General features: G+C 37.0%; 1 protein-coding gene across 4 annotated transcripts in view; it reads right to left on the bottom strand.

Annotated features, from left to right (window-relative positions):
- Window positions 1-141,751: 141,751 nt before the first annotated feature.
- BRD1 (bromodomain containing 1) overlaps window positions 141,752-144,179 on the bottom strand; it is a 65,451-nt gene continuing 63,023 nt past the window's right edge. For all 4 annotated transcript variants that reach the window (XM_083860008.1, XM_083860010.1, XM_083860009.1 and 1 more), the window contains one exon: window positions 141,752-143,611. In XM_083860008.1, the coding sequence (XP_083716134.1) occupies window positions 143,428-143,611 (184 nt within the window). In that variant the 3' untranslated portion in view covers window positions 141,752-143,427. The remainder of the gene's footprint in view (window positions 143,612-144,179) is intronic.

The following is a 144,179-nucleotide window of genomic DNA, read 5'->3' as shown; positions in this document are numbered from 1 at the left end:
TTTTTGAAACAGAGATACTTTAGGCATCTTAACAATGATTACACTGACGTTTGAGAGGTTTCCAAAGCACATGAATTCTGAAAACATAAAAGCTTTTTTTTCCTATTCCTGTTTTTGCAAGTGTTTGTTCTTATAATTTTCAGACTTTTTTTATTATTTCATAGCAGAAGACAAGATGCATTAACTGTCGCCTGCAATAGAAAACACAGATGGAGATGGTTTATAAAAATTACTCACGTGTCAGATAGGGAATAAACCATGAGTAAGTGGTAGCAAATGTGAAGAGAATTTTATTCTTTGAAAGAAATACAAAACACTGCCACACTGAACATTTTTAATATTCCTGCCATTCTTAGGTATAAAATAAAATCATCCTAGTGCAGTGAAAGTACCCTGTAACTGACAAAAATTACCAGTTGTTCCTGGATATCATTTTTTTTTTTTAGTTTTTTTTTTATTCATTTATGAGACAGATACTTAGCCTGTTTTGCAAGATACCATACAGAGACAGTTCAACTTTCCAGCTGGAAAATCGGATTACACTAATCAGGAAATAAATATAAGAGTTCAAGACCCCTATGACCATTAAATTTGACAGAAGTTCACAGTGCATAGAAGTCATGTGCTTATATATTACTGATAAATATTCTAATCCTATCTAAATATAATGCTAATCTGAATGTTTATTTTAAAAGATTTTATTGCTCTACAGCACAGATTGCTGCTAAATGAATCCTTGACTAAATCATCAGGCAGCAACCTAGACTGCAAAACTGTGAGAAAAGAATCATGGTTTGATTCAATCTAGTGTCACATTTGATATAATAAATGTTTAAGAATGGGAGATATCTATTTTGCATACAGTCAGTAAAATTCCCATGGTGAGGTAATAAAAGCGGTTTTTAAATAGTTTTGAAAGATTACAGGGCACTGCAGAAAGTAGAGGTGCAAACAATGCAGTCACACTTTGATGAGTTCCGAGAGTTATATTTGTGCACCACCAGCTTCATTGCCTCACACAGAACCCAATGCCTTTAAAGCCACTCTCTTCAGAAAGGGGGAGAAGCTTCCTGCTACAGAAGTGTAATTCACCCACAGCAACCATCTCTGAGATGATAGAAAATCATGTAATAATCAGCTTTTTACCTTTAGCCAGTGTTCTAACCCAATTGCACAGAGCTGTGCCAGAAGTTATCTCAGGATCTCTCCTCCCACCATGCAAGAACCACCCATTAAGCAAATGAAGAATTCAGGTTTCCAGCTGTGCCTCTGCCACAATTTCTAAGCAGTGGGTGGTAGTACAGATTGGTTCAGTGGAAGCATTCACAACAAGACCACAGAGCTGAAGCCAGCCTGGCCTGGGGCCACAAAGGTTGTGTGAGTCCTCCCCTGGTGCCACCTGGTCCTAAAGTGCTGCTACAGGAGATGTGACAATGGCTATTGATCAAGTTGGTCCAAACCCCTCATGGGGATTCTTGCTTCCATTATTTTTTCCACCATGCTCGAGGGTGAGAGAAACATAAGGCAAGCCTGGCACATACTTGCTATGTTAACATTCCTATCTCAGTTTACCAAGAGTAATCATTCCTGTAGGTTTTACCTTTCATGTACATTTGAAATGATCTCAAAGCAAAGGCACACTGCAAGCTATCTGCAAGCTTTTGCTGAACTGTGAATCACTCTGGACTGCTCCTGGCTAAGCAGTGTTAAGGGAAATCATACTGTAGTGCAGGAAAGTAGTTAGAACTTGCAACAAAAAGAATGTTGAACTTTCCGTAAAAAAGGAGATTTTTACATTGTATTCATAGCAAGATGAAAGTCTCAACTGGCACATTAGTAATATTTTACAAAGCCCTTATTCATAACACTCCTTCTTCAGTATATCAGTTTAATGCGTTACAAAAGCTTGGTTTAGACTTTCTGCAGGAAACACAGTAAATTGTAAACAAATCCAGTTTAACTATCCCAGTGCTATGGTGCAGCCAGCTGCACTAATGCTTATCACATTAAAACTGTTAACTGACAGATAGTCTAATCCATTCTGGTAACTGATGCATGTAAATTCTTGAATTAAGGGGAAAACATGTTTGAGAAAATTCTTTCCAACATGTACAGCTGGTATGAACTTTTTCTTCCCTATTTTTCTTTCATTGACTATAGGCCTGTTCCATATTAAAACACATTCTGTGTTATTAGAGTTCTTGCCTTTAAGTCTGGACCAAAAGTCTCTGAGTGCTAATGGTAATCTCTGCATCTATGCAACCCTAATTCGAAGATTCAAAAAGCTACTTTTCTATCACAGGACTTTTTGGTAGCTGTTACTATGCTAATGTTGGTTTGTTATACTAAACTGCCCCCTTGTGTTTTTTGACTTGAAGCAAACACATTGTTCCTGTGTGCAAAGTGAAGGGGTTCATGACAAGTAATTGTTTTTTTAAAAATATGTTAGCACCCTTTGAAAACAGCACTAAATCTTGGTCTGTGAACAAAAGCAGTTATTCTATATGGGGTTTTATATAATTATTTTTTATGCTGTCAAGAAGCAGTGCTTAGGAATGACTAAGAATTTTGAAACTTAATAATGCAAAAATTATCAAGATAATGTACTGTCCTTTAAAGTAGGAGGCAAATTGGTCAACAGTATGATAGGATGAGGGTCAATCTAAACAAAATTAATAAATTTCCATCAAAAGACATAAGCTTCTCCTGCAGATCAATATCAGATAATTTAGAAGATTAAATTTGTTCAATGAATACCAGATCTGAACTATTCTCAAAGTCAAACTTTTAGTAAAATTTCTGCTAAATAACAAGATACACTTGAGTGGAAGGTAAAACCAGAACTATCACAACAGATGCTCTATTAATGAGAAAACACATGAACTTAAATTGATTAATCCATTCAAGTGAGAAGAAATCAGAATAACCTCTCGGAATCCTCATTTTTAGAATATGGGCAAAAAAAAAAAAAAATAATTCCTTTCCATTATTGGATGAGATGTGATTGAGAAGTACTAACATACTGTTTGAAAAACAGTTACCTTATTGTACAGTACCAAAAATTAACATGGAACAAGAGAGAAGTTTGTTCATGTGCACCTAAAGTGACAGATAGATAAAAATGGCAGTTACTGACTCCCTATTCAGCCAAGGGAGAATTTTCAACTTTTCCTGTGGAACTTTATAAATGAACCCTGAAAATCTGGTTATAGGAAATATTCTCTATATTTCGCTTAAAAAGGCAAATAGGTCAAACAAACGTGGAGTTTTTTAATGTATGGATGGATTCCCATCTGCAGCCTTCAGAGTGGAATACCTCCAGTGGGATAAAATAGGTAATAATAATAGTTACTGCTAATAGATTTTGGTTTAATTACAAACCAAATTCAAAGTATCTTACACATTCTAGGGATACTTCAAAAAAAGAAAAAAAATGTAATTGTCCTTCTTTGCAATGGGATTTCAATAATCCCCTTGTGCCACAATATAATGCAAAGACTTAAACTTAATGATGAGACAGTATAACAGCTTTGGGTGCAATGAGTAAAGAATGTTACTCACCTATCTTCAGCACTTTCCTCTCAGTTATGTTCTATATGGAATCATGTTTGGAAGAGAAAGAAAATTTCTTTTTCTTTTTAGAATATGACTCCCTAACAACATTCAATATTTTGTCATTTGTGTGCCCTTATACTGGTGTCAGTGAAGCTGTTCATGTGAATAACTGTTCATCAGGATGGAAGTATCAAGGTTCACAGTCAACCAGAACTAGCAGTGAGATAGGCAAACATTGTGTTTGGAAAGAAGATCTCAAGTCAAGACAATAAGTTATGGTAAATACAGCCATATCTTAAGCTAACACTGGAATATATATTGTGCTCATGTTGAGCATGAGCTATGAAAATGTGATTACCAAGAGAAAAAGCAGTCTCTTACAGTGAAAGGCATTAAACATGTAGTTCTGTAAGAATAACAGCATCCTAAAATAATTCTGACCATGAGACTTTGTCCTTCTAACCAAATGGGAAAGCTTATAGGATTAAATTCAGTAGAATTCATATTATATTAAAATTTTCATTTGGGCTAGTTTTTAAAAAATAGCTACCTTGCAGAATAAAATTAATTCTTTGACTTTCTTGATAAGAAAAGAGCAGAAATCTAAAGGCTACATTTTAATTTGAATTACATTTGCCCATATTTTGATTGCTCACCTGTATTTTTTTAATGTAATAATAGAATATTTGCTTTGCCTTGTGCCCCAGACTTTGCATTTGCATACCCCTCAAGGACATTGTGGGGAGAAGAAAAGGCAAGAAAAGGCATAAATGATAAATGCAGTCTTTGCCACAAGCTGAACCTATTTAGTTCAGCAGATGAAAAAATTTAGATCATTTGATATGTTCCCAAGCAATTAAATGTAAGGGCTGAGCCTCAGTCAAGTGCAAGGAGCAAAGAAGGTTCAGCATCATTGAAACTCTACCATGGCAGATGCACTGCAAACACAAGGCAATTTGACTGATGTACAATAACCTGAAGGATCAGCAATGGATTTGGTGTAATTTTACCAGATAAATCTCAGAATATTTCAGTGCTCTCATGCATTTTTGCCAAACGTGTAGGCTGTGACAGGGAGATGTTTTCCATTGAACCCCATTAATCTCAGAGAAGCTGAATATTGAGTTTCCTGCAGGTTGCAGTCTCTCCCAGGTTGTTTCTGCTGTTTCTGACCTTGCAACAAATACAGTGACAATGAGTTAAGAAGAGGTGTAACCTGAGGGAAAGAAGAGATTTTCAGCTTCCTCCAAGAAAGCCAGATAGATGGCTGGCTGACACAGGCAGGTCACAGAGTGTGGTGCAGTGTAGTGCAGCAGTAAAGGTTTCACAGAAGGAATAAAGTATCTTTCAATGCTATGTATGCAAATGAAAGTCTCCAGGCTTAAGACGGGCATGGGTTAGACTCAGGAGAAAATTTCAGTGAAAAAAAAATGTGGTTTATTGGCACATCCATGGATCAAGGCTATTGCAGGTAACTGGTGAGTAAGGGCCAGGTGGAACAGTGGTGGAATGATTATAGTAGGTGGGGGACTGAAAGAGACAGCAAAGAACAGAGAGCTGGGTCTACCAGAAACTAGTCTCTGCCCCTCATCTTAAAATGTTAGGATGCTTTTTAATTCTGTATGAGAAGACATGGCAGAAGCCAGCATGTTGATATCATTTCTCTTCAAAATTATTATCACTCAGGCTTTTCACATTGCACTTATCATTCTGCTTTCCCATTTCAATCACTGTCATTCCCATAATAAGTAAAAGTAGTGAGATATTAAAAGACAGGAATGGGTACATAAAGAACAGTGTGTGAACTGAAGACCTGAAGGGGTATTTTGGGAGCCAGCTATTTGCAGTGCACTGTGCACACACTACTGGATGTTTCATTTTTATGACAGATCAATTCCATACACCTTTTACCAGTCTGACTCATCTGGGCCTTCTGGAGATTGCGTTTGTAAAACTCACTTTAGCACAGTGAACATTAAATAAATACTGGAGTGGATTGTCTCTAGCCAAGTTGTTCCAACAGATCTTTTGAGATTCAGCTACACTTATAGGGAACAATCTAATCCTTATACCACAGTAAGGAGTGAAAAATGACAGCGTTATGCAGTCACATTAGTGCTGCATTTTATCTCAAGCATCTAGACTTGATTAGATATTCTTTGGCATGTAATTTGACAGAAAAATATTTTGGTGCTACTACAGGGAGAAAAGAAAAAAAAAGTGTTCTTAAGGAACTGGAATACAGTTAATCAAGAATCTTTTTTCTTTCTGTCAATCATGAAGAAAAAAAAAAGAAGACAGAAGTACTAGCTGTCCTGACACATAAAGAGCTTTAGAAATTGGAATATTAAATAACAATGATTCCAACTCATATAAGAAACGAAAGGCAGTAACAAACCTTGAGAGAAGAAAGATATAATATTGTCAAAAGAAAACAGAACTCAAAATTAAAACATGGAAATCATTGGATACAGACTGACAAACAGGGAAGATAATTCAAAATTCATCTCATTCCAAGAGTCACAGCACAAACCACTTTGGTATTTTTTCCTTATTCAGACAGTAAAACAGAAAACACTAACTTACAGTCACAGGTATGATCTACATTTTAAGTAGAATGAGAAACATATGTCTGTAGAATGAGGAATTACAGGAGAATCGCATTTGTGATTTGATTGACTTTTTTTTATTCAAGCTTCTACCCGCTCCACTCTGCATTCCTTCCCTTTCAAAGCCAAAAAGATCTTATACAGGACCACTCGATGCATCATCTTTTTCCAATGTTTATTTTCAGAGTCCTATAACTGACTTGCTGTCTGAAAATTTACTGCAATTTTATAGCTGAAAATTAACTCAGTATTAAAAATTAATCATTTTTTCCCCTCTAAAATCATTCCCAGAACACATGTGTTGCTGCAGTTTTTTTCCTCATCTTTAACTCACCCTTTGCAATACCATTAGTAGTAGCTAGCTATTATCAACAGCTCCTCATTTATATTAGGAGCCACTATATAATGGCAAAGAGCTTTGATTTGGTAATACTGTCCATAAACATTAACTCTCTTAAAATGTTTTACCTGTTCTGGTAGTCAGGGTCAGTGCTGGAAATTTTCTTCAGTTTATGCTCCAGCCTATCCTAAAAGATCTGTCATTGTGAATGCATTTATTTTCCTTTTCTGTCTGCTAAAACCACAAGACAATCCCCAAGTTCATCCTGTTAAGAGAGAAGCATCAGAACCAAGCTGACTGTTTTATCACAGGATGACATCTAGTAAATTTAGTAGTACTCTTAGATGGCTCTGAAGGAGAATCTAAGACCCTTCTACATGATCACAGTGACTTCCTTAAAATCATCATCCATAGGTATTTTCTCTGCAGTAAGCAAGGGGTGCCTACTTTTCAGGCACATGGAAGATGCCAGAGGGAAAAAGACAGCAAGTAGGTAGCCAGTAGGAAGATGGATTCAAGGCCAGGAGCCTATCAGGGTTGGTTATAGCTTAGAAGCGTAGGTGAGGATTAGATAATTTGCCCAAGAAGGGGAAAATGAGACCTTGTGCTGACTTTGTGGGAGGATCTTTCTGCTTCTGAGGGAAAGGGTTGTGGGAATGGGTGAAGAGACAAGCACTGGGTGTGGGCATTGCCCAAACCTGCGATGTGGAGGCAGGGGGGCTGCAAGTTTGCTCTGTCACAGCATACTGCCTTCCCTTCCCCCCAATCAGGAGCCATCTGGCGGGAGGGACAATCTCCCAAGGAGATAATATCTGTGCACAAACGTGTACACCAGGCACTGAAATGGAGTGCTCCTTTGTCTTCTTAAATAGTCCTGTCTCAATATCCTCATCTTGTTCTGGAAAATTATAGTTCTTTTCTCTGATTATACCTTTCTTATATCTTTTCACTGTGCTCAAAGCTGTCTTGATGGTAGTAGCTCAGCTACTCATGTCATTCCTTTCTGCAGGCAAAATATCCTCTCTTCTTTGTCAGTCACTTTTCCTGCCTGTGCGGTGCAAGATTTCCATCACTGGATTATTAAATTCCAGCTATTTTCCAGCCAAATTTTAATCTATGCTTAGAAAGAATGCATATTCTTATTACATGCTGATCACAAAATTTGATAGCACCCTTACATGGTTACAGTGAAGGCAATGCCAGAGTGGTAATGCAATTATATTTGAGACACTGGACTGGAAAACATGTAAATTCATTACTGTTAATTTTCTACATTTGCACCATTTTTGCTTAATCATAAGGTGAGCATTACTGGGCCAGAATACTTTGCATTTCTGAAGTGATACTTAAAAGTGTACCCAGTCTATACTACAGTTATTTTTATATTTTTTATTTTGATTTTTAGCTGTATGTAGTATGACTGTACTTTAGTGAATTCAAAAGAAGACTCTAAATAGAGGCACTGAGAGACATTTCTTTCTCCTGCACAAGTGAACTCTAGCCATGGGCCAGCTATTGGGAAATTCTCTCTTCCATTTTCTTCCCTTCATAATCCATTGCTCTTGAACCCAGAAACAATTTCCAGCTATTATAGTCACTGTTCACTTCTTGATAAAAGGCTCTATGTAGGTGCCATCCAGCAATTGTGTCCATTGAAAGATGACTTTGCATTTTCAAGTAGCAATAAGACAAGCTACCAGAAGGAGAGATTGCTTGAGAGAAGTCAGAAAGCAGAATTTACTTGTCATTAATAAACTAATGGCATAAAGGTCACTGAATCCATTAGAAATTATATATCCTCAGTGGAGCAGCTCTGCTAATTGGGTTGTTGATGTGGGGTCCCAGATTCCCCAGACCTCTCTGCACAGGAGACCATATGCTGTATTGAGAGTCTCCCTGAAAGCACTTCTCCCTCCTGCAAGGAGAATGGACATTAACAGCAGGTTAGGATGAGGATTAAAACAGCTCAGATACTGAAACGGAGTGTGGTTTTGGGTAGCATAATAATAATAATAGTAATAGACCAAAGAAATGGATTCAAACGAGCTGCAGCACCGGCTGCAGATCGAGCTCTGGGCGGGGAGCCCGAGGGAAGAGGCCATGAACTGTCCTTAGCACGACAAAGGGCCCCTGGGTGGCCCAGCCAGGTGACACTCAGGACATGGCAGCAGCCGAGGACTCCAGGCTTTCACATCCTTAGACTGTGGGGGTATAAAAAGCCAGGCTTTCCTTCGTTTGGGTGTCCCTCCTCCGACCCAGCTCAAGCTGTGATTTTGTTATTGCTCCATGATTAAATTATTTAAGGATCTGGATATCTGAGACTGTCCTATAGGAAACCTGGGCTGGAGGCGGTTAAGAAGACCTGGGCTGGCTGTGTGAGGATGCAGCCTCATCCCCAGGGACCGCGGTGGGAGTGCTGGAGTCAGTCTGCTGAACCGCCAGCCGGGGAAACCTCCTTAACATAAATACAAAGATGTGGAGGCTTAAAATAGGTAATCTTCAAGTTCCCTTCCAACCCAGAACATTCTACCATTCTATGGCTCTATGACTGACATTATTCAAAGTCTAGCCTTGCTGAAAAAAACCCTGAAATTATTAGCAGAGCAATTTCTTCCCTAGGTAGTAATTTCAGAGGGTTCTGATACCATATGAAGTGCTTCATAACAAGAAGGCAAGAGCTGGGATTTACCTCTCCTGACAGAAGAAGTCAATGTACTGAAGACTGAAGAGGCAGAGCAATATGTTTTCCAGCCATAATTGTGATGCTGGGTTTGGAGCAGTTCCTTCAGATTTTCTGCATTTCATTTTCACTGTTCCTAAAGGGATAATACTTAGTAAATGTTCTGTTCTCTTTCTTTCCATTTCAAGCACTACTTATTTACAAGTTGAGAATGCTTCATATTATTAAACATAAAGAGAGCAGGAGAGCCTATCCTTCACTCTTTGAAAAGTATTTGAGAGTGCAGTATTTTATAGTGGAGATGTTATTTAGACAGTGTGGATTACTTCAGTTGCAAAGAAATGTATTCAGTTAATTACAAATTTTTGTGCTGATCTTTGAAACAAAAGACATTAATGCATTTTGAATTAAATGAAAAATTGCATTTTTATAGATTTGAGAATACTGCAGGAAAAGAGCTCTTGAATTCAAAGTAAACAAATACTGCAGCATAAACCAAATGAAGATAAAATTTTATTTCACAGTTCAGAGCACTGTATTTAATAACTGTTTCCAAAAAAACTTTTACATAGATGAAAATAGAAAACAAGAGGATCGGAAAAGAGGAAGATATCAATAAACAAAGGCACAAATATATTGTGACGTGTGAACTTTTATGTTGTTGATTGGTCTGAAACAAGCCACTGAAGAAAAACACAGTATGAGAGGCGATGTTACTTTGCTGCATTCGCTGAAATCCAAAAGCCATTAAAATTTTATTGCAGATTCTGTCCTCGTAATTGTCTTATCCAAAATTTGGTGTACAGTAAGCTACAGTAAATAAATTCAGGCACCTATTTATGACAGAATATTTCAGAAGCTTTTAAATCACATTGTCTTTCTGTCAGACTCTTTAATGTCAGGAACTTCCTTCATATTTTAATTCTGTATTTCACAGTCAGGAATACAGGGTGTAAGAAAAAGAGACTTATTGCTTTTAGGTTGGTAGAATAGAATAGAATGGAATATTTCATTTAAAAAGGACCTACAATTATCATCTAGTCCAACTTCTTGACCACTCAGTACTGAAAATTTAAAGCATAATAAGGGCATTGTCCAAATGACTCTTGAGCAATGACAGGCTTAGGGCCTCAACCACCTGTCTAGGAAGCCTGTTCCAGTGCTTTATCACCCTCTCAGTAAAGAAGTATTTCTTAATGTCCAACCTAAGCCTTCCCTGTGTTGTTGATGATCTGGATTTCCCTGAAATATTATGACTGAATCTTTGACAGGAGATGACAGCCAGTTGATATGGTCTAGCATGAATTTCTGAGAACTTAGAAACCCATTTTTTATTTAACTGTTGGCATTAGCAATGCCAAATACATCACAACATTGGGGAAGGTAAACAATATTTACTGTCATCATTCTGATTCAAATGCTATAGCAGTCACATTACATAAATTAAAACACCTGAGTGTGAAAACTTGTTTTAAATGTTCTTAATGGAGTTGACTAATGTTTGCCTGAGGAATAACAATACCCTTCAATTACTTCTTGGCTAAAGTGGAGTTTAAAACTAAACACTCTAACACTTAACTTTTAAAATTCATGTGAAAAAATGCCTCATTTTTAGGTGTCTGTGTTTCATTAATTAATCCAGAACCCAGAGCTTAATGTCCATCCTAAAATCTTAAAATCCATGTTCAGTGTCCTGAGAAGTGCAGGAATGGCTATTTGAAGTTGCTATTGGCTAGTGCAACAGGCAAGAAGCCATTTAGAGCAAGTTGTGAGGAAATAACGAACACACAAGTGTATAGGAAACAGTGCTACCTTTCACTCTTTAGATCAGGGCTTCACAAAAGTATCTTTTTTCCAGGTATAGTCTACCCACAATCCTTCTCTCGAAGAAATGTCCACTTTTTTTTTTTTTTTTTTTTAATAACTGCAATAAAGATTATTCCTTTCCTTTTATAGGGACAGAATTGACACACATCTTTATACAACAGCTTCATTGTTAGAAAGTTCATCCATAATCTGGAATTGTTAAATTCAGTTCCTTTCCAACCTAAGGGGATTCAAACTACTGTGATATTTCCATAAAGAATTACAAAAACAACGGAAATATCTGATAATCTTGTCAGTGAATTACTTGCAAAATGTAGTAAAAATCTTGCAGGGCAAAGCCTATAGCAGTACCACTGCCCAAATCTGATGCGAATATAAATTTAGTTTCAACGTCACAACAGGACCAACAAAGACTAAGCAATGTACTACTTTTTTTGCTTTACTTCAGAGCAGACAGAAAGCCTTGTCTGTAACCAGAAGACATTCATAAGAGAATTAAACCCTTCCCAGCAGCATGAAAATTTCTGAAGGATACCATACAGCAAACAGAGAAACAGTGCATCTCATCTGCTAATAAAGATTTAGAAAAGATAAAGCCAGGATGGCTATTCAGCAAAGCAAAAGACAGTATTAGAAACCAAAAAATATTTTTTAAAACGTTGAACAGACATAAAGAAAATGAAAACCCTGATAAATTTTGACAATGTAGATATAAAAAGAAGTACTATGAAGGCCAAGCAAGAGTTTGAGAAGAAAATAGTGAAAAGAATAAAAACTAATAATAAAGTTTTCATCTAAAGCCACAGCAGCAAAATGCCTTCCAGAAATCCTTGTAGAGTCACCAAGAAGAGTTGTGTCCTGGCTCAGCAAGGGCCAGCAGCTCCGTGGGGCCAGGCACCTGCACAGACAGGGGATCCATCAGGGCAGGAGCCTCACCAGCCATGTCTGTGCTTCTGCCCCCAGCCAGGGAGCAGGGCAGGTTTGGGCAGCTGGAGTGGCCAGGAGGGTGATTGGCAGCCTGTGTCATCTCATTGAGAACAAGGCCAGTGAGAGGAACTCTTAGTAAATGCTGAGATAGAATTGATGGGGAAGATCAGAAATAAAGAACATTTCAAGTACATGTAGGACAAAAAAATTATTAGCAGTAGTTAGCAAGGATTCACCAATGGGAAGTAATGCTTACCCATCTTGATAAATGTCTATGACAAAAGGACTGGCTCAGTAGATGAGAAGAGAGCAATGGATACTGTCTACCTTGTCTTCTCTGGGGCCTTTGACAGTGTCCCACAAGATCCTCATAGAGAAGCTGTTGAAGAATGGGCTGAATGAGCAGACCAGCAAGGTGGTTTGAAGTTGTCTGAACGGGGCATAGATCACTCCACCAGACCCAGAGTGGGATATTGATAAGCAGCACAAAATCTAGTTGGAGACCAGTAACTATCAATATACTTTAGGTCAGTACGCAGCCCGGTCAAGTTTAACACTATTAATGATCTGGATGCTGGGGCAGGGTGCCCTTAGAAAGTTTATTAATGACACAAAACTGTGAAGAGTGATGATTTATCAGAGGATTTCACTGACATGCAGAGGGACCTGAATGGGCTGGAGATGTGGACTAACAGGAAACTCATGAAGTTAAACAAAGGGAAATCACTGGAGAGGAACAAATCTGTGCACCAATATGTGTTGATGGCCAGCAAACGAAATATCTTGGCAGAGAAGTGTCAGATTATACTTTATTACCTTATACCAGGAGTTTGGTGGACATGTGGTTGAACATGAACTGGACATGTGCTGCAAAGAAAACCAACAGTATTCTGAGATTCATAAAGAGGAATGTTTCAGCAGACTGAGAGAATATTCTGCCCCTCTGTGCACTACTGGTGAGGCCAGCAATACTGGAATATTGTGTCCAATTCTGGGCTCTCCAGTACAAGATAGACATAGACATAGCAGAAAGAGTCCAAGGCCACAAAGATGGTGAAGGGATTGGAGCACCCTTTCTCTGTTTAGCCCAGGAAAAAAAAAATTCAGAGAAGATCTTATCAACATATATAAGTAGCTGAAAGGAAAGTGGAAAGAAGATAGAGCTCTTGCCAGAGGTGCCCAGTAACAGGACCAGGGGCAGTGGGCACCAACTGAAACATGCAAGATTTCCCCTAAACATCAGAAAGCACTTTTTCACTATGAAGGTGATAATCACTGGTACAGGTTGCCCTGAGATATTGCAGAGCTTTCATTCTTTGAGATTTCCGAAAATGTCTGGGCATGGTCCTGGTCAAACATCTCTAAGTGATTCTGCTTGAGCAGGACAACTGAACCAGATGATCAGAGGTTCCTGCCAACATCGATCATTCTGTGATGCTGTAATTCTATGAATAGGTACAAAATATTATTATGCTGTGGCACAAATCTATGGTATAGTTCACATGCTGAGTTTTTTGTTCATTCTGATCTGCTCCTCTCAGAGCAATATGCAGTCATTCCCAATATGTTTATGAAGAAAGTGGAAGTTAGTAAGTCAATAGATGAAAAATCACTTTTTATAGTAGGATTTCATGCAGAAGTGGGGGATGTTTGCAAAGACTAGAGAAATGAACACAGCTTAATAACACTGTCTGTAAATGCAATGTGTAGGACGTAGAGAGGAGCAGAATAATTAGGACTGTCAGCCTGAAGAGGTGTTCCTTTTTTGACAGCTTCTTCATCTGTTAAATTGAACACTTACCATCACAGTATTTTCTGTCTGAAAGGATAGAGATCTTTTAGAACAGTAACCACTTCTGAAAGATTAAAAGCCATCTTCTTCTTCAGCTGTGGTCTTCCTTCTGTCACACCATCCTCCACATCATGTATACCATTTAAGCGTTTAGGCTTGTATTCCAGTCACTGTATTCATTGCCCCTCAAATACATTAATTCTTATGAGAAAATATGCTTCATTATCTACTATCATCCCTTTCAAATAGGAGACTAAATGTTCCATGGAAATCTTTCACTGTGCACATACTTAATACAGCCTTTTAAGCCATCACATTTTCATTGTTGCCACCTCTTTTTCACATAAATCAAGACTGATTAAGTCAAGGAAGGTTGAAGGATGGAAAACCTACATAATGTAAACGTTAGCTGTGTATCAAAGAATTGGCAACAAAACTCTGAAGGTATGGATAAGGAAAAAAAAGGAACAGAGTAATGTTACTTTAGAAATGGAAACAATTCAGGTAAAGGCAGAAAAGATTATCAAAAGAATGTCCAACACCCATATGAGCAGACAATTCCATATGGAAAATGGGTAAGGCTGAGCCCGTTCAATGTGGATAAGAGATGGCTTACATAGATGTAATAACAGTCTACAAAATCAGGAGTGCCATATGGAATGTGGATGTGGATCAAAAACTCATTGTCTCTTCCAGTAAAAGAATTATAGGTCATCATATGAAGACAGCAGGAATCAAATTCAAACCAGAGTAAATGGCTAGTCTCTGAATTGGTAACAGACCAGTAGAACAGTAAGCCAGAATCTATGCTAAGTGCAAGATATGTACATGGATTCAAAGAGAAACTTACAAGAATTTGAAAGAAAGATCAGCTGAAAAGTTAGTAAACAAAAAAAAATTACATCAGGCTAATGGATTACTCTGACCTAAACATAGCGAAATGTTGGGAAGCATTTCACGGAAATAACATATGTTCTTTCCCAATTATTTTTCCTTAGGGACCCTCTCCTGCAAGAAATTAAATACAGGCAGTCTGAAAACTATGCAACTACAGGAGAGAGTCAAGCAAAAAAATAGGTATTTCTTCTCCAAGTCTCAAAGAAAAATGTTGCCTGGTGAATGGCTGGAGTTCCTGATTTACTTTTGTTTAAAAGTCTTTTTTGAAAGTCTGTATGAAATTAAAAAACCTATAATGCTTCATTCATACCACTGAAAAAGCCATCCCAACAGAAGAGGGAAAGATGAACAAATAAAGCAATTAACATTTATGTAAGAAAATGCTATTGCTTAACAATTATTTTTTTTAATTACAGTTACTAATATTTTAATCTAAAACAGTGGTTAAGCCCAGAGTCCTATGACTATAGATGCCAGCAGACATGAAGAAGCATTAGAAATTGACAGTCATTTCACAAACCATGTTCTGATGTATCATGTTTCAGCCTCAGAGACACCACAGACTCACTAGACATAGAAGTTAAATAGTTCAGGCTTATTAAACCTAATAATTAAACAAAATCAAGAAGAGAATATTTTTTTAAAAATCCAGCAAAATCTTGTTATAGTATCATTCCTAAAAAACGTTTCTTATATAATCAGTATAGAAGCAAACTCACAAAAAGCACGATAGTAAAGAAATGGTATCTGTTTCAACATGACCAGCACATCCTCACAACCTGAGTAAATTTACATACTTTCCTTATGGACAGTGACAGAAAACATTTTAATTATGAGTAACCAAGTTAATCATGTTAAATCTAAAGGATCACTTCTTACATTTATTCAATGAGAATGGGAAAATACCACATTAACTAAATGGAGAAACACTAAAAAATCACATTTTTGGAATTGTGATAAAAGTATCTCAGATTCTAGAAACCTTTTCAGCTTTCAGGCACCAGAAGTATGTACATGTGAAGGTTAAACTTCCATGAAGATCTCCCCACACTTTCTTCTTTGCTTTTGCTTGCAGAAGTTTAAACTCTAGCAATATTTGGATAAAGAAAAAATCCTCCTGGATCAGCTGTTATTAGAGATGATTTCTCCTAGGGACTTTTAAAATCCTAATTTTAATTCTGAAAAGGGTCTTTCTGGGCACAAAAAGGAAAAAAAGAAAGAACTGTTGTTGCAGTGTGCATTTTGAGTTTTCTAAAGTTCTGTATGTTTTGTTATCAGTTCTGTAATAGTTCATCCCTACCACTCCCCTTTCCCAAATCCCTGTAATTTCCCCTTACAATAGCCTTTCCCAGTCCATTTTAATCCTTCCTTGATAAGACCCATTACCACACCCTAAAGCTTGAGTGCTCTGGCAAAAGCTGGTGACTCAGCCAGGTTTCAGGTTCCCCACTCCCCTTTCACCCCTAAATGGCCATGCCAATGCCCTCTGTACTTAATGCACTCCCCTTCATTCCCAAAGGTAATGCCCCCTTACTTAAGGGCATGTAAGCCTCAGAATCGACACTTGCACCTGGGCTTCAGGCCTGAATAAAACCTTCCTGGTGCCCAAGTGTGAGTCCGCTCCTTCTTCCAGCCAGGATCACATCTCTGTCTGGGGTTTGGACCCACAGATAAAACTTGTTTATATAGTTACCTGAAGAGCAGGGCTGGCCAGTGGACAGCTCGGAAGTAACCATAAACTGTTCACCCAGTCAGTCCAGGACAGCTTCCTAACTGGCAAATATACTGAGAGGCAGTACAGCATGTGGCTTTCTCCCACCAAAGCTGCTGACATGGGGGATCCTGAACTGTGTAACTGGTGAAGCTTTGTGAAGCTGCTCAGGCACCACACCATCACAACAGGCGGTCTCAGGGCAGTGAAAGCAGCAGCCCACATTTTCAGGCTCCTGAGGGGTCAGTCTGGCATTGCCCATCCAGCCAGGAGCCAGACAGCTGAGCCACAGGGACAGTCCCAGCCCTGGGCACCTTCCTGAGGACAGGCACAGGCCAAGGCCAGGCTGTCACGATCCACTAATGCAAGCGGGGGTCGTGATGGTTCATTTACTGATCTCAGAGTGCAAAACAACACAGAGGGGATTTCAAAATTAATCAAAACAAATGCACCTTTATTGAGTGGCAACAGCAAATGCAATAGAAGGATTTGAAGAGAAATAAAGGATAGTGAGAAAAGAGAAAGAAGAGGTGGATAACAGCTACCAACAGAGAGACAAAATCCTCATGGTCTGGCCAATAGATCCATCTTCTTCTGTGGGGTGATCATAAAGTCTTTGGTTAAATCAGGGGTCTTTATAGTCCTTTCCAAAGTGACAGGCAGTTGGCCAAAAGATGGGGACATCATTATGGTGGGTTCGTTTTGAGAGAGCAAGAACAGGTACAGCCATCAGCAAGTATGGTCAATTCACTGTGACTTGCCCGTTGTTTCTGCTCAGGTTCCGATGGAAATGCGTGCTAGTTTTTTCCATCTAACACACCTACAGGCAACACTTGGCAAACATCCCACCTCAGCCAAGCCAGAACTCCTGTGCTGGGTTTTAGAGTCCTTTAGGGGTTTCAGTCTCTGTCCTTGACAAAGGTCTTGAGGCAGATGAGGGATCTTCAAACCGTCTCTTACACAGACCAGGGTGCCAGCCCACATCAGGGCACATGGCTGGGGCATGGCAGGAGCTGGAGCTCGGTCAGGCCCAGCCAAGAACCACAACTGGAAGTATTTCCACTGAGCCAGGGGCTGGCCCTGTCCATGGTTGCTGCACAGAACCTGGAGCCTCTCCCCTCTTCACCAACTGTGCTCGCCTGGCTCCAGGGGCCAAACCATAGGGGCAAAGGTGCTCTCAGAACCCTCAACACCTGCTACTGGGTAAAATTTTCAGCTTGTAAAGGACATAACAACACATCTTAAAAAAGCAGTTATATTTCAGTATACTCTGTGTTTTTCATGTTTTTCACCTGCAAAGTAGGAGCAGAGTTAGTTTAGTGCTGGGGGTTTCCTGTAGCACCAGCCTTTCTTAGCCAAGGAAAGAATTGTCAGAGCAAAACTGCTAAGAAATGAGGTATCAGTTTGGTTTCTCCGAGGTATTAATAAAGTGACAGCCTGGACTCTCAGAGCACTTTTTCTTGGACTGACTGCTCCCTCTAGCCTGATCAGATCCTTCCCACACTGTGTCTCAGTTTCATTGCACTCCCTTGAGGCTCAACATCATTTTCTTCTCTGACAATGTCTATCTTCCCTGAAAATCCTTGCAGTTACAATTCAGGGTCAAGTCAAGTATACTTAAAAAGAAAGATATAAAAATCACAAGCAGCACATTAATATTGCTGCCAGAATTGGTAAGCAGGCTTCTGAGCCTGATGTGTGGTAGCATCATGATGCAATGTTCATGCCCTAGCTAGGAATGAAGTTAGGATCAGAGACCTCCCCAAGTAAACAAAACAGTTCCAGAGCCTGGGCACAGCCCTACGATTATCTTAAACATTAGGAAAGCCTCTATATCACTTGTGTCAACTAGCACTCACCCAAGAGCTCCTGGCACCATTGTGTTCCAACAGGCAGTTCAGCTTTAGCCACCCATCTGGAGAACACAGCAATGGAATAACTACAGCCTTTTTTATCAAGTTCAGTGCCAGAAGTCAAGCAGTGGAGACACTGTTTGCTACTCTGACTTATGAAAAGATCTGATATATTACCATTCAAGATGTCCTACTGGACAGCTATCTTAAATTCTACATATTAGCATCCTGCGCAATTTCTTTTATCAGATAGGTATACGGTAATTGAATCATTCACACATACCCCAGTCCAGAGCATTAAATTCACCCACTAATCCATGTTTCAGATTTTCCTGTCATGGCACTCCTGTCTCACACACTGCCATGGGAAGGCTGCAGCTGCCTCCCTGGTCTGGACTCCATGTGTCAGTCATGGCCTGGCATGTGAGGAAGAGAAGCTGCTGCACTGCCCCTTAAGTTTTCTCTAACCCCTTTACGCAGCACAGTCTGACATGAAGCAGAATGCATCTTTAAGCTATGCTCCTCCAAAACATCTCAGGATGTCTACTTGTCATATACCTCAGTTCACGTACTTTTACATTTTTATTGCATTTTTTTATTCCATGCCATCATTTTTTTATCTTTTTTTCTACTGTCTTTTCATTTGCTTCCCTTGTAGTTAATAGCTATACCTTTTCTCTTTCTTTTCCCATTCTTAGGCTATTTTACTCCCACTTGTGACAGCACTCAGACCAAGCTTAGTTCTTCAGACACTCCACTTCTGCTTATTCCTGTAAGATTCATATTAAACTGTCTTACTCCTCCCGAATAGGTACACAAAGCTGTTCCATATAGAAAGCAGACCTCAGACTCTTCATGGCATCTTAAGATGTTTCTTTTTGAACTGCTGAAAACACCTCTTCCAAATTTGTCACTGTGTTTTGTATTATAAAACATTTTTCTCTTTGTTCCTTAGACTCTCCCCAATTCTAAATGAAATTATAAAAATACCACTAACTCTTTACCCCAAAGGCATTGTTCTGAGCACCTCAGAGCTCACTTTTCTTCCAGTGAGAGTAACTGAACACTTGCATGAAATTCAGCTCTAAAGAAACTGATCTCAGTAAAAAATAATTTAGAATAATATAAAAGTGTAACACCATAGAATAATCTTTGTTTTTTGCTGGTCATCATCTTTATTATCCCCATTAACTGGTTAGCATATCTTTATAGGTTTTATTTCATTTTTTTCATCTTTCCCAATGAATAAATACTATCTGACAAATCAGAGCACAGGAAATAAGCACACTTGGTATGTACAACTGTTTCAAAGAAGAAGAAAAAATTAGCTGCCCACTCCAGTGCTCGTCAGACAGTGTATCTCTTCCAGCTTATTTGATTTGACAGCCACTATACAAATAATGTCTTCTAAGCTTGAGCAAACAAACCACTTTTAACAGCACAACAGATAATGTTAGGAAGTCTAAGTATCATCTGGGATGTTCTAGCATGTTGTCTGTTTTGTTATATTACTTTTTAGAATATGTTTGGCAAAGAAAATTAATATATAGATCCAAAAACCTGTCACTGAAAATGCTCATCAATTTGTTCACGTTATTGGTTTCAGCCATTTTTCATATGTGGATGACATTTGAAGGTTTTAGTCTGAGGAATTTTAAACACTTGCATAGAACCCTTCTCACTTCATCACAACTTATGTATCAGTGACTAGAAAAGCAAGTCACATAGTTCAGTGAAACCATGTGTTACACAATCATTCTGAGCTATATTTTGTAGCAAGTGATGACAAAGGCAAAATACCACCTGTTTAAAATGCATGACAGACAAGAGAACAAGACAAAAGTCATAATTTTGCTTTGTTTTGATCCATACAGGACTGGCAATTTTTTTAAGGGGAGTAAATTTGTCCCCTCCTGTAATAGGGAGGAGATTTAGGAGAACATATGACAGTTTCTCTTGATAAAAATGTTTAATGCCTGTGTTCTGAAATCAAGCAAGTACTAGATCTCTCTAATGACAATAAATAGAATCTCGGGAAAAATCATTTTCAATAAATAAATAAATTTAAAAGTGCAAATTGCATCATCTATTGTTATCCATCCAGAACACTCTTCCTTATGCTGCTAACTGAAATTTTTTACTCAAGAGTGTTCCAGAAGAATGTCCTATGGTCTCTAAAGAATGACCAATACAAAGATTGTTGAAATTAAAATTTTACTATATATGTCAAGAAAAGAGCTAACTATTGACACAAATAAATAAACAGAAATAAGAAATGAAATGCCTACTGTGGATGCTATGCTGTATTGTAACTATAAGACTTTAGACTGGAAAAATGGTTATAAAAATAATATTGCATCCAGTTTTTTAACCCAATAACTGCATCTCTAAGTGGAATCCTCTCAGGCTAATGATTTTGATCACAAGCCATGATCAGGAGTAAAACTGGAACATAATGTATTAATTGATGAATTTCAGGAAGTACTTCAAAGAAATGCTGTAGGAAAAGCCACTTTCCAGGCTAACAGACTTTTTTTTTCCCCTCCCTAGAAAATAATCTCTAATTTCACAAAAGAAATGAAACTTTTGCAGCCTGAGAACAAAGCTTTCTATTTCTTTTTACAATCTTACAGCCATTCTGTTCCAAGACCACGGAAAATTAAATTTAGGCTCTGACAATCCCATCATTTTATAAAAGTAGTCAGCTCTGACAGCACTAACCATCAACTCCCAAAATGCCAGGCTACTCAGTTTGATATCTGATACCTACAGTAGATTAAGTGCAACAAGCATCTGTCTTTCAGTGTGTGCTTAGGATATAAACAAGGGATTTTTTTTTTAATTTTTTCACAAATTCCTTGCCTGTTTTCAGTTCTTTTAATGTACTTACAGATGTTCCAAACTTCCCAACACAATTTTTATTACCAAAGGGTATACTGATTGCCTTTTAAAGAAGCTGAACACTGAAGTCTTGTGAAATAAAGTCAATTACTGCTTTACATGTTCAAACTATTTTTAAACAAAAAAAAAATTAAATGACAAATAGAAAATTGACCTGAAAGTAATATAAAATTTTGAGAAGAGGTTACATAAGGCAATTACTATCATATTAATGCAAAATAAAGTGTGGAAAACTTGTTTGGTACTGTTATCTTGTTGCTCTGTTCATTTAGAGGAGACCTACTGAAAGTGTCTCTTCTTTTTAAATATCTGGAGCTAAAATGTCTATGTGTTGCAGAAGAACTAAAACATAGATGTCTAATGCACATTAATACAAATTAACTGAGCTAAAATATGCACCACAGAAACAAATGTCTCTGGTGGATGACTTATCAGATGTCTTGATTATTACAGCATCTGTGTCTAAATCTATCTATATGTATTAGTAATTCCATTTCTGACTGGCAGATTTTCAGAATTTAATTACTTCTTTTAATGCTAACTGACATGTTGTAAATAATGGACAGAACTTAAGAAAGACACTTCAGTGTCATTTCTGACAGCTCCATGAAAGTAGAGCTCCATGTGAAGCTCTACCAATGATTAGTTGGTTATGCAAATTAAAGCTCATCTCACATTCAAAAGGGAGGGTGGGGAAATGCAAACACCCTGCACCATCTACAAATCCATTCCCATGAGCTTAGAAGAACACAGGGGCACAAAAGGAACCCCAACATCCCATGCAGAGAAACCTACCCTGCCTTCTCCCAGGACTGTCCCGGGAAAGCTTTGCCCCCATGGGTTGTCAGGGCTTATGAGCCAGGGGAAGGTGCTTTCACTACGTATGGGATGGCATGGAAAAATTATTTTATACAGCACTTTTTGTGGGATGTTTCAGGGACAACCAAACATGGAGAAAGAGAGGTATCTACGTGATTTTGGTATGAACAAGCAGAGGAATACAGAGAGATAAAGGGTTAATACAGGCTAGCCCTCATCAGCACATCCTGCACTAGATCAGTGGTCTGGCATGTCTTTTCATTAAACTTCATTTTTAAATACTGTCCTGAGTGAAGGGGCTCTTTCTGCTGGTGCTTGTTTGTGTTTAGATCTGAGTGCCAGGGCTGGAGTGATGCCACACATCACAGGGCCTGTGTGTTTGGGGTACCAGCAACTGGAGATGTCAGGGTGTGTGCATCACAGTGTGATGCAGAGCACAGGGAAGTGACCCAGGAGCCAGGAGGGTGAGTGTGACACTCACAGGGAGACAGCAGGAGTTCACCACTCACAAGATCAGGGCTTGTTCAGGAAAACTGCCGAGGATGCTGGGGCTTGGGGAATCTGCTGGGACTCATTTGTACATGAGTGTTTGCATCTGAGAGTGAGACAATGAAGGGAAAGGATCCGGGGGAACACCAACAGGGTAATCATTGTGAATGTTGTATATGTATATGTATATACTTATATTTCCTGCTAATAAACCTTTATTCCAATCAACCAGAGAGGGGACTAGGATGAGGCTTTTAGTGTTCTTGAATGCTCATGTGAGTGCTTAGTGTTTTCAGTCTGTCTGGGTTGGCCTGTGTGGCCAGTCAACTGTACACATGTAGGTGTACTAGGTGTGCCTGCATGTCAGTCATTGGGAAAACATGGTCAGCATCACTCCCAGCTGGATCTGAGGGAACAGAGATGCAGCAGCCTTGGCTCTTTCAGACTTTAGGATTCATCAGCCTCCACCAGTGATAAAGACAAAAAGTTGGGAAACAAAAAATGGGAGGACATCTAATCTTTAAAATTTTATAGTACCACGGAATAAATCAGAGAATATCCACTAGTAAAAAATTCAGTTCTGATGTTAGGATTTCAGAAAAAATGTGACAGATACAGAAAAGGTAAGTCACAAATAGTGAAACTGTCTACCTGCTGGAAAGATTTAAATAGGAGAAAAGTTTAAATCTACTGCATTCAGACATGGCTACAAAATAGTTAGAGGGAACTTCATAAAAGTAGAAAAGTAAGATTGTTTTTGCCTATGTAATTTCTTAATTTAAGAAAAGGGGATATTCATTGAAACTACACCCATTTCTAGGAGCAATAAATGAAAATGCTTTGTTACCATGTGCATAATTCGGCAATGGTACTCATTATCAAAAGTTAATAGTCAACACAAGGCAGATGGCTGAAGATGCATATTAACTCAGTAAAATACTAGAAAGATTCAATTTGATATGAAGATGGAGAATAATCACAACCATGAATATTAAGTAGGATAAAATAATTGGAATTCAAGCCTTTATACCTCAGGGCATAAACCAATGACTAATTAAATATGATACAAAGAGAATGTCCTTCTAAGCACATTTTTCTGCAATTGTTGTAGCATTTCTTGCAACTGGTACTCTCTGCTGATGCCGGCACAACACTGTAATTCAGTGATCCAGAGAGCATATTTGGTATGATTTTTTAGGATCTATTTTAACTTATCCAATATTATTTATTTATTTATTTAATTACTTTAGCACTAGATAGCTGTCACCTATACAAAAAAAGACTCTCTCACCTATACAAAAAAAGCAGGCCACTCAGATTTTGAGAAGTGTAGAATGGTTTTAATTTTATTGCCAATTTTGTCAATGCTGATGTTTCAAGAAGTGGGCACTTTAGAGTTAACTTATTTTTTCCAATAATATATGTTTTGCCATTGTAGAAAACATTACTAGAGCAGATAGTTGCAGATAATTATGCAACTTCTTTGCATAATTATATTTCTCATCAGCAGACTAAACTCAGTAAATAACGAATAGGAGTTCTTTAAAATGTGAGCTGGATCATATATCAAAGGTAGATAATTTATAATGTTGCTTGCCTCTTAAAGATAATACTAATCATAATTTAAAAGGCCATATCTTCTCTCCACTGAGAGGATTTGGTTTTTCTTAGCTGTAAGTCTTTCTTCTGAATGTTTTATCATGGTGAAGTGTACAGAAATGAATATGTCATTTCAGCATTTGTTGTTATACAGTCAATAACCAATTTTCTTCAAGTCACAAAAAGTCCAGGAATCATAGAATTGTTCAAAGCATTTAAAATAGCATCTGCATGTTTTTCAGTGAGCTGTATTCTCTTTTAATTTGTTGTACATTCATTGCTGTGATGTGCATGGACGCAAGTGTTGCTTCTTTTTTGGTGTAACAAGTCTTCAGATGTGGATGTCACATGTCTCCATGAAGTTTTCTTCTTTTAATATTTTAAACAGTTAGAAAAAATCTCTTACCTTGCTAAAATGTTGTAGTGTTGTTTTTAAAAAGTTTATTATTTTGAGTTATTACACAGATTTAGGAAGCTCTAGTAAACCAAAAAGGGAAAGATTAATATTTCTGCTCAAGGCTATGAATTCTATTTTGCTACCTTTTGACAGAGATCAAAAATTGACCTATATGGTTTAAGCTTTGGTTGCAAATGCACTTCCCGACAAATGATTTCTAACTACAGTGCTGCCTCTTCTTCCAAATTCCAGTTATGGCTGACAAAACTAAAAGGTATACAGGACCTGAATTTCTTACCCAGCTTTGGGGAATGGGAGGTACCTCCATAGGGTCAAGAAATCAGACAAAAATCCCAAGATTTTCCGTGTTCCCTTTGTAACTTTATTCTTCATTGTAAGCGTTCCATGTGCACAGATTAAGTGTCTGTTTAAATTGCTGGAATTATATCTCTGGAGACTGTGACTATATTATATCTCTGTGACTTACGTAGTCACAAAGAAAACAAAGTACAAGTGACAAATATTTTTTCCTTTTGGCACACTCCAACCTTGACCTCACAATGCACAACTCCAGAAATGATAAAATGTCATTCCCTATTCTCCTCTGAGGTGTTGCTGCTTGACTGTAATTTATAGGAAGGATGCAAATCAGGTCATGTTAGCAGAAGACATAACCCTACAAAATTACAAAAGAGGCAGAGATAGTAAGTGGTTTTGAAGAAGGAAATATTATGTCCGGACAGGAATTGCAGACAGCTCAGTACAAAAAAGAGTCCTAACAAATTCTTTTTACTCAAATACATGTTGTAAATAATCTATGTCCTAATGTTCTGTGAAGTCCTTATATGGCTTAAAATTATTTTACTTGTCTGCAATTGAAATATTCAGGAAGATTTCACACAACTGCCTGGCACTGGATCTCAAACAAAAAAGACCAGTAGATTTCATTTACAGAATGTTAACTGTGTTACCCCTAGAGCAGGGTAGCAATGCAAATGGTCCAAAAAGGTCCTCCAATATCTGGATAAGATGTGGCAATGCAAATAAATATCCCCTTGAAATGGCACATATATGTTTCCCTTCCTTTATAAAAGGAATTATTCCAGTCCTATTTATGATGTTTTAAGATGTATGATGAAATATCCCTTTTCAGAACTACAAACAGAAATATTTTCAACTCAAACCAAATGAAGAAAAAAAATATTGAAAAATCAGAATTTTGCAGTCAAAAAGAGTAATTTCTCTGGTTTTTTTTCAGTAATTCTGAGTATTCATATATTCATTATGTTTATATTTTCATTCACTGAGAAATTCGTCCTATCCAGCAGTATCTCTCAAACCTGAGAACTCTCTAATATTGTGCCGCTAACTAGTAATTTCTATTTTGAATTTTCCACTTGTCAAAACAATATTGTAACCACTGAAAAAAACTACTCATCTCTATTTCTCATTTGCTGTTATTGAGGATCTTAAATGATTTACCAAATTTCTCAGAATGTAGGAATTTATTAGGAAGAATTAAGGGTATTTAAACATCTAATAATGTACAACTGTTTATCCTCAAATATTTTAATACAGAGTAATATTGCATTCCATTAGCATTTTGTTTATATGGCTGCAACTATAAGAAAAGATAGCTGAAAAATGGATTTTAGAGGTACATAATGCTTCCATCACTGGATTTCCTGAGGATGTTGTTTGGATTTGATGTCTCTGTAGAGACAGAAAAAGATCAACCAAAATTCTAAAGACTCTGAGACTAAACTATTTTCATGTTACTTTCCCCCTATGACAGTTTTCTACAGAAGGCAAGGTTTGAGTAAATTTCAAAATATGGTACTTATACAGGCCACCATACATATCCTACTTTGTTCCTATAACACAGTGAACATTATATTTAAGGCATGATGCACTTTGAACAATAATAGACTATGTTCAAAGTTCATACTTCAGTTTTTGCCTCAATAAAACTGGTATTGTAAAACAAACTGGATGAGCAGTTGGAGCTAATCTATCATGGCTCTGATCTGCAGTAAGAAAAATAAAACTACAGGTTTAGGAAAAATCGGTATCATATTAGCTTGCATAACCTATGAGGATATTGAAGTGGACAGGACCTCACAGCTCAGCAAATACTGTTCCATATCATGTCACAAAAATTTGTGCAGAAATATAGCAAATTTCATCATAAAATCAATTGCTTCTAAGCCTTTCTACTTCTTTTTACAGTGGTAATTAAAATGTAGTAATACTTCTACCATGTATTTATTGTTGATCAGTATGTGTCATTTATTTTTATACAAGTGTGACTCTTTTATTTCTCCTCACATTGTCCAGATATATGGGCCTTAAAATTCTTATGGGAAAAGAGTGATCATGTTTTATTTCAGCCTTCACTGAAGTTTCTTTTAACATGTTTGAACAAGAGAAATGCTTTCAGCTGCATCAGTCAAACTCTCTGTTGCTTCTGTACTTTAATTATTCTTTCTTTGACTTGGCTGATCAAAGTTGTGTACAATAGTTTGTTAAGGTGTCTCTATCTCCTTCTGTAAGTTACTCCTATATGTAATAAAAATATTTGGAAAAGTATTCCTTGAAATATTTGAAATACTCCAAAGACCACTTTTGCATCAAACTGCTACACTCTTTTTCATATTTTATTGCTTAATACAGTACTATATTCAAAAGAGAACTTGTACAAATAATTGTTAATATAACAGCTCTAATATCCAGCTCTTTTTTGTTATCATAAACAAGGTATTCTAGTATTTCTGTTCCCACTTCAGCTGATTTTTTCCCTCTTCTTTTGTTCTATCTATCCTCTCCACCTTTACTGGTCATTCCCTCAAGTAATGTCCTGGGTTGACGGTGCCTCCTATCCCATATCGTGGACTACCTTGTTATGTCTAACAGCTGTCCCTGTTTTCCTGTTGGCTGGGCGGGCACTCTCTCTGCTCGCTGGCTTTTTGGCTGCCGGCTTGGCTTTTTGCTGCTTTGCTTGCTCTCTTGCTCCTTTTTCTCTTTCTGCCGCCTCTGTTTGTATTTTTTTTCCTTTCCCTCTTTTCCCTTTCTTCCCCCCCGCCCCACCCCTCCCCTTTTAAGATTTTGGACCAGCACCGGACCTGACCTGACCTGAAAAGTCCGAGGATCTCCGGAGCCCGCGAAAGAAGCTCTGTGCCCTCCCCCTCACAGTAACCTGAGCCTTTTTTTCCTTTTTCCCTTGTGTCGGGGGGTGTTTTTTCATTTGTCAATAAATCGTTTTTTTCCACTTTGTTCGAGAAATTTCTTGCCAAACCCAGGGCTGGGGGAGGGATGGTAGAGGTTTTGTTATTAGGGGATTCCTTTGGAGGTTCTCCCCTAATTCATCCTAAGCTAGGACAAGTAACTAAACATCTCTCACTTCTTTGTGTTACACATGGATGATATTGACCATATTTCCATTATCTAGTCAATTCAATTGTGCCATAAAACTGCCCAATTGGTTATAAGGATGGCTCACATTTCTCTTTTAACTCTGATTAGTCCTTTTTTTCATGTGTTGAAGTTTCTATAATATTTCCATCTAACACTGTCCTTTTTACTGTCCAAAAAAACAAGCTAATGACAACAATGCACAGGATAGAATCCTAAGATGTTATGAAACATGGCAAAAAGTGAGTTTTCTTGGGTTTGTGGATTTTTGGTTTGGTTTTTTTTTGGTTTTTGTTTTTTTGGTGGGTTTTTTTTTTAATACTTTTAGCAATGTTTTTGCAGCTTAACTTTGCTTGTAAGGAGCTACTGGACTGAATCTCAGAATGTGTGCAAAAAAAAAAGAAGGCAATGTCAGGAAGGTAAGAGTCTTTACACTGAGAGTGGCAGAAAGAGATAAGCTTCATGAGAACATGCCTAGATGAGCAAATGTGAGATAGTCTGTAGGTATGTCAGCAGCAAAGAGGATGTGATAAATACAAAGAGCGGAAGAAAGTAGAAAAAAAATTAAGTAGCAGGTAAAAGGCTGGGGAAATAGAAAACTCATAACCTGGAAAAAGAATACAAAACTTCCTTTTTTAATGAATAAAGACATGGAACAAGGAATTTTAAAAAAATAGGAAAATACTTTGATATGAGACAGACAACAAAAAATTACAATGTGAGATACCAGGAAAGGAAGAATAAAATAGAGACATACATAGGAAATAATAAAGACCCCAGAACTGAGAAGTTAGCTTACTGAAATGTAATGTTTTACAACATAAATGAACACAGGTTGGATGATATATAAATGAGAAATCTTGAGCAACTCACAAAAGTCAGTAATTTTTCAATGTGTGTTAAATAAGATTAGCAGGGTGTCCAAGCAGTTCTGGTAGATTAAAGAGAGTTGTTGACCACTCAGAAAGACTTTTCCCAAGTGATTCGTGGCTGCAAGCACAGCCAAGGACATGTTCAATGTGCCTAAACGATAATGAATTCACAGCAAAGGAAGACACTTGGCAGCTCACTGGATGGGGCTTTATAGCCTGGAGCACTGGCCATTTTTTAGAGCCATTTCTTAATCAGCAAAGAAAACTACAGATCCCTGAAAACAACCACAATATTAATCACTTGCTTGTTTTGAAGAGACTACAATTTCTGGCAGCGAGAGCTGTAACATATGTATTCCACCATGATAAGGTGAGAAAGCAGACCTTGTATTGCCCTTCCATACAGAAAGGTTCCCGTTCTATGGGTAAATGTTTAGTGTCTCCTCCTACAGAACAGCAAGGAGACTAAAGTAAATTTCATCAAGCACGTGCTACCATTGTCATTTGTTATTTGGGTTCAGGTTTCACTTTGGCAGTGAGACATGCTGTAATTCAGCGAGAAGGTAAAATGACCTGCAAAGACTGGCATTGACTTTTCCAGGACTTGAAGCTATATACCCTTTTAGAAGTATTTGTCCTGAAAGTGCAAATTCACTAGAATAGAAGCAGGGGAGGAAGGGGGAAAAGATGGTTCTAAAATAAAACTTATTCAGTATTAAATCTGTGTGTCTAAAATTTAGGAGCTGCTCAAAAATGCAGACATTTCAAGAGAAAAAAACCTTCAGCTGTTGCATAAAGCTTTTATAACTTTTAATATAAGTATGCTATGACAATAACTTCTACAATAAAATTTAAAAAGACACATTCACATTTATGCAGAAAAAAAAAATCCTTCATTTATATAACATAGCTAAGATCAGCATTTTACTAGTTTTAAAGAAAGTTAAATTCATAATACTGTATAAAAGCAATCTTACAATACCAGCCCTTCTTTAAGAACACAAGGAAAAAAATTAAATAATTCATGTTTAATACAGCCTATCATTCAGCTAAATTTCCCTTTTATTTTGAGATAGGACAATTCATTACATACCAAGTCAGAGGAAACCTTTTGATTATTACAGTTCATAGAAAATACTTCCTGGGAAAATATTTTACTTATCTTCAACTTGCTGAAGTTACACACTGAGAAATATTCATCCCTGTGGGGTAAAGGTCACATTCAAAGCTGACTGCAATCAAAGGGGATTCTTTTAACTTACTAGATTTGGGTTGCATAATATGAACTTCCTACTTTAATCAAGTTTGATATTTGTAATTGTATCTCATATATTTATTTTATAATTTAACAAATTATGCAATGGATTGTGCAATAAAAACGTATTATATTTAACAAATTATGCAATGGATTGTACAATAAAAAACTGCAATACAGTGTTAACAGTATTATTACTTTTATGATGGATTTAAATTTCATACTTTTGAAAACTGTGTCCTAATTGTATCTTTCTAATGTAAATTTTTGCATGAACAGAACAATTTATAGAAGTGTCAAGACAAATATTTGATGGTTGATTATAAATCAAGATTGATGACATCCCTCTAAAATGTTAACATTTCTGGTAATAAACTCACTTTTTCTATTAAATAAAACTTTTTTCTACATCTAAGAGGTCAAGAAAAGTACTGTTAAAATATGACAGTGCTTTGCTACTTTAGTAGTGTCTTTAATCATTCATTCATTAACTTGTCCAGTGTGTCCATTTTTATACAGTAGGAGTATAAAATGTGATCTCTGACAGAATCCTGCTTCATAAAACTGATTTCTGTGTAGAAATCCTATTGTGTATGTTTCCATAAAGTTCATCCTTGGATCTGGACCAACAAATCAAAGTGTTAGAAGCAGAGGAGACATTCTCATTATCATATTTAATTCAATTTATTAATACAAGTATGTCCCCATGTTCTTGTGGAACCTTCACACTAACTTCTTAAATGACAGCAGTGGAGTCATACCATATTTTATTGGATTATGTTACATCAGAAAGTGGTCCTGTGATTAAATGAATTGTGACTACCACATTTCAGCTCCTTTCCTACTCCCTGACTCTTGCCAAGAAGGCCCATGCCAACATTCTCAAAAATGATCTCTTCCTTACAACTTGTAAACCTATGTACAATCCTGAAGTGTTAGAAGAAGACTGCTGCTGAAGCATTTGCACTTCACACATGCAGGTTAATAGCCTGAACAGTTAGCTGGCCATTCTTCCTGGAGAATTACAGCTACAATAAACTTTTGAGCATTGGTTGTAAGCCAGCAATCACAGTCTGTCATCAAGATCCACTTCTACACATGGTTTATTATCTACTTTAATTTAATTTTATGTTAACTGAACTAAATTTGGTTTGGCACTCGTGAAAGTCACAACCCTTGAAAACAGGGCTTCTGTCATCATCACCCACAGGATATCTGCAGAAAAAACTTTGCAGCTTCAGGCTTTTTCTTAAATATTTTGGAAGCAGTGATAAGTTATTAAAAAAAGTTCCAGGTTTTTTAGCTAATATATCCATGAGATAATCAACTATTTTAATTAAGTTGCATTATTTAGATTATTTTTTTACTACCAGTAGCTTATTGTAATTCATACACCAACTGTAATCTTAGCCTGAAATTTAGTAATAGCCTTATATTTTCAATATCTCCCATCTTCTGTCTTATTTTGGTATGAAGTCTTTACTTACACATCTCTGCTTACACATATATCCCTGAGCTGAAATCAGTTTAACTGTAGAAACAGAAATCTAGTATCTGTTTGGTTACCTATAGCTATATTTCCTGAAATTTTTTTTTTAAAAATTGGTTCAGGAGTATTACAGAGAAGCTTTCTGGAACCTTTTTCCATTAATTTGAATTTGGAGTTTTATGTATAAGTTATGGTTTTCCACTTTGATTTAATTTTTTATGAGACAATTTTTCTTAATGTTTCAAGGCACCGAGACTGATCTGAGCAAGGACACCTTGCTGAAGTCCTGAAGTTGCATCTATTACTGTTAGGGCCAACATGTGGCATTTTATGATGCACTTCATTGCTTCTGATGACAGCACATTTCATTCTAATGTGACCTGGAGAGAAATAAACAGTATAGTAAGTACCATGGCAGAGTGAGGAAATAGAAAATACTGAAATGTATGCATTATCTCAGCAGAAGTCAAAGTCTTACTTATCCTAACTCAGAACTGATACAAATAATCAGCCTTATTTCCAAAAGTAAGTTCAAACACAAGTCAGAGGACACATTGTGTGGACACCCAGAAGGTCAGTAACACAAATACACAATAATTCTAATACACTAGTGAGAGAATTTTAAGGAAATCTTTTCTTCAGAGAACCCGATAGTTGAGTATCTTCTCAGCTGATGCACAAGGCATCTCCTGCTGAGTAACTAACTCACCCAGTACAAACAGTACCTGTTGTGTGGACACTGCCTCAGAATGTCTGGAATTTTCAGAAGGGGATCCAGCTTCCTGGAGCTTCAGAAAGCACCAACACAGAGCTGATAATGACTGCGTGACAACAAGAACTACCATTGCACTCCATTATTTTTGTTTCTCTGAGCACTGGGAATTGTCAGACTTTTCACTGCTCACTTTTTTCAATATTTCACTTTCAGATCCCACAGAATTCCTGTTCTTTCTCATGCTTTTCAATCATGTTCATTAAGCATATGTGAGTAGTAAAATACTTCAGGTTGGCTCATGTTGATATTTTCTCATTAAAAAGACAGCTGGACTAAGTATAAGGATATACATGCTCTGGTGCAGGTCACCCACAGGCCACAAGGAAAACCTATCCTCCCATGGAGTAATGCCTCCTTCTTTGACTTTTGTGTTCCCTCTGTTCTTCTCACTGTTCTTGTTTCCTCTTCCTCTGGCCATGTGTTTTCTGCCTTTGCTTAAACACATTTTCCCAGAGGCACTACTATCATTGCTGAGCTGTGCCTGGGGTTCACTGAAGCCAGGTGGAATTGGATGTGTCCAGCAAGAGGACAGCCTCAGCCTCTCCTCACAGAAGCCAGCAAAATGGATATATCTGGAAAAAAGACACTGGAAAGAGGATATTTTTGTGAACAAGTACTTGTTAGAGGCAAGTACTTCAGTCTTCTTGTAACTGAAGTTCTTGATAGAATTTCTTGATAGGAAGAAACCAGAATTAAAATTTATATTCCATGTCTTCTCTCAATACCTTCAAAAGCAAAGGAAATGGGTGCCTTCCTTCCCAGCTTGCTATTCATTCTGGTATAAAACCTTTCTGAAAGACACTGGAGAAACAGAATGTCCATGTTAGTGCTGTGCCCAAGAAAGGGAGAAGCAGAGTCTGGAACACCTAACTTTGCTGCAAGCCTGGACACCAACAGCCTAATAAGCCAGCCATAAAGTGTAAGTGGGAGGAGGTAAGGATAGGAGAAGAATAAAGTTGTAATTGATGTGATATGTGTTTTCTCACTCTTGCTCTAAAAAGCAAGGAAATACAGCAAAATTTATATCAGGTTATAGCATTGTGTAAAAGCCATTCCTCAGCACAAGGAAGCAATTCCACTCATAATTGTTAAAGCCACAGCCAAGCTGTGGTTTGGCATTAGAAACACTATAAATGGCTATTAAAATATGGGTCTCATTCAAATTGCTATGACAGGGCAGAGAGATAGAACATTACAAGTTCAGGTCATGCCAATTTTCAGGGTAGACTTAAGTCCAGCAAGCCAATCAATCATGCAATGCTTTTCAGATTTTAACTAAACTAAGCTTGAAATAGAGGTACAGTCATATCTGAGAAAAATGCATGAACAAGTGTGGAAACAGATTTGGAAACAAACAAACAAAAAGGATTACCCATTTTGGCTCCAAAACGTAACCAATGTACTACAATAATAGTAGTCTTTGGAAATTCATGCCTAAATAGCTTTTCACTACATAAATCATAAATAACAAACTCTTTCTAAAGGTATATTTAGTTTATTTTACATTTCTGATTTGATCTGTGTTATATTGGATAAAAACTATTTTACACACTTTCTCAGATTAAATGTTTAAAAAACCAGAACTTTGGAGACGTGAAATTATCAAAATAAGAAAAAAACATGAAAAATAAAAGATAATCTTATACAACATCTTAGTCATCTCATTTGGTTTTAAATTATACTTATGTTTTGCACTATAATGTGGTTGTTACTAAATATCAAATATACACACTTTACTAATGTCATTTGTGCTCATTTTATTGTACAAAAATATGAAAAAATCTTTTTTAAGATTTTGTTTCTGCTTAGATCTTATCTTTTTTAGTTTTGTATTTAATGTTGCCAGAGTCTGTTTTCACGCACAAATAGAACATCCAAAAACCAACAAAAATCTTCCCCAATCTTTCTACTCATAACATTTCATTATTTAAGGCTCAAAAATACTAGCTGCAGTAAGGACAAAGGAATTTCTCAAATTGTTAAGAATTTTGCACAACTGCATAGCTGAATGAAAATACAAGGTTGAATGAAAATACAAAGTCTGTAGAGTTATAGTAGGGGCTGCTTCTCTGGCATATTTCCTAAATGAAGAATGTCAAGAGTTAACAGAAGAACTTAATAGCTCACAGAAGATCTTCATATTAAAGTTCATCTTTTGAGAAACAGCAAATTGAAGCTTGACTATTATGAGAGAATATTATGGGTTTTACTCCAGTTCTAAAGAAATATAGACAACTAAAAATAGGTCCAGGAAATTATGTCCAGAGAAATTCAGAAGACATAAAATTACTTCTGAATGTCCTAAAAGGCATGTTTTGAAAGCCTTGGACATATTCAAATCCCAAAATACGTGATTTCAGATGCCTCTCCCAAAAGAAAACCGTGATCTTATGTATTTGCAATGCAGTTTATTATCTTCTATGCTTTTCCATTAGGTATGTATGAATTGATTTAGTAATGAGGACTACCTGTACCTGTGTCAGATATATTTTCCTGAATTTTGTTATTAATATTATTATGAATATTATTTTTGTATCCACTTCTCTTACCAAAATTCATTATAAGCAAATAAATAACCTTTTAATCTTGTATTCATTCCTAACTACAAGGTATTCCTTATGTCTGTACATGTATTTAGAACTCTAAGTTGTAAAACTTAAAATACTCAAGTTAGTATTGTATAGATAATATAAATAGTCTCTTGTTCAATACTTGTATGGGGTATTAATATCATTTTCTATTTGTAATAAAATCCCTTATTTTTCCACAGAATGAACAGAGAATACTGGGAGCCCTGGAAAAAATAAACTGCAATGTAGCTTGCTATCGCAAGCTTTAATATTATGCACAGATTAGCATTTAAAACAAAAGAGACATGCTTATAATTGACACTTTCAGAGAAGAAAGTTACAGCAAATAGAGGAACACAGTCTACTTTAGAAAGAAGAAAATCTTTTTTAAAAGTCTGCATATATTCAAAGAGTAATCTGTTAAATTTATTGTGCTGTGGCATAGAGGAAGCTGCCAAAACCTCTAGCCAAAACTGAAAAAAAAAGTGGAAATATTCACAGCATTACAATTAAGAAGGAAACAAACACACAAAAATCAATGCAAGATTTCTCATCAATACAGAGAATTCAATATAGAATACTAAGATATCAACACATACTATTTGACCTGAATATTACACAAAAATGAAAACATTTTTGTATATTGGAGAAAAAAATCTTTGAATTGTATCTTTTTAGCTTCAGGTCTTGGCAGTTCTTTTGTAGCGTTGCCAAATTGCAAGAGTGAACAAAGTATTTCAAGCAGAAGGAAGAAATACATTATCTGAAAATGATGTTAGAGAACGTAAAGCGTATCTATCCTATTAATCCAGATATTCAAGCAGTTCAGTTTGTTTTCTGCTTAAAGGAATCTGATCAGATCAATGAGAACAAAGACACAACCAAGGACTTCTCGTGAGAAAGACTAACAAAACATCAGCCAGACTCAGATATTAATTAATTGATTAATAATTTGAACTTTTAAAATTGATATACACAAACAAACAAGTGGATCTCTAGCCTTCATTATATAGTTCTTTAGTAAATTCTTTATTACACAGACGGGGAAAGAAATTATTTGACCACACATTGAAGTCAAACAAGCAGCTCACAAACAAGCATACTTACAGTGAAAATGTATATTGTGGTATTTTCCTTTTGTTCTAACATACAAAATCTAAATAAAACCAAAGCGTTGCTTAAATCTCAATTCTTAATTACAGTATTCAGCATGAGTTGCTGATTACTAAGTACAAGTCAGATTAGAATTTGATAAAATGCAAGTTTGAACACTGCTTTCAGATTTTAGAATTCTACTGTATCATCGTTAAGGTCAATGACTAAAAACATTTTGATATAGGTAGGATCTTATTCATTGAAACTTAATAATTAACATCCTTTCCTAATAATTTGCAGCTATGTATTTGAACTATGTATACCAGCAGCAAACACAGAGGCATAACACATTTTGTAGGTATCACTCTTACCAGCAGAGGTTTACAATGTTAACTACTTAACCTAGGCTCCATTTACTGTCAACTGAAGGAAATAAACATTTTAAGTCATAGTTTCTCAAAGGACAAAAGTTTTGTCCTAACATTTTAAAAATATTTTCTTCATTTTCCATTCATTTCTTCCTAGTTGCATTTGGCAACTAGGTCATACTATGATGCCAAGCAATGGCCTCATAAAAACCATCCCCATTAGACAAAATACATGACTGATTCAGGCATTATTAATGTTTTGAAGGAATTGCATTAAAGGCTTTCCACTGGATATCTCTTCTGAAATTAGTTAGGTTTCTCTGTCAAAGGACAAAGAAAAGAAGAAAGTCTTGTTGATCTCTGCCCTTCAAGTCCTGCCCTCCTGATGAAGACTGCTTTCAGGTTCTAGGATATATTTCTGTGTGTGCTGTAACACATATGCTCCGGGGTATTTCTGGAAGAGGGATTTTTTGTCAAACAGAAGAGTTTTTCTTCATCCATTAGCAGTAATAGCTACATGCCAGAATAGTGCCATTGACTATGAATCATTATTCTTTCCTTGATTGTAGCTAGATCATCATAAATGAGGAAGATTCTCAAAGAGCTTTTCTTTTCCAAGACAAATGTATTGTTTTGGTCTTCTACCTGATTACTGGTTGTTATAATAGCAGAGCTTCTGCTGCAGAATGCTTAATTAGGTGATTTGCAGAATTTTTATCATATGTTGTTCTTTATCAAATGACAACAGCTACAGAGATTAATAAAGCTGTCAGCTGTGAATAAATTCAAAAGTGATTATTTCAATTTCTATTCTCAAGTGTTATGTATTAGGATATTGTCATTTTTATTGAGGGAGGGAACTGAAGTGGATAGAATGGGTAGAATTATCTCCTTAAAAGGAGGTAGCTTCAGATTTTGTTGAATAGTGTCTTCCCTAGAGAAAGGTCCAGTAGCAATAGAATTTTAACTAACAGGTGGACAAATTTCTGTTATTAGTATGGACTACATGTTTAGCTGGCAATATTCTGTATTGTGCATCATGAAGTGCTAAGAAAAAGGAAGGAGCATTCACTATCAATTTAAGCACATTTAAGCTAAATATTTGACAAATTTGCATCATTACATTCTTGAATTATACAATTTAAAAAGCAGCAGAATTCATTTAGTTATTAATATAATTTTAATGAAAACAGATCTTTGATCAATGTATAAGTATTACATCATTTTTTCTTTCTTAAGAAAAGTTGGAAAAAATCTCTCACAAGAAATAGTCAAGATCAAAAGTGTCTTGACCATAAGCTCACTCTGCAGTGCATCTTTGTCTCACTTTTTATAAATATCTGTATTTGTGCATGCATGTTTGTAGATCAGTAGGGGCAGGAGCTGATTAGCAAATGAACAAACAGATAAGGGATTTTGATTTACTTGGCTTGCAAGCACATAAAGCTTCCTCCTTCTTTCTTTGCCCCAACAGAGTTTCTAGCCATGAAAAAAAAAATTGCCTGGTATTAAAAATGAAATTTTTAATTTACCATTTACATCCAGAATCTTTCCTTTAGCTCACTGGCCAGATTATTGATTCAAACTATCCATATTAACTTTCTAATGAATGAACTAATCAAGTCTAATTGATGAAAGTAGAAAACTCACTTTGATTTCATTCACATTTCTTGGGACTAAATAAGTTTGTACACATATTTTTAACAAGAACCAAAAATGTGACATAGCCACAGATATTTTTCAAACAAAAAGGAAAGTTTATATTCAGTAAATGAACTGTTCTCCGTTCACAGTGAAGCAGGATGGAATTTTCATGACCTTGCACTGTTCCTGTGCAAGGTCATGAAAATGGGATGCAGAACATCATTATGTCTGGAGAAATACAAAGACAAGTCTTGTTTCAGGACTTACTCAAACTGAAGGAATTTCTTCAATTCATTCTGGAACTTTTCAATGATCAAACTCTTTTTGCTTTACTATTCAACAGTCCAACTTTCTATTAGATTGTTGTCATCTCTCTATTGCACTCATTCCTTTCAAACACACTAGCTGCATCTACATTGCCATAAAGGGAGGTCTGAAAGTCAGGTTTCTCATGTCTACCTAGAAATGGACATTGGGCAAACTGTATCATACACCTGAAAAGGGAGCAAAAGGTGGACACCTCAAGGATTTACTCATTTTAAACTGATTTCACACACATACAGTTTTCAGCATAACCAAACCTGGCCTATTATGTTCATGTATCCCATCTGTTCTTATGACTTGATAACAGATAAGTACAATTATTTGGAATTTCTTCTTAAAAGGTTCCCAGTGCTGCCTGTGTACACAGTCATGAAAGAGGCTAGAGTAAAGTGTGGAAAAGATAAACAATTCTCTTGTTCTCTCTGAAAGTAGAAAATATGTTTGTGAAGAGTTATTCAGTGTCTGTGTGTCGTGCATTTGAAGTCATGAGTTGTGGATTTAAGATTCCTATGCCATTGGTTCCCATTTTTCTTCAGCTGATAGATTACAAAAAGGGATCCTAGATTTGGGCCATTTGTTGAATTGATTTTATTAAGTCCTTACAGCAGTCATACTCACTAGAAACAACAATTACTGTCTTCCCTATATATATGTTGTAGGGATGGAAACATGGAAAATCTAAAAATAAATTTAAATTCATAGCTCAAATTATTAGGCAAGGATGTTAATAATTAAGTTTATTATCAAAATGTTTTCAGTCATTGACCTTAATGATGATACAGTAGAACCCTAAAATCTGAAAGCAGTGTTCAAACTTCCATTTTATTAAATTCCAATCTTGTGGGGGTGCTGGAATTGTTTGTAGGTTTTTAGTTAGAAGTTTAGTGTGGTTTGGACTTTAACCCTAGCTAGGTAAAGCTCCTGTCTTAGAATGGTTCTTATCAGAAGTTGATAAGAGTTTCCAAGACAACCTAATCCTCTGCCTGGAGTTGGGTCATCCCATTGTCTTTTCCCCCATCCCAATGTATATTCTTCCCCTACCTGTCCATCAATCTACCAGGCCCAAAACCTTCTGAGAGGTGTCGGACAGTGATTGGTGGATCCCCCAAGACCCCATCCCAATGTACTTGATTTGTTGATGTTTGTGTATTGCATTTGGCCTTACCCACCTGGCTTTGTTTCATGGGTTTCTAACTTGTGCCCACCCCTGAGATTTCTGTTGAACAAGAACCCCCTGCAGACCAGGCCCTGGGTCACTCTCCAGAGGCACAGGCCTGGGACCAGGGACTGTCCCTGTGATCCCCGAATAAAACCTTCTACCTGAGCCTCGAGTGTCCCCTCTTTCAAACCACGGCCATGACAGCCAAGGCAAAGGTGCTGTGGCGCCAAGACCCACGCAAAGGTACGGTTGAGGCGTATCAGAGCTAGCAGGGTGGTCCAGCTGGACTGGCCTGAGAGACAGATACACGAAGCAACACAATCTGACTTAGTAATCAGCAACTCATGCTGAATACTGTAATTAAGAATTGAGATTTAAGCAACACTTTGGATTTTTTAGATTATGTATGTTAAAATGAAAGGAAAATATTGTAATCTAACTTTTTTTACAGCAGACAAATTATGCACCAATTTCTATACCAATCATATACTTTCTGTTTAAGACATAATGTACTTCTTTAAATGCCATCCAGTGTTGGTTTAAAGGCTGAGAATAAACCACATTCCTAATGTCTACCACTGGTTGGTTATCCTCATTATTAAAAGGTGTGTTATTAAGAATCTGAATTTAATGCAAGCCTCCAAACACCAGCTCTCATAATACAGCATGCTTTGCAGATAAAATTCATTTTACAATTGATAATTATTATTATCAATGTATAATTTAAATAGACCTTCTTATTACCGTGCTCGAACAAGGGATTTCGGGTCATATTCTTTTCTTCTTTCTTAGTTAACATCAGCACAAATATTTTCCTACAGAATTTTATTTAAAAGAAAAAATAGAAAACAGGTTTGAAATTGTTGTAGTTTAAAACTAGCTAGAAATTATGCTCCAATTAGGTGCTTCCCTTCCCCCCACCCCCTCTGGCGAGAAATGGACAAAAAGGCAGAGGTTACAGGTTGAGATAAAAATTTACTAGAAAAACTGAAATGAGATAAGGAAAAGCAAACAGCAATAGCAACAATACCAATAAAAACTGTGTATAAAACACCAACTGTTTCAGACTCTTTTGATAATTGTAAGGAAACCTTTCTTCTAATCTCTTTCTATATTTAGATGTCACGGACAATATGTTAGATGTACTTAGCATGTGACAGTAAAATCACACTGTCTTTAAACGGAGAACTCCTTAGGTTTAAGTTTATAAATATTGTCCTTTACACTTAAAGTAGCATGTTTGTAAAATAACCATTACAGTACATGCTAGGAGTTTAGAGATTAAACAAGGATCCAACATAGAACAGAAAAGGGAAGAAGTGGTTTTGTTTGCAAACTCCCTAAAAGCTTTTCTCTCTCCTGTCCCTCTCTTTTTATAGAGGCAATCATAACTTGCCTTTGCATGAACCTTAATAACATTCAAAAATTTGCACTTTTACAGAGATTTTCCTGAAGTGCCTGGGGTAATTAGTGAAATGAAAAAAAAAAAAAAAGTTGGTAACATAAACATGTATTTTAATAAATATTGCTACACTTTGAATATTACTATGGTTGTGATAAATATGTAAATATAACTATCTATTCTTCTATTCTTTACTAATGCTGCCAGCAAAGATCTCCACTGTGCTGCCCCAGTGTTGCCCTGCATTTTCTTGCTTTCAAGTGTTTGAGTCTTTGCGGCATGATTCTCACGGAGCTTGATGTAAACTATATGTATTTTTAGAATTTATCTTGTGTTTTGCATAATTGTTCTCTGAGAGGAGAACTTGACCGATGGTCAGAGTGACCAATGGAGTCAGAAGGTTGTAACCTCCTTGGGCCAATCCTGGCCTTCTGTAAAAAGTGTATATAAGTGATGGAGTCAGAAAAATAAAGAAGCTTTCCATGGCTGCTGCCTGCTTGTTCTCTGTGAGGGTCCACACCCACGTCACAATGTGTGACCCCTCTGAGTGAGGGGTGACAATTGGTGACCCCGACTGTGGGAGAACGAAGCCCCCCATCACACCCCAGCTACTGGAAAACACAAAGCAAAAGATCAGTGAGTTGATGTGTGTGAAGATCCTGAGTGAGCAGACACCAAGGGATGCTTGGTGTAATTTAGTTCTTCTCTTGCAAGATTTGCTTTAGAAAGTTAGACTATTGAAATTTAAAAGCTTAGGTCTAAGGTATGAGAAATGTCATTCTGTCAAGCTCTGGAAAATGCAGCAGCTTGATTGTAATGCAGTTCCTTTTATAGCTTTGAAAACCAGGTGCTCAAAATATCAATACACACTAACAATTAACTCAGGCTGACAGCTCAAGCAAACAATTTTTGTGAAAGAAATCTCTAAAGGAAACAAGATTCTAAGCAGCAGAGTGGAGAGGGAGCTCACTTATTTCTTCAGTGCTAGAGAGGAGATGTCTTTTCTATCCATACACAAAGACACTTTAACCATGGTCTAACAACTTCACATAGCCTTTTGAAAATATACCTGTTTCTAAGCAAGTTTATAAAAGAAACCAACAAAACAAACCTTATTGAATCAGTAAACTTCCAGTTTTCAGAATAATGTCCAATGAGTTGTCTTCTGAAAGAGCTGTTGCTGCATCTTTTTTACTTCTTACAGAAAAAAGTCTTGATGTTTAACAGCCCAGAGTCCCAGTGCACATGTTCAGACACTCCTGGAGTTCACACTCAAGTACACAAGAGGGAACACTTATGTACTCTACCACAAACCTTGCCTTGGTACATCTTTGGTAAGAAATGTGGTTTGTAGGCTTGATTTATTAGCATTTCCCTCCAATAATAAGCTAGTGAAAAGAGCTCAATTACCCTGAGAACTGCAGAGAACTTACTTCAATTTTTCTACCACTACACCTACAAACAAGGCTGGACAGCACCAGTAGTTATGAGAATTTTAGAGTTCTGGGCTGCCTGTTAAGAGATCTTTCTGTTAGCTTAGGTGGGAGGTCAATAGGGTCACTCAAGAAAGATATTTGACCTGTAGTATATTTGTATTTAACATGCTTCAATTTTTTATTTTATTTTATTTTATTTTTTTTTATCTTATTTTCCTTAAGGATATTAATTTAGGAGAGAATAGATGATTTATAACAACAAGAATCACTTAATCATATTCTAAGTTTCTACCTTATTTTTACTCTGTTGTATTTAGTAGGTTCCATTATGGCCCCGTGTCTCTGCAATATTGATCTGTGGTTATGCTTTATACCCTCCTGTTAAGTAACCTGAAGGTTTGAAATGAACAGAGGAAGCAAACATCTCCACACAGGTCATAAACCTGTGGAACGCATTGTCATGAAGTACTGTGCATGTCAAAAGTATAAATGCTTGCAAAGTCAGTAACACAAATCATGGATAAAAAGTGTGCTGAGGACTGTTATTCAAAAGATGCAGCAATAGCTTTCACTTCAGGAAATACTTGCACTACAGTTTCTTCAAAGCTAGGGCATTTATCAAGGGAAGCACCACTCTTCATGAAGCCTTTTCTTATCATCTTTTTCTAGAGATGGCTCCTATCAAAGACATGATTCTGGGCTGAAGGGTCATTTAGCCTCTTCCAGACACAGCAATTTTTCTTGTTGTTCCTGAACTGCCTACGTGATCTAGCACTACAGCCCCATTTGAATGACTGCAGCTCAAGGTAATTGCTCTTCCAGAGTGACTAAAGTAGCTGCCTTATCCAAGAACCCTCCTCAGCAAAAAAAAACAAAATGAGACATCTGCCCAAGACATCCCATGCTTATCTTTGATTACACTTTACATTGCTGCCATATATGATGCTTATTTAATAGGAGATATGAAGAACAATATCAAAATATTTTCTGACACACAGACACTAAAACTGTGATTGTGCTCTTTCCTAGTTCATTGCAAAGTTCATAGCCTGAGATGTGCTACAGAGATGTGTAAGTTGTGCTTCTCACATAGGTTTGGGAACTGTTTTAAGTAGAAACAGATTGGGACTTGTAGAAAATGCCTGTGATTTCAGTAAGTCTCTGTGTGATTGCTATCACCATCCCAGAGGATGCCTGGAAGAGGCACTGAAAAAGCTCTTTTCCTGTAGTGAGTCATCTGAGACTCAGCAACTATTCCTGTCCCTCATTTCACCATGGAAAGGCCCTTTCTTTTGAGGCAGCGAAGAGGATGCAGTTGCTGACTGGTTGCCTTTTCTGGAAAAATCAGCTATTCAATTAAAACACCACACTTCTCAGTGGCAAATCAGTCTTCAAAACCAGAATGACCACAGTTTTCAATATGCAATAGCATAACACATAAAATAAATTTCTGTGGTTCCTGTTACATACAGGTAGAGATGTTATAAAAGAATGGCCTTATAAAATCAGGCCTTGCTCTGCTAAATTACCAGCTAGCCTGTAAGTTCCCAGAAGAGAGAATCAAAGGAATGAAAGTCAGTTAACACAACAAGCTATCCTGATACCAGAACTGTTTGCAACTGTAATAACAAAAGATCTGTCCCATGAGAATCCACAAAGGAAAAATGTAAACACCTCAGTAAACAAGTCTTAGCATGTACACACAAAACACCTTTTAACCAATTAATTAAGTGGCAAGAAAACTACTAGCCAATTAGAGATGAACACGAGGTCTGTGAAAACTCTATAAAAAATGAGTTATGTGAATAAAGATTTGTCTTTTCCTGCTTAAAAAAGCTTAGTTCTGGCTGCTTTATTGCAACAGGTTCCCAGTTTCAGAGACAATTTTTTTCTAAATCTTCCTTACATTATTATTAGGAGAATTTTCTGGCACTGATCTCTTCTCAAAAAAAATTCAAATTACTTCATGCTGCATAGTGTTTCTTTTTGTATTACTCATTTTTCATACTATTTTTTATGACATGTCAGTTCTTTAACAATTAATATTTTCCACCTCCACACTTTATTTGTTAATTTTAACATACTCCTCTCACATTCTATGTTCTCTCAGGGAAATTTAGATTATAAGAACTTGACAATAAAGAAAAAAATATTAATAAATTCATTAAGACTTGTAAGAAAATATATTTTGTATCAAGATAAAATAAACAGTGTATCTTGGATCAATCACTGTCAGTGAACAGCTATGAAAACTATTATTTCTTACAGGCCTGAAACCTGGGTATAAATGTTTTATTACCTAAATGCTTAGTATAAATTCAAAGTTTTGCAGCAATCCTCCTTTTAAGAACCTTATGTATTTTATTACAATCTCATCCCCCTTATCTTTGCTCTGATATTTACTTGGTTAGAACACTTGCCTAAATATTATATAGAAATTCTGCCTAAAACAGTATTAATAAAAGATGTTTAAGGCTTTTAACATTGTAAACAGTTGCAATGAACTTTTGTAGACAGGAAACTCAGTCTAGCCAGAACACAATAAATTGTCTTTGTTTCATTATAGTGCAATTTGTGGAAAATCTCACCTAATTTAAAACAGTGCTGCTTCAGATATGGAAGTGCTGCACATCTTAGCTGCATCCTCAGCTGGACTTTGGAATTTAATATAAAGTTCTTATCAGCCCCCAAAGTGACATCATCATCTACATACTATTAATATTTCTAAATGTTCCTCAGGAATAAATAATTATTTAGTAGGCAACAAAACTGGTCTATTTCTTTAGTTCTGGCTGAGTGATTTCATGACAGTTCATTTATGAATAAACTACATTAAGTGAGGTTACTGGACTTTAAGAGTGACCATGTACCTTTAAAGCTATCTCTGAAACACAATCCTCCCAGTAGCCAAAGGAACAGGAACATAATTTAATTTTCTCTGTTCTAATCTTGAGGCTCTTTCTCATACTGCAGAATGGTAAATAAATGTCAACTCAAGAAGCTGCGGCAATTTATATTCTTGAAGACTAGAAAGTCAGTTCCAAGCTCTTAGATTTATTTTGCTTTTACAACTCTTAGATCACACCACCTTGTTGGTATTTTTAGTGTTGAAAAATAGTTCCCCAGGGTTTAAGTTCTTTGTATCATATTAACAGTGTGTACCATTCACTCCTCAAATTTGTTCTTTTTTCTTGTTAAAGATCCCATATTTATTCTGAGCATTAAATATAGAAGTATATTTCAGTTATGAACCATAAATTATTGACAAGAAAGAGGTATTCAAACCTTGTTCAAAGTAATTTTTTTCCATGTGACACTAAAATCACTGCCATTAAAGTCAAGTTAATTTTGAAAGTTTAAAATAGATCAATATTTCCCTTTTAAAGCACAGGGACAACTTTAAATGAGTTTCCAGAACTCCTACTTGTACAAGAATATAACACATACTTGTTTCCACAGAGATAACAGCTATTCTGCATCAAACAAGTAAAAGCATCTCTTGGGCAGTAGCATTGTGAAGACAATCTTGCCAGCTTGCCTCATCTTACTCTGCATGAGGCCCAATTACCCTTGCTTGAAATAAGTACACAATGGCTAACTTTCAGTGAACATGAGTTTATCTATAGTTACCATCAACTGAAGTTAGAAACCAGTTTAGGCTGGTTTCTTGGAAATCTTGTTTTCATTTTGTATCACATTAAGAGATTGTATGAAATGCTCATGGATACAGTCTCTCCTATTTTAATAAAACTATTAGTAAGGAAAGAAAATTCCAGTTCTGTATGTTTTCATTGACATCTGCTGTACATCTTAGGAACTCTTATTTTGTTAAACTACCATCTACTCTTTGGAAGCAGTGAGTTCCAGAGGGTGATCTTTGAACCACAGCTGATTCTCAGGGCCTGATGGGCAGCCTGTTGCTGTCTCATTCATTGTGCTAATTTGTGTTTCAATCAAAATTCTGAGGAGAATGCATGGAGGTCTTTGGTCCAAGAACAAACTTGGGCTTTGTTTAGAATATTTGGGTATCTCTCTTAAGGACATCTAGATGGTACTAATGAAAGCCTTCTTTTCATTGTCACCAATATTTGTCAAATTCCTTCAGGTCAGTTTGCAGGAAAAATAAAAAGTTTTATCACTGGTTTAAAGCTTCATTTTCTCCTCCAATGGTCAGCTGATCAAGGCTTATAATTAATAAGAGAGTTACCTACAGTAACAGATCACAGTACTGTACTCTTAGTATCTAGAGGCCACCAAGAGTCCTGACTGTCCTTGCCCTGCTCTGCTCATGGCTCTCCACATGCTACACATGCTCCAGGACCACATTCCAGCCCCTTAGAATTGCTCCCTTAGAAATGCTGCAGCAGAGCCAGTCTCCACAGCCCTGCCCTGCCAAGCCCATGGGCCCATGTCCCACTCCTACCTCAGCCACCCCTGATTGCTGAGGCTGGCATTGTCCCAGTGTCCCACATGTTTCCTGCTCCTGACCAGGTGGGACAGGCCCTGCATGGTGAAGCTCCTGACTAAACAGCAGGTATGAGCCACCCCTGTGGCCCCTGCTCCCCTCCCCAAAGCTTTATCTCTCAAGAGCACCCTGGCAGCACAACTAGATCACTGGAATACAATCAGATGTTTCAATTCTTTATTTTTTCTTCACCTCCTCTTTCAAGATATTCATGTTTTGCAGAATGCAACAACCTGTAAGTGCTTGGCAGACCTGACCATCAAAATTGCATCACTTGCATCCCTGCTCTCAGTGCTGGCTCCCAGCTGAATACAATTGAGACTCAGTGTTTCAGTCCTGCTCTTTAAAGGCCAGCATGAGACTGGCCTTGGCAACCTAATGGATGCTCCCAGTCTCTCTGATCATGACCTCTCATGACAACTGCATTACTCTGGGGAACTGGAAATGTCAGACATCAAAGAAAGACCCATGAGACTGTCAGACAGTTTTCTCAACAGCTGGGTTGTGACTAAGAGATTCGCTGTGACAGAGATCAGAGTGACCAAAACCAACATGTAAAGCTCAGACGTTTGACCTAGCTTTCCCAACATTGTGATAAAAGGAAAAGCATTGACTGACAACAGGATGAAGAGGAACGTTAGGACAGATCCTCAGCTTCCCTAAAGGTGTACTGCTTGGATACAGACAAAGGAGATGAGGGTCATTAACCTAACAGTCCTCACACGTATTTCACTGTTGAAAGGGAAGATTTTGCTGCATCACATTAGAAAATGATGATTTGATGGAATTGAAGTTTTTTATCTGAGTAATTTTAAAAGGTACAAGAAATAACAGAAGCAGCATATTCTGCTAGTGTAAACATACTTCATTTTGACCTTATGAAACACTGATAGTTCACTAAAGTGAAAATGTGCAAGTTTTTCTGCTAATTTAATGTGCTGTAATTGTTAAACCACATCAACTGTGCATTATGTCAAGCCAAAGTAATATAATTAAATAAAATCTGAAACTTTGTGTCACAACATAATATTATCTGGCATTTTTACATAGTCTATTATTTACATCACATTCCTTAAATTAAATAAATTGAAGTAATATTGTTCTTTTGCAATACAATTTTTTTGATTTCTAATCCAATTACTAATATAACTATTTCATCAATTACTTACTATCACAATAAAAACTTCAGTATTTGCAACAGAATAGAATTTTCAAACTTTCCAACTTTTCTCACACTTTATTATAATGTTTAGATGGCCAAATTCTTCCAAGGTCCATATAACACAATATTATAGAAAAATTGAACAACATTCACCATCTCCTTGTTTGTATCATAAATAGGCTTATCTATTTAGAATGACTGTCAATGTCCAACCCTTCAAAGATGTTCAGGTGCTAACAAATATTTATAAAAGCAAACAAACCATGAAAATGTTCTGCACACACAGGAAATTAGCAGTTTTCCCTCTGTAGTTTAAAGGCATATGTCTCTCGATTTTCTCCCTTTACAACATGCAGAGGATGAAAAATAGCCTTATCACCCTAAGTGATTTTAGATATTCATCATTAAGTCTGTATTTATTATGCATAGAATCCATTAAGGAGAATGGTGGTCTCTGTGGTAAAGGCCTGGGTTTTGTAGGGGTTGCAGGAACATCTGTGCAGTCATCCTGATACTCCCTTTACAGTGTGACACAAGGCTGCATGGTAGAAAGTTGTTAAGCACTAGGCATTTTAAACAAGGCCTGCAGTAGTAGGTAACTGATGTATATGAAAGCTTTGTCTGATCCACTCTCGTTTACAGCAGCAACGTTGTTCTTAATGTTTACCATGAATTAGGGAGCACCAGAGAGAGTCACACTCTCAGATTCTGGTTAATCAAAAGGCTCGGTTGAAGTGAATGCTCAAAGCACATAATGAGCTGGATTTACAATTGAAGTCAATGTAAGCAGTTCAGAAAACACATCAAAGGCAGGAGCTTATGGAAGTTGGAGGAGGAAATTTACCTCTTCTCTGAGACTTTATCACCAGTTTCACTCACAGAAAAAAATGATGATGTTATGCTCTGCATAGTGTAATATTCCAAAGGTGTTACATATAAATCCATGTTTTACAAGCCCTAGTATCCTTTGAGGGAGCAGAGGACACTCACAGCTTTAGTGCTATTTGACTTTATACAGACTTAAGCAATATCTCAGGGATAACTTGTTTAATATGTGGAGCTTCTTGCAGACCCTGGTTGAGAAACAGATCCCAAACTTCTATTCAGATAGAGAAATGTCTTTTTAGACCAGAGTATAAGAATCAGAGAAACACAGGATAGCAAGAAGCCTCCTGGCTCAGGAAACAGTAACTTTCTATCATATAAGCCAATTCTTTTCCTAAATACAACCTACCTAATAGCAAAGATGGAATAACCACCTAACACCTGCATCTGACACAGCTGCACAGCAAAAAAAATGATAGGAATACTGAGCATAATTTAAAAAATTAATAATTACCTGTAATTTTTTACACTCTGAATATCTTGATATTAGTGACAAAATTAAGGTCTTATAGTATCTTTTCAGGAAAAAATGAAAAGATGAAAAGACTACACCTTGGATTGCTCCCAGGATGAGCCATTATCCAGTAACTTGAAGAAAAGTTTTTATTTGGTATTACCTGAAGCTGCTAAAATGGCAAACAAGGATTTTTATGTTTGTTTTTGAGAAGGAACAGATGAAAGTTTTGCAACACATAAAGATATTCTTTATTGAACAAATAACTTCCACAGGAAGAACTGAAAGGACATAATCATGCAAAAAACCTTGTTCACCTCTCTGTTCACATCTCGAAAACCTGTGAGAGTATTCAAAGTAGATAGATCCTCTTCCTGTAGATAGAGGAAAATTTTCTCATTGACTTTACTGGAAGCATGTCAAAAACATAAGTGGTATCTCCAAGTTCTCTTTAGTGATAAAGTCTGTTCCTTTCCTATGGCTGCAGCCCACATGATAAGAATAATCTCTACCTTAAGCTATACACTTGAGGGTTTAGGCTGATTTTGGGTGAGGATTGAGAGTCTAAGAAAGAGGCAAGAAGCAGATGCTCTGTAACTTAAAATTTTCCCAGAGCCCTGAAGATCAGAGAGCTGTGTTTGGTGCTTTGGGCCACATGGGACTTGTTCAGGCTGTATAGCTTCTTCTCTTCTAAGGGTTTCTTTTTGAAATACCTGAGAACTTTTACCATTTTAACTTGTTTTTCACTTGTTATAGTGATATATGAGATCAATATTTATGAAAACTGAAAATAAAGGTAAGAAAAAAGTGTTAAGTTTTTTTATGTGGATGAAAGACTGTCTACAATAACCAGAACTTTACTGGAGGGCAAAAGGACTAGCATTAAGATATGAATTTCCTGCTATTCTCACTAAGAGGTTTGGGATTGGGTTTAGATTTTTTTGGGTGGGAATTTTTTGTGGGGAGGAGACGTGTGTTTTTGTGGGATTTTTCTTGTTTTGTTTTGTTCAGCTAACAAAGATGGTGAAAGTGGGAAGACAATGCAAATTTTAGCACAAGGACCATACACTTCACAGCTTCACTAATTGCTCATTTTCTAACTTTATTGAACATTGTTAATTACTTAACTGATAAAACAACTTAGCAGATTTTCCTAGCCATGAGGCAGTCTTTTGGTCTGATGGTTTAATCCACAATTAGTCTATTCAATGGGTTTCCTACCAAAATGAAGTTCTTCTATAGCAACAATCAAAATCTATGCATACACTTATCCAGAGACATCATTACTAGGATCACTCAGAATGCTTTTACCTGTACAATGTATTTTCTAGTTATCAAAACTAAAGTAAAAAATGTGCCTTACTCCTTACTCTATTCACTGTTTTCTTATGGAAAAATGCCTGGTTTACAAAGTGCCTCAGTAATCTATAATCTAAACAATTTCTATTTAAAAGTAATCTAAAAGGTCACTAATGCCCTGTCATGAAATCTGTTATCAGTAATCTTTCTAATGAGGAACAGAGGAAAATAAACTGAAGTCCATTTTTGTAGAGGACAATTCTATCAGGGTCCCTCAGGTGGAGTTAAGAGCAGGCTCAAAAGCTATCAATAGCATCAAAATTCTCTGACACAAGTATCAGGTGAATTTCTGCGATTTTACTTCTTTTAATAAAAAATCCACTTAATCTTGCATCCATAAAAAATTCTCTGTGAACATCTAAACTGTGAAATATTAAGATACTGTCCTGTAATCATAATTCTTCTTTATGGAGAAATAAAGAGGAAAAGACTAAATGATAGGAACCAGTAATGTTATTTAATTTACTAGTTTAAGGTACTCACAGTCACCACCAAGACATCAACAGATAAGATCTAATACAGACCAGGAAAGTCCTTCCCACTTGATCAGCTTTCACAGTTAACCTGAAACAGTCTTTCTGAAAGACTTCTGTGTTTGGTATTACTATATCAGGCAAGCTCACGAATCTTGTCACCCCATGAAGGTGAAACAGTTAAGATTAAAGATTAAGATGGGGGTCAAAATGATGCCTCTGGGAAAGGACATCCTTGGCTCCAGGCAAGCAAAATATTCTGGACCATGAGGAATAGCAGTAAAGCAGGAGAAGTAATAGGAAGTAGATGTATGAAATGTAAGAAATTCTGAAGAGACAGCAGTGAGGAGGGTACACTTTTGACAGTGAAATCCTCAGATTTGATTCAGTTAGAAGTCTAAACTTCATATTCAGCACCCTGACATGTATGCTGGGGTTATGAGGTGTTTGGATCCTTTCAGGTGTGAACGACACAGCAAGGGCAGCTAAAGAGAGTCTGTGGCACCTGCACCTGTGGAGGTATTAAAACACTCAAGCCCCAGAGGTACAGAGCCCTGGGCAGGCTGTTTCAGGATGTCCTGCCAGAACAAGAGGGTTGGGTGTGGTCCCCCACCACAGCAGCCATTCTGTGAGCCTCAGGCAATGCCTGCTGTTTGGAACGAGCAGGACCAGGCCAGGGAGCTGGGAGCCACCTCCAGGAGCCCAGGGCAGGGCAGAGCGGCCAGGGCACATTTACCTGGCAGGACCATCAGGGTAGGACAAAGCTGGGGTGGGACAGGGACAGGCAGAGACCAGGCCAGGCCCATGGTTATGGGGCAGCAGGCTCAAGTCTCAGCTGGATGTGTCCCCACCGGGCAGGGGGACAGCCCTGGCCATGGCCACCTCATGGTGTCCAGGAGCACGTCCCAGGGTCACAGCAGGGAAGGTGCCACCCTCAGCAGCACCAGCTCCCTGCAGCCAAAACTCCTTCCACCCATGAGGTAGGGGAGATCTCCTGCTGCACCCTGGGCTGGCAGTAGAAGCAGTAATAAAGCAATACTTTAATTTTCCCAGTAGTTAAGTGACACTAAATCTGGTATTACACTCTTCAATGCCTCTCCCTGCAGTGTCTGAGAAACTGCAGATCTCAGCCAAGAACAGTAATGGGAACTCACAGGCAATACAACTGTGCTGTGGAAATGGAAAAAGAGATGGGCTGAAATAGGGTGAGAGACAGTTCAAGGGTGTTATTGTACTCGATAGGCAGGTCAGACTGAGACAGATGAGTCTTTTAAGTAAAAAAACCCAAAGTATAAAGTTTTATAAAATTCCTTTCAGTGATAAAGGGCATTTGAATGAGTTGCTTGGGAACACTGAGTGAGCCTGCCTAAATACACTTTGGGAAAGGGTAACTGTGGTGAAATTAATTCAAATTCACTGTGCTTTATACTCAAAGGTCATAGAAGTCAATGCCACGGTGTGGCTGCAGTGTCTGACCAGAGAAACCATTTCAACATGGAGCTTGCTAAGCTTCAAAGAGCACCTACATAATATCAAATGTCAAATTGATATGTATAATGTCAAATGGTAGCAGTGGGCTGCACTTTTCAATTCCAGGCCTAGATTTTCTACTTTTCCTTTGGAGAGTACTGGCTGCAAAAATAAACAAACAACAGCAACAAACAGATTTATATACATTTGAAAGTAGTTGCATAGCAACATCTTCAGAGCTATCTTCCTCCTTCTTGGAAATTTATTACTGTCAGAGGGACTAGTAGGATTAATTACCTGTTTTGCTACCTTTTCTCTCTCATGTAATTCCAAATTGATATCTAGAAAAAATGTGATTTTTTCAAAAAATATTTTCAATTTCTTTAAAAACCCAAACTCTTACCACACTAAATAAAAAGTAAAACACATAAGAAATGAAGAGGCTATAACCATCAGACTCTGTTGGTGATTATAGCAGTCAAGTGGAAACATGCAAGGCTGTTCTCCAGTCCCTGCCATAATCCTGAGCATGAATTTTCCAAATCAGAGGTAATCAATTCAATGGACTATTGAATAAGGAATATTAGTCATATAATTTCCCAGAAATTGTCTATGCTACTCATTATTGATTACATAATTATGCTATTGTATTTCTGAGTAATATGGAACAGATGTCTCTCACTAAAATTTTCATCTGAGAAAGCAGCCTATCAAAACTGGGAAACAGATTCTATGAATAATTTCAGTTTTAACAACTTTACAGTTTTTGTAGAAAAATAACATAATAGTTCATTGAAAATTCTTGTCTACTTATTACTGAAGATTTATTCACAGCTTATGACTGAAATTAAACTTCATTAAACAGAGTTTGCATGTGCCTAGCATGGAAAATAGAGCTTGTGTCTTAATTATTCTAGATCAGAAGACCAAGTAAAGGATGTGGACCTGTTAGAGTGAGTCCAGAGAAGAGCCACTAAGATCAGAAGGCTGGACCACCTCTCCTGTGAAGACAGGCTCAGAAAGCTGTGGGTGTTCAGCCTGGAGAAGAGAAGGCTCTGGGGAGAGCTTAGAACACCCTTCCAGCACCTAAAGAGCCTACAAGTGAGATAGAGAGGAACATTTTACAATGGCATGTAGTGATAGCACAAGGAAGAATGGCTTCAAACAGAAAGAGGATGAGTTTAGATTTTATATTAGGAGGAAATACTTTACTATGAGGGTGATGAGACACCAGCAGAAGACCCCAAGAAGTTGTGTATGTCCTTTCCATGGGAGTGTTCAGGGCCAGACAACCAGGCTATGAGCAACTTGGCCTAATGAAAAACATCCGTGCTCATGGCAGGGGCTTGGAACTAGATGGTCTTTAAGGTGCCTTCCAACCAAACCTATGATTCTATGATTCCATGATTGTGTTCCACAGATTCTGTTGCAAGTACCATCAGCAGATGATCAATGCTGGAGTTTGGGGGACTTTGGAACTCTGTTTGAATACTGTTCACATGCAAGCATCAGTTGCAAATATCTTGTTCATTGGCTACATGAGAAATCTTGAGCCACCTAAAGCAAATAACATTCTTAGGTATTGTTAGAAAACTCAACTTCATCATTCTCAGACACTAACATTTGTGCATGTTTCATTGCAAAATGCAGAGACTCCTGTACTAGGCTAAGACTAATATGCTGAATTTCTCTATGAACTGTTCCTCATGACATAGGAAGTCCTGAGCACAGTGAGCAACCATCAATACACAGAGGATTTGGCCTTTGGCGCTACACTTCAGTGGTTTTAAAACACAACAGATACAGAAATTAATGTATCTTCAATGTCCCTTTATTTAATTATATTTTTTTAAATATTGGATAAAATAATCTTATTATAATAAGTCATTTTTTAAAGACAGAATCAAATATGAAGAGAAAAAAATTAAAATTAAAGTTTAAATCATATTTATTAAAATATAGCATTTCATGTCTATCCTAGTAACTATTATTTTTATTAGCCAAAATTTTTTGATGGTTAAAAAAGAGAGCTTTACATACAGAAATTTGTGTCTATCCCATGAAATAAAATATTCCTGATGTAAAGTATCAGGACATACTATTGGTCTCTTGCTGCTATATTTTATGTTTTCTTCTGTGAATTGATAAAGTATGAAAGACAAACCAATCTCTATGATTTACTTGAAATATTTCTTCCTACATTCATAAGATAAACAACATCATCTATCTATGTCCCAGCTGGTTAGCTACTTGAACCTTGGGTTAGTTAAAAGTATATATTTTTGTGTGAATATTCTTGCCTTTGTAATTTTTCGAACCAAGCTCCAACATAGGTTTGCCTTAACAAGCCTTTCAATTTCATTTCTTAGCCAAGTGTTACCTTGCTTCTGACTCCATTCAACAGATCTCCCAGGATATTATTTTCATGTTAAAAAGTTCTTTCTGAAGTAACTTCACAGTTTATTTTTATATTGTTTTCAGCTAAATACAACTGTGCTCTAGATACAGTATTGTGTATCCATAACTGCACAGAAACAGATCAAAACAACAAATTCAATCCATATTTTCTAACAACTTTGAAGATGAGATAATGTCTAATTATAAAAGAACTACATATATCTGGAAAGAACTGGGTAAACATGTAATAAGTTCTACACAGTCTCAAAATATAACATAATGAACTGCTTAGGTCCAAATGTCCTTGAAATAGTGTTAAATGAATACTGACAACTTAAAACACTTTAGATTTACCAGTTCTAAATCAGTTTGTATGCAACACATTTTGTTACCACTTATATCCGTATGGCTATTTCTTCTATTCCTATAGATCTGCAAGGTTTTACAAGTTAAATAAATAGTATTTGCTCTCCACAAATGATCTGGAGAACTCAGATGAGCAATGCCAAATTTAAATGCAATTCTTCAGAATATGACAGATCTTTTTGATGCATGTCAGTGCTCAGGGTCTGGTGGTATTCCTCAGACTAGGCTTTCAGAATGAGGTTAGTTCTATCACCTGCACATCATCTGCACATTCTGAAAAAAAGCCTTGTAAGCACTCTATACTGGCACAACAGGCCAGAACACTGTGATTCAAAAACAAACAAACAAAAAACAAAACCAACGCAAAAAGAAAAAAAATCAAAAACTAGTAAAAATGGTCTTGTAAAATGAAAGCAGTTAGTGGACAAACTGTAAGAGGGTTCATAAACTTTCAATCTTTCAACTATTATAATTTTAAGTATGGGGGAAAAAAACCCAGCAAAACAAGTGTTTGCAGGATGAATCTAAAATACTAGTTCAAGAGGAACTTGGAGCACTTGCATTGCATTGTTCCTTTGTATTTAGAGTGGCCTATGTAATGCTGAGAATGCAGGACAATATGTGAACCAAAAGACACTGTGGGATGTGAATAATGGAATATTATTTCTTGCCTGGCATGCAGTTAAAGACAAGTGCCATTGGTGTAATAAGGTACAAAATAATACTTCATATTTCACATACAGGAATGTCTTGTTACAATTATGATTTTGTTGTAAAGTTCGATTTTAAAAAGAGTTTGTACATGTTAAGAAATGGAGTTCATAAATTACAACCAGTCCTTTTCGGGATGACTCAATTTCTACTGTCTGTTTTTAATGACAGTTCAGCACGTCTTTGAATAAAATAAGACATAAGCAGTTATGGCATAAGCAGTTATGACGTAAGCAGTAATGACTTCAAAAATTCTCTTTCCTTCTCAATGGCCATTCTTCCCCTTTCTTTTAGGTGTTTCTTTTTTACTTTTTAATATTTTTATTAAAGAATATCTGGCTGTTTTATTGAGATAGACCATGTCTCCAAGAGCAAGAGGGTAATCAATGGATTAAGCAGTTACCAGAGAGTTACTAAGTGTGGTGCTGAGTGAGGGTAAGATGGGGATAGTAATAACTTTGGTGGATTAGCAATAGAAAGGTGTTCATAAATTTGTGTGTATCTGGGATTTTTTTGATTGACCCTGAATGTATAGTTCTGAGTCTCACATAATTGCATCATTTATAAATGAAATGGCTTTAATCCTCATTTGCTATGACAATGTGAATTTATCAATTTTTCCCTGCTACACAATATACAGTTTTTATCCATCCTGAATTCTATCCAACTAGCCTGGCAGCCATGTGATCCACATCAACTGAACAGAGGCTTTCCATGCAAACTTGTGTAAGACTGTTAAGCACAGCATCTCAGCCTGTGAGGATTAAAGGGAAAGGAAATAATCCATGCTAGAGGGAATGTCTTTGAGAAAAGGGGTATATATGTGCCTACAAAGGATTACAGGGTGGAGGAGGAAGAAATGAGATGCATGAAATGTTGGAATCTTTCAGAAAGGGAAAACTGATAATAACTTTTAAAAAATTAAAAGTACTTTTTTTTTAAAGGGCATAAATAAGGAGTGCTAATAATCTTTTGTAATGGCTCGTCTATTCCTTGAATTAGGCTTTCATAGAATAGTCCTGGATTTGAGAAAAACAATATATTCAGACTATACAAAGACTCTGCAAATTAAAACCAAATGTCCTGTTTCTAGGGATAGCTACACATTTGTTTCTTTTGTGTTCTTTGAAAGATTCCACTGAAGAGGATCAGTTCTTGTCTTCAGAGAAAACCCCAAGCCTATTGGTCCTCAGTATCACTGTGATATTTGGTGATATAAATTGGTATCAATTTTCTTGATCACTATTGTCAAGTTTGAAAATACTTGGCTATGTGATACTTTTTACTGGTGATGAAGCACTGCTAAAATGACCAGAGTTTTCCTATTTGTGTCATCCCATAGACAAAATGCAGCAGGGAAATTATAAATAATTAATTCTTGGCAGTTTCAATTATATAAAATTACACTAAGACAGAACTTACATTCCAAATTTAAGCTAGTAGAGATCTTGGTTCACTCCAAGATCTTGCTAAATAAAGCCCAGTTTTGTACACAAAATGAAACTTCCTTGGGGATATTTAATTAGGTTGAATACACCTAGAATTACCATTAAAATCCAAACAGAATGAATCCATTCAGTTCTATTTCTAGTGTTTTCAGGATTCTATTCTGATCTGTGAAGCCGACATTGAAATACTCTAGGCTTGGGACTTGTGAGTACAGTTTCACTTAATTATAGGTAGAATTATGTGTTTGAATTCATATAATACACATCTTGCTAGAAAAAGTTATTTCTGAAACTATGTTTTTATAAGCCTTACAAGGACTCATGAGGACCATTCAGCTACTTCCTGAGAAGATTAACTTAGAATATTTCTTTACAACTGGAAATTTATGCACCAGCTTGAGCCAAAATGACAAGAGAGACTCCTGAGATATGCTTTGGAATATATTTTAATAGCACAGTTACATCAAGCTTTGCATTTAGAACAACATAATATCAGAATGATTATTAACAATGCATTTTTCATGCCTGCAACATAGCAAATCCCTTTTACATTTTGTCATGAAAACTAAATTTATTGACCTAAAAACTTCTGTAAATGTTGCATTCCTGCACATATTAAATTTTCTTATATTGTTCCTATTACAAAGGGAAGATAAAGAGGAACTGCTTTGAATAAAATTGATAGGGTACAAATTAAGCAAACTTACACTCAGGCTAAAGCTCTTGATTTCCCAGAAATAAGTGATGAAATATTTCACTTAATACACAATAGATATGACAAGTCTCTGGTGCCTCTCTCTCCCAAGCAGACAGGGTGAATTTGTATTAGTCAGGGGATTTTATTCATTCACCTTATTTGAAATGCAGAGGTCTGGAAAAACTGTATCTACAAGTCTTGTGAGAAGCTTCCATCTGCCTCCTTATTCTCTAATTCTCATGCAGTTTAAATAGGAGCAGAGATGCTCTTATGTAAATTTCATTTAATTACATTGCAGTCTTTTGAATCTAATTGATCATATTCAATTTGTCCAAGGAATTGGTGGCCATTATCAAAAGGATGAAATGCAATGATAGCTGTTATTTATTTAAATTGTGAAGCTGCAGTTAGTGTCTCATTTCTGTACTAGTAAGGCTTTTTTTCTGAAGTGTATGTACACACACACAGACACACACTTATATATGCACACATGCAACACTTGAGCTCTCTCTAAATATTACAGTTTTCTGTCATGCCGATACATATTCATTACTAATAGAAACTAAATCTGTGTAATTAGGTGTTTTAATGGAAACCATTTACATATTTGACATATCTGATAATACTTCATTTTGTAGAAAATAGCATTTTCATGAGATCCTATGAATAAAATTGTTGCTATCATGATATTTGCAGTGATATTACCATAGGTAAGTGTGTACAGTAAGAAAGTGGCCCTTGTTTCCTTTTCCAATCTTCAGTTTCTTCAATGAGATATTATTTTTTCAATACAAAACTTATGATAAGAAAAGTGAACATGTTACAACCATTCAGGTAATATTTTTTGCAGTTGATTCAATGTTTGAAGCAAATGCATCTTGCTAATTACAGTGTGCACTGCATGCAGTTAGCTTATGGGTAAATGCTTTGTTGCACATCAAAGCAGTATTCATTTTCAGATAGGTAGGATAATCTTACAGATGCACAAGCATTTTAATTGCAGTTAATCAATTTGTCCACAGTCTTATTCACTGCTAATGTCCACACTCTTGTTCACTCACCATATAAAATACAACATAATTAAGAGCTGGATTTGAATCCTGGTATTTGTCCAACTAAATGGACTTCTCTGTCTGCCGCCGTGCGCTTGCCCGATAGGCTAGCCCTGTGCGCAACGTGGCAGTACACCAACCGCTTGGGGTCCTCCACCTAGGCCAGCCACCTGATCCGCAGCCACGAAGCCGGTGTCGAAGAAAGAGAGGGACTCTCGGGGAGGTTGGGAACGGAGAAGTTTATTCTCGCCCGGGCACTCCAACGAGAGCCCCGAGCAACTCAGTGCACCGGCTTATATAGTACAATCAGTGGGTGTGGTAACAGCGTCAACATCCAATGAGGGGGAACCAGGGAGTGGCAAGGCTGAGGGGTGAACCATTCAGGAGAGGCCAGGGAAAAGGCGGGAAGGGACCCAGCCAATCCCCAGGCTCAGGCCTCAGGGAGATTGGCATGGGGGGGTGAGGGTGATGGACAGGGCCTGTGGCGGGAAGGACGGGCCAATCAGGGACTGTCTCTGGGGAGGGTAGGCAGAGGGTTATATAACATAAAGGGTAAACAACAAAATGGAGTCTGAGGGACAGGGCCCAGGGAAGCCATTTTGGGGAACATAAACTTGGGTACATTAAACTGAAATGTACATAAAACATGCACAAATGTACATAAAACAGGCATAAAACAATGACAAACCCCAACATCTGTCAACACATCTTAATGAAGGGTGTGACTAGACTTTACATAAACTTAGCAAGGGTGTATTAAACATTGATCACCTACTGTGCTGAGGCAGATCATGTGTTCATTTAATCTATTATTAAATTAGGGCTTTATTTTAGGATTAATGGTTTTGAGCACTTGAATACAAATTCTACTGTAACTAAGCCATGTGTAACTTTAGTTTTAAATGGAAAACCAGTCAGAAATAATCTGTCATTACAGTCCTAAGCTATATACAATTTCGACACTATACAATACTATGAATCAAAAGTTCAACAAAATACTTTGGGACCTGATAGAAGGATTCCATTCTTAAGAATCAGGACTGGATCAGTGACAAGACCTTGCAGAGCACACAGAAGGTTTGACAAAATTAAACACAGAAATCTTTTGCCAGTTAACTAAACAGTGATCATGAACTATACATTAAATTTATCTTCAAATAAAGTGCCATGGGAATGAGCCTGGGATGTTCAGTCACATTTGACCAAGTTCTTATCTCCAAGTACATGCTGCTTCTCCCTGTCACCAAAGCCAGGACATTACTTGTTCAAATCAAAGTGGTGTCAGAAGCCTCCATGCAAACCTGAACCTGGAAATATGTAACTCCTTTCATTTCTCCCCAAACCTTTCCCCATAATTTAGAGGGCACACACTACTGTTTTCCTGACCTTGAGCGAGCTGTCACTCTGTACAACTGAGCTGGGTGATACTGGAAGGACAGCACACTCTTGACATGCTTAGAATAGAGTACCAAAACAAATATGAAGTGTTCCTATAATAAGTAGCTGGATAGATCTGAAATAGTTTCTGTGAGCTTTGAAATATCGTCTGCTTTAGACTGACTTTCCAATTTTTTCACATGATCATACCACATGGTTGCATATTCATGTCCTATAGCTACTGCTTTCTTAATAGCTTTCAAAATTATTACTCAAATCTAACCAATGGGATAGAGGTCTCAAGGATGCTAACACAGTAATAATAATATTAATAATAATAATAATGTAAAATATGTTTATTTTTGTGCCTCATGAAGAAAAATGCTAATAATCTGACATAGATCTATAAGACTCCACAAAGAGGGAGTATTCAGTGGTCTGTACTTCTCTCAGTTCTTCTAACAGAATTATTTTTGTTTACCACTCAGCGAGGAAGAAATTAACAACAAAAAACAGCGTAAGGCTCAAAACTTTTCTTATATGGTCTTGTAGCTGTAGATTTAAAGTATCTGATTTGACATTTTCTAAAAGAATGTATTAAGCCAGCACTTTGAGAGCCAAAGAGCTTTACCAATTTTTATACCTTCCTGACAGTGCCCTTAAAGAAAGAATGAGAATCAATGGACTCAAGGAACTAATGGGCCTGTCAGTTCTCTGAACATCTCTAAGAGCCATGACTAGACAATTGACCAAAGATAATAAAAGGAGAGACAAAGGCACCAGAGAGAGGAGACTGAAATCTCTTCTGAAGTACTTCAACTTTTTTCTTCCTTTCTCCTTTCTACTTGTTTGTTTTTCTGCCTTTGTCTCTTGACTATTTGCTGTAATTTAGTTCAAATTGCCAACCTATTTCTTCACAATTAATACAGGTTACTATAATTAAATTGTGAAAGAATCACATATTTTTGTTTCTCAGTCACTGAATAAAGAAACCACATCTTTAAGCTGAAGTGCATTGTGATTACAGTATTTGTTGTATTTCAACAGGGCAGTCAAGCCCCACGCAGATGCTCATTGAGTCCCCCTCAATGGGTTGAGGAAGGAATTGAAAAGGGTAAAATTGTGAAAACGCAAGCTGAGATAAAGACAGTTTATTGGGGAAAGCAAAAGTTGTGGTCCCAAGCAAAGCAAAATAAGGAATCCATTCACCACTTCCCTTGGGCAGGCAGGTGTTCAGTCATGCCCAGGAAAGCAGGGCTCCACACATAACAGTTACCTTGGAAGAAAAATACCACCACCACTCCAAATGTCCCCCATTCCATGATCTTCCCCTAGATTATATGCTGAGCATGACACCATATGGCCTGTAATATCCCTTGGGGCATTTGGAGTCAGCTGTCCTGATTGTGTCCCCTCCCAACTCCTTGTGCACCCCCAGCCTCCTCGGTAGCCTGAGGAACAGAAAAGCCCTCACCCATTAAGCACTGCTCAGCAATAGCTAAAACACTGCTGTTTTCTCACCGTTTTTGTCACAAATCCAAAACATAGCACCATGCAAACTGCTATGAAGAAATACTTGAAATTTTTAAAGACAAAATGGAGTGTAGGCTCTAATGTCAAGCATGCTTTTGTCTACAGAGACAGAAGAGTGTAATTGTGTTTTCATCCTCTGCTCAGGATAGTTTCTTAGAACATCAAAACAATGCTTGCCTTATAATTAACAATGAAACTACAAGAAGAAAGCATTTTGAAGAAAATCTGCAATTTATACCTTTTCTTGGATAGAAGAAACTTTTTCTCTACTGATGTAACTTTCATCATTATAATCTTTGTTACTTGTCCTACTGAATTCTTTAGTGATGCACTTGCACCATACTTTCTGAAAGCCATTCCTTAAAGTACACTGTACTTCAGGAAAAAAAGGAAAAAAAAATACATTTTCTGCACTCCAGCAAGATGTTAATAAAATAAAGAAATTCAAATCACAAAAAAGAGCACTTACCTTTTACCTCAAGAAAACCAAATCAGCAAAGAGAAATCCTGTCAAGACACAGAAATGATGGCTCTGCCATCTCCTTTTTTTCCATACACTTGTTACAAATATTTCTCTGCCCCTGACTTCTGTTCTGAACTTCACTGTAATTATCCAATCATTAGCAGTGAAGTGAAAATATTTTCTTGATTAGATTTAGAATTTGGTCTCCCAACATTAGGTCTTCATACATATGAAGAGATCATGGTTATTTCTACTCTGATACTATGCACATTTTAGAACTTCTGAGATAACCCAAACCCTTCTATCTGTTTCAAAAAGTGACCTAGTCTGAGCTAGATGCAAACAAAACCTTATTTCATGTAGATATTCCAGCAAAGATCTTGACTGTGTAAAATAAAATTTCAGGGAAGGAAACATCTTCAAAAAGACAAACACTCTACACTCTTGCTTTGGTTGGTTTACCTTTGCATTTCTCAAGTTTCTTTGTGATAATGCTGGGCTAATTGTATTATTCGCTTCATTGCATCATTCAAAATCTATCCAGGCTACAATTCCAGTCTGAAGTCAGTACTGGTGTACACAGCAGAGCACAACATTCTGCTCATCTGTGAATGCCTCTGCATTTCTAGCTGACCTTTTTGACTTAAGTACAATAGAAACAAATCAGATAGAAGATTTTATCTCTGTCAAGATATTATTCTTATTGATAGCTGAGCTATACAGTGAAATTTAACTCATTGCAGGGAAGATGAACAGAGAGCAAGAGTAAAGGAATAGGAAAATGGAAAATTAATCTATGCATATCGAACACATGTAATTGAAAGAAAGAAACTGACATACTGTCATCCTCCCTAGGAAGGATCTGTAGCAAAACAGAAATAGCAAAACAGGACGTAGGGTAGGAAACATACTTGTGACTCCAAAGAGACATTTTCTGCATGAAAGGAGAGGTTAGAATTAATAAGGGAAAGTATAATTAGAGTATCAGCAAAGAGAGAAAGGACGAGGTCAAAGATGGATTAAGATAAAACAAGAAAACCAGAAACAAAGGAATAAATAAGAAGAAATACATAAATACAGAAGATCAGAATGCAATATGCAATTGTCAAGGGCAAAAAGATGACTGGGAGATAGAAATGAAACTACAAAGGAAAAAAAATCAGCAAATAAGAACTAGTAGGAAGAGTATGTTTTGAAGGAGAACTAGAGAAACATAATGGAGCTTAAGAAAAAGACAGAGAAGTATGGAAAAGAAGAAAATACTTTTTACCAAAGCGAAGAGATGCTAAATATTCCATGTGCTGCTCAGCTGTTCTCACTGCCTAATGCAGCAATGTTCAGACAGCAGTATTTTGGGTAAAAGGAGAAAATTGGAGCTAAACATCCAAACACCATTGGAACAAAAGGTGGTGCTCATGAACATCCATCTGAGCAATGTAGCTCTTAGCAATTTCCTCCTCTATAAGGTGTTGATTTAACAGCAGTGAATAAAGGAAAAGGGGAAATAGGTTTGAGCTATAGCTATAAAGATATTATTTCTCTTCAGATATGTGATTCACAGTTCTTAAAACTTGAGAGAAACTGAAATTTTTTCCTCCTCATACAAGTTTGGATTATAGCAATGCATTCAATGTATAGGGCATCTGTCAGCCAAAGTCCTTTCATCTTAAGGAAAATCTGAGAATGCAGTTGTTACCCTAAAGGCAGAGGGAATAGAGCAGACCAACACGATACCAATTATACTGTTTCTCAGAGGGGTCCATTACAAGCATTCAAACTCCTTCCATTCTACATCATAAAGGGACCCTATGTCAAAAGCAGAAAGCCACTGGTTGAATTCTAACCTGCAGATCTTCACTCTCAAGGATTTGGAGTAGTGGAATATGTCTGATGCCTCCCATAGTGAAGAATAATCTTCTTTGAAGTGTTAACAATCGTGCTTCATGTCCCTCATTTCTTTATTTGTGCACAATTCATATGCAGATAATGCTGGATAAAATATGCAGGGAAAAACAGCCATAGCTATAGCACTGGTTTTCATTTTTTTTCTTTTCCCTAAAAAGAGAGAAGAACAAAGCCAGTGAAAATATTTTTATACTTTAGTTTGAATTCAAAATGCTTTCTTTCTTCCCCTCCTTGGGCTGTGCTCATTATTAATGATGACTATCTTTTAAAAATCAGGTCTTTATAATCTTTCACTTATCTCTGTTGTTCAGTTGTTGGTGAAGTACCACTGGGAACTTTATGTGGGATATCAATCTATCCAGGAGAGGGAGGAAGAATGTACTCTGAGGTAGGTAGCAAGATCCCTGTTCTGTCCTTACACAGCTTGGGAAATGGGAAAGGTCACTCTACAACAAAATAGTTTCTGCTGAAGGGGACATCTGGAAGTCATCTTATCTATTCACTACACTAAGCGGGATCAACTTAAAAGTTCAATTCAGTTTCTAAGGGCTTTGTCAAGTTACTCTCTGGATATATCTAAAGATGTAGACTCCACAGCCTTGGGCAACCCTTTTCACAGTTCAACCATTCTCTTGGAGAATGTATTTTTTCCTCCTTTGAGTTAGATTTTGTCTTGCTGCAACTTGTGCCCACTGTGTCATATCCTTTTACCATACACTTTTGAGCCAAGGTTGTCTCCATTTTCTCTATAACCTCTCCTTCAAGAGTTAAAGACAGTAGTCAGGTCTTCCTTTAGCCTTGTCTTTTTCAGACTGGAAAGTATCAGTCCTCTCAGACTCTCTTTGTGCATCATGCTCACCTATGTATCTTGGCAACCCTCCTCACTGGAGCTGCTTCAATGTCGTTCTTGTGTGGGGAGCTCAGAACTGGGCACAGGACACCCTGTGTGGTCTCACCTTCACTGTGTGCTAGTGTGCAACTTCACACTAGCAAAGAAGCACAAAATCAAGGAGGACTATCCCCAGAATTTCGACCCAGGACCATAAAATAAGAAAAGGCATTACCATTGGCTAAGTCCAGATTACCTCTTTTTTGGCTTATGAACAACTTTCCTAAGTGTAAAATTAAAAGAAGGTTAATTTACTGGGGCTTTCAGAAGATCAAAAAATTTCATTCAGTGAGGAAAACCCGTAATTTTCTATGGATAATGGTTTCTCTAAAAGAGAGGAGAGCAAGGATGTCTCCAAGAGGGGCACTAGAGACTAAGTGCAGAGACTATAACTCGTGAAGATACCATTTTATGCCAAGCCACGTTCTCCAAAGGGCCTTGCAATTATGTTCCCTCTCTAAGTGCTGACCATTAAGTAGGTGCCCTTGTTGAGACCAGAACCTGTCCTCATCTGCTGTCAAACTGTGTTGCTGCCTGGAGCCTGTCAACATAGGAATATAAATGTTCAGAGATACTCCTCTCTATCCACCACATTTAGATTCTGTCTTTGTGGTATTTACCCATCTTTTGCCTCATGAAGAGAGAGATGCCTTCATCAGTACACTTCTTCACTAATTAAAAGTCTAGATTAATGCCAAGTAATAAAATTATTTACCAGGAAAACTGCAGGGAACACTTCATTTTTTTATGTTCTGTTTGTATTTAGTGCCAGAAAGAAAGGAGACTTGTAACAGAGAACAGAAATCAATGAGCACCTGAGGCACCACTCTAAACTGGATGCAAATTGATAGAATAAGAATTAAGAGGGTGCAGTCATGCAAATATTTAAACAGAGCAACCTGCCTTAATCTATAAGGAACTGTATTCTCAGGTGTTGTTGTTCTTACCTCTAGGTATCAGCTCTATGTACTTTGTTAACTTTGAGCAACAGAAAAAAATTAAAATCTATTCCTTTGTTACAGACATAGGGTATTGACTAAAGCTACTTGAAAGAAAAGCAGTTTTATTACACCACACAGAGGAGGAGAGCCTATTTTCCATATTTTTTTAAACCAATCACTGTTTAAAATTATGCTTGGGATGGTTTGTTTACTTCTCTTCTCAATCCAAAAAAACCCATAGAGGTTTACTTATCAAAAAAACAGTTCTCACTAAACAATTGATAACAATCACAATTAAATTTAACCTGCAATTTCAAGTAACTCAAATTATGCCCCAAAGCTCTGTGGCATATTCACTGATGTTCTGTCAAGTCTCACTCCTCATCAAACCTTGAAGTTTTGCATTCCCCTTGGACTGCATTTTCCTTTCTATCTTTTAATCCTATAAACACTTCCAACAGTACAAAAGTAAATAATTTTTTCATTAATAAGTTTCTTCAGAATGTCAGCTTTGTTTATTGTAACTTGCCAAAGCAAGTTTTATTGTCTTTGTTAAAATGGATTTATCTTGCAAATATTCAAAATCAATTTTGTTATTCCATTTCCTTGTCTCATTCTTACATGGTGGTACTTCTTGTTGAATAATATGAATGCGATTTCCATAATGAAAATATAAAGACAAATTATGTGTAATTTGTTAAACATATGCAATATGGCAATATCCTGCTGACACCATGGCACAGATGTGGAAGCAATTTAATTATCATGATGTTATTCTCTCTGTAAAATATTGGGAGCTGCTGAGAAACAAGACATACACAACACTTGAGCTTGGCTCTCTTTTTCTGTTTCACCTTCATAAACATCATATGTATTTAAAGATAATGAACATGGGACACAGACCAAACAAATTTACTCTACTCTTTGCTAGTATGACTGTTCAATCATGATGCTAAATTTGTGTAGTTAAAATTGTAATGTTCTTCAGAAATATTATTTTTAAAAAAATCTCAATTTCTATTTACTAGTTATAATCTCATCAAAAATTAATTTCCAAATCAAGTTACAATCTCAGTGGAAACATTTCTTTTCATTAAAGAGCACATATGAAGTCCAGGAACTATATTCCTGTCAAAATGAAAACACACTTGTACGTTAATGAAGCTGGACTTCGAAGATCAGATCCTAATGATGAAATCATAAACCTCAATACTTGTGACTCACCCAAATAATCTGCAAAGCAGGAGGGAAAGTGTGCAAAGAGTATACTGACAGATTACATCCGTTCAGAGATGTTGACAATCTAACATTCCTGAGTGTAAAATATCACAGAATCAAAGGAACACAAAGAGACTCCAAGATCATCAAGTCCAACCTTTGAGTGTTCACCACCCTGTCGACTAGACCATGGCACTAAGATCTTGTCATTTCTTGAACACCTCCAAGGATAGTGACTCTACCACCTCACTGGGCAGTCCATTCCAATGCTTGACAACCTTTTCAGCAAAGAAATTCGTCCTCCTGAGGCCATTTCCTCTTGTCTTATTGCTGGTTGCCTAAAAGGCCAACCCCCACCTGGCTACAGCCTCCTTTCAGGTACTTGTAGAGAACAATACAAGGTCTTTCCTTAGCCTCCATTCCTCCAGGCTAAACACCCCCAGCTCCCTCAGCCGCTCCTCATCAGACTTGTGCTCCAGATCCTTCACCAGCTCCACTGCCTTTCTCTGGATGCAGTCCAACAATGTTTTTCTTGTAGTGAGAGGTGCAAAATGAACACAACACTTGAGGTGGAGTCTCACCAGTGCCGAGTACAGGAGGACAATCCCTGTCCCAGTCCTGCTGGCCGCATTATTGCTGACACAGGCCAGGGTGGCATTGGCCTTTTCAGCCACCTGAGCACATGCTAGCAAATGTTGAGCCACTGTCAATCTGCATCCCCAGGTCCTTTTCTGCTGAGCTGCTTTCCCCACCCTGTCTGCATTCTGTTGTGACAGAAGTGCAATATCAGGCACATGGCTTAGTTGAACCTCACACTGTTGGCCTCAGTATTTCATTTAATGAAATACGAGAAAATTGTATCTGCTAATAGTACAGCAAGTGTATTTGTAGGAAAAAGACAGCACTCCCAGTTACGTTACCAGATACTAGACCAGCTCTCTCCAGAAAGCAGACTTATACATGATTCTTTGTCAGTCCAGTTTAAAATGGATTTTGAATTCCTGCTGTCTTCAATGTCCTGGAGGCAGTGACGCCATCTTGAACTCATAAAAAAGCAGTGGTATGGTAGTAGGTAATGATTTGTTACAAGCTATTGCCCAACTCCCATTGCTAGGACTATGAAACTTCATTGCAACCTAAAGCTGGCTTCTTACTGTTTGCTAAATGAGATGAATTGGAGCACTATGAATGCCAGAATAGAAATAGGAGAAGTTGACCTTCTACATTTTGCAATTCAGGTTTCATTTGGTTCTATGGTAGCTAATTAGTGGAAGACATCACACTTTTTCCTCGAATCTGACATGATATATTCGTTGTAAATGCAAGTGGAAAAGAGTTGAAGAAAGGCATTCCTGAGGAAGAGACTTGTAATAGCTCAGCTCTACAGACTTGTGTACATTAGCTGAAGCATTATAGGGCCAGACCTTCAGCTGGCCTTTCAGCTCCATTAACTTTCAACAGCACTATAACAAATTACATGAGCTCATGATGTGCCCCATGATGTTTAATATCTGACAACTGGAGAAAAGTGGATTAAAGCAACATCAAAGTATACAAGCTTAAACTCTGTATATAAATCAGCATGAGTTTAAGCTTAGATTTCTTTTTGGGTTTCATCCTTCACTTATTACTTATTTCAAGCATAATATTTAAAGGTAGTGAAAATTTGCTTACCTCAGATTGGAAGTCAGTTATACAATAACACAATATACTAAATAGCTTTGTACTTGTTTTTTCAAAAACAAATTCTGCATTTCTTTAGAAATGAAAGTGTTTTGTGAGTTTTACCTTGTCATACTGTAATATTTGTGTAAATATAAAACATTTAACATGTCTATATTTTACTTGCAATGTGGATTATATGTATAAAACTTTAAATATCAATTGCATAAGCTTTTGGTACATTTATATAACCATTTCTGACAATACAGTATCAATTCTAACAATACCCTTGTATTGATAGTTTGGTATCAGATTTGAAGCCTGATTAAAAACAGACAGACAAACAAACAAGCAAAAAATTACACATTGAAGTATTTACAAGGAAAATAGTCTTGTTCCATTTAAATAATGCCTACTTTTGTGAAGCACTTTTCTCTCCAAAGTCCCCAAAACAGTGTTTGCCAACATTAAATGTATCCTGATCACAGACTGAACTAGTGTGCACCATTATCTAAGAGTTCTTCCCACAATAATAATTCCATTAAAAAACAAACAAACAAACAAACAAAAAAAACCAAACCAGACAAACAAGAAACAAAATAAGAAAAACATATAGAAATAATTTGATGTCAAAGTCAGTTTCTAGCATGTCCATACTCAGTATAGTACCCAGACTGTATAAGATTGTCACAACACAGGTTTATCCTGAATGCTTCTAATTATAGTAACTGATTTTACCTTTTTCTAGCCCATCCACCCTCTCCTCTGCACCAGAAAGCATAGCAGTCATTTTCTCTTGCTCCACTGAGGAGCAACCACTAATACAAAAAGTTGGATTGTGCCAAGATACACACCAAGCTCCTCACACTTAAGAGCAAATTTCATGTTATGAACAATGACCAAAAAACCCTACTCTCACATTAAATGAGAAAGTCACTGTGCAGTCATCTCATTACTACTAACTGGTAACAAAATAAGGCCAAGCAGCTTAGTGACCCAGTTACATGAAGAAAGATAATTTAAATCAGTATTTCTTTGAGTACCTTTATTGTGTTTGCACAACATTACTTACAATGTGTCCTGGTAATAAGAAAGCAGATTAGAAAAAAACAGTTCTGGGACCTTTGTCATTGTAGAGAGTATTATTCCTAACAATTTATGTGCTTAGATTTCAAAATCATCAATAAGTTTCTGCTTCCCAATGAAAATTTTAGTAATAGACTTGTAATCTTTATTCCGGGTTACATGAAGGCTGGTGGGAGAATTTGAAGCCAAGGTCAAAGCACAAGGACCAATGCATAGGAAAGGACTGGAATGCCTGTCCCACTTGCAAACAGTGAAGAAAACTGTAGTAACTAAAAAGAGTCAAAAATTGGTTACTTTTGGTTAATTGGTTAATTGGTTAATTTTCTTCTTCTAGATGTTTTCCTCACTAACTTAGCCTTTATTAAAGCCATTTTAGCTGAAAAAAAAAATAAAAGTGAGTCAAGATGAAATTTCAAAAGCACTTCTTATTAATACTTGATCAAGAAATTACATGGAATAGTATTCATGATCACACAATTATAATATACCTTAAATCCATGAAAAAAAATGGTAAATGGATTGAAATATAATATACAGGAGAACTTGACCCAATTTAACCATTGTTAGGTGTGATTTTACATTCATGTCCGTGGAACAACACAAAATGGCAAAGAAACCTAAAGCTGCAAAAACCTGCAGGTTTTCTAATATTACCTGGGATAAAATTTATTTGAATAATCTCCCTATAACGAGATTCTGTTTTTCAATTTTGACAAGATTCCTCACTATGTGACAGTGCTGGAGGCTGTGCTAATATTTCGAAGTACAAATATGCAATCTCAGCATCTTCCTAGGAAGTGGATGTAGGGTTGAGGGGAACTGGGATTAGATGATATCTGCAAGCAGAGGGATTAGCTACAGTACTCCTTATAAAATAATATTCATGGATGCTTACATTTAAGAAAAGGGTGAGGGCCACTTGCCTGAATATTACAACTATGTCAAATAAAACTGAATTAGTGACTAAAACCATATAGTGACAATATTTTCACTTTCTTAAATATTAAGTCAATGTGTTGACAAGATTAGAACAATAATTTTTATATATTTTCTGTATATATCATCTGTACTTAGATATCATTTGAACTGGATGCAAATTGTCCTCCATTTAAATCCTCACACTTAAAATAAATCTGCAGCAGAATTGCAGACAAATTTGAATTGGTAAGAGATTTATATCTCCTATTATTAACACAAAGTGCTTTATAGAACAATTCATACATTTATACTTGGGTCACATATTAGGATATACTTTGAATCTGAATGTGACAATTTAGCTGAAAATAATTATGAAAAACTGTTTTATTGCATACTGTCAATAATAAAATGGAAAAATTATCATCTTTTTTCTTTTCTAGTCATATTTTGGCTCATGTGCCAGGAATCTCTGGAAATATGGTCTTTTGATTTAGATGACCAGCATTTCACAACTAGATTAGTAAAACTTGTAAGAATGCTCTTGGCCTGTTTTCTCCAAAGGAAACCTGATATTTCCATATATATTAAAAAAATGCCTTTGGGAAACTGGCAGATCTGACATATATCAAAAGAATATTCATATTCCTTTATGCTGGAAAGTCCATTAAATACAAATTTGTAATTCATAAAAGGGCACAAGTTTGTTTATAGGCTTCCTCATTGGCTTTCTGTTGGCTACGAAATAAAAACCAGTGATATTATCTGTGTTATCTAGATAGTGAAATCAGGGTCTTGCTGAGGTTAATCAGTGTGTGCAATCAGACTCTATTAAGCATGATTCTTAGCAGACAGTTTGGCTTCCAGAGAGATTAAAATAAAGTTCTGCAGGAGCAACAGGGCAATTTATTGACCACCAAAGAAATATCTGTGGGTTCATTTAAATTTTTGCACTTGAACAGCTTCACTAAATCAACAGGAGGGTATATTCATGCTTAAGAAATTAAGTTCAGGTGTAAATATCTGCAGAATCTATGTCCACATGCTTCACATATTTTGACATTTCAAATGGTCAGGATAACCAAGAATGCATGATATTCATAAAAATGTTATGACTTGAAAAATTTTCAGGAGCATTAAAAACATTTTAGAACAGACAATGTAAAAGTATCAAGTGTTGGTGGATTTCTCACTTTTCTGTAACTAAAATATGCATAACCAAATGTTGTCAAAAAATTGTCTTTTGGACTGAGAATATGAATTCTAGGTTAAAACCCAATGAGGATTACAATAAAATTTAGTAATGGAAACCCTGTCAGATCTTTAGCAATAGCAGAATTTTCAGGCACAGCAATAATACTAGCAACAGTTGTTTGCAGATGTTCTTGTCATTTAAATCATTCAGTTAACAGAATTAGCAATGATCCACCATTGTCTTTAGTATTCTGTCTGCAAACTATTACATTGTGAAAAGATAGAGTCATAACAGCTTAATAGAAAAACATTAAATCTTTTTCAAATTTATCACTTACAGTATTTAAATGTGGAGTGCTGGTAAAACTAATAAAACTTTTATTTAAGGAACATTTCCCTTATATTTTTTTACTGCAATTTCCATCTAAAACAAAGACTGCTTGCCTTCTGTAACTGTTACTGCTAGATATTCTTGCACATTAATGCCCCAGCACATAATACCAGGTTAGCTATTATATTGCAGTCATTGCCTTTAGTGCTCTCAATTAAGTATCAAGCATATGTTAAAAGCCTTGTTGAGATGCAAAAGGAATGAAAATAGTGTCCACAGAGTTAAAGAACAGACAAAATGTATATTTGCAAACCCAGATTTTGTTTTTCCAGTAGTCTACTCTGCACCTTTGTCTAAAAATTTTGTAGCAAATTTTGGTCTAGATAGGTTCAGGTACCAAAGGATTCAGCTGCAAGAGCTATGAAAGGCACACATAAGATGCCACTGACACAGAAAGCCCCAGTCATCATGGCTAAAACTGCCGTTTGTCCCCAGGCAAGCTGGTTTTAAAACAGTTGGCATGTTTACTTGTGGTACAGTTAAGCCACTAAACTGAAACACAAACACATTAAAGATGTGCTGTAAGTGAAAAGAGAGATAATATAGGCTGTGAATTTGGGCCACACTTTCATAATTCAAGTAATTTTCCTGAATACTTACTACCATTAACAAAGTCCTGCAGTCCAGCCAAGAATCAGATGCCCTGTTGTGTGAAGTACAGTGTAATCACAGAATAGGACTGGATGTTCCTTGCAGCAGTATTTCACTGGCTGGCCCATTGAGAGCCTGTTGCCCACCAGGACTCTTAGCTCCTTCTCCACAGTGCTGCTTTCCAGCAGGTCAGGCCCAAGCCTGTGCTGGTACATGAGTTTATTCTTCCCCAGGTGCACAATCCTGCTTTTACCTTCGCTGAATTTCAGCCAGTCCATCCCTCCAGCCTCTCCAGGGCCCCCTGAAGGGCCGCACAGCACACTGGGGTATTGGTCACTCCTCCCAGCTTTGCATCATCAGAAACCTTGCTGAGGAGACATCTGTCCCACCATCCAAGTCATTGATGAATCAGTTAAACTGTACTGGGTCCAGTATTGAATCATGGGGGTCAGCATTAGTGACAGGCCCCTAACTACTCCTTGGTCATGATCATATCTTGATTGTGACCCTCTGGGGACGCCCATTCAGTCAGTTCTCATCCATCTCATTGTCCACTCATCCTGTCCACAGTTCCTGAGTTTGCCTGTGAAGATATTGTGAGAGATGTTTTAGATAATCTTCACTGTAGGATAGTATAAGATAATACTATATCTAGGGGAAAATATACAAAGCCATGTCTGTGCAATGCTGACCACAAAAGCAGAAGTTGCGATTCAAGACAGCCACTGAGATCTCTCGTCAAGAGTTCACTGAAATCAGCAGTTCACTGAGATCTGTAGGCAGTGGCAGCCAAGAAGGCCAAAAAGATATTTGGAAGAATATTGGGACCAAGATAAATTCATAATTTTTATGTAATATAGAATCAAGAGGTGCCCATATCCTGAACGATGCGTTGCTCTGGTCTCTGCATGTCTCTGCATACAGCAATGTTGGAGATCAGCTGATGTACTAAAAACAATAAAGCAGCTATGTTACAAAGACAGACTAAAGATTCTGACTCCCCAGTTCGGAAAGTAGATGGGCAAGAGATATGATCAAAGTTTACAAAACTCAGGGTGTCAGTGACTAAGACAAATACAAAATGGAATTTACTAAATTCCTCACTGCAAGAACAGAGAGTGGTTGATAAAAACAGTAGGAGTTCAATTTCAAACGAGTAAAAGAATATTCCTTTAAACAGCATTTAAGAATGAAAGTCACACTACTTTTCAAAATATATTAAATTTCTGGATTATAGAGGTTTCAAAACCAGAGGAGGTTTTGAAAGCAAACAGCATCAGGTTTGGAAAAGGGACAAAAAATCCTGAGAAGCATATCCACAAACAAATACAGGTAAGCAATAGTAAGGAATGTATCCTATTCCATCTGTAACATGACAGCTATGGGTGCCAAAATGCCTATATGGAGAATAGATCACAGGAAGTGGTGAGGCTGGTGCTCTTCCTAAATAGCTTATCTATTGCTTCTACCTTTTTCCCCATTTCTGGAAGGACTGCAATTAATACAAGGTAATGGACAGACTATGCAGAGCTAGCTTCCAGTACCCACCCCGAAAACATAGTTCCCAAACCAAGGACTATCAGATATTAAACTGTTAATAGCAAAATTGAAGACTTGATTGATTGGATGGATATTTTTAGTATTCTTAGACAAGATTAAAGCCACAATTTGACAATCTCTTAACTAAGCCATTTCTAAGGCTCCCAATCTTCTGTACCATATCCTGTAAGAGTACTGTTCTGTTTTCCACGGTACTCTTATATTTATATTCATCAGTCCCCATATCTTGAAGAAACAGTGTTTATTTACACTGTAGCTTCTATAGGTTGCATACATATAATTTGTCTTTCATCCAATCCAAAACCCAACACTTAATCACCTCTTTTTTTTCTCTGAAAGTCTTCGGGTTTTCCTTTAGAAAAAGTGTAACAACAAAAATCAGACAACAGCCTCAGGCTTTCCCAAGTGAAACCATCCAGCCCTTAATAACTTTCCTGCTCATCTAATTCAGAACCTCCTTCTGAATAACAACAGCCTGTTCACTTATGGAATGTATCTTTATACTGCAGCCATTCTGGGGTAAAAATTAACAACTGCTAGATAAGAAGATTAAACCCTTCATTTCCAAACTTGTCTGAAATTAGTGTGCTCCAAACAGAATGCATCAACAAACATCCATGCTGCAAACACTACTGGGAATGCAGGGGAAGTTGTAGCTACACACAAACACAAGATGATTCAGGTATTCTGCTGCGCCCTGTGCAGCAGACTAGCTTGGGATTTGTACTATACATAAAAGAACACATGCAGTGCAACACAAATATCCAGCAGAAGCTGGAACTGTCTGATTAAACAGCATATTGTTTATACAAGAACAAATATATCTTAATTTCTCCTGGCTGGAAACCTTGCAGCGACATTGTGTAGGGACATACTGCTCTTGTTTAAAGCAGTGATTTGTAGCTTCTCACCCCATGGGGCAATAATACTTACCTCAAACATTTCTTTTCATTAGGCTCTGCTAGGATTATCCTAATGTACATTGTGGGAACAAGACTTTCTTAGGTGTTTGGCTGCAAATTTGGAAGGCCAATGTATTAAAATTATGACTGTGCATCTCCATTTTACCACTGGATTCCAACTGAAGCCCTACATGGTTAAAATCATGAACAAGATGCAGTTTCACCTGTATATATAAACTCTCTGACTTGAGAGTTCTCATGTACTTAAACCCTTTTATGAAGTACAGCTTTAGCCTATTAGAAAAGGCAACTATCTGAATCTTTGAACTTTTAAAAAAAAATCTGTAATCTCTTTATGCTATATACTTGACCTGATTGAGTGTTTACAATGGAAAAATATGGATCCAATATTATTCTGGAACAAAATTTGTGATTTTTCTATTCCCTCCAGAAAGAACAACAAAATCAGGAATTTTTTACACTTTCACATCCTATCAGGAGAGATATGGGCAAGTGCACTCAAATCAGCTTGAACACAGGCAGAAGTTGAATTATATGAACTCTCCTTGGCCAACTGTCAAAACTATGTTGTATACTTACACAAAATATTTTCCTTTCTTTTTTTTTTTTTCCTTTGCTACAGCAACTCAGGCAGCCCACCACTACTTTAGTGGAATATGTATTTTAGATACATATTCTGAAAATGAGTGGGGATTCCCTGTAAGTTGAGAAGTTAGAATAACCATGTTGAGTGCCATTTACATTGGTTCTCAACTTCTTTTAGTAGAAAAGCACAAAAAGACAGTCACCTTAAAGAGTAAAAGAGGATACTTTATCAAAGAAATGTGTATAAACCTGATTTAGTTCCATTTTCTAGAATTCTTCTTTGTCCTAACTTCCTTTCTGAGCTGAAGAAGTAGTACCCATCATAGATTATAGCGTATCTGACGATTAGTTTACCCTCCCTGTCAATATTATTACAATAGTTCTTTGAAGAACTCCTAGTGCTTTAACCTCATGGTTAAATTAAGAATGTCACCTGACCCCAGACAAAAACAAACCAATAAAATAGCTCAAACAAACTAGAAATTTGAGGTTCATGCTTCTCAAAACCAAAGCACTGTAAAACTCTGACAAAATGCCAGGTAAGGTCAGTGAGGTTCTGTATTCAGTTCTCCCTATGAGGTCTTGTACACTGCATACTGTGCATTGCCTGAGTTAGTTCTTTATCTTCAGCATCTTACTGCAAAAAATTAAATACAGAGAAAATAAAACCTTCCAAAAATAAATAAAGAGCATTTATATGTATGCTATAATGATACTGAGTTGCTTAATTTCTTTTTACCTAAATAAGCTTAAATGCCTCCAAAAAATAAGCATTTTTTCATTGCCCTAACATCACTTGACTTTACAGGTTACTATTATTGCCTGCAAAATCCAGATATTCTTACTACAAGCCAAATCACTAGCATTTAATTAATATGCAAAAACTTTGTTTCACCAGAAAGACTTTATATAAAATATGATCTCCAGGGCTTTGTTTTATATCTTATGGAAATATAAAATGTGCTGTGCATTTTGATTCAAATACAATCCATGGCTTGCAAAACATATCACTGTTTAACAATAACTAATGTGATGGAAAAGATAAAATAATGTTCTCTAACCATTATCAGTGAATCACCAGATAAGGAAGTAGTGATATATGAATCCCCCCTTAATCTTATAGAAAACTATGACTTAATAGAGAAGGATTACATGACACAAACACATCATCTGACATTTACTTCCGATTTATCACAAAATATTTGCCCCTCTTATTCAGTAAGAGTTCAACCAACCTGGAGATAAAAAGAAAGGAGGGAATGAGAGTAGTTCCGTTACTCTCATGTCCAACACAGACATCAAGAGCAGAGCATCCTTCGAACAGTTTAATTTAAACATATTAGGGTATTGCTAAGTGTTGCTGCTTTAAGGTTTGTACTGTTTATCAACAGCTTTATCAGATGTTCACAAAATACTTTACTTCTAAGTAAAGAATAATAAATCAATCAAATATTTTTCTAAAAAAACCAGTAAAACTACAGATTATTATTTTGAAAAAAAAAATCTAAACAAAACTAGAACAAAATCAAACCAAACTAAAAAAACATTAATATTTCAGATAACTACTCCATAGAAATCTTGTGTACTACTCCCTACCCTTCATTTTCAGACAATTGATAAAAAATTATACTTTAAATTTTCCATGCACATGCACCGTTTTTAGTTTAGAACTGTTCTCTATCTCCTCCTTGATTAATTTAGCAGCTTGCAGTTTTTATGGCAGCTATTGTAAAAGATCCTGTTATTCTTCTTATTCTGCTTGCTAGTATGAATAAAAAAATTAAGATAAAGTTGCATGTAAAATAGCCATTATTAGGCATAACTCCTCACCTTAGAATGGATGACTGTCATTCTTAGATAAAACCATTACTTCCAGTAACCTTATGTGGAAGGAGGGAGAAGAAATACTTAACCATGAAGAAAAATGTAATTTTTAATCACAAAAAAAAAGTAAACTGAAAGTGATTCTACATGCACTGTAGAAAATTACAAGATATAAAACTGCTTGCATGATTTATCAATATACCCAGGAGAATGTGGAAAAAAGCTTTCAATCTTGTGCATTCTCCATTAAATAATCATTTTAGCTGTGAAAAATTGTGAATTATCTCTTCTGTGTTTCCAGCAGGGCAGAAAATAATTCAACCCTAAATTTAGGTGGTTTATCAGAAAAGTACTTTTGAAAATGGTTACCCAGATTTATAAACAGTCAGGTAACACTGGTGAAGAATTTCTTTATTGACATCAATAATTCTCATCTTTTAAATCCTGTTTATGTATTTGTCCAAATTTGAACTGTTTTGCTTTTCCAGAATATTAATAACTGTTCTTGTTACTACTTAGAAAGGGAAAGAAAAATATTTCAGTGTTAAAGCGTATTATTTTTAAATCCAGGATGTCAGAAATACATCATTGTGGACTTCACATTGCTCAAATATTAGTCAATGAATGTCAGTACTCCTGCTGATTACAGAAAACGGGAAGAAATTCCTTTAAACATATTCTCAGTTTATGTATATGTATTCTCTATCTATGTATATGTATTTGTTTCTATTTTAAAATAGAGTAAAAAATCAATAAAGAGCACAGAACAGAACATCTATTAACACCACCAAAGTGTGTGTGCTACGCCACATCCTGCCCTTGGCTGTGGAATTGGACTGAATATTCACAGCAGTGTCAGGTGGAGTAACAGGCAGCTTATTGTGAAGGACAGGACATATCATTGGGTTGACCCTTAGTGAATCTCACACTGGAACAGTTTGTCTTACCTCTTATATGGTATCTAAGGCCTCTGCAATCCCTACTGTAAGCTCCTCAAGTGTCTGTTATTCTATATATCACATCTGAAACAAAGAAAACTCTTTACTGTTGGCTCTTGGGCACTACTGTGATATGAATAATAGAGATACCACACTACAAATGAGGAAACATCTGTGCTGGGGAGGCATTTAATGCCTGTGGAAGTAAAGTAAGGGCCACATTATCTAAGACAATCTTTTCAGTGAAGCCAATTTTAGAAATTGCATTTTTTAATGTGGAATATACACCTGTTGTGATGGAACAGGGGCACAGCCAAGGCAGGAATAACACAGAATCAAGTACAATAGCACTACACCAAGTACTCTGTGCCAGCATATAAAAGCATTCAACAGTAGCTATTTAGCCCTAACCACAGTGACACCGAAAAGCCAGTCTGCATTTTCCATAACAAAAAAAACATGATCACCTTTAAAGAAATCAATTGCAACTCTGTAAGAACTCTCCTACACAGAGCATGTGAAACCCAGCTGCAGAATCAACCATTATAAGGGATTCTGCTTGCAGCTGCAGCTAGAATTATACTAAATCCCACTTACACATTTGGGGAATGAAAAAGAGCATTTTCATTGTAAATTAATGCTAATTTTCTATTCTTGATGCATCCAGAATTTCCATGACAGTCAAGGAAGCAGTCAGTGAGGCCTAGCTATAATGACAGGTAGGTGTTAAGGCTCTTTGAACACTGCCAAGAGAAAGAGACCTGCCCTGTTACTCTGCCTATAAATGTAATTTTAAACCTGTGTGTTCCAAATGTAGGAAGACTGCTCCATGCTATTGACTGAATTTAAGAATTAGGCACAATTAACCAGGGTTGATCCACAACAATTATAGAAACATTAGAAGAAAAACTTGAAAATATTGCTTCCTGCAGTGTGGGTCGACAATGACCAGCTGCCAGCTGCCCACCCAGATGCACCCTCACCCTTCTTCACCAAGAGGACAGTGGAGAAAACACCATGAAAAAGCTCAAGGATTAAAACTAGGATAAAGACTAGGGTAAAATTAATTTGTTGCCAATCAAAACAGCATGTAGCAAGAAATAAAAATTAAACCAATATTTTTTCCCACCTGGTTTCACACCTCCATTTCTTATTCTTCAGCATCTTCCCATCCTGAGTGGTGCAGAGGAACAGGGAATGGGGCAGTCCTTAAAGCTCTGCTATTTGCTATTTATTTCATCTCACACTTTTCCCCTACCCCAGTATGGGTCCAGCCATGAGCTACAGTTCTTCAGGATAAACCTGCTCCACAGACATCTCTCTGTGGGCTGCAGGGAAATCTCTTCTCCAGAGCCTCAAGTTCATCTTCCTCTTCCTTCTCTGACCTTGATATGTTGATGGCTGTGTGAAATTTTCTCACTCCTCTTTCAGAGCTGGCACACGGCTGTTTTTACCCTTTCTTAAACATATTATCACAGAGGCACCACCAACACTGCTGATGGGCCCAGCTTTGGCCAGTGGCCAGTCTGTTTTGGGGCTGGCTCAAATCCTTTCAGGGCAACCCCATGCTGTCCTCACACAGGCTGTCCCACATCTCTCACTGCCAGCGCCCGGGCAGTGACACCAGGGCCCACCCCTATGGAAAATTACCAGTTAGAGGCCCTTGTTTTTATCATATTGCTCACGCCATAAAAGCCAAGAATTCTGTTAGTACATCTCTGATTCTACTGTTCATTAGTTAAGTGATAATTTTTCACTGTTTTTAAAATCAGTGTGATTTCAAATTTCATGGGTACAAACTACAGCTCAAGAGCACAGCTAAAATTCAGTGCATAAATGAATTCATATTTACAGCCATATTTAAATGACTATTATTAATAAAAAAGGTTTTACCTTTTTGATGAAAAACTTTGCTGGCCACACTTTAAAAAGGGATTTCATAGGAAAAAAAAAGAAGAAATTCTTAAGGAAGTGTTTAACCAACGTAATACGCTGTGATTCTCTTGGTTAAAGTTTGAGGATGCTGCATTTTGGATGCAGTAGGTAGCTTACAATAACTCACAATGGCTTTCTGAAGAAGAGTCACAATTGATTGACACATGCTGTCACAGATACACACATTCACAAGATACTATTTCCCCGAACAGTAGAATGCAACCCACTGTCTCTAAAACACCTGTATCTGGCTGGCTTTCAGGACACTCAATTACAATAGAAAGAGATATCAGAGACCTCCCAATTCATATGTTCTAACAATCAGGTTTAAAAGCAAAATTTTAACGAGAAATCAGAATAGAAAATCAACCCCATGAGGTTGGGCTAGATAGATTCCTAAAAATGACTTAAAAAAACAGTAGTATTCAAGACCAAAAAGCATTTTCAGTTTCTACTCAGGCAAACAAATGTTGGGGCTTTTTTCCTATGCTTTTCTGTTTTAAACATATTAAAGTAAAATACTCCCACACTCATTGAACACTGTGCAGATGCTGATATCTCCATTTACATGTACAGAGCAAAGTTCCAAAAGAATTCCAGCACCACTCAGATTCATGGACAAAAGTGTGACTTGAAATAAATGTGGGTACAAAAATCTAATGTGTGAATGTTCTTAAGGCCTTTTTTTGTTCTCTTCTAATTTTGCTCTTTAAAAAAAATCCATAATTACACTCTTCATTTAAGTTATGATAAATGTGTCATGTTATCTCCAAAAGGGGCAGATCAGAGACTTAAAATGTTTCTATATAGAAGAGTTTATTCAAAACAGATTTTTAAAGGCCTTTTTTTCTCAGAATAGCAAGTTTAAGTAATCTTCATCTGAGTCATTCTTTATGCAAAAAGGTATGTATACAATTAATTGCTTTTAGATATATCTCTGTGAAAATTATGGGGAAATGCATCATAAAATCAAATACATAGAAGCAGATGAGGAGAATATTTTGAATTATTTTTTTCTCTAATGATGATAGCTATTGGACTTTAGTAAGCAGCAGAGGTTTTGTTATCTTCCCTAGATAATCAGTAGATTGCTTGCATTGTGTATCTGCCAGCTTCTCCGTGACTTGTTCAGAATCTGTTGTTATTTCATAGAATCTGAGGGTCTTTAGTGTAGTTTAGTCTCCTGACAGCTATTACAAGTTCTTGTCATCACTTCTATTCTTGCAGTTTCAGAAACATGAAAGTCAGACCTTTTATTTCAATACAATTCCTTTTAGAAGATTTAATATGTTTTTTCTTAGAAAGGTGAGCAATTTTACTGGCAAAGTTTAGTGCACCATTTTGGTTTGGGGTTTATTTTGGTATTTTTTTAGTGTTGCAAAATTTCTATGAGACTCTAACTAAAGGTATTTTTTTATTCTTGCAAAAGAAACCACAAAAGCCTAGAAGAACTCCAGGGCTAAATTCTCATACATGTTGGGATGCTGAAGAGAAAGGGAGGAATTACAGTCCCTTGCAGCGGAGAACAGTCTTCTCATCTTTACCTCACAAAACATCCAGGTGAGAAGTGGCCAGATTCAATGTTTTAAGACCAAGGAAGTTCTGAACAACCTGGTCTAACACCAGCCCTAATCCAGGGTGGGATTGTAGGTCACTTACAACTCAAGCCAGTCTAGTATTCAGTTTCTTGCTCCCGAAGATACTATTCCTTCCAATCCTGAAATCTTACCCCTGTCCTGCTTTGTACTATAGATCTTTCACAATTCCCAGGCTAGGGCCACTTTTCTTCAGACTCTTTCAGCCCAAAGTGTCTCCCACACTAATGTTACCTCCTTCACTTTTGCCAGACTGGTCTATTCATTCCATCTCAAAACCCTCACATTTATTTTCATTCCATGCCAAATTGTTTCATTAATTTTTAGTAAATTCTTTTAAACTTTAATTTAATGCTGTAGTCTTCTAATTCCAAAAGGAGATGTAGCATAAGTGTATGTGTGTGCGCAAGTGGGAATAATTGGCACTTTTTCTGCATGCAGAAAAGAGAAGGCATCAATCAGCCTTCCTATGAGAAATGACTGACTTTCAGGTTCCACAGGAGTCAGAGTGATTTTTTGCCACTCAATAGTGTCACTGTTTGCACCAAACTCAAACCTGCCTTGGAAAAGCTTTGGGAGAGAGGTGACTAAATGTTTTATTGCAAAGCAAGGATTGAGAAGTGACTCACAAATGGATGATGGGAGTGATGGGAACCTGGACTGTTGCACAGACATTTTCTCCTACTGAATATTCCCTTAGCTTCAAGAGAGTTATAAAATGAGGGGGAAAAAAAGAAGAAAAAAAAAAAAAAAGAAAAAAAAAAAGACAATGGGTGTCAAATATTTAGTCATGTATGAGTTTCTCTTTTTTGGACCATACCTTATCATTCAACAACTATGGTTTTCTTTTTCTTACGGAAAAATTATAAAAGTCTTACAAAGGAAAAAGTAACAGAGTTTGAAGTATTACTGGTCAGCAAATATATTCTTCTCAATTCTGAATCCTGAGATGAAGCATTAACAATAGATTTTTTCCTTATAATCGAAATTGAAGCATAACTATTTATTGAAAAGACACATTGTGAGGTTAATTACAATTAGATGACATCTTTTCATTGAAAAAAATCTTGTAATTTTTTTTTATATTTTATATCTTTTCCTTATTTTTAAATAATATTTATGTTTTTATATGGTATCTTTTTTTCTAAGATTTCTATTAAAAACTATTTTTAATAACAAAGTGGGTTTATTTGCCCTGAATAAAGGGCAAAATCATTAACTATTCATAATCATATTTTAAATAGAATCACTAAGTATAAAAGTATAAAGTAAACAATTGAGAAAATGAGAAATATTTGCACAAAGGGTATTTATTCCTTCTAAAATAATATTAACATGGAACTTTTCAGCAGCTTTTTCTGTTGTTTCAAACAATCATATCACAAGCAGAAATCTTCTAATCCATATCTAAATGATTTTGCTAAAATAAACTGGAGGACATGGCAAGGTTAGACTAAATATCCATCTGAATATTCTTAATGATAATCATTCAAACCTAAAGTAGCTTATTTTTAATAATAAAATCTAAATTTATTTCTTCTTTCTAGAATGGTTGAATCCTCTGGATCTTCAAAGGGAAAGTGGACACCAAAACATCAAGGTAGAAAAAATAATCTAGAAATACAAAGGAAGTGTGCTGCTATGTCTGATTCAGTTGAGACTGAATAATAGGGGGCTTTATTTCAATCTTCAACATTTGCAAACATATGCCTTCTGCAGATGTTTTTTATACATTTTTCAAATAGTGATGAGTTAGTAAAAGAACATGGATTAACCAAAGTAATTTTTAAAGTATTTTCATACATTCTTGATTGCATTCCTAAGAGAAAAATAAATGAACTGAAGTGGTAATATTTTAGTCTATAATGTTTGCTGATAATTTTTCAGAATACAGTTGGCCACTGGCAAATTATTTCTATTACTTCTCAGATAATTAATCAGTAGATGCATTTTTTAGATTCATTCAAGTAGCTTACAAATTTTAAAATAGAAAGAAATTGCTTCTTACATTTCATATTTTCAAGGGGAAGATAATCTCCAAATCAGGCATATATTAGAGTATCCAAGTTTTTTGATATTCATCCTCCCAATATCATGAGTTTTGTAAGAAGCTGTCTCACATCCAACCTTCAGTATTTGCCTTCAGTAAGTAAAAGGACTAATTATGTTTTATAGAAGGCTCAAATCATGAAAATGTATTTCTTTGTACCTGATTCTAATTTGTGGTTCTAATGTTCCACTGTATTTCTCACTGAGGTGCTTTACAGCTTTGTATGTCCTCAACAGAGCAAAGGTTTTCCTGAGACCATTAAACTTCACCATATTGTGAGCTTCTCTCTTCATTTTTGACAAAAAATATCTTCTTTCAATAAATTCATCTAGAAATGTTCATGATTTTTACCCTGTATGTGTCATCTCTACCCTATTAATTCATATGCAGTGGGAGACGGTTATTATGTTGATATTAAGTTTCCTATTTTCTTTCATTTATGTAAACAAAACTTTTGCATGACTATTTGGATAAAGTTCTAAACAGAATTTCTTACATGCAATCTTTTGTAAATCATCTGAGTCTCTGACATAAGGTACTGGAAAGCTCATCTTCCCTTTTTTAAATTGCAGGACAAAGACATCTCAAGCTTTATCTGCTTTCAAGAGAAGGATAAAATGTTTTTGAGATGACAAGTAGAGATATCAATAGAAAGTAAATATAATTCAGATCTGTAAAATTACTAAAACATAGCTTTAAATACCAGATAATTTTCTAAGTAAGGCACTCTTTTTTTTTTTTCTTTTTTGCTGAAACTACAATGGTGCTAAAATTTACAACCATGGCTGGATCATTAGGCAAAAATATTGCCTTGATGAATTCTTACAGGCAGTGAAGTAGTCCCCAATTACTCCTAGAACCTGTTTTATTCCACCTAAAGGAGCAGATTTTTTTTAAAATCTACTGCTACTATTTTTTTCCCGAACATTAAGCATCTGGTTCCGGAAACAGTTGAGACATCAGTGCCTTTCAAATGGTGCAATTGGTCATCTAGAATACATTCAGGTGAGAGGTATCTATTACATGTGCTCATAGAGATTAAAATCTGTGTCTACGAGAGTCCATTTTTGGAATTCAATTATGCAGTTGAAGAACAGACAAAATCCAACATTTCTCAGACTACTTTTTTAAAAGCATGAATGTTCGAAACACTAAACTTATAAATTATATAATCGCATTTTTTTAAGGGACTTATTTTTGGAACAAATCTGATCTACTAAAAAGTTATATTAAAGAGTTATACCACATGCAGTGGATGTTCCCTGAAAATTCTATTTTTATTCTATTAAACACTAATTTTTTGAGTAAAAAATATCCCTTGAAATAAAAGGAGCTAAGCTCATCAGCAAAACTATTTTTCATTTCATCAAAAATTCAAACCTTCCATTATAAACTGATTTTTGCTGTATCATATGGTACTGTTAGAGGATTTTCTTGGTATAGAATCACTGAATTAGGTGTAGTGCTTTGTATTCTTGGATAAGTCTGATAACTTGGTGCAGCCATGAAATTATAAATACTTGTAAGACATAAATAGTAAGCATATTTTATATCTGCACAAATACTTCTAGATGAAATAAAATTTACTTCTCTCTACGTGGCTTGACTCAAAGCAAATAAATTTTACTTCACTCAGATGTATGTATAGTCCACATGATTTATTCCTGTGCTTGACTAGCATCTTTTTTAATCTCTAATATCTATTAAAATAACTGAGTATTAGTTCATTCCCGTAAGAACTCTGTATAAAGGGATGTACAGACAAGAAATGGAAAAACCTTGGCAGAAATTGTTGTATATCTTAATCCTCCAGCTCTCACACAGGGAAATGTGTATACCCCAAAATGTGCATGTGACCAAAGGCTAAATGTGCAGGCCAGGAGGCAGCCTCGACTTTAAACAAGATTTGTAGCATCACATTTCCTATCTCACAGGAAAACAGTAGTGCTTTCTTCCCATTTACACCTTCATGGACCTCTAAAACCATTTAAGACTCAAGGCCTTGGATCCAGCTGCTGCTACCAAGAAAGAATAATCTGGCTGATGTTCTGCTGACAGAGAACAAAAGGTGCTCAGTACACAGAGAAAAAGTGCAAGCAAAAGACCATCACAGACACACCTGGGCTTCCCAACAGCTTTCAAGTTCAGAGTTCCTACACTCCCTTGTAATTGTTTTCCAGCAGAACAAACTTTTGCTTTTTGAAGAAATGAAAGGGAGAAAAGCATTCCAGGAGAAAATTTGCGGGGATAGTTTCCGCTTTATATTTTTCTTTCATTTTCTCTCTGCAATAGGGAAGACCTGCCCCCATATTTCCCATATACCTCAGACCTGAAAGAAGACAATCACTAATATTGTTGTCACATTGATTTTTTCATTATCATAAGGGAAAATTTTAGTAGTGCATGACACATTTCAAGTTATGCAATTATAGCACATAAAACCTTTGTAAATCCTTCAGCGTGCTGCTTAGATCATTTAAGATGGACAAGTGCATTTACTGATTTTAGGTGTAATCACTATTATTTGAAATCACAGAAATTGCACATTGTAGTCAATTTTAAAACAGAAAAAACTGAGCAACTATTTAGTAATGCTAAAGTTTATTGTGGAATTTTATTCACTGCGGTGCTAAGAGTGAGAATAAATGACACAGCACAAACAGAATGAATATTGCAAAACAGATGTTCAACAAGTCTCTGTCTAGCTTTAATTTCTGCCATAACAATCATAGAATTCACAACTAGTATGAAGATTTTTCAATAACAGAATCCCTCTTGTGCATAAAATAGCTCTTTAATGTAGCTTTTACTCAACAGCATTGCTATATATTTAAGGATAGATGAATCATCACATTGCTGCTCATTTTTTGGCGTCATTTTATTGGTTATAGTCCAAGTTGCATGTCAGATAATACATCAAGAAAATTTTTATTCTAATATTCCTGCAAAAGCTGCATTAGGTTTTAGTTCAAATGAAATCCAATGGATTTACCTGGACTAGATCCAATAGTGCTTTTGCATTTGTCTGATCTTAAGTTAGAGCAAAAGCTAGACAAGTTAGCCTTTAATTTGCTTCAGATAATCATAGTCAATTCATCTGTAAGTAGCGGCAATCCCACAGGAGGTGGTTGTCATTCTTAAGACCTCAAAGAAAAGGATAAATGGAATATGAAAGGAATGTGTAATGCAATGTTTAATGCTCTGACTTATAACAAAAGAAGAAAGAATCAAAGTTTTTGTTCACAAAATCTCTGCTCTCACCAGAAGCTGTGTGAGGTAAGAAACACCCACACATGTTGTTACAAGTGTAGCAGATCTTAATGGGATATAAAGATGCCCTGAAACAAATAAAAGGAGAGAATTGCAGACCAACAACCAGACCAGTACATTGTGTCCCACTACCAGGCAAATTCAGGCTGAAATGAATGTGTTTCTATCAAGCTTTCTAAAGCAACAGTTCTTTAATAAGCAATAACATCCTTCTGAATACTAGTAACATAAGAGTCAGGCTCATGGTTTACCAACAATCCAACAGTGCCATCTATCAGATTTCATTAGCATTATATCTTCCCATATGGCAACACGTGTTATTTTGTAATGGTAAACAATTTCCAGATTTCAACTACAAAAAGGTGTATAGAAGACTAAACACTTCATTTATACATTAAATCAATGCATGCAGAGTTCTAGGTAATCATAAAGCTATCAGGATGGAGGGTGGTAAGGAAAAAAGGAAAGCTTATCTTTTAAAAATGTTACAACTATTTTCTAGACTGCAATTAGTTAAATTCTTTTTCAGTAAATTGGTTATCCTTTTTTCTCATCAACTGATTTTCTGGACTTGGAAGTTTGAAATACTCTCTGAAACTCACCAGCTAACAGGCTTACAAATATAATCTGTGCCATCTAAAATAGTGAAATAAGACACAGCTCAATGAGCAAAAATTTTTAAAGTTAGTATTTGAATAATTACCATCACCAAACCCCATGTCTTTTCTTTTCCTGGAAAGTCAGCAGGTAGAATAAATAAAAAGCTATCCTATAAAATTCCCAAAACTCATGTTGAATGCAATTAGAACCTCAGAAGCACAAGTCTGCTATGTTGTATCAGACTTTCAATTTGACATGAAAGTTTTAGTTTCTTCTTTCTTCAATGAATTAAACTGCTTTTTGCAGATTTAATTCAAATAAAGGAAATGTTCATATGAGTCAGAGGACAGGCAATACTTCCAAGATAGAAAATTCAGGTAGGGAAAAGTAGATGTCATCTGTACTACAATTAAATAGAATTGTGACTTCTTAAGATACATCAGGGAAAAAAACAATGGTATTTTTCAGAATTCAAGGGAAACAGCTTTCTATTAACCAGACTTGGAACAGATTTGTTGTCACTGGCTAGTAGTAAACATGAAAGAACATAAAAATCACCTGTTCAATAAGCACATAAGTTCTCTGGTGCTCAAGGGAAAATTGAGTAGATTCCACTCCTCTATGCTGTATCAAAAGAACTTGCAGTTAGTTGGAACTCTACAGTACTGTCCCAGACCAGTAAACAGTACAGGTCTATCACAAACCCATACACAGATTTAGGTCATTCTATAATAAAATTAGAATGTTTTTGGTCTTGAAATTATGTGATAGTTTTACTCCAGACCATAGCTATCTGTGAGCAAACCAGATTAAATATTACTTGACAAATTCTATGAAATTCATGGCATAAATTATTCAGTAATATTTTTCTTACTTTTGCCAAATTTAATTAAATAGTAGGACAATCAGTAAATTATTCAGATATACATTACTCTCTCTTCCAGGACACTGGCTTTGAAGCATTCTATAATATATGTGGAATATGATATTCTTTAAGCAAAATACACAAAGTTATTTGTTAATTCAACCAACATCTGAAATTTTTGATCATTTGTATCTGTTTAATTGACAATATTATAAAGCAGATTCCTGCATCTCAAAATGTCAAGATAATCATAACAGAAATAATTTTTCTTACAATGAGTAGGAAAATTAATTCAATTATAACCTCTTAAATAATTAATTATGTCTTCTGTTCTCTGCTGGACAACTTCAGTAGGAAGATTTGTCTTGAATACCATGCTGGCTGGCCTTGACTTGGACACCTATACTTCTGACATCTAAACTTGAGTGAGACTAATTTCATCAGATACTTTGAAATCATTGAACTGCTCAAACTTACAATTAAATCTATGGGTTTCATTTTGAATAATCCCATAATATTTTTAAAATCTACATAAAGCGAGATTTTCAAAAGCCTACAGTATTAGTCGAATTCTGTCCCCATTAAAGTCAAAAGAAGTTTTAACACTGACTTGAAGGGAGTGCTAAAGAAGCAGAAAAGGGGTGATCAAAAGTGTTTGATATGGAAAACTTGGCAGCATCAGCTCAGGATTAAGTGCTTTAAAAAGTCTTACCACAAACTTACATATGTTCCTAACTATTTCCATGCATTTATAAAGTATGAAAGTGAGTTTCATGAATAAAACTACTGTGGATCCATGTGTTCACTTCAAGCTATTTGAGGGAGGCATAAGCTAAATAAGAATTCAGTGTTTTCTTTTTCCTCAAGAGCAATGCCTATTCAAAAAACTGTTTGTTAGAATAAGTCTTAAAACCTCCCTCAATATTATGTTTCACTGCCTTAGCTGATATTGGAGCTTAAAACTTGTAGACCCAATTCAGGCAATAGATGTGCTGTAATGATAGTTTAACATCACCCTGAGCCTGTATTTAGAATAGAGGACTATATCAATTGCCCCTTGTGCAGATTACTTCTTCTGATTACAAACTAGTCTATCTGAGATGAAGGATAGCAAGGTCACAGAAGTTATTTTAGATCCAACTACATTTTGATCTGAAATATTTTCTGCTTTATCTACAAATATTTATAATTTCTACCATATATTCTTTTCATCTCTACCCTATTCTATCATATGACATTCTATTATAATGAGCATGAATTCTGTCATCCTAGGGGAGAAATAGAGACCACAACATGAGTATCGAAACTCTACCCTTACAATTCCCCTATGCAAATTTATCATAATGGTCATGTATCTAGCTGCAATATACAGCAACAAATTGACCTTCTGTGTTAGCTGTCTTCAGAAAACAAACAAAACAACAAAACAAAATTAAAAAAAACCCCAAACAACCAACCAACCAACCAAAAAAAAAAAAAAAAAAAATAGTTCTGCAGCAGCAATTGATAAAAAGAGGGTACTATTTTAAATAAGCTAAATGAAAAATTCCTCTGCAAATGCAAATATAAAACAACTAAACAACTACAGTTCTAGCAGCAGTGTAGCAGTCCTCTGTTTATAACCAAACACATTGATATTCAATAAACAGTGCTGCATAAATTTCATCTCCCTGTGGGGAAAATTTAAACTTATTTTATTATTCCGTTGGAATATTTTAAATGAGAAAAAAATGAAGATAAACTGCAGTTGACCCTAGGCATTACAAATGCCATTAAGGCTCCCGCTCTGTTAGGCCCATCTGTTGCTTTTCAGGCCAGCTATTCATTAACCTTATTAGCACCAGCCCCCATAGCCTTGAGTTGACATTTCCCTGGTTAATATGGAAAGCCCATTTCCTAGCACACATGAACAGGCTGATTAAAGAATTTGTATGAATTTTCTAGTAGATGCAGTAGGATACGGAAATAACAGATCTTTTATTTTCCAAATCAAATACAAAATTCCCTTCTGCAGGTTTCTAGGGGACTGCAGTGTTCTAATATATTAATATGTAGCTTTGCACAGTTACTGTCCTAATCAAATCAGCAGAAAATCAGTCTTCTTGGCATCAGTAATAATCTCTATCTGTTGCAGCAATATAAATCCAACTGGTATAGCATCAGATTTTGTACTAGATTTACTGATGAGCCAAACAAACAACAGCAAATGTATTCATTCCACTGATACACCCAGCAGCTTAAATTGATGTGAATACATAAACTGTTTATCATGTTTAACCCATTGATATGAAGTCACAGTAAGGTGAATTGTTTACTATTTAATCCCATTGCCTCGTCATGCTGGGCTTTCTTGCAATTTTTTTTTTTTTTATTCCCACAGAGAATATTGTGAGCGATTAAATTTGCAGAATGAGTTTAGAAGAAATGTTTTCTGTCTCCATTTTGGATTAGGTATTGCAAGCATAAACAAAATTCTGTATATTTCTAAACCTGCACAAAATAAAACAAACATTTCAGAAAGTAAACAATATTAATTCCTCTCACATCATAGATTTGATGCCAACAGCTGACAATTTCATACATTAAAAGGAAATAATGAACTTTTGAGGTAGTTTTCAATTTTTTTTTCAGAAAAATCTAAGGGTGAAAGTAAATAAACTAATGGGTTAAACTAGACAGGGACAGTACAGCAGCCTTTCTCGGCATCCCTTTGGCACTTCTGATTCTTCTTGTATCTGTGGCAATAGAAGGTAATTTCCAGATAATTTTTTTCCCATAAGTGGAATGCCAAGATAATTTATAGAGATGCCCTATTCTTCCTGACCAATTTATTTAGTTAGGAGTAAGCCTTTAAAGATTTTAAGGCTAGAATTAAGACTGTCCTTCGTAAAAACATCCAATTCAGCAATACAGCAATTCAGCAATTCAGCAATTCAATTAATTAAAAATAAGATCTGACCTACAGAAGCAACTACAATTACTGCAGATAGAAAGTACTGGAAAACATACGGCTGCCCAAATCTCTTTAGTGCAAGGATCTATTCATCAAGTATTCTCCCTCTGTTAATCATTGGGTGTCCTTTCTTGTGAAGTTATCTGTCTCTACCATACCAGTTCTAAGCCCATGTAAGACATAGCCTTTCTTTTCACATCTGAGTCTTTTTCAACTACCAGCAGCCCAGCACTAGATGATAGGTAAAACAAAAAAAAAAAAAAGTCATAAACGGTTCTGGTCTTCATGAGAAGGTAATGAAACCAATGCTAAGACTTGCAGAAACTTTGTGTGGTTTTGGAGACTATGGAGTCCACTGAGGGTCTTGCATAATGGGGTGTGTCACTGATAATGTTACCTACTCCTCCTCATGTTGTCATCACTGGGATAATCTCTCTCAGCTCAGTGTCTTGATTTATGCACACCCGAGGACTGAGACTGCATCTTTATTCCCTCGAAGAAATCCTGATATTTACAAGTGTCAAGTGACCAAAATTTCATGTCACAGGAGCTGAAAAGGTGTAGCCAATACAAAGATGGAAAAGCAGCTTCTGTTGGAATTTCTGCCAAAAATGGATAAATCTGAAAGATGCAGTTCAAGCCATATAAGCACCTCAAAGTTTGGATGCCTATCTGAAAGTTTTTGACAAAAAAGCTGAATGGTTTACAGCTGCTTGATTTAGCTGGGAATTTCAGGAAAATAATCTGTTTCTTGAGGAATGTTTAATAGATACAGCTGATGACACAAAGGTAATAATGAAGTAAAAGGTCTGAAAAAAAGAACAAGAAGAAAAATAAGTAAATTCTTCAGACCTCAGAAGCAAATTTGACCCAAGAAACAGGTTAAGAAATTGATTGACTCATTCATGTATTTTGTTTATGTCATCACTTGTAGTTGTTCATATTATTTTAGTTTTTCATAATGCAAAAAAACCACCAACCCTATAGCATGTGAAGAACTGCTCAGCATTTCAGTGAGACACAGAGGGAAATGAAAAGAACAGTTCTGTCTGTTCCTCTGCCTTCATTCCTCTGCAGCGTGCTGAGCAACAAGCTGAAGCTCTGTAACACAAAAAACTTTCCTAGTTCTGGTGCAACAGATGTTTTCACAAATGCTTTGAGTCCCAGAGAACGAAGGCTGGAGAAAACTACATAGGCTTCCTCATTCCAGCAGAACAGCACACTACCCAGCAATCATGAAGCAGCTTTTAGTGAGATTTCATATAAAAATATAAAGTACCAAAAAAAAAGTTTCACACCTTGGAGGCTACTGTCTTTTTTTCCATGTAATTATTCCTTTGTCTCCTGCACATGCACCTCTTCCAGCTTCTGTGGCTGTGACAGTACATTTATCAACTTTCTGGCTTAAAATTTGTGCTTTGCCTTAACTTGCATAGTGCTACCTCACAATTCAGTTCCTAATTCAAAACAAGGTTTCTTTTACAAAGTCCTGTATATACAGAAGAAAGAGCTCTGTGCCTTATCCCTTATAACTGAATAAAGATAAAAGGTATAAAGTGTGAGAAAAATAGATACTATTATTCTTGGTTTTAGATAATTTTTTCCTTCTTTTCTGCAGTCCTTTGTTCCCCACCACAATAAGGCCAAGCCCAAAATTCTGAAAAAGCAATTCTAGTTACTGCTGTTAAGAATTATCTAAATAAGTATTAAAGGAGATATTTCATGGCATTTTTTTCATAGACAACTAGAATAATAAATAATCTGCCAATTTCTTTCAGCAAATGAAAGAAAAGCAGAAATCATTATTCCATTTCAAAACAATTGTTCAGAGAGTTTTGACTCTACTGGAACGTAGGTGTTTTCTTTAGGGTATTTGAATACTAATCCAGCAGAATTTAATACATATTTCCTAAATAATCTATTTGAATCCATATTACTCAAATACCAAAAAAATTTTGTTCTGTCTAGGAAAAGAGGGCATGTCTCAGTCTTACAGGAATTGAAGAGATGGAGTGTCAAGGTTTTAAATGTGCAGGTAGCAGGTGAGTTCGTACTGCTGATAGCAAAAAAAAGCAACCCAATAACAACTGTAAAGCCCTCCTTGTGAGATAAGTTATGTAAATTGAAGAATGCCCTTACTGGCAGCAGGTATATTATTTCAAAGAAGACAGACAACTGTGTTAATCTCCCTTCTGCTTAATCCCTGTCTCTCCACAAATCATCATGTCGACAGTTTAAACAGATTTAGATGTGACTGAAATCAAGAAAAGGAGATAGTCTCAGGATTCTGAGGCTGATGCAGGCCTCTAAGAGGTAATTTTGTTTGTGGTAGAGAGAGAACACAGGAGAGAGAGTAAATCTAACAAATCTAACAAAGCAGCCTTCTGGCCCAGCCCTGAGGATCAAATCCAATTCCACCAAGATACACATTAAGCCCTGTCTATCACAGCTTTGCCCTTGAAAAGACAAATAATGATGAGATTCACCTTGTTGTGCTTGTCTCCGGAGAGACGAGACAGAAGACATTTAAGGAATCTGCTCTGTTGCTCATTTTGAATGCCTTTTATTATTTAACTCTTATTACCTTAGAGAAGGGAAGAAAAAAATAGTTAACTCTGTTAGTTTAACCACTTGCTGTCCCTTAAGTAAGAAGCAATAATCACCAGAGTAATAAAAACAATCAAGAATCAAGAAAATGGTGGTCAATGGAACAGCGGCTCATTCATTATGTATCTTGACCAAATTATTTGTTGCAAAATGCATTTTTTATACTTCCTCTTTTAAGTGAAAAGGACCAATTTCTACTTACTGCTCTGCTGAAAATGATTGTGGAAAATATTCTCAAAAGACTACTCTGAACTTTGAATATTTAATTTAATAATTTTCTGATAGCATAAAAGTTAGATTCCTCCTGTGCCTGGGCTGTGTCAAAACCAATCCTTTAACGCTATTTTTCAGCACTTAACAGTCAAGTTTTAGATGAAAGAATCTTTTTTCAATAAGGATTTACTAACCTGCCACTCTTGAAGTTTTTAAACAAAAAAACCCTATCACTTAATCACTTTAACAGTAACTTTTATCTGATCAAATTAGCATTTGCAAGACTACACCTAAAATAACAAAAATTGTCTTTTGAATAATCTTCAATGCAAAGAAAATCATAATTACCTGGGTGGTCTGCATGATCACAGCCTGCAATACTGTGTCTTAGAAGAGAACCAGAAAATCAATTAGATAATATTAGTGATACTCTTTGAAGATGAATAGCTATATGAAAGTGCTGAGAATCACTACAGTTATTAGACAGCACAATAAACTGCAACTCACAATTTAAAAAATTGTAGTAATTTGACTGAACTAAAGGGGATGCCACTGTTTGCAATTCCCTGGGCCAGCTCCCCAGAGTTTAGATGGGTTGAGGGGAAAGCAAAAGAAAATCTGGGCAGATCATAATTGTGCAAGATTTCAGGACCTTTTGTGAATGACCAAGAATTCAGGCTTCTGCATCCAGACTGGCCAGGAGCCATTCTTCAGATATTGCAAGAGCAAAATCCACTCTATGCCCTTCTCTCAACAAGTACTGTTTCTCTTCTTGTTCCTTGCTCTGGGGTCTCTCCTATCTGAAGATAGGCTCATAGAGGGTAAAGGTGTGTTCTTCTCACTCTATGGGAAACGGAGCTTGTGCTTTTATTTTCTTTGGAACTATTGAGGTCTCCTCTGAAACCTTTCTAATCACCTTGAATTGAAAATATTTCTGAGAAAGACTTCTGGGTTTGGCAAATTCACTTTTAACAGCAAAGAAAGACTTCCACAAAATGACTCTGACCTATTCTAGATGCAGAAGTTCACTCCCTGGACCATCAAGATGCCTAATTTGGAAGATACTGCCTCTTCACCGGCAAATATAATGTTGTATTTCAGTATTTTTATCTGTTTGTAGCCATTCATTCATTGTGTCCTTTAGAATATGTTACCCTGTTATTCAAATGTGGCCGTGTGTGGCAATTGCCACCTAGAGATTTATTTTATCTGGTTTAAATTGAGTTTACAACACCTGCTGTAAATTTCATTCTCAGCCAGATTTCTTTACTTCATAAAATATAATTTCTTAAATGTCTTTAGATCATAGGAATGAAAGAACAAAGTATAAGATGCAATATTCAAATTACATATAATAATACTAGCATAATATTCAGTTGAAAATGAATTGACAAATTTAAATCCCCCTTCTGCACCGTGAGCCACCTTTCCTGGAACTATTCATTATTCAGGCATATTAGTCCTTAAATATGGTATTTTACAGACTGTTGAATATTCATAACTTAAACCATACATTTTCTTAAGGAGCACAAAAATGCTACATAATGAAATTTCTATTCATTGATTGCTTAATTTTCATGAAGATTTGCTTGTGCTTGCAAAATCAGAAATAAGCTTTTGTTAGTACTTTCTCATCACTTTTTAAATTTGCTTCAGGAAAGCACACTGATTTACTTCAGGAAAGCATACTTTGCTGGATACACGCCACAATACTCTAACCCTATTCTGCAGGTGAAAAGAAATTCATGATGGGAAGTTAAAATTCTTTGCCATGGCCGCCTTGAACTTCTAGTGAATTTTTTTGTATATGCATAATTAATAGTTTATATTTTTTAAATTGGATTTCTTTCCAAAAGTATGAAAGATGTGAATCGTTGTGCTCATGTGTTTAGTAGCCCAATGCTGCTTCAGTCATCACACACACAAATGGCACTGAAATCAGCAATGAGCAAAAGTGCAGATCCCTTCAAATGAAAAAAAAAATCACCTTGGGAAGAGAACTGGGTTTTGCAAAGATCTAGAAAATGTAGTGATAATTAAATGCAGTAAGAGAAATAGTTTCAAAGTTAATTAAATAATCAAAAACACTAAAGAAAGTGGTACCAGCTCTATTGCTCTCAACTATTTCTCTAAAGGAATTGTCGCTGCACTGAATTGAGGAATGTTTGAGACTTGTGGACACCACCTTATATTGCTTAAATGCACCCTCTTTAGAGACTAAAGAAGAGAGGTGGATGTCTGCAGTGGCTGAGCCAACATGAGTATTACAGTGCCAAACAACTAGACCTCAGAGTGGCACAGTTAGACAAGAATGCCCTCTTAGGGTCATTAGTCCTCTTAGTTCCCAGATGCTACATTAGTAACTGGGTGCCAGGTGTGGAAATAATGCATCTTTCAAAATGCAAATAGCCTAGGATCTGTCTCTGCAAAAGCACAACACTATCACAAAATCTGATCAGTTTACGCTGTTTGTGCTCTTTGTTTATGCTGCCTGCTCAGCCCTGAAAATCAGCCTTCATACAAGCAAGCACCAGAGTGTGACAGAGGGAGGTGTGTGCTATTCTCTTAGGCACAGTCAGGCCCATTCTGTGCTGCATGAAGAGATTCTGAACTGTTCTGCTAACCTTGATGATAACCTAACAAAGTACTGCATTCACTGAAGAAGATGAGAAGGGAGTATCTCCAGACCTGGTTAATCCAAAATTATTATTGTATTCCATAACTACCTGTACCCAAAATTGTTACCATCTTTTAAGACCTGGCAGCCAGAAACAGAACCATGATGTCAGCAAAGGGTGCTGCTCTTTTAAGGTCAGTGTCACTCAGGCAGGAGCTCTCTTGTCTTACTCTGGCATTCTTGCCAGGAGAACTGCGGCAGGGAATGCACAGCAGACAAGCAGGCACAGCACCACGCCAAGGAAAATGAAACAGTCCCGCTCCATGCAGCCACCCCAGCCTGCCAGCAGTGCCCGGTCATCCCAGCCAGCTGCATGCCACTTTTGCCCAGGAGAAGGTGAAATCCCTCCACAGGTTCCAGTTAGTGACCCTTTTCAGGCCAGATCCAGAGAGATAAGAGAGGCATTTGGTTGGTTTTGGACTCCAGGTTTTTTTGTTTTGTCCTTGTTCCCCATTGGTTGTTACTTGGGGAGAAGAACGAGTTTTTGTAATTGCAGAGGTTCACTGGCCATGTTGCTTTTCCATCTTTGTTCTCCCTCCATCCAGTCGCCTCTGGAGGGCACCATCTTGAGGGGAAGGGTTGTCTGCCATTTTTGTTTCTATTTGTTGCAACTCTGTGAAATTCAGGAGCATTGTAGATAGTGTTTATCACTTTTATTTTTCTCTTGTTGTTCCATTTTTTACTAAACTGTTATTTTTTAACTTATGTCTTCTCACATTTGTCTCTCCTTATTGGTGAAAAGAATTTGGTTAAAAAAAATGGAGGTAACTCATTTGGGAGTGTCTGGCCCCTTATATCGTCTTAAGCCAAGACAATCCAAAAAGTAAAAAATATTTTAATTAACATTTTGTTTAAATGCAAATCATAGTCATGTGTCTCCCAGTATGATCACAGCCTAATAAATACACGTCACCATTTTCATTTCATGTCTCTGCATTATTAAATATTCTATGCAATCCTAACCTAATAGGTAAGAACAAAAAAAGGCAAGAGCCTGGATACTGCTATATCAAGCTTTTCAGCTAAATTCCTTACAGCTGCCCTTGCCTGGTACTGACTTCTTTGGGGCAGTAGTATTTCATGTACCAAGTGGAACTATCTGCCAGCTGAAATATGATTTGTAATGCCTTGGGACTTGATTGCTTTGTATCTTATGAAAATATTAATTGCCTGGTAGCTATCTTCTTTTATTTTTTCATTTAAAAATTTCTTATGAAAATTTTTCTTCTTTCAATGTGCCCTGTACTGAATCTTTTTAAATACCCTTCTTGAACTAAAAGTAATAATCTTTCTGGCTTTTCCCCTTTAATTTCTAAATATTATTTCTTTGTTCTGCAATCTAGATAACACTGATGAACAAAAAAAAAATTGTTGTAATGCTTTTCTGACCAATCTGATTTTTGGTTGAACCTTATTATGGTATTTTGAAAGTTCATTCTTGTTCTAGTTATGTAAATATCTTCATATAGGCAAAATTTAATGAAAGAAAGCCTGTTTCCACTATCTCCATGAAGTGTTCTTTTATTTGTTATACTGAGAGAAAAGAGAATGTTATCTAGAAATCCAAGTACAGAGTACAATGAACATGCCAAAATTCCCTGTGCAGGCTTTTCTGATTTTGATAAGTGACACAAACCCTCTCCACTCCCCACAAAGTCCAGCTGCTCCACTTTCAACAATTCAAAGTTCAGAGAAGTCACTGCTGCTTTCAAGCTGCATGTACAAATACAACCACACCATACACATGTCCTGCAGATGATTTTGGTGTAGCATGTTCCTCTGGTATTTCCAAGTCTAATCATCCCAAGGTTGTGCACACAGACAATCATCCTGAAAAGTCAGCTCATGCTACAGATGGGAAAAAATTCTGCCATCATGTTCCTATGCAATAACATACCCCAGAAAAGGACCTGCATAGAGGATGAAGAAAATGACTTGCACTGAAAACAATGTTCAAGATAGGAATTGTCAATTTCTCCTATGCCTTGCTCTCAAGAATTGCAGTGAAAAATGTTTTTACTAACATGTCACAGAAAGGGGAAATAAACTGACATTCCAAGATTATCCCTAACCACAGTATGTAGCAACAACAGCCCAGTCCAGTTTCACAGAATTAATGAGTTTAAGGAGAAAGGGCATTTTTCTCTTGTGTATAATTACCTAACTTAATATCTTCATGATCATATTGTGAGTCCTAATAAAGTAACAGAAATAATTGCAACTGATTAGTGGTCTTGATGTAGTGTTCTTAGACTACCCTAAGGCCTTTGACTTAACTCATTTTGCTTACAAAAACAGAGTAAGTCATTTTGCTTACAAAAACAGAGTATATGAAACCTATCAAATTATTAAAACTGGCTGATAATTTTGCAAATGGGTATGAGCAGCTCCCACGTTCAGGAATCTACCTCACCTGCTAGTTGTTTGGTTCCCTTGCTTCTTTCTGTAGGTATGAAAGAGAATGAAAGAAAAACGTCTTCAGAGGGAAAAATGTGATTTTCATGCTCAGAAATAGTCTTGGAAATAATTATCTCAGTTCTGTTAGAAACTCTAGGAGACTGGCAAGTGAGACCACAAAAGATTCAATCCCCCAGACAGAGTAGGTAAAATAAATATCATTATTTGCTCAAGAGTGGACAGCAGCTAGTGTTTTAATATATGCTGCATGATATATCTGTAATTGCAGAGAACTAAGGACTTAGAGAGGACATAAAATAAGGTACTCTATTGCTAGAAGACATAACAGTGTATGAAAGGCAAACAATAAGGACATGTCACTGACACTAAGGGTCGATCACATGCTAAAATGGGCACTAGTGCAGGTATTCAGTATGGCTTTGAGTACTTTTTAATGCATTTAGTAGGTCCAAATGTAGCCAATGCTTACTAAACAGAAGAACTTGTCTCTTACTTTTTATCTGAAGACACAGGTATTAAGAGACCTGTTCAGCTAATAGCTAATTCAACCTTCAAATGCAACAGCAAGATCAAAACCAGTCACATGAATCCTGTTTCACTAAAAAGGATATTTATTTGGAATAGACAAGTATTTCTGTACTTGGCAGTGGTACAACACCTATGGGGATATTGTTTTGTCCAACTTCAAGGTCTGCATTATTAGAAGGCTGTTCATAGTGTAGAAAATGTTTATACAAATTGATCAGAAAATACCTCTCACAACACATGTCCTTAGTAGCTAATTCATTCAGTCTTCCTTAATTAAGAGAAGATTGGGTTACTGCATGCCTTAAGTCTCCATACTCACATAACAAACAGGCACTTCATAATATCAGATTTGTCAGTGCAGCAGGTAATTCTGTAATGAGATCAAATGATCTCGATGAAGTAAGCCAAATTCAGATCAACTGTAAAGCACTATAGACTAATAAAACATTAAAATAATTTGCTACTAATTGTGGCAGACTTATCTCTGGAAACACTTTCAAGATTGGCTATTTTTCTAAATGGAATACTTTAGTTCATGGGAATTAATTAAAAAAATCTCCAATGTACTGTGTTTTGCAGGAGGTCACAGCAAATGATCACAATGGTTCCTTTTGGCTTTTATGATCTATGAATCTCTGAACTTGGTCCAATGAAGTAAGTACAGCTGTCTAGCTGCAGGCACACTAGATAACGCACTGAGCTTTCTTCTCACCACTGATAAGTAAGCTTACATTCAAAAATGCCAGCAAAATGTCCACTGAAATAAACTAATATTCCTCTTGATATGGGTGGCTTGTGCATAACTCTGAAAAATCTGGGTTGACTGTTTTATGTTTTGACAGCTTGGGCCTGAAAAGAAAAAAAAGATTAAAAGAAAATTTAAGTGCCTAAAAGAGGCAGCCTCCAGAGATGGGAAACAGTTCAGCAATGACTTGTAGTGAGTTCCAAACCCAAGAAATTCACGTAACTTTTCTCTAAAATCAGATGAGAGGGGCAGGTACCCCAGAGAGGTGACTCCAAATCCAAGTTAAATGTCCAGGAGAGTTGGAATGAGTGAAGCCTGATGGTGTCTTTCTCCCTTGCTGACTATGGTGTACCACAAATGTCTTGGAAAAACTAAACAAAGTGCCGAGAGCTACATAGATGAAACCTGAGAATATGTGATTGAAGGTAAAATTCTCTGTCACACTCTCAATGACTGCCTGACACTGGGATTACAACCAAAAATACAGAATGGTAGATTAGATCTAGATATAGACAGATATGATATAGATAGATATGATATAGATAAACATATCGATATAGCTAGATATAGATACATATACTAGTCAGAAAATTAGAGATCACTGTGATAGAAGTATTTAAAAAACTAATAAGCCAGGCCAGTTTCAAAATTCAAAACAAGGCATGACTGGATTGCTGCTCATTAACAACACACAGTCACAGTTCTTGCTCCGTAATCGTTATGAATAATTATCAAGACATAGTCACAACACTCAGTCCTTACCCATGATATCCTCAATTAGCTGTGCCTACAGAGTGCTGCTGAGCTGACACAGTACAGTTACCTGGCTGACAGCTATGGGCTTTGACAGCCCATCTGGCTGTCAGACTGCAGTGACCACATCTAAGAGCTCTTCGATAAATGATAGAATCACAGTCACAGAATGTTAAGGGTTGGAAGAGACTGTAAAGATCATCCAGTTCCACCCACTCCCTTCATGGGCAGGGACAGCTCTCCACAGACCAGGTTGCCCAAGGCCTTATCCAACCTGGCCTTGAATACTGTCAGAGTTGGGGCAACTGCAACATCCCTGGGCGACCTGTTTCGTCCAGAGTCTCACCACCCTCAGAATTATGAGGCTTATGGTTTTAAATAGTCAACAAATATCTATTGGGATTTCAATACACATAAGACCTTGAAAAAAGCATTAAATTGAAATCCTTTAAAATAGAATTTGCATAAAATAAAAACTTTTCTTTATTGTAATGTTAGGTTTTACTTCTCTATAGTCAAAATATCTATATGAGCAAAAATGAGACACCCTTTGCAAATGGAGGCAGAAATTTATTTTAGGCCAAATAAAATCTTAAGTTTGTTTGTGGTGACAGGGACTCCTTCTTCCTCAGCTGTACCAAGGTTGATATAATTTTACCATTCCTAATAAATAACCAAGAGGTTATTTAAGCAGATGTTTCAGCTTTCTGCATTTACTACATGGTATTGCTTTATGTTGAGCCACATAAGCAAAAGCTTTCCAAATAGATAGATGGCTTCCATGTACCAGCACAGGTGCTATTGCCAATCCATTCCTGCTCACTGAAAGAGCTGACTGTAGGGTTGAAATTCCTTCTAGATATAGTTTGCTTGTTAGCAATCACAACAGTTCTCTTGCTGAACAGAAAGATGCTTCATTTCTGCAATACCTGTGAGAGTCAAGGAAGATAAACCTTAGAGAGCAATGAAAATTGTGGTGTACTAAACACTTTAAATGCAAACCCGTAAAACTGCAATCAAATGAGAATTCAAGAAGGACTGTTTCAAGGTTGTGGAAGGACAACAGTGTTTCCATACAGATATCTGTGGCAACTTTTCTGTCGAGTTAAAAGAGAGTTGTTCACTGTTTTGATGAAGGAAAGGAGCAGGAGATCTAGAGGAAAAGGAAGATTAAACTCAGTATTTCACGTATCAACATCACAATGACAGCTCATACTCAGATGGAGTCAAGATAAACAGGAAAGCATCTGGTTATCACAAGAAAGAAACTATGACACAAGAAAAGGAATATGGTAATGACACATCCCCTCAAAATGGTATACCTTCCATTATAACATCGCAGTATACTTCCATTATAACACTGTGGTATACCTTCAATTATAACACTAAGGTTCAATTTTGAGTAAAAATTACCTGAGAAACCATAGAAACACTTTAGAAACCAATTGAATAAACCACTGTGGGCACTAATTCAAAATATAAATGACATACTGTGACCAATTCCTTTCAGTTTAGTTACTTTTCCTGGACTTACTTAATAAATAAGCAGAATCAGCCTTTCACAATCACTTTTCTGATGATCTTGAATCACCGACAAAAAAAAGTTAAAAATGAAAACCCTACAAAGTCTATTGTTTATCCTAGAGTATAAGAAATTGCTCTTAAACTGGATGAGCGAATGGATGTGTAGATGGATAAATGGATGGAAGGATGGAAAGAGAAACATGATGCATTTGCGGACTTACTTATGCCCAAAAAGTTTTCATGTGAATAGAAATGTGTGAGTACAGATATACCAAAAAAGCATATATGCTACAGACAAAGCTTAGTTCAAGCAGACTCTGAGGAAATATATTCAAAAAGAAAAAAAAAAAAAGAAAAAAAAAGAAAAAAAAAAAAAAAGAAAAAAAAAAACTCTGGTCAAGTTAGCTGACAAACATCCATTTCAAACAGATTCAAACACTGGGAATGCAGGAAAAGCAGACAGTTGTGGAAAATAGAGCAGTTTTCAGTAGTAAGAAATCTGATGCTATGCAGCAGCTAAAGTAACACTTTTGAATTTAAGAATCAAAACCAAAGAACTTAAAACTCAGAAATTAGATAGATGCAGTACAGCATATACAGCTTATTAAGTCACAACATATTGGGTTTGTGCTGCTGTTTTAACCACAGATTACTGATTTTTAAACAAAGCTCCTGATCTCATGCAGGGTTAGCCTAGATTTTAAATTCTGATAGAAGCACTTTCATATGTTAGAGAAAACTCAATAGATGGAAAATAGATTGTTTTTCTTCAGTGATTATTTTGTTTCACAGATCATGGAGTTGCTTAAGGCAGTGGGACGCTCCCCTGTGGTGCTTTTTGCTTGGTGTTTGTCAAGTGAGTTGCAGAATTGTTCATCCGGTACTAATAAACAATCTCATTAATGCTGTCTGAGCCCTGCTGCCTGCTCCAGCAAATCTGTCCAAACCTTCACAGACTAGGTGCCTTTACTGCAACACACTCTCTCCCTTGTGTGCAGGGAGAGCTCCTCCTCCCTGCTGCAGTCCTTATCTCCCCAACTATCTCTCTGTGGTCGAGTCATTAAATGAAAACAAAACCAAAAAATTATGCAGCAAAAAGAACATACCAATTTAACAGGTGTTTATTGCTTTCAAAATTTACAATACAATAAGGAATACAAACCATATGATCATAGGGACTGGTAATTTTTCATCCCTCTATTATTCAGGGATCTTTTTTATTCACTGTCAGTCCATTAAGACAGTAGAGAAATCTGATTAAACATCGAGATTTCAAATCCCATTTAAGGGTACCTTAGATCTCAGTCCTCTAGGAAAATCATATTAGTTTGCTTTTCTAGGGCTTAGAATGCCTCAACAAGCAAATAAGTGTCAGGATTCATTCCTATTGAGGAGGTTAGACAGTCTTCAAAATTACTAAACCTTGCGAATGAGAACATTTGTGTGATGGATCCCCAGGAATTTCCACAGGTAGAAGGAAGGTGAAATAATAAACTACACTTAACTACACTTAACTATAGAAGCATCCTAAGTTTTTGTTTCTCTAAATAAAGAGGTAGGTAGATAGCTAGTTCTGTTTTCTAAGAGCAACATTTTTGATTGGAGGATTTAAAAGCTTTAACTTGGGTTTTTCTTATTCAGTTGTTTTTTGTTGTTGTTGTTGTTGTTGTTGTTTTGTTTTTTTGGTTTTTTTCCTATATAGAGTCTTTATATTATATTTGTGCAATAGGTTTACAGTTCAATAATACATTTCTATGAGTATGATAAGAGGAACCATTAATGACAAAATGACAAGTCAGACTATCCTTATAGGAGAAGACCTGCAGATGTAAAAGTGTTGGAAAAAGATGTACAGAGCATCTTTACAATGCAAATATAATATCTGAAGGCTCTTAAGCCTCCAGAGTGAATGGACTCAATGCAAGAAACATGAAAATAACAAAAGGTCATTACAGAGACTGCTTCTGAACAGCCAGAAATATCAGCTCCTGTATTGAGAGCAGACCTACAACACGAAGCATCCACATGACAGATTTCTTTGGGATCAGGGGAAGGCATTCATGTGTGTGCATGTCACATCATCCCTCTGCTTAGTCCATTCAAGTAGTGCAATTTCAGGACCCTGCTCTTACAAAATTGTGATGAGAGTAATTCCTTTCTGACTATGGTAGAGTGAATTCACATAAAGTGATAGCTCTTTCCAAAGGATCAGGAAAATAACTATTTAATGAGAAGACAGGTAGCCTAGTTTGGCCTTCAAAACTTGCTAAGAGCAATAAAGGCATCTGGAATTTTGCAGGCTTTCTCAGAATTATTCGCGTACATTGAAAATCTCATTTATTTCATTCTGATAAAATACATTTGGCAATTTACTCATGTCAGACAGCAAAAAGGAAGATGATTCTTTACCTTTATATTCAGATTCTGCTTCGGAACTGAGAAGCAGATATGTAAAATTGGGCTGAGTTTCATTAAGTGCTGTTTCATAAACTTTCCTCTTACATTTTCATCTGAAACTACATCCTGCCTGGCACAGCAAACCAAGTGTCCCTATGACTCTTAGTCACCATTCAAGATGGGTAAAATAGGAAAGATGTCATATTCTGCTGTCTCTGCTTTCTAACATCTTTTCTTTTATTAAAACTATATTAAACATAAAAGAGTTTTCAGTATTGTTACGTTTTAAAGGGAGTAATCACAAGTGTAAATGTTTTCAGTACTTAGTCCTTAGCAAATACACATCTCCTTGATATAAGAGAGAGACTTTTGACTAACCCTAAAATAGTTCTTAAATGCCTTCATGAGTGAAATTCATGAGGGGAATTCCTGTACATAAAAAGTTAATGAAACACAGGATGAACCCTAGGAAAGCAATCCAACACATCCCATGTTCTTAACTGAATAAAACACCTCTGATAAAATTTGGTGATTAGCTGATCATCATTTGCTACACACATGCCTAGCTTCTAGCGTCTATCAGCTATCAGGATGAAATAATCCCAATATATGACTCTGCTGAATATTCAGTCATCTAAGTTATTTCAATACAGCCTAACATATTACAATCTACCAAAAGGAGTCAGAAATTAAGAAACAGACTTACCATCAAATAAAACAAATTTATTCCTCACCAATTTTCTTATTATTTCCATTATCCATGTTTTCTCTCGCCATTCCTACTCATTTTGCCAAATCTATTTATGCTTTTTTAAATCTTTTCCTCCATTTCTGTTTTGTCCTTTCTAGTTATTGTCACCCTTTTTTTCTCATCTCTATTTCTTTTTTTTTGCCCTTGCAATTCCAGTTTAAAGGCATTAATTTATTTTCTATATAGCAATTCATTCCGCTTCTGCAGTCTCCTGCCTAAATTTTTTACACAATCTTGTGTTCTGAACATGTACTTCAAGTATTTATTTTTCACCTTTTTTTTACTGAAATACATTCACCCATGCTCATGCCACATTTTTCTTCTTTCTATTTTTTAATTCTAGGAGATACTAGCAATGTACTGCAGATTTGTTGTTAAGATCACAGAATATTCTGAGTTGGAAGGAACTCACAAGGATCATCAAGTTAACTCTTAGGTGAATGGCCGATGTGAGTATCAAGCCCACAACCTTGGTGTTATTACCACCATGTCAACCATTTCATAACTAAAAACAAAGGAAAAACAAACAAACAAGCAAACAAACAAGATAAGGTGTGGGGATGCTGGAATTGTTTTATAGGTTTTTAGTTATAAGTTTAGTATGGCTTGAATTTTAACCCTAGCTAGGTAAGGGTCCCTGTCCTGGAATGTTCTTATCAGAAGTTGATAAGAGTTTCCAAGACAACCTAAGTCTCTGCCTGGAGACTGGGCTTCCCATTGTCTTTTCCCCCATCCCAATGTATCTTCTCCCCCCTCCTGTCCATCAATCTCCCAGGCCCAAGACCTTCTGAGAGGTGTCATCCCCCAGGGACCCCACCCCAATTTACCTGATTTGTTAATGTTTGTGTATTGCAGTTGGCATTAGCCACCTTGCTTTGTTTCATTGGTTTGCAACTTGTACCCACCCCTGAGACTTCTGTTGAACAAAAACTCCCTGCAAACCGGGCCCGGGGTCATTCTCCTGAGGCACAGGCCTGGGACCAGGGACTGTGATCCCCGAATAAAACCTTTGTTCCTTGAGCCTCGAGTGTCCCCTCTTTCGAACCACAGCCATGACAGAGAAGGTAAAAGTGCTGCGGAGCCAAAAACCCATGCAAAGGTTCTGTTGAGGCGTATCAGAGCTAGCAGGGTGGTGCAGCCGAACTCTGGGCTGGCCTGAGAGACAGATACGTGAAGCAACAATAAGGAAGTCTTATGTTTGATACAAATGTTTGGTAGTTAATACTAATGTTTTCAGCATAATTGAACAACAGAGGGGAAGATCTCAAACTTAACCTAACAATCAGCTAAAATTTAGAAAAAGACTGTATTCTTTATCAATACACATGTGAACTGCATTTCCTCCAGTTCTGGATCACACACACATGACCTTGAGTGCTTTGAAATATGCAGGACTCCACAGCATATCAGTGCTGCCATATTGCAGTGAGGGAACATGAAAATAAAACAGCCAGGTCTAAAAGCAGTAGAACAACTTCTGGTCAGTGCTTCATCCGACTAATTGATACGCATCTCCCCTTGCATGACTGATAATACAGAATAATGCAGCTACACTTCAATCCTTCAGGGCTCAGGATGCCATCTTCCTCACTGCCACCTAAGTCTTACTTAAGCCAAATGTCTCTCCACTCTCAATTCAATTGGGCTCTTAAAATGACAAGGGGCATACTCTTATCTAGCAGTATGGCTGATGGCTTTTGAACTCTGAACAGAAGAAAAGTTGAACCCATAACAAAAGCATGGATGCAATTTTGCAATATTTTATTAATATTTAATTAGATGTTAAGTTTATTTATTTATACTATTGAAATAATTTCTAGGGACCCTGAGGAATATGTCCCTAAATAAGGATGTCAGTGTGATGAGGAACATACCAGAACTTCAGTGAATTCCATCTGGAAAAATATCACTGAGATGCCAAGGATTGGAAAATGTTTTTTAAAAATCTGTATCTGAAGAAAATTCACTAAGTTATCCTGATAAATACCTAAAAAGTTTTCGCTGGCTATGAAGGGTTATCCATAGACAAGCAGCATATCACATCAATGCAAACAGGAATTTTTGACAGCAAAATCAACTTTTTGACAGTGTAATAAAATTATCTCTAAGTTGTGGATGCAGGACTATAGCAAACACTGCAGAAATGTGTAGGGACCCCCTTCTCTTCAAAACTGACTGCAGAATTGATTACTATGTGTTGGAGCCCAGGGAATCCCTTTGGATGGCCTGGGACCCAAGGAAGGGAGTTTGAGTCCTGGACAGGGGGGTGTGGAGCCAGTCCAGGGGGGCTGGAGACCTTGGCACAGAGCCCAGGAAGGCACTGGCTTTGATTTTAGTCCATGAGAGAGGCTTCCAACACTGAGAGAGGAATTACAAACCACAAAGTTGTGAAAACAGTAGTTTAGCTCAGCACAGGGTGAAAAATTTTGTTGTTTCGGGGTTCTTAGAATAGAGGTGAAAAGGGGAACAAAATGGAGGATTTAGGGTTGTGCCCTAGGTTGTTCTCCTTCTCCCTTGGTCTCTATCTTCTGATGTGATGATGGCACAAAGTAGTTTAAGGGGATTGGGTCAAAGTAGAAATGACCCTTCTAGTACAGGCACTAGGCATTGGTATGAAATTGTAAATAACAGACATGTAGTTATCTGTATAAGAGCAAAGCAACACCCCATCGGTGGGCAGTCCCCTCGTGTCCCAGTCGCTGTTCAGATCTCGGCTGGGTGCAGAGAAAAATTTGAGATATCAAATTATAAACAACACGAGAAACCTTGGGAAACAAGACCTTGAAGATTCTACTTCTTTCTTGCAACACGGCTCAGGGCTTTCAGAGGGCAAAGGACCTTTAACCACCTGATCTTGGGTAAGAAACCTAACCCGAGAACTATGATGTGCAGTAGTGTACTGCTGTTTATGTTAGGTATTACTTTATCATAGAGCAGAAATCTAAATCTCATATTTTGGTCTCCACTTTATGTTCAGTCAGTCTGATTCTGTCCTTGAGATTTATTTGTAAAATTTTGAGCCAGAAGATTGATCCATTTCTGGATAATATGTAAACTTCTGTGCCTCTGCCTCAGGACTCATCAACCCCATCCAAAAAAGGGAATATAATTTGGAACATTCTTTTATGTCAGGAAGCTAATCTAGCACATCAAGCACAGAACTACTTCCCAGTGCTCCACCACAGTGCTGACTATCATGTAATGCCTATCCAAGCATAGTATGTTTGTCAACACAGCACTGCCCCACAGGACAGGAGAATATCCCTAATTCAGCACTGGCTTAAATAACAGCTGTCTCCTTATTCACACAGAAGCACAATCACGGAAACATTCCTCTTTGTGGCAGATGACAGGCAGCCCTGACAGGAGTGTGTGTGTGTGAACCCACCACTCCTGCACCTGCAGCACTTGGCAGCCTCTGCCATGTTTTCGCGGTGGGCTGACCTTGTGCATCTGCAGCTCACTGCCCGCCCAGCTGTGCTCGCTGCTCCCTCACTGCCCCTCTGCAACAGCGCGGGGAGGAATAGTGTGAGGATGCTCATAGGACGAGATAAATACAGAGAGGTCAGTTACCACTTACTGTCATGGGGAAAACAGACTTACCTCGGAGAAAATTAATTTAATTTATTGACAATTGAAATAGATTTGGAAGCAAGAAATAAGGATTAGAACAACACCCCAGCCCTTGAGCAGCACTAGGGGATGGGGAATGGGATCAGTACAGAACATCTCCTCTCTGATAATTCTTGCTCCAGAGTGGATTATTCCATGAGCTACCATCCTGCACCTCCAAACCATCTCCAGCAGGGTCTCTCCAGGGGAGTGTCTGACTGAGCACCTGTGGTACCTCCTCCCACAGCTTCTTGTCTGCCTTGCTGCCTCAGAGCCATTTCTTACACCTTTTTCCCTCTTCCTCTGCCTTTGTGGCAGTTCTTTGCCCTCCCCTGAAGACGTTGTGACCACGTGGCCATGCCTGGCAGTGGGCAGGCTGGGGCAGGCAGGGCCCCTCACGGGGCAGCCCTGCAAACCTGACTGGGCAGTGGCAGCCCCTGCGGGAGGCTGGAGGGGCAGGAACGGCCAGTGATGGCTGTAGATCCGAACACAAGGACACCAACAGGATTGTTGCGGTGCATTTTGAATTTTCTAAAGTTCTGTATGGTTTTTGTCTTTGAGTTTCTGTAATAGTTCATCCCTACCCATCCCCCTCTCCCAAATACCTGTCGTTACACCCTCAATAGCCTCTCCCAGCCCATTGTATCTTACCTATTGACACACCCTAGTACTTGAGTACCCTGGCAGAAGCTGGTGACTCAGCCAAGGCTTTAGATATCCTCATACCCCACTTGCCCCAAAATGGCCATGCCAATGACCCCTATACCTAAGTCACTCCCCCTCATTACCAAAGGTAACACCCCTGTAGTTAGAGGCAGGTAAAGCCAGAACAGCTCACTCGCACCCTGGGCCATCAGCCTGAATAAACCTTCCTTACCACCCGGTGTGAGTCCGCTCTTTCTCCAAGCCAAGAACACATCCCTGTCTGGAATCTGGACCCACAGATAATAACTCATTTATATGGTTATCTGAAGAGCAGGCTGGCCAGGAAACCAGCTCGGAGGAGCCATACAGGATAAATGGGTTGCCCCAGCTCCTCCCCTGGCCATGTGACAGAGCTCTTCAGCCGGGTTTTGCCGGTCGCAGTGTGCCGGGCTCCCTCAGAGCACGAGCAGCGGCCGCCTTGGCTCACGGTTATGCACCAGTGCAGCTGAGCAGAATTTTCTTGACTTTTATTTAAGCATCTCTGAATGTTTTTATCACTTTGTCTGTGACCGGAGAGATATTCTTATTACATGAATTGTTGCATTTTTACATCTTGATTCCTTTGATCTATCTTTAGTTCGCTACAAGGTCAGTTTGTTTTAGCTCAGTGTAGTGTCTTAGACCAAAAATATTCCCTGACATATTCTGACAAATGTACAATGAAAACTCTTACAGCTTTCCTTACTGTAATAGCCAAATGGTTTGCAGTAGTGATGGCATTACACCATTTTATACTTTAGGGAGAGGAGAGGAGAGGAGAGGAGAGGAGAGGAGAGGAGAGGAGAGGAGAGGAGAGGAGAGGAGAGGAGAGGAGAGGAGAGGAGAGGAGAGGAGAGGCAAAATATGAAATAGCTGCTGACTGTGTTGATAATGATCTTTTTATATACTAAAAATAATCCCTCTTTATTCATATTTGAATCTGGTATGTATAGGTATATCAGGTGAAAGCTGAGTAAGGTGTACAAGAGATGGCCGAAGTAGTCCCTGGCCTTCACTGAAGAAGGCAGGACCGGGCCAGCCTTATATCTCTGCTAGCCTCCTTGAGCAATGCTGCCACGGGTACATGAAAAACTTAAAACAATATAAAGCAATTTTAGCCCTAATTTGCACCATTTGGTACCAGACTATCCTCAGGATTGTGAGACAATTCAGGGATTGGAAAGAACCATACCCTCTCAACACAGTTTCTTTGTACTCCATCAGATCACCTCTGCCACAGCAATGGAAAATGGAAAATGTGGCATTTTGTCCCTGCTCTGAGAGAAGATCAAAAGCTAATCTAGACTTTTGAAAAGTGTGTATTTGTTTGCCCTCTGAAACTAGCAGCAGGCACTTGAAGTCACTTAGCTGAGAGAGGTATTTGCACAGTACTATAATGGTTCAGAAATGTATTGTAGTTGAAATAAGTCATAAGCTGTTATTGAATATATTCAAGACTAATATACTATGGATTCTTCAGTGGAATGCATTGATAATAGTTTGAATATTGGACGTAACTCATTGATAATGAGTTTGAATATTGGATGTAACTTTCTGGAGATGCAGGAACTATAACTTTCTGCAGCTATACAGCAGCCTTTTCAAATATTTTCATTTATTTTTCTCATCTAAGATTTACACAAAGCCTCTAAAAACCCAAACAGAATCCTTGAGTTGGTTTTCTACTGCTGACATTCTTTGACTAAATCTGTATATTGGATATTTACTGCCAAAGGATTGCAAAAGGTCTTCTCTGAATATAGCAACCTTCAAATGTCTGTATAATACTTTAACTGCCCTTAATTTAGTAGCCGAACTGAACTAATTATCATGAACATCAAAAGGTTTCCAGAATTACAGTCATTAAATATTTTTTCTTTTTCATAGCATTAAAAAGCAACTCCTGGCTTTATTAGCATAAGTTTTCTCTTTAATTGGGTGCTAATGATGGTGGTTTTTCAAGTATTTTCACAGCTAGTACCTTGGGGGAAGTAAACATATAAATAGTTCTGGTAAGCTTAGGGGCTGAAATCTCAGGTTAACAGCATCATTATAGAGAGGATATACAATTACAACTAGAAGTACTTCCTGAAATTATTGCTGGTGCTTTACATTTCCAAATGACTTTTAACAAGACTGAAGTCATTAATATATGCCCAACCATTAAAGAAAAAAAAGTTATTTTCTTACAGCTTTGGTCAACCTTTAAATAACTGTTTATTGAATTTCAGTTATGCTTTTTTTTTTCTTCTTCACAGTGAACATAAAATGAGGAGGACTTCTCCAGCAGCAGCTTCTCAAATAATTAACATGTGAAGAAACAGTATCTCAGTGGAACATTCTTAAATACACATTTTGGTTTTCCATGTATTTAATTAAAGACCACTTACACAGTATAGTCACAACTGATGTTTATTGGTGTCTTGAGTCCTATAATTTACATTATATTATATTAATGCACAAAATACATTGCATTCTATTTTGTACCCAAAGATTCCAGGGAGGCTCCTGTCCTTCTTCATGACTTAAATGCCTTGAGGCTGAGGCTCCTTCTTCTGCCTTTTCCTTCTGGCAGTGCAGGAGAGTATGGAGGAGTGAGGGCTGTCACTGATGACATTTAATGTGCAAGGTTTGTCAGTGATGGAGCACTATAACTACTGGTCCTACCCTCCCTTGGTCTAATGGCAACACAAGCCATTATTCTTTAGGAAACCCATAACAGCCTGCTGTCACCAACTTCCAGTGTGCAAAGCACTGTCTTACACCAGAGACTAGCTCTGTTCTTGTTCTCAAAACATAATGACTTCTGGTTTGAGATTCCAGGAGAAGAACAAATCAAAATGTTATTAATGTGTTTTATGCACTGACCTTAACAGTAGTGACTTTAGTTGGGAAAACATTACTTTTTAGTACATATTCTTTCCTACAAAAGTGCTTCATTCTCTGTAGCAGACTTAGACTTCTCCCACTTAGACATGGAAGAAAAGAAGCAGCAAGTGAGCTACAATTCAGCCATTCTCCAGATATCATAGGTCAGGCTTCCCTTTATAACAGATTTCTACATGCAAAGTAACTGTCATTCATGTGAACTAGAAACTCTCTATTCTTCAGGAACTCTGACATTTTGATCTAGATGATAAACTGCTTAACCTATGAAATAGGGAGAGAGGAAAAATTAAATGAGAAATGTTAATACTGAATAAGTTCACCTTTGAATTTTGTGTCTGTTTAGAGCATTTATAGTCTACATAAAATACTTAAAATTTCCTTCACTAGATGAAAAACTGAGAATTATTCTTTTATTTCTCATCAAAAACTTCACTGAAAGGAATAAGTTCAAAGGAAACATCTTACAAGTGACTTGGTGACTTGTTTCTCAACATATCATGAGGTGTTCACAGGTAGGGAAGTACTCAGCGTGTACATGAACATTAAGGCAGCTTTCACCAGAAAAAAACAGTGATACTTTCTTTGCACCGTGGAGTCTTGGAATTTCCAAGGTTGCTGCAGAATGTTTCCTGTGATATTGAATCACAAATAAAATGTGCAAACTTATACTTAGGTCCATGCAACTTTTTTTAATAAGCCATATAAATATAGAAGATAATTTTTGCAGGTTATTTTCCTAACATTACTGTGAAACTACTAACACTAGGATAACCAATTTACACAACTAGTATTATCTCCCAATGCTGAAAATCTTACCATTCTAAAGGTTTTTTTAGGGACCAAAAAAAAAAAATCAAAAAAAAAATCACAAATTTTAATGATTTTCCTAAGCAAATTCATGCTGTACTCTTTTTTTAAAATTTTATTTTCAGTGTTGAAACAAAGCAATATCTCATTGTGACTGAAAAAAAATCCCTGCTTCAAACCAATTGCCCTCTATCTTTGAATAGGGTGAGATGATAACAATTTGCCAGACTGAGACCTGAACCTTACTCCTTACAAAAGAAAAGTTTGCTCACTAGAGTCTGTGTGCTTTTAGCTATAGGAATACATTGCCTTCTTTAACAATGCCCTCTGGTCAGCTGGATTTCTGCACTAGGCATTCTGCTCCAGACAGATGTGGGGAATATTAATCATGACAGTGTTTTACCTCCTACTGCCCTGACCTTCACTAGGGAAGAGAAGATCTCAGAAAGAGAATATCTGAAAGAGCAGATTAATTCAGGATGAGTCCTCTTCATTTTGGGCCAGATCCCAAACCAGAACCAATCTAAAAACTCTGCTGAAGGCAATAGAATTTTGTTATTGAAACCAGTTGAATGTCTTCTGCCACAGCAGTCTCTGCATGCTTAGGAGAAATTTACTTTTCCCTTGATTCTAGGATACCTAAAATATTTCAACCTCTAAAGTAAGTATACCTATATTATATAAAAGTGGCACAATTTAGATTCTTTGGAAGTTGAACTAAAATTATCATAAATGGCACCTTCAAATTTGCCTGTAAATAATTGATTCTTGCAGGCTAGTTCTTAGATAATTTTGCAAACTATCTTTTTCCTATAATTGCTGGTTTTTTCAGCACCTTATTAGTCAATATTGTGAATATATGAAAATAGTCAGTCTTGATTTCTTATTTTCAAGGACAATTCTAACTAGAGCAAAAAGCACAAAATCTGTTTCTAATATTTAATGACATAAAAAATTTACACAGCAATTCGAAAAGAAAACAAAACCAAATCTATGAGTCCTCCACAAAACCCCTGAATACTGAAAACAAACTAGTAATTCTCCAGGAAGCTGTTCATCATATTTCAGTTTTTGAGGCTGGCAATGCAGATGTTAGTCCCATTTCACAAATGAAGAAACTGAAGCAGGGTTTTGGATTGATTAGAGTGAGATGCTTTGAAAATGAGCCAAATGTTAGGGTTCAGAGGCAGGAGGGACCACTAAGGTTCCCAAAAGCCCCAGATAAAAGCTCAAATTATATTTGTCTACCTTTTAGACTTTATCATCATGTAATGAGGAATTGCCTCAGAGAAAACTGATCAGCCCTTGTCCTTTCAGGATGACTGTAGTGACAGGCTCTGTTTTGGAAAGGCAGAGACCCTCGCTCTAGGCCAGCAGGCAGTTCTCCCTGCCTTGTAACTCGGTGGAAAATCTCAGCAACGGATGATTAGCCAAACTTGTGTGAAATGTAATTTATGCCAGTGTAAATAGTATAACAAATCCTCACAGATTACTTAACTAAATATGATACTGGAAGTTGGCAAGAAGCCTTTCAGAGAAGAGAAAAGAAATTTAATTGGAAACCATATTAATGACCTCTATTTTTGACAAGGAATAAATCTTCACGAGACGTATCTCATCAATAGTTCGTAACTTCCTCAAAAAGCAGCCACAGCCAGGGCAGGAGCAGAACAAGCTATCCCACTAATGAGCCTGAGCTCCTATTTGAAGGAAGAGCAGTTCCAATGACAGGAGGTCAATAAAATTCTGACATAGAGGAGAGAAGAGGGGCTGCATGACTGACCAACTGTAGTCAGGTCTCGTGATCGAGCAGCACCTGCCCTCTGGGACAGACTCATGTATTGGCATGAGCCAACACTGCAGTCACAGGGTCTCCAGTGTGCCTGGAACTCTTGGCCCAGGATCAGCTCCCACAGTGCTTGGGAGCAAAAGGAGTGATAGGTTCCATCCTCCCTATCTGAGATCCTGTCACCAGATCCTGACTCAGCCATGGTCCTGACAGTGAGCTGCTCCACTGTTTGTGAACGGTGAACTGGTCACATTTACACTCTCCAGTTTTCACATATGGTAGGAAGCCAGAATCCCCCATCTATATGGGAGTAAGGTAACTTTTCTCACAGGGATGGTTGACCTCTGCAGGATGAGGAGAATTTCAGAAAAGCTGGAAGTCCAGAAGCACCACAGCCCCTCAAGGTGCATGTGCTGTTGTGGCTGCCACCATGATGGGTGAGCAGCTTCCCAGCAAAATGTCACACACACAGGATCCCTGTGTGCTCAGCTCTTGCCCCAGCTTCAAAATAAGGAAAAAAAAATTCTTTTACTAAATTTTCTTTTTTTATCCCCTTCTCCTTGTCTAGAGAAAGCTCCCACAGTTTAACAACAGGAACCAAGGCCCCATATGGAGGAACTGCCAAGAAACACTTTGGAGCAGCAATGCAATGGGAACATTCAACTGCAACCATTTCTGCAATTCCCTCAAAATAAAACAAAGTGGTATTATAGTTTGAGTTTAGAAGAACAAATGTTTTCCATAGTGTTGTTATACAAATCTCAGTCCCCAATACAATGGTTTTTTGCACAGTAATTAATTTTAGAAAACAGCTTTTTAATTATAATACTTTATAATAGTTTCCATGTGATAACCTACAAACCCAAACACTCAGTTTCATGGCTTCTAAAGTGATTTCTCTTTTAATCTGCTTTTTATTTTAAGCATAATTTTTCTTGCACTTTTTAGTGTATGCAATAAGTAAAAGGATAATATTGATCGTGCATGTGTTTACTACAGAGAAACAGTCTCATTTTAATTATTCTGCAAATAATACATCTTTAAATGTAGAAATATAAGCCAGCAGTGTATGCAAGGTTATAAGAAATGGTAAAAGAAGAGAAGAAACTCTGTTCATGTATACATACTAAAATTTTTCTTCAGGCAGTTTGGATTAAGAAAGAGCTCCTGCTGGGTTTCTTTAAAAATAAAAGCAATTAATACACATAACTCTTGACTGTTTAGGTTCTCAAGAACTTATCTTTCTCTTTTTAAAAGCAATTGAAAAACTTCCCATTACATCACAAGACTAAGATGAGACCTCTAATTTTTCTGTCACCTTTCTATACTGTTATGCAGGTGTGTTGTTTAGCTGGCATCTGAGATAAAAAAAAATTACATGGATAGGTTTTCTCAGCAATGGGATTACCTTTTTATGAACTTTTTACACAGTTATTGGGATCAGGTCTAATCCACACTTCTGAATCAGACCTTTCATTAATAAGATTGAGATACTAAGGGAAAATTATTGTAGCCTATTCTGAATTTATCTCACAGTCAGCTTTGTCAGTTGAAGACACTATAATTCAGTAATATTGCATTCTGGTAAGCTCTCTTTTTTACCAGAAATACTAGCTGAAACGTGCAAAATACAATTTTTCTTATACATTCCTAACCAAAAAATATTGCAGGTGATGAATAAAGGTAAGATATATTTATTTAAATACTTTGTCTAATGTCTCATAAAATCTTAAGGTCTCCAAAATTTATTTCGATTGGAATAGTAATAACCAAAATAATACCAAGTGGAAACTATTCAAATAGCCATAAATACATGACAGTGATAAATATAAAGGTTTTGATTTGTGGGAAGAAGTATTGAAGATTAAGTTTTGTTTTAATTTCCTCCATCAAATTTGGAAAATCAGAAGGAAATTTGTGAAAGAAAAAAATAAGTATCTTGAAAAATTTGAAGTTTTAAGTTTGAAAATTGATATCAAAAAGTGGTACAGCTTAAGGTACTTCAGTCCCATCCCTCTGAGTAAGACTCATGTAGATCAAAACATGAAAAAAAAAAAAAAAAAAAAAAAAGGAGAAAGCAGGAAAATATTTACATCAGAGCAGGTCAGGCTGATGGCACTGTTCTGTCACCATGTGGCAGCACCACTCCTGCCAGTCTGCCAACACCTCTTTTTTCTGACACTGCCAACCCTACAGCTGCCTGGAGGAGCTCTTGGCTGTTTTCACAGGATCAGACCACAGCTTCAGCCTATACTGTTCCCTGTGACTGCCTTTGCTTTTCCCTCCTTTTCTGACAGACAGGGAAGAACGAGCTGAATTTCTTCATTTCCTTTCCACCAATCTTTATTTTTTTAACTAAGCCTGGTGATAGAGAAGTAACAATGGTCTTTAGGCTCTAAAGAAAGATAATAGAACCTCTTTTTGATGCTCAGAAGCCTTCAGTATCTCAGAAAATATAAATAAATTCTAATGCAAGAAAAGAAAAAAATTGTTAATCTTGTTTTTCTTGGTTTTCCTTCAGATAATTTCCCTTCCATATTTAATTCTTGAATTTTGACATTTCCATATCCCAAATTCAAGCTTTGGAAAGATGAGCTGCCCTAAATAGTAATGAGTAGGTGCAGCTTGTTCATTAAATGAATACAGACAAATTACAAAACTGGTTGTGATTTTTTCCACTATGACTAGCAAATAAGGGTTTGTCATTTTCCAGGTTTTGAAATAATATTTTAAGCTGGAGGAAAAAACTAGATAACCAGAATTCCAGGACTGATACATGGCTGTGATACTCATGCTCTGCATGTCTTCCTGCAAATACCTTCTCAAGGCCTCCTGCTGCCTGTTTCTGAAACCATTCTCAGGAAGGCTGAGTTATGCCTTAGGACTATGCTACCCACTATGCCTTGCTAAACAGACAATTTTGAATTAGCATAATGCCTTCAAATCTTGGAGTGCCTCAGGAGAGAGATGAGCAGCTCCTTCTGGGGTGCATGTACACCACAGTGGTAACGCTGAGTTCAGTGGAGCCAGACAAGCTCTCATAGATGAGAAGCTGCAACTATGGTGGCTTCTTAATGCTCAAGATTCTTAATGTGAGAATCACATATTAGGTCAATATTGTCCAAAAGATTATCAGAGGTTTTAATGCTCTGGTGGCAACAGGGTAGAGTAACATGTATACTGAGCTTATAATGTGCAAAATGTGGTTATGTTTGGGGCTTTTGTTTGAATTCAACATACAGAAGACATTAAGAAGTGTTCCTACTTCTAAACAGCCTTTATACTTTTAAAATTACTGTTTCAAAACAAGATGCCTGAATGAAAGTGAATTACACTGAAAAGTGGTCAGACCAAAGGAATGTGTTTCTGCATTACTGGAGCTGCCAGTTTTGAGGGTACTGGGGCCCATCGGATCGTGCCTTAGGGCTGCTCGCAGTGCAGCCCCAGACATCAGCACAGCACAGCAGGCTTCAAACATGTTCCCAAAGTTGGAAACAGCAGCAACACTGCCAGCAGAATAATTTGTGGAGACAATTTCAGTCCAAGATTGCCATCTTGTGGACTGTAGTTGCAGAAGAAAATTTTTTTAAATCTAGATTTTCTATCCTGTGATCAGTGGCGACAAATTTATTGCACTCTAAAAAAAATTGATTGCTTTTCAATCAATCTTTCAGATCAAATTAAGGATGCTCAGCTCTCCTGAAACAATCAGAGAAATTTCAGATTACAAAAAGTTTATAGTATCTTATAATAAATATTTTACAGCATCAACATTTTACAATTACAGAGAACAGTTTTATGTGAAAGAATTATCAATCTATACAGGCAGGGGGATGAAAGGACTGAGAACAGCCCTGCTGAGAAGGACTTGGGGGGTGGTGGATGAGAAGTTGGACATGAAATACAGAAAGCTAAATGTGTCCTACTGCATCCAAATCAGTGTGTGCAGCAGGGCAAGGGAGGGGATTCTGCCCTTCTACACAGCTCAGATGAGGCTCCACTTGGAATACAGTGTCCAGTTCTGGGGTCTCCAGCACAGAAAGGACATGGACCTTTTGGAGCATGTCCAGAGGGCCACAGAGATGGTCAGAGGGATGAACCCCCTCTGTTCTGAATAAAGGCTGAAAGAGTTGGGGTTCTTCAGGCTGGAGACCTCATTGCAGCTCTCCACTACCTAAAGGGGGCCCATAAAAAAGATGGGGACAAACTTTTTATTAGGGCCTGTTGAGACAGAACGACGGATAATGTTTCAAACTAAAAGAGGCTAGATTTATACAAGCTATAGAGAACAAAATTTTTACAGTGTGGATGGTGGAACAATGCAACAAGTTACTCAGAGGGATCGTAGATACCTCATCCATGGAAATATTCAAGATCAGGTTAGATGGAGCTTTGAGCAACTTGATCTAGTTGAAGATGTCCCTGATCATTGCAGCAGATTTGGACTAGATGACCTTTAGTGGTCCCTTCCAACCCATAATATTCTATTCTAAGACTGTGATTAATGGTTTATAAATTTAGACATAAAAATTTAATTAAACCTTTTAGAAGGTGACTTGGTAAAGTAATATTCTCTCCCAAAAGACTTTAGCTAGAAAAGCAGCTTTAATACAGGAAAACTTCTCACCTATCAAGTTATACAGGTAACTGATTACTTTAAAAAGGTTAGTGGGCATAAATTATTTTATTTACTCAATATTTGGATCTAAAATATTTTAACATATTTTCATCCTACTTAAATATATTTTAGAGTGCTGATTTTAAAAAACCAAAACACATAAAGGAACAGTCTGTTGTCAAGGAAAGATGTGTTCTCAAGGAAAGCAAAATAAGGAAAGATTTTAAGCACAATTATCTGGACCAGACAGCATGTATTCAATAAGCATATATGATGCGTAGATGTGTGTTTGATTTACTTAGGTTTACAGTTGCCATACTTTTGAAACTGCCTGTTTTGTAAGCACACTGTCCTGCTAGACTTGGATTGCTGGGTTTGGGAATCTCAGGCACTCAGAGAGACATTCCCTATAACAGCACATCTGGAGAATGCAGATTCATTATGGGGAACGCTGAGCCCCGCTCCCTGCTCTGTCATCTGCTGCCAAGGAGACTGTTTCAGCCAAAGATAAAAGCTAAAAGCATTGTTTTATGTTTTTTAAGACCCTGAAGAACGTGCAGCTCCTTCTTTGTACTGTTAATATGTAGCCTGTAATGAGACCTCAAAATGCCACATCCATTTGAGAAGCCAATGAGCCTGTGTTGAAAGGGACTCCTGGTAAATAATAATGATATATTGGGAATACATGATACAGAGGGTGTCAAACTAGGATATTATTGAAGATATACTATTTTTCTTTAAACATTTTGCATTTTATTTCAGAGCTACAAATGAGAAACAATAACAAGTATGAAATCTAATCACATAGTAGCAATCCAGTAACAATCAATTACTATCAACCTGATTTGCATTTCATTTACAGCACCATTTTCGTAAATGGAAGCTTTCTTTTAATATTTTATGCTATATTGCAGTCACTTTAAACTGTGCATTAAATATATAATATCAGCTAGTTAAATGCAAGAGATTTCTCGTGCAATTTTCCATAACATTTTATATAATGATCACTCATTTTCAGTTAACTTTGTCTCAGCTCTATTTACTCTGCTCTTTATTTAGTGTAGTAATACATGGAGGAGATTCAAGTAAACACACACGACTTCTATCACAGAAGTTGAAAAAATGCAAATGTATTCAACCATTTGTATCGATAATAATCAGATGAATTTTAACAGTGAACATTTATTTTGACTTTCCAAGTTGAAATTATTCATATCTGAATTTAAGAAGATTTAAAATCCTTCCTGTCTAAATTAAATAAAGAGGAATGTTACTCCACTTTTGAAAAAGAATCGTGAATATCTTGAATGAGCCATGTACAAAAGATTGTTGCATTTGAGATCATACAACATAATGCCTCAATGCACATGTCTGAAAAGCTCAGGTCTGTAATACAGCACACATGGCAGACTCTAGAGCAAACTGTGGGGAAATATCTCAGTCCTTTAAAACAAGAAAGGCAAGCAAACAGGCTGGCTCTGTTCCATCAGGCACTAAGGTGTGGATTTGGCTGAAGAAAGGCACTCCCATGTTAACACACTCACACCTTAGCAGAATGACAGTCACAGACTCCATTCTGCTGTTATTAAGTCTGTAAACACAGAAGAGATTGACATAAGCAAAGATAAGACCAAACAAAAAAATCTACCTCTTCTTGGTGTGTGTTGTTGCATTAAGCTTTGTGCATTTTATTGCTTTTTCTTCAAATTTTGCAACTTTTCATTATTATAAAATGCTCATACAAAGCACGTAAGTACAAGCAGATGTTGTGTCACAATAATAACAAATATACAGATCCTCATATGATGTATTTTGACATGTTTACATTATCACCTTTCTGTTAAATCACAGTTCTGAAGAAAACATCAGATGTGACATCAAACATCATGCAAAGGAAAATAAATTGTACCTATAGAGAATCGGTATTAAGTATAAGTATCTTAAGAGGTCATGTACTCTCAATGTCCCTGGGTATATCAGCTGACTAAATCCAAAGTTCTGAGTGTCTTCTGACACTAAAGAAATAATCATTAAGTCTCCTCCAGTTCTAATTACTGTTGTATCCCAATGTTTCTTTCAACGTGGAACATTGAGTGGGTCTGTTTTTAAAGAGCTATCTAATGCAATACTAATGGCACAGAGACCAGTATTTCCACTGAAAAGAACATAAAGGAATAAAACCAATGAACTCCTGGGATAAGCTAGTAGTTTGTACTTTATGTTACCACCCAGAGAGACACAGGGACAAAGAAAATTCCACCCTTAATGAAAATTCCACTTCTGCCTGGTGCTGCAAAGAGAAATATGTAAGGAATCCTGCTGTGGACCACAGCTAATAATTCAGTGAAATTATCAGGAATATGAGGACAGAATTACTGTTTGCATATTTGTGTAGTAATCTGCAAATTTCAAAGGTTTAAACATTTAATATAAAACAGATTATGTGGGGTTTACTTATTTGGGAAACATCATTAGAAATGTTTTAGATTTTTACCTTGGTCACCAACAGCACCTTTCAAGCAAGGGCTAAATTTCTGCAGCCTGACTATGGCTAACACACTTTATTCGTGCAAAGTAATTTTTAAATTTTTATTTTAGCACAGAATAGAGTCTGGTGCTTACTGGGACTTGTTTTCATCTATCAAAACAATAGGGATATCTTGGGAGTTTCTGTGTACACATATTAATCATTGTCTGGTCCATATGTTTGCTGCAGCCATGTGCTAAAATTCACTTTAAAACTTCCATTGATTAAAAAATGTCACAGCTATTTCTCAGAAATATGTTTTTCTGTAGGGATAAACTTAGTCTGCTTCACAAAGTTTAACAGAGCTTCTGCATTTATAAGGACATTAAATCATCATTGTGCAGAAGCTGACAGAGCAAAATTTTTTTTTCAAACCAGCTTTAAGTTTTAGTGGGTTTAGAATAGGCTTGAAAAGACATTTCTATAGCAGGATAGAGGACTTTAGATCCAAATGTTCAGATTATCCACTCTTGCCTGTGAAGGAACACATTTTTAATCTCTCTGAATATTAAGCCTAGACATTTTTGTACCTACTCTCTCCACCTGTGCAAGCAGATAATCTTGGTGGAATTACAGTAATAATTTTAAGCAGTGCCACAGCATGAGCCTTGCCATTATCACCCACAGGTCTGTCACATTGTGGGAATTGTCTGTAACCCAGCAATGAAAAGATATTAATACTGCATCACTACATATATACTTCACGCTTTTAACAGACGTTTTTATGACTCATTTGCTGGGTTATTTTGGTGCAACAATATTCTGGCCTCCTATCAGTTTCTTGGCAGTTCATGGAGAAACAAAGTTAAAGCTGTGGGTATTATTTTCCATGGTCATCTGGGGGCCAATGACACAAGCAACTTGGCCAGAACTCTGAGGCAAAGGGTTCCTCTCATAGCAATTATATCAGCTGCATTCCACAGTACTGGGCAGCACAGGCAGCCTTGGGCTGCTCCCACAGAGCCTGTTCCTGGTGAAGGGAGCAGGTGAAGGGTACGAAGCTGCTGCAGTGACCAGGAAAGGCTGTGTGACACACCCTGTGTGGTTACAGCAAGACGTGTACGCTGCTGCCAGTGGGTGACACAGAGAGATTCCTGTCCCTGCACAAGAAAGGTGTCCTGTGCGGTCTGTTCAGGATGGACAGACACCCAAATCATACACTATTCTCAAATATCAGTAACTTTGAAAGAGGGCAAATATACCCCAGTACCCCAGATGGCTTAAAAAACCAAAAGGAAATAGAGCATGATGCAATATAATTAATCTCTGCTGTGTTATTCCTAAATAACTCAAGTTTCGTCCTCAGTACTATTGTAGTTATTTTTTTCATGAAAAAGAAATTAATTTCAAAGTCCCAAGTAAACTATATTTGAAAAGTGGATCATGGTTTTGTACCCGAAGAATCCATAGTTCCATCTTAGAATCACATAAATATTTTAAATGAATATATTCAGGTTCTCTGAGAAGAGCTGACCATCTGTCAGGAATAAGGAGAAATCCCTCCAGATCTGGTTTTGGACAGGAGGCTGCGTTAACCACCTGTCTGTACATATGTCTATAGGGACATTTGGGACCAGCTCAGTGTGACCTCTGTGTTCATTTAGATTTATTTTAACAGGCAATATGTTATGTTAAAACAAAACTGTCCCTGTGGCATCACCCATCAAAGAGAGTAGCTGCAGCATAAAGAGCAGGCCTTCATGGGGGAAAACACATAATTCTCTTCAAAGTTGTCAGTATTCTTGAGTTTTTATTCAAACCATAGCTGGAATGTTCTCTGGGTAAAGGTTGGGTGCAATTAAAATGAGCATTTTCATTGGAAGGATTAAAATAAGGTTTGGACATGAAGTTAAATCAAAACTGACATAGGAAGAACCCCACAAATTACTATATTCTGCTAATTTCTGATAGAAAATAAAGGAATCTCCGGGGTTTAAGATACAAATGTTAAGATGTAAGAAACTTTCTATGAGAAAAGTGGTTTGATTAGATTTTGATGACAGCTAAACTAGATTTGTAGGACATTTTGGCTCTCCTTTCTGTAAGCTTCCAAAATGTTTCTAGGCACATTTTTTATCAGACTGAGGATAAGAATTACAGCATCAAGCTAGGGTAAAAGATTTATATTTCAACCACACACAGCTTCCCGGTTCAGGGTACATTTATGAGCTGATAGCACACCCATAATAATGAAATTATTTCCTATTAAAATTGTAACAAAGTGCTACACAATGTCATTGAAAATATAAAGATGTTCTTAGAGTTTCCACTACTCTATTAATTTCAGTATTGATTCAGTATTAATATTGATAATGTTATTTTAAATGTCACTGCCATTAAGTATTTCACAATTAAAATACTAAGAAATGTGATGAGACTTGTTAAAAATACTTATATCAATGTTATAAATATGGATAGCACCAGAAACATAAAAATAATGTTCATATTAAAACATATCTGTGTTTAATAGATCATGTGAAATGCCCTGAGCATAAGTGCAGTTTTTATAGAGTCATTTGGAGTCATCAAACTTTGATATTTTCCTTTTTTAAACACAAACAAAAACCCCAGAAAAAAAAAGAAAATTACTTATCTGTGTCCCTTGTCGCTGATTTCTGAAGTATTGATGGTAGTTACATCTTGTAAAACCGTTTGTCTTTTTATTTGAAAATTTCAAAACCTTGGCCCTTTTTTAATGTTTGCCTTTGTAGTTTTCCACTTGGAAACATTTTACTTTAGAAATGGCCTATCTTTATTTTTAACTGCCTGCAAAAGGGGAGAGTGAAAATGGTTCACATCAGATGTAAAAGTTTGAACCACAATGACATTTGCAGAAAAAGAGGAATGAAATATTATTATGCCAAAAAAAAAAAAAAAAAGATAAGAAAAAAACCCAGTGCCCTAAAATAGTTTAATTAATTACTCTGCTAAGATAGAAAATTAGAACTCCACAAAATCTGTCAGCCATCTAAACCTGAGTCGTGAAAGTATCAGTATTAGGGAACTTTTTTCCTAATGTCAAACCTAAAACATCTTGACAGCAATTGAAACCTGTTTTTTCTTCTACACAAAAGTTGGTGCAGAAAAAAAAGGAAAAAAAGGTCTTTTTCTATTTTTTTAATTCTACTTTTTATATGTTGTGGGCTCACTTTTAGCTTCTCAGAATTAAGGACCACCAGAAGGCTGGACTATCAGATAGTCCTCTTTCTGTTGAAAATGGAATCAGTCCCGTTGTCTGAGCACAGAGACAGCTTCACACTGTATGAAACCTCCCAAAGGATGAAGACAGCAGGGCTGATGGTGCTTTGCCTTTTCCAGTTGCTACTATTAGGAGAATTAAGAGCAAGAAAGAAATGAGAAAGAACTGACCAGAAGAGTAACCTTGTGAGGAGAAAATGATCTTCAGATGTTTCTCATCCAGTTGTTATTAAAAATGTATGTGCTAAGCATGTATGGTCTCTTTTTCTGCAAACCTCATTTATATAAGCCTGAACCCTGCAGTCAGACTTATCACATTGCTAGAGAAGGACATGGCCATCATCCAGACCAGTAGTGTCAAAAAGCTGCAATATTTGTCAGGTGTAAGCAAAACTGGTAGTAGAACTTAAAACAACTAAATTTAAACTATTCCTTGCTGGCTTTTCTCTATAGCTTTATGTCTTACAACACCCCTTTTTTATATCAATATATGAGGAGGATGGGCAACAGAAGCAGTGCTTTGGCCTCTTTAGGGGTCTTGGGTCATGGCTAGAGATTGTCTGAACCATTTGTGAGCTTTGATCCACTTCAGACGTCTGTGCAACATAAAGAGCACTCAGAATTGTTGAGAAAGATGGGACAGGAAGGACTTATGAATATGACTGCATGATAAAAAATACTGCAGATACAAAACCTGTAAGTGAAATAGAAATGAAAGCCAGTTTCGAGATGTAAGCCTGGCAGGCAGAAAGACGGTGATTAAGCTGACAAAAGGACAAGAATGTTGCCTTTCCACCTTGGCAAAGACATCCAGGAACAAATGCATAAGAAGTCTATAGAGAGTAAAATGACATGGTAATGCAGTCGTTCTTATAGGCTGCATGCAAAGTTTGTAGGTTTTGTATCTCACGCCCGGTTGGTCAATGTGAATTAGAATATTCAACAGAAAAAAGGATATATTGTATTGTAACAAGAGGATCGCTCTCTTGTTCTCTCTTGTCCTCTCTTGTCCTCTCTTGTCCTCTCTTGTCCACTTGTCCTCTCTTCCCCGCTCTTCCCCACTCTCCTCCCTGCTCTTGTCCTCTCTTCTCCTTTCTCCTCCGCTCCTCTCACCCTTCTTCCCTTACCTCTCTTGGCCCATCTCCTCTCCTCTCTCTCACCTCCCTTGCTCCTGCTTTCTCCCCATGTTTTCCCCTGCTCCTGCCTCATTTTTACCCCTTAGCTCTCTTCTATCTCTCTCTCTCCCCATTCTCTCTTTAGGGCTTTGCTCCAGCCCAGGCTGGTGGCTGAAGGCAAAGCCCTCTTTACCCACGACCCCTGTAATAATAAAGCCATGTGTTTCTAGAGCATCTCAGGTGTGCAGAGTTCCTTGTCCCTGCCATCCAAGGAAAAAATTCATACAAGAATGAATGAAAAGTCCCTGTGTGAACCTGAAAGAAATGAAATTTGGAAAATTGAAACCTTTAATTGTCATGTAATAAGTGTATTAATATCTTAAATGTTTATTTTGTAATGTAACAGTAAAAAGCCACCTCCGTGCCCCCCCCCCCGGGGAGGGGGGAGGGGCAGTGAAGGGGGAGTTGCCTGGTCGCTTAGAAACCACCCGCAGGCCCCTCCCCCAGACCCCAAAGTAAACTGCCTGCCGCCCTGAAAGAAAGAGTCTGCACCCCCCAAACCTCAGACCACCTTAAAAATGAACCTAGAGAGCGGGCTCGCCCGCTCTCTTCAAAGAAGCAGCCGGCACTGCCGCCGCCTAAACCAGAGAAGGGAAGGGCAGCCCCGGCCCCCACCCACTGCCGCCACCAGGGCCGGGAGGGAAAGAAAACCGGCTGCTCCTCCCAGCGCCCCCGCAGTCCCAGCCTGGGCCCAGCGCTGCCCACCGCGGGGACCCTGGCCGCCCGCGGCCACCACCGTCGAGATTCTGCCTCGGGCTTCCCAGCGCAGTGTGGCCGGCCCCATCCTTGGCCCGAGCCTGGTGTGGGGGATCCCAGGGCCCGCGAAGCCGCCCGCCCCAGCCCGGACCCCCACGTCGCTGCCACCGCTGTGAGGCGGTGCGAGACCCCCGAGACGCCATCACTGTTGTAAAACTGCCAAGCGGTCGTTAGAGTCTCCAGCCCCTGTGCCCAGGAGGCAACCCTGTACATGCAAATTAAAAGTCCGAGGTGCATCTCGGGACTCTTTTAACACCAGAAACCCCTTATAAAAATAAAACTAAATAAAATTAAAACACACAAAAACCAATACTAAGCCATGTAAACCCTAAAGTATCAGGAGAACTGATTTTTCCAGTTTCTGTGACTCGCTGTAATTTAAAAGTGCCAAGCCAGAAGTGAGACCCCCGAGGAAAACAAAGGAAATTCAGATCTCTGGGAACACTCCCAGCGAGGGAAGGGTTCTCCAGCCCTGCTCAACTCCCTGCAGCAGAGCTGACCAGCACCCTCCTCCTCCATGGCGCAGCGGGCAGCCAAAAACCCCTCGAGCAACCATTGTAAGAGCTGATTAATAAAGGCATTTTAAGGAGATTAATATTATCTCCACCCATTTATTTATAACAAACCCATCTATATCATATGGGTTTACCTATACAGATAGACAGACACATAGAAACTGAATTATACAGGTAGCATTCATCAGAACTTTTTTTTTGTAATTATTAGATACTGTTTCTTATTCCTAGACCTCAGTGAACTTTTTATGTCTTTACTTCAGACTCAACAACAGAGCTGCAAATAATTGCAAAAAAAGGATATATGTAGATTCATTTGGCATATACTCTCAAAATACCTGAAATTGTTGCTTGTTCTGTTCCCTTTGAAATAGGAATCCTTTTTACTCTGCCTAGTTCTATAGCCTCGTGATTCCAACTGACTATTTAAATATGAAAGCAAAGCTGTACTATTTTGAAACTGATAAAACAGTCACCACTCAGCCTTTGAGATCTGTTGTCACTTTAAAGTCTTCATTAGCAGTGGAAGAGCAACTACCTTGAAATATCTGCTTTAGCATCAGATCCCTCCAAATTGTGCTGTGTGGGTCACATATACTCCAGACAGATGGATCTACAGCTCATCAGTCCAGTAAATACTGATTTAATGGAAAGTCACTCAATACTCTCAGGAAATTTTAGAAGAAACCAGCAAATGCATTTTGATATATTGGACAGGTAGTGATGAATTAGCATGCAGAAACAGCAGCCCTCAGAATGAGGAAAAGTAAGAAGTTAGTTCTGGCTGGTCAGGTTGTAGACAGTGGGAAATAATTACACTCTGCAAATGGCCTAAACAAAATAAAATCTGGAAAACATAAATAAAAAGGTCCAAATTACTTTTCCAAATTATACTAATTCTGCACCTGGAGTGATCCAGCAGTACATTTCAGTTCTACATTTAAAGTGTAGCAGCTTAAAGCATTAGACTCTAATCCTTCCATGGGTAGACTTGTGCTCATGTGCTCATTCAGTGAATACTGTTGGGGGTTAGGTTTGCTCCTTTTTTACTTTAATGAAGTTTTTCCCCATGAGTTACCAAAGAGACTAGATGTTGGATACTTAAGGGTACTTGACCAAAACAAAAAGCTAGCCAAAGGTTTTTCTTATCTGTTGTAACTCCAGAAGGAAGAGAGTAACTGCCTTCCTTGATAACAAGCCAGCTGTTAAAAAACGGGTGGGACATTATCTCTTATTTCTGCTCAGTCTTTCACTATCCCCTGGGAATATCTTTTGTTAACACACCATCAAAGACCACCAATGGCATGATACATTTCATCACCCTATTGTGAGATGCTCTGCTAGAAAGCAGAAGAGCAATCATTTCCAGCTAGATAAAAAGGAGCCACAGGTGTCACCAGGCACTCAAGTGTTTCCCACGGGACTCCCAAAGGAAGACCAGATCCATTTCAGGACCCCTGGCTCCACAAGACCATCATCTCTGCTTCCAATAGGCCCACATCTGCCACTCAGGGAGGGCTGACTTTGGACTGCTTCCAATGCCCTGACTAACAGGGCGTCAGGTTGTATTTCTGACTTTGTCAGGCTTTTCTAGGATTTCTTGTTTGTTTGCTTATTCTTTTGTACCAAAATATTTGTATTTTTAATATCCCTAGTAAAGAACTGCTATACCTATTCCCAAAATCTTTGTCTGTCAGCCTTTTAATTGCAAATTTATAATAATTTGAAAAGGGGGAGGGAGTCTTACATGCCAAGGGACACTCCAATATTCCTTGGCAGATACCTGTCTATCCAAACCAAGACATAGGTGTGAGACTCTGATCTGACTGGGCACTCAAGCCACTCTTACACTCCCCGCCACAAATGGACAGGGGAGAGAAAATGTAAAAGAGGTTCCTGGGTTGAGATAAAGACAGGGAGATATCACTCAGCAGTTACAGGGAGAGATTACTCAGCTGTTTGATCAGAAGATGCCAGGCAAAACAGACTCAGCTTAATTTATTGTCAATCAAATCCAAGGAGGATCAGAAGAAATAAAATCTTAAAATACTTTCCCATCCTTCCATTCTTCCCAGGCTCAATTTCACTCCCTAGTTCCCTATTTCTCTGCTTTCTCCCCACCAGCAGCACAGGGGGATGGGGAATGGGGGCTGTCATGTGAATTCATCCTACATTGTCCCTGTCACTCCTTCCTCCTCAGACTGGGGACTCCTCACACTCTTCCCCTGCTCCAGCAGAGGGTCCCACCCCTGGGAGACTCCTCCCTGCAGTGCTCCAGCATAGATCCTCCGTAGGGTCACAAGTCCTGCCACCAAACATGCTCCATCCAGCCTGGGCCCCTCTCCTGTGAGACCACAGGTACTGCCAGGACCCTGCTCCAGTATGGGCTTCCCACAGGATCACAACCTCCACCTTCCCTGGCACCAGTCTCCTCCAGGGGCTGCAGGTGGATTTCTGCATCCCAATGGACTCCAGGGGCTGCTGGGGCACAGCTGTCTCACCATGGCCACCACGGGCTGCAGGGGAATCCCAGCTCCACTGCCTGGGGCACCTCCTCCCACTCCTTTTGTACTGCAGGGCTCTTTCACACATCCACACTCCTCTTTCCAGCTGTTGTGCAGCAATTTTCCCCCCCTTAAATCTTATCCCAGAGGTACCACCACCACCATCACTGGTGGGCTCAGCCTTGGCCAGCACCAGATCTGTCTTGGAACCAGAGGACATTGGCTTCGTTAGACATGGGAGAACCTTCTGTAATCTCCTCACAGGAGGTACCTCTCTAGCCCCTCTGCTACTAAGACCTTGCCACTCCAGTCCAATCCAATGGATTAAATAGGCCCCAGAACATTAATTTTCAAAGCCAGTGTCAAAATTTCTCTATTTCATGCAAGCATGGGATTCAGCAAGTTTTTTGATAAAACAAACTTTTTAAAACTGAAAAGTTGTTTAAAGCTTAATGCCCTAGATTTATCATTTGCCAGCAATTCTTCCTCTGGGAACAAGTCAGGATTTAATTATGTCCCACCCTAGAGATTCCCATGACCTTCTAAATAGTTAACTTTCATAATTTAGTCTTAGAACATTACAATATTTCTCTGCCAAAGGCCTACTGATATTGCTATTGTGTACATTATCCTGGAGACATCACTAGCAGTAAGTCAACTCTGTGACTTCAGTTACAGTTGAAGGACACAGCAAACTCCCTCTCATTTGTGGACTGCATGAATCAAACCATGGCAAATAGTAATAAATTGAGTGAAAGGACTGATTTTTTGTATTATATTATATTTTATACAAACGTTCCTTAATACAAGATGGTTTTATCTAAAAAACATCAATTTACCAAAAAAAATTAGACACAAATCAGTTTTACTCTACAGAATGCAGGCATATTTACTGAAGAATAAACTGTTTTAACTACCTTTACATTATTTGTGTATATTTCTTCTGTTTGAACTACTAGTTGCAGAATATTGTCTGGAAATCAGCACCTTTGCAGACTTGTATTTGTCTGTAATATATATTGCTTTGAAATAGGTAATAAAAGAAATCCAACCAAGCAAGCTAATTTAAAAATTCATTTTGGATATGCATTGTCATGCAATTGTAAATGTTAGTTGTCCAAAATTCAACCTGCTGACTTCAGCAGGCCTATTTGGGTAAAGAGAGCAGGATCCAGATAAGCTGGTTCTTGTGCACCCTCTTAATCTCACATTGTGCAATGGTAAAAGCCCCATGCTGTAGATATGCTCAGTTTGTTCATCTCCTTTAGAGTTAACAATTTTGTTTCCCCTCTCACAGCAGAGGAGAAGAAAGAAAATCAGCTAAAGGGAAACCTGATCATGACTGTTAAAAACAGGCCTCTGAGAAATCTGAAAGATGAAGCAAGACAGAGAAAATGGAAAGCAGGGCCATGTCCTCTTCATCTCTCCCTCCAGGCAGTTACTTTTACAGTTCCACCCTTGGGAAAGATTATCAGAAATTATAAGGGATGAGCAGAGAGAGGGTGAGCAACAAAACATAAACAAGTAAACAAGCAACATTAACTGAGTAAGAGAGTCAAGTTTAGATTTTTGTTGCCAAAATTTTGGTCAGTGGCTGTAATTTTTCATTGATGATAGATGAATTTCAGCCCAAGCCTTAAGTTTGGGGAAAATTCAGCCCATTAAGGTATCTATATTTTGCTTCTGAGGGAAAACTAAGGTTGTACTCATTTAGTGAAAATAATTTATGTTTGTGAAATATAGAAGAACAGTTTGTAATTTTACTGTGTTTTACAATAAGCTGGTCTTAATAAGAAAAGTTATTCACAAGAAAAATTATGCTTAACATACTTCTCCTATCTCTTTGTAGTATATTTGTACTAAATAAGCAGCTCATCTATCAGAATGAAGTACTCAAATCCCTTAATGACCACTGTGCTAATTTTGTGCTATCATTTGATTAAAACTCAGTGCCTCCACTTTCACAAAATAAGGATTTTTTTTTTCTCTTTTTACTACTTTAACATGTATTTAGGGAATAATACTTAACAATCTGTCATCTTATTTGCCTAGAGATCTAGCAGTATGAAATTAACTTACATAAAACGTTAAAACATTCATATTTTTATCAGCACATAAAAAAATGGAAATGGAGTTTCTAAATTAGGCAGAGACTGGTAAAACCCCATAACTTTAAAGACATTACAGATGAATTTAAGCTCTTTAACTACACACACTATTTGCTTTGGAAGTCCCCAAATGCATTCCCAGGATGCACAGTAGAACTTCTATTTATTTCAATACTGTCATGGCATACCCATATAGATTGGATACTGGGAATGACTGGTACCAGCAGTCAAATAGCAGTAAATAGATTAAGAACAATTAATATCTGGTTTATAAGACAAAGTTTTGTATTATATTGTGTTTCACATCTGCAACACAGGAGTAAAAATTAGGTAAAATCAAGATTTATGGGTAGAGACCAAGATAAATAAATATACTGAAGCAAAACTTTTTGATATAATTATTAAACTGGTTGTTACAATTTTGGTTTTCATTGAAGCACCTTCATTTCAACAAGGCTTTTTTTATAAGTGTTCCTATTTACAGAATGGATGACTGGTTGGGGTAACAGCAGCCCAAGTTCAGTGTCCACAGGATTAAATGGGAATCTATCTGAGTGTCCCGTATCCCATAGGATTGCTCTGCCTACAGCACTGTTGACTATCCAAACAAGAGGCTAGAAGGTTTCTGCCTTAAAAATCAAAAATTTACTATAACAAGACCTGATGCTGATGCAAAATGAAAGCAAATTGAAAAAATCTTAAACTTTTGTACTGGGTCTGGCTGGAATGTCACAGCAGCTGATGTTGTGCCATGTTCTGGATTTGTGACTGAACTCTGTCGATCACATGTCAGTGTTTTGGGTCCTGCTTAGCAGTGTTTGTACAGCACCAAGTCCTTCTGGTTTTCACTCTGCCAGGAGAGTGAAGGAGTCTGGGAGGAAACACAGCCACAACTCTTGACCTGAACTGCTCAAAGGTATATTCCATGCTCACTTGTTGAACTGTTTAATCTTTACCCAGAAGTTTGTTTGCTTTTTTCTCCTCCTCTGCACTCCCACATCCCACGGGGAATGAGGGAGTAGCTCTGAAGGTGCTCTGTGGCTGGCTGGGGCCAGCCCAACACACTCCTTGTCTAAAGAAATTCACTGAGCAGCTGATTAAATTCCAAATCTACCAACTGATTAAAAAAGAAGACATAATTTTGTCATTGAGGCAGAAATGTGTTCAGTTTGATCCCTAGTTCTGTCCCAAGCTTTCTCTGTGGCCATGGACAATATGAATTTCTACTGTCCTTGGACAATTCACTCAATTTCCACCTCAATTTAGGTAAAATGGGAGTTTTACCTAAATTATTTTAATGGTAGCAGCAGCAGCAGCACTAAGCCATGTAAGCTTTTGTCTTGCTCTGGAACTGTTTTCCCTCTTGTTTATAATCAAATTAATCATTAAGCAGTTGTCTAAACTTACAGCCAAACAGTCTGTGGTTTTCTTTTATAGTAGATCCCATGAATATCAGAAAAGAAAGTGGTAATTTAATTATGTGTGCTTGAGAGGACCAATATCTACTGCAAAGGTTTCCTGTGTTCTCTTGCTGCAAATGCAACAACTAAACAGGCTCAGCTTCAGCTTTGCAACCATGTTCTCACTTTCAAGGCTGTTTGTTCTTTAGCTGGTAATTGTACACATATAGCTGACATTAACGAGACTTTTGAATACAAAAGCTAATACGAACTTCAGGCTGTCCCCAAAAGTAATTTTTAGAAAGACAGGTAATAAAACAGACTTGTGTAGTTCATTAGCTATACCTAACCTGACTGAATACATCACTGTCAACTCTAGTAACCTTGGACACAAAAGACAGTGTCACACTAACCAAGATTAATGAAACTACTGAATGCTAAATAAAAAATAAGACCAGAGTTTTCAAAACTAAAACTTTTTATTGCTGAGGTGTTAAAATGCTAATGGTTTATTTTTATGAACAGCGTATATGAAGCATGGGAGACTTGACAGACACTTTGAACAATTGCAGTAATAAGCAGCATCAACAGTCTCTGGCATACAAGGCTCTGGAGGAGGTGTCATGTGACTATCTGCTGCTGTTACTGTCTTTGACCTTATTTTTTTTATTATTCAAAGTCTAAAATGAGAATCCTGCTCTCATTTTCTATGCAGCCTCCTTTTCCTTGCCTAGAAATTAGGACTTTTAAAATAAAAACTATTTTACGGTCGTCAGTTCTTTACCTCTTCAGTTTTCTTTACTTTTTCCCTTGTATTTTCTGGTTGACAGGTATAGTCTCTGAAAAATCAAATAATTCAGTAACTTCTCTTAGCTGCTAACAATTCTCTCTTACTCTTTATTTTAATGAGAAGTATTTTTCACTCCATTCCAGAAGGTCTTCTGAAAACCACAAAAAAATTACAATATTGGATGACACATTTTATTTACACAAAACATCATTATCTTTATATAAACTAATTTTTTTTAATCTCTTAATGACGTGGCTTGTATAAACACCACCACAACAATGCAAAATATCATGATGTAAATAATAAGCAGAGTGAGAGTAAGTAAATTAAAAGGAGAGCAAAAAAACCAGAGCATGTTTGCTTCTCTCATCCTGGCAACCATTAATTCTGATTACTTATTCCGACTTTATTTTAACATATGAATTGGGGTGAGAGAAAGGAAAATAATTCATAGGAAAATTAGACTTAAGAAAATTAGGTAAAAAGTCCTATTTACCTGACATGAGGCAGCTTAACACTTAAGAATTAAAAACACAGCATGGAAGGGGCCATCAAGGACAACAACCTGCTATTGCACCGTTCCTGACACAAAATTATTAAGTTTTTTGGTGTTTTTTTAATGCCCAGTTGTCTCTAACTCACTGCTTCAATGGCCACATGTCAAATCCATGCAGGAAGCTTGTTTGCTTGCTCTGCCCATGAGTTCCTGCACTGTGTGGTTCATGGAGGGGAAGCCCTGATGCACTGATCACCTGGATGGGGATTGTCCAAAGGTCTGCTCCCGTCTGTGTAACATCTTGTGTTTTCTGTTTTGTGCTTCCTAACGAGTATTGGTTTCCTGTCAGTCATTCTCAGTGAAAGAGGAACAGCTGAGGAACAACACACTTCTATTAAAGCAGTATTAAACCCCAAAATTATTAGAAAAGAAAACCTTGTGGTAAACAAAGTGGATCTCATTGTTCTACAACATAAAATGTTACTATCTTCATTATTTTAACGTTATTAAATATTGTATCTATGTTATAGCTGTTACATTAAGTTTTATGGTTATTTTTTATTAAGATAATTTTATTATTTTCCTTATCAAATGGTTTCCTTATAAAGTTTTCCTTACAGAAATGCTAAACAGAAAACTTTAAGCAGCAATACTTTATGGACACCTTAATCATAAATTATTTCTTAAATAACTCCTAAGAAAAGAAGACTATTGGTTTTCCTACAACTAAAGTAATTTAAAGTATTACAATACCTTTGTGAAGTCTGCACACTGAAAAATTAGACAATCTTCAAAGTCCCAAAATCCTACAAGTTTCATGGTAAAAAAATTGCTGATGTTTTTCAATAGTTCCCTATTGATTATTGACAAAAATTACTCATGTTTCTGTGGTTCTCCATCTACTTGAGCATGAGCATCAAGTCTCCATGGCCTTAAAGCAAAATTACAAAAGGAGGGTATAATCAATGTTTTTTAACAAGGACTAGGAGTTTAAAAAAAGGTAGTGTCACAATCCTGAAAAGTGACAAAGCCCTAAAACTTAATCAAAACAACTCCAATCCTTTATCATCTTTGCACCATCTGTTAGCAACTCCATTTTCCCATTAAAATTACAAGTGTAGATTCTCCTTTGTCCTCTTTGTACTTTCCATGGATTTAGATAAGATTTTTCTGTGGTGGTGTTTTTTTTTTTTTTTTTTTTTTTTTTTTTTTTTTTTTTTTTTTTTTTTTTTTTTTTTTTTTTTTTTTTTGTTGTTGTTGTTGTTGTTGTTGTTGTTGTTTTGTTTTGTTTTGTTTTGTTTTAAATAAGGATATGAAAATTCCTATCCTCATGAATTGGATGTAGACAGTAAATGTCTCCTCACAGAGCCAAGTATGGAGGAGTGAAGGACCCAGTAACTGACCACAGGAGAAGGAGATGTGTGAGCTTTCCTAACACATCTTTTTAGGCTAAACCTACTTGGGACTGTTGCCAGGGAAGTTGAACAGAGAATACAGTGACATCTCCCTGGAATTCACAATGTGAAGTCCTTCATGGTGGAGAACAGCTCCAGGCAGCCGAGACACGACCAAAAATGCAGTTTAATAGCAGAGATGAGAAAAGTAGGTATCAATACATAAAATTTCATATAAAGAAGAGCAACCAAAGACTGGACATGGAAACTATTCACATTACCCTAGACCTCTTTGCACAGCCAGACTCCAGTCACTTTAACCCAGTACGCAGAGAACTCCCTGGTTTGCTGACAGTGCTGGCTTGCTGCAGTGAAGGCTTCAAAACAGATCAAAATGATCAAAAAATGAGCTGAGCTTGGAGGAACTGTGAAAATAAAAAGGCAGCAGAGCAGCACAAAGGCAGCAGAGCAGTAGCGTGATGAGAAGATATCTGATATTATGGGGATTAATTTTAAAAATGTAAAGAATATTTTAAATTATGAGAAGAAAAATAAAAGTCTTATTCTGTTGCTTCTCTCCATGTAGTATAAACAGAAAATAGAATGCGGTGACTGTAATCCCTGCACTGGTAGTTTAACATATGGAAACAACTGAAAAAGATCCTGAACAGTGTTAAAGCACAACTGCTGAGATCCTGTAGTTTCCTTCCTGGCCATCAGAGATTTGATAGCAGTTTCTGTGCACAGCTAATAAATGTTGAATAAGTAGGCAGGTGAAAATAAATTTACATAAATTTCCTATCAAATAACAACTCCCAAAAATTTAAAAAAAGTTTTTTAACTTTGTGCTATTCCAAAATATTATTTTCTGAACTTTCATTACCTTGAATTTACTCTTTTTCTACATTAGAAGTTTTAGAGGAAATAAATCTTTCAAGGAAGGACTGATAAAACAGGTAAGCCATAGCAACTGAATAATGTCAAACAAAAATCTAAACAAGGTAAGGCAAAGGTGCTAAGCTGGATGTGTACAGTAAATGTCTCCTCCATTTACATTTCACTTCTGTATTTTTTGTTACAGATATAGCGGGGGTGAAAAAGTTTTTTCTCACATAGACAACAACCTTTACCCATATGATCACAAGATTGAGATGAATTTATTTGATTCCACTGCACACATCCTCAGGACAACCTCCCCCTGTCAGGCTGCAGGACAGAGCAACTGTCTCATCTGGAACCTTCACCTCCAAAATTGAGTATTTCTGTTAATTGATGTATTTGATTTGCACTTGATTTGCTGCCAGCAGCACCCACCTCTGAGTCATTTGCTAACACTACGAAATACAACTGTGAAAACAAAATCAGCAACTAAATAAAAGTGTAAGAAGTTACAATTAGACATGAGAGCCAGAAAATCCAGAGCTATTTGTCCTCTGTAGTAGCTCTAGTTAAAATTAAGCATGTCCAAATCGGCCCACTTGCAGCAAGAACAGAGAAAGCTACTTTAATGGACTAGAAATATTAGAAGCAAAAAAGATTGTTTACAATCAGTAAGTTTTAACAGCAGCATTTTGAAAAGGAAAAACTGAATACTTATTTTGTGGATGTTGATGCTCTGTGTGCATTGCTCCCTCTAGTGTAAAACACAGAAAATCACAACAAACGTTCCCTCAAAAAATCACTGAGGTGGGTAACAAACTTTTTTTTAAAAAAATTATTCTGCAGTCACATTTCCCCCCTAAATATGTATAATGTAATTGCTCATATTTTGACAAAGAAAAGACATTTTCACATTTCATTTTCGTTTTGTCTCATGCTTCTATTAACAGGAAACAATCACACCAGAACTGAGCAAAGAATGTGCAAACTTACACCCAGTACTTACAACTGTAACACTCCCAAGAAGTTGGCAAACCAGAATGTGGTGTTCCAGTTTTTCTTTCCACTAGAATATGAATTTCCATTCTATGTTGTTATTATTACCATCATAGAAGAACCTGGTCACTCCAACATGCACGCATTCATCTGACTGCTGTGTCTGGTTAGGCCCTAGAATTTGGAAATAAAGCAGCTTTGGAGCTCAGACCTCCTTTCCTTAGGCACGAAATCCATTAAAATTTCAAGTCACACTGAAGGCTGGCAAGTTTGAGAAATTATTTTAAACTTTAACCCAATCTCAAGAGCCACTGGATGATACTGGACTTTTATCACAAGGGAGTGTGGGAACAGCAATTGACACTGCTGCAACCTCCTCTCAGACAGGTCTGGGAAGAATTTCTGGAACAGTTCTCACCACATATCCATAACAAAAAAATAAATGAGCCCTTCCTGCCAGTTTCATCAGAAGATGCAGCATGCTTTGTCAGGATACTTAGCAGGCTTCTTTTAATCAGTAAAGTTTTCCAGCTGATAATTCTCCTAAGTGCATATAGTCACCTGTAAGATGAATGCAGCACATTTTCATTCTCCAAGAACCGATGAAACCACTTCTGAAGAGAAAAGTCATAAAATAAGACTTGGAAGTCTGAGTAAAATTTAAACTAGAGCTTTCCCTGAAGATGTGATTTAAAAAACATTCCAAAATAATTAAACCAATGCTCTTTTTTTTTTTACAAAGGATGAGCTCTTTCCCCCCTTGCAATGTTGTTAGTGTGCGAAGCAACTGAGAACGTAGGAAGCCTTCTGAAGAATCACTTTGCAACTGTATGCTTTTTTTTTTTCACTGGCACTTCACATTTCACAGGTATCAACATTCTTGTCACACAAGTACCTTCATCTTCCAGCTTCTGTTGTAACTGTATTTCAGCTTTCCAAGGTCCAAGACAGAAAAAAAGCCCATTTCTCTGCGCACCAAAATGAGGCTGTGAATCATTATTTAGTTTTACACTTACAAAATCAGAGTCCATTTTGTGGAGCCAGCCTGAAATAAAATCTGATGCAGCATGTTGTTTTTTTAATATCTTCAACTAAGTCCTAATGATGACAAGTGGTTCTACTGTCTCAACACTGCCCGAATTAGGCTCCGTTCCCTTTAAAAAAGACCATGATTATATGGCACATCTCTGAAGTCATTACATTTAATGCAAACAAGCAGATTTTAGTTTTTCTAAATGATGTGGCTGTTGGGGCCATCAGAGCAGCATACCTCAATGATGGTCCTTCCACGGTACCTGCCATCACTGCTCTCACTAAAGCTGTGTCTGCTGTCAAGTCTGAGCAAACTACTTGCTTGATCATTTGTGAAATTTAGCCAACTCATCCCTAATTACCAGGATCCATCACAGGCAACTGGTCTCAGCTACACAAAGGGCTCAGTAAGGACAATGCTGGGTGCCACAGGAGAACGTTCAGCTTCTTGGCCCAGTGCCTCTGGAACAGCTCAGTCATGAAGTAAGAAAATGGGCACTGCAGCAAAATCTCAGGGGCTAAATTCAGGACAAAATTTACAGTTGAGAAAGAAATTTTATTTCAAGCTTCTACGGGGGTATTACAAACAATAGAGAATAAAAACATTAAAAACTATTTAAAAAGTAATCGTCCCTTTAAAATAAAGATTCAAGCAGGTTTAACAATGAAGTATGCTATTCAATGAAGTTTTAAAAAAAAGATTTAAAAAGTATTGGTTTTGCTGTATTTGCTAATCCTTTATAAAAAAGCTGGGCATAAATACTTCGTGCACTCATATGCATTATTTGGTGTTTCATATTATATAACTTGGTACAGTATTTACGATATCACTGCAAAAGAGTTCAAACACAGTGCATTTATAAATAATGGAGCCGTTATAAATCACATTGCAAACATACCTTGCCATTTTCATTGTTACAAATTCAGTATCTCAGTGAAGGTAGGAATAAAGTAGCTACAACAATCAATATCTTGACTTTATTTTTTTTCCTTTTTAATATAAAAATGCAGTTCTGGAAACCCACCCTCCTTCTTCCCCCTGCCCAAACATAATGCTTTACTTCTTAAAAATAAAAATAAAGTACTAATTCTATATACATCACATGTACCATACAAAAATGTATCCAAAGTTTCTATTGCTACCAAAGTGTTCTAAATTAAAAGTTACATAAATCCCCTCCATTGGAAACAAAAGATTACAAGTTACCAAAAAACCAAATTACACACAAACCATCGAGTTATTTTATACAATTTCCAATACATTTTTCTCCCAAACCAAGTTGTCTTCTCATGTGCCTGTATAAAAATGCATATCAATATATTTGTCAATTTTATTTTTCATTATAAAGCAAATTAATACATTTTCTACAATAAATAAAACACAGGGAGGCACACATATCAACAAAATTAAACCAATGGGAGATAAATGGGATATGGTTTTTGAAAGAAATAATGTGCTTGCAGGCTTTAAGCCAGGTTTGTTTAAAACAATAACAACTTTAAGTCATTTTGGGCCACAATGGAGTGTTTTTGGTGATTTGCAAGTGATGTACATAGTATAATCTTTATTGATGTCTTTCTCACAAAGTACCCTCCAAAATAATGCAACTTCTTTTCTTAAAATACATATTTGTAATTGTAAATTTACATCAATCTTAAATATGTGGTACTTTGTGCAAAGAGCAACAATTTACACAAACATTCAGAAGTCTTTTTCAGAAGCTACAGACCAAGGAAGAAATGATACAAGCAGCACCATACTGTATATGATTTAGGCAAACATATATTTGATGCCATTTTGATATTAGGCTTTAAGATCCACTAAACACCGTAAGCTGGAAGATGATGCTTAGGTAACCTCAGAAAGAAAGAAATAAAAAGTAAAAAGCATGGAAAAAACAAAAACCAATTCCCTCCCCAGAAAAATTATAAAAGGAATTAAGGAGCTACTTCTAAAATCAGAATAAGTTAAGTGTTGAATATACATTTATGTACAATTATGAACACTATGAACAAGACATTTTAACAGGTTTAGTGGAAAATCCTCCAATCTACAACACAATAAAATAATTAATCAATATGGCAATGGTGATTTAGAAGACTTGCTCAACTATTTCAAGTTTGCAGAACTCAGCCACTGAATCAACAATTAAGGGGTTGTATCTTCAATACATTCTTTTAGACAAAGAGGTTCATTAGTAGAGTTCAAGTCTCTGTGGTATTTTTCATGCCTTGCTAGAGAATCTGTTAGTCAATATCACTGAAGTCACTGACTGGTTCTCCATGGACTCGGCTCAGGTGATTCATAGCACGATCAAAAGCAATTCTTACTGCTTTCCGTATGCTCGAGTTACGTCCTTCCATCATTTTTAACTTGTCTATGGTCTCATCTATCCCAAGGGGAACCATTTTGGATTTGGGAAGCCACTGCCTGTAAGAAAAGGGTAAAAAATAAATCTGTTAAATATAGAATAAAATCAAGAAGTCTGTCCCAAAATGTCAGGGCTACTATGCCATACTTCTCATATCACAGATCAGCTTTGCCATCTTAAGACAATAAAACACCTTTTAAGATAGTGCTTACTTGCCTTAAATATTTAAAGAACATGAAACATTAAGAAAATGTCTTCCATAAAACAGAGAATTCCTTCCAATTCAGTGATAGGTACTTGGTGATTAAGTATCAACAGAAAAAAACCAGCATGAAACACTGATGCAGTTAAAGAACAGGCAGCAGCAACTAACAATGGACATAGCTGAAGATTCACCTGACACTGTATTGTTTCTCTTCATTCTTTCCCTTCCATTGTTACAAGGAGTTTTCAGATGATGGATTTTTGCCTTACATTCCAGGCATCTCGATTTGTTCTTTACGGGGAGAGCTAAACTGGCAAGGAAGTCCTGCTTTAGCATGCTTTTACCCTGCAGTATGGAATCCCACTAGCTCCGTATTCAGGGTACTTTTCTGTTTTAAGCTCCACAAATATCTTCAAACTCTG

This window comes from Zosterops lateralis, assembly GCF_965231275.1.
Source record: "Zosterops lateralis genome assembly, chromosome: 4".
NCBI lineage: Eukaryota > Metazoa > Chordata > Aves > Passeriformes > Zosteropidae > Zosterops > Zosterops lateralis.
Note: the sequence above shows the minus strand (reverse complement) of the source record. Positions and strands in the feature narration are given on the sequence as shown.